We start from the raw sequence: 144,179 nt of genomic DNA on the forward strand, positions 1-144,179 counted from the left end.
TTGTGGCATATATCATCTCCCTTTTTTCTGGATCCACCTTAGACTGGGCTTCACCCTAATGGGAAAGATTGTATCCCATCCTAACATCTCACAAGGAATTTGTCACGGCATTCCAAAGAATCTTCAACGAGCCTAGGAGAGTGTCATCTCAATCTTCAGACCTTCTATGTCTACGCCAGGGTTTAAATTCTGTAGACCAGTATCTGGTGCAGTTTCAAATACTGGCATCAGAACTCTCTTGGAATGATGGAGCATTCTATGCAGCCTTCTTTAACGGCTTATCCGACACAATTAAAGATGTTTTCATTACACCCGGACAAATTAAAGCACTTGATCTCCCTGTGCACCAAGGTGGACTTACGTTTTAAAGAACGTGCTATTGATAGAGGGAGATACATTCATTCCAAGCCTCGGGCAACAGCTTTGCCTCAGTCAGTTTCTCCTCCCAAAGAGGAACCGATGCAAATCAGCCGTTCTCGCCTTTCACAAGAACGCTAAAGGCGACAGTCTGAGCTTCTCTGTTTATACTGTGCTGCTCCTTCTCATCAGCTCAACAATTGTCCAAAGCGCCCGGGAACTCCCGATCCTAACTCAGCAAAGAGAGGCTAAGTTAGGAGTAGTTCATTAGTCTCTAAAGAAAACTGAATGCATTCTTTCAGTTTCTCTTCAGATAGAAAAGCGCTTCAAGCAAATCTATGTGCTGTTGGATTCAGATGCAGCTGAAAACTTCGTCACATCTGAATTGGTCCAGCGATGAGCATTACCAACCGAGAGTCTGCTTCATCCTATCTACCTCACAGTGGCTGATGGAAGCCGCATCCTACGGGGTACAATTACCCTTCAGACACGACCTCTGCGAGTCAAGATTGGTGCTCTGCACTCTGAACTTTTACAAATTTTTGTCATACCCAGGGCATTGCATTCCATAGTTCTGGGCTTGCCCTGGCTCCATCTGCATAATCCTCAAATTGACTGGAGAACCTCACAAATCACCGCTTGGGGACCTTCCTGCTTCGGTTCTTGCCTCCAATATGTTCTTCCAGTATGCTCTGCATACCGTCTCATCTGGATACACCTCCTCCTCTTTATCAAGAATTCACTGTTTTCAATAAAGCTGGTTCCAATATCGTGAATGGGATTGATTGAATTAATCCCTGGGAAATCTCCCAGAAGGCGAACGTATCCGCTATCACTCTCGGAAACAAAGGCCATGACCAGTGGAGACTCCAGTGGTGGGGCTGCAGGCACAGTCCAAAATTCAAATAGGGGAGCTACACCAACTGCCAGTGAGTCCAAGCCGGTGAGGTTTGGCAGCATTTTAAAAGGCAGTTGGTGTTGCTCCCCTATTTGAATTTTGGACTGTGCTGGAGCCCCACCTCTGGAGCCGCCACCTGCCATGACTGTATATATCCAAAAGAGTTTGCAAAAAGAGTTCATCCACCCTTTCACCTCTCCCACTGATGCTGAATTCTTTTTAGTAAAAAAAAAAAAAAAGAAAAAGAAGATGGAAGTCTGCGCCCCTACATCGAATACAGGGGACTGAATAACAATGAATAACATAAGCATTAAAAACCGGTATACACTCCCTCTGATCAGAGTTTTTGACCGAGTCAAGGGAGCCAACATTTTCACCAAATTGGACTTGCGAGGAGCATATAATCTCATATGAATTCGGGAGACTAGTGGAAGACCACATTTAACACCCATGACTGTCACTATGAGTACCTTGTTATGCCCTTCTGTCTCAGCAATGCTCCCGCAGTATTCCAGCACTATGTCAATGATGTTCCGAAATCTGTTTTACAAACATGTTGTTGTCTATGTTGACGAAATTCTCACATTTGCCAATGATCTGGAAGAACATCGCCGGCAAGTAAAGAAGGTTCTGACACATCTCCGTTCCAATCATCTCTACTGCAAATTGGAGAAGTGTTTCTTCGTTGTCAAGTATATTCCTTTACTGGGATATATCATTTCAGGTTCTGGTCTCAAAATGGACCCAGAAAAACTCCAAACAATTCAGGAAGGGCAGCTTCCCAATACCCTCAGGACTGTACAGTGCTACCTTGGGTTTGCGAATTACTATCGTAAATTCATAAAGAACTTTTTCACCATCATTGCACCTATCATCGCGCTCACCCGGGAAGGTGCCAAAACCAAAACAGAAGTTAATTTCAGCTCCTGTTCTTGGTCAACCTTACGTCGCACAGCCATTCATCTTGGAAGTTGACGCTTCTTCCGTAGGAGTCCGAGCTGTGCTCTCTCAATGCTGTCCTGATGGCATTCTCCACCCCTGTGAATTTTTCTCCAGAAAATTCACTCCAGCTGAGTGCAATTACTCTATTGGGGATCAGGAACTTCTTGCTATTAAGTTAGCTTTAGAGGAGTGGCGCTATCTTTTGGAAGGAGCTGTGTATCCCATTTCCATTCTCACAGACCATAAAACCGCTCATATCTTAAGACAGCCCATTGTCTGAATCCGAGGCTAGCCAGATAGGCTCTCTTCTTCTCACAATTTAACTTCAAATTGTCTTTTCGTTCAAGGGTCCAGAAAGGAAAGGCTGATGCCCTCTCTCGCTCCATGGAGCAAGAAAATGAGACTACATCCGCTGAGAAGCATCTCAACATTGATTCAGTGGTCTTCTCTGCAGTCAGAGTAGAATCCTCACCACCGGTTGGGAAAACTGTTGTCAAGCCTACATTACGCAAGAAACTGCTACATTGGGCTCATGCTTCCTGCTTCGCAGGTCACGTAGCCATACAAAAGCCCTTAGAGTTAATTTCTAGGTCTTACTGGTGGCCCTCTCTCAGAAAAAACATCCAAGACTTCATTGCCTCTTGTAACAAGTGCGCCCAGCATAAAGTGCCTTGACAGTCTCCAGCTGGGCAGTTTCTTCCTCTCTCTCTGTTCCACATCAGCTGTGGACACATCTGTCGATGGACTTTATTACCGACCTTCCGGTTTCAAACAAGTTCAAGAACATCTGGGTGATAGTTGACCGGTTCACCAAGATCGCTTACTTCATACCCCTTACCAGTCTTCTGTCAGCTCCCTAGTTGGTTTAATTATTCATACAAGACCTCAGGAAATCATCTCTGACCGGGGAGTGCAGTTTGTCGCCAAGTTTTGGCATTCCTTGTGTTCTTCACTTCAAGTCAAACTCAATTTTTCCACTGCCTATTAACCCCAGTCCAATGGTCAGACAGAGTCAACCAAGACCTGTAGTAAATTCTTTGTCTATTTGTAACCATCAGGCGTGACAAGGAGTTTGTAGCGCCATTTGTATAAAATCACAGACAGGTAATAGCCAATAGACACTGCTGCGTGCAATTCTGCATGCAACACAGAATCAGGTCCCATATATCTCATACTTTTACTATAAATATGGATGACAAAGATCTGTGGAGCATTAGCCTTGCTGGAACAATACGAAACACCAACCAAGCAAATGAGAGTACTTCTCATTTACCGCCCCTGCTGGAGATGGAAAAAGAGATTTCTCCAAGAATTTGCAGATATTGTTGCTGGATGGCTCATCCTTTGGGATTTCAATGCATGGGTTGATGAGCTATCACACCTTGGCCAAGACCTCTCTGGGCCTCACACAAGTCAATCCTTCTGCTACACAAATCGTACAGCATCTGTCATAAAACCGGTGTCTCACAATATTAAACATATACAACCCATAAAAAATATTGAGGAAAGGGGTCTCGTAACTGTATTGCTCTACAGAACAAATTCTGTTTTTCATGAACTAACACCAATGGAGGTAAAGGCTGAAACTGGACTTTGGAGACCCAAGTAACTGTTTGTTTATTTTTCACACTTATGTCAGATATGGTGCTAAGTGTTGTAGCTATCTTACATATGTCCGGCAATAATGTTGGGGTAATACCGGTAAGGAGGAGATGAGACCATTATAATTCCTTTGTGAGGTGTTCACCATTACTAAATTGCCTTTCACATTGAGCTAGACACACATATGGTGCACTGATGTTGACTAATAATAGCTAATCATTAGCTATTACTGCCGAGGTTTAAAGATGGCTTGAACAATATACAGGTCAGGGCAGGCAGCATGATAAGTCAGGACTTGTGGGCGACAGACAATAACGATTAGGAAATGCTGGATCAGGGCAGGAGGCAGACAAAGTTATAATCTTGTAATCCAGGAACAGGCCAAAGTCATGGTAGGAGAGTCTAAAAAACAAACAGTCAGTAATAAGAAACAGCCGGGAACACAGGTTCAAGTACTAACAAAATTATCTTCAGCTCAGGTGGACAGGAAGTGAAGCAAATTAAACCTGTACTGACCAACTGTGAGGTGAGCTCCCTCTAATGAAGAGGACAGCAGGCAGGGTCTGAGACAGTTTTAGGATGCAGACCGGCATTATTATGGAGACCAGCCACAACACTGGAACCAGTTGTGACATCAGAGAACCGGAAGCCAGTTGAGGATGCAGCAGTTGAATGATGCTACTTTTACAGATTAATGATTTTTAAGATTCTTCTCTAGATTTCTTAAATTGTTGATGCAGGGCATCTGCCTTCATAATAAGCAAGGGCAGTAAGTGACGGCAAAATTAATTTGCTAAAGTCCACCGAGCATGATAAGAAATCAGTCTTTTAGACATTATGAGAATTTTAAGATATTCAATATTCTTATGGTTCATGTACATGCTAATTGGAATATTGGAACCTTCAAGCAAATCTTGTTATACTTTGAGACCCAGATGGATAACCAGGACTTCTCAATCCGATAGAAAATAAGTCAGTTCTACTGAGGACATTTTCTTGAAATATAAGCAAAATGTGTGGAGGATTTATTTCCCCATTTCTGTGATATGATGGCTCTAAATGCAAGGCTAGATGGAGGCATCTACCTCTAGAAAGAATACTTGCGTTGGACTAGGATCAGGGCCGTAGCTAGGGTAGTGTGGCCAGTGCCATCGCACAGGGCACCACAGATCAGGGGGCGCTCTTTGAGCCTGTCAAATTTGTTTATTATCATTCTCGCTTCCTCGAATTTCATCCCCAGCATCTCCTGGCCTCCCCTATCTCTTCCCTGGCCCTTCCCCATGAGGCCATTCCCCTTTTTTGGGTGCATTATGTCCCTTTGAAAAATGAGGGGGGCACCAATGCTCTTTCTGGCACAGGGCACCAAAAAGTCTAGCTACGGCTCTGACTAGGATGTACCAGTAGAGAAACTATTTTTTTTTTTTAATGAGTATTGAAGGCCTCTTGTGCATAGATGGACTACTGAAAATGAACTCCTTTATGTGGAAAAATTGTAATAGGTTGTACACATTTGATAAAGTTCCCATTCAATATCCTGTATGAGTTTCAAATCGCAGAAAAAAATTGTATTCCCTTGACATATTTGATACTGGCCAATGTTTAATAGTATTAGACTTGTTCAGGTCCATCTTAACACATTTTTGAGAGACAATGGGGCTCACGTAGAGTTTTTGATGCTTTTATCTCTCCGCAAAGTATTGTTGTTTTTTTTTTTATCTACTGTGCATGTGCACTAAAAATTCTTAAGCATCTTTCCCTATGGCAACTGAGTTGCTTTTGGTACATACGACTCTCTGTGCTTAGAGAGGAGATATGGAAAGGGCACGTAAGCACTGGTAAGTATAGACACATATGCGTCAGAAGAAATATCACATGACAGTGCTCGGCAGCAGTGTCTGGTGAATCCCTGGTAATAATACTGCTAGCTATTATTGTAATGTGGTTGTTGCAATCTATTCACATTACTACACTGATAATTTACAATCTCTGTGCAGTATATTAGCAGATTTACAATTGATCCTTAATTAGCATTTTGATTTTGCGTCTTATTTTAATTGCTTTTACATAGTAAATGACAATTTATTATTCAATAATAACACTGTCCACTGCACATATACTACTGTTGTCTCCTGAAATAAACCAGGCGCCTGTGCTACCCATGCCAAGCTGCACACAACTTGCCATTCTGATCTTCTAGCACAGGCCTGGCCAACCTGTGGCTCTCCAGCTGTTGTGAAACTACAAGTCCCATCATTCCCTGCTACTGTTTTAGTATTTCCTAACAGCAAAACTGTGGCAAGGCTTGCTGGGACTTGTAGTTTCTCAACAGCTGGAGAGCCACAGGTTGGCCCGGCCTGTTCTAGCTAATCACAATGTGCCTCATTTGGGGTATATTTTACGTTTGTGATTTAGACCCAAATGCCATCCCATCCAACGGGACAAAAGCCTCTTCTATGGTTTCTGATTGAGAAGTACACGTGTCATGTTTAGCATATGGCCCATGAGTACTCCATCTTTGTAACAAGGCTCACACCTTGGGTGGTCTGATAAAGTTTGAGAATAGTGAATGAAAAAAATCTCTCCAGCGCCTGAAACTACCAATGTACTGACAACCTGGTGCAGTTACTGACGGAGAAAATGTATTTGTGCTCAGTCTAGAACAGGGGTGGACAAACCCGCGGCTCTTGTGTTTCTGGTGTAGCTCCTGGCTTGGCAGACCCCCACTGGTACCGAGAACGCTGGTTTCTGAAGCGATCAGTGACTAGAGAAGCCTCTGATCGCTTCAGAGGCCAGTGTTCCCAGTGATGCAGGGTGATGTCATGATGTGAGGAGCCCACGCACCTGCTGGATCCAGGAGGCAGCGGAAGCAGCAGCAACAGTGGGGCTCGGGAGTCCTGACGGCATGGGGCGGTGCCAGCATGAAGACGTGTAAGTTTCGTCATAGGGGTGTGGGCAGGGAGAAGCTAGTACTGGGGGCATGAGTACAGGGAGCATTGCAGAAGGGGCACAACTACTTGGGGCATTACTTAATGGGCACAACTACAGGGGGCATTGCAGAAGGGGAACAACTACAGGGGGCACTGCATAATTGGCACAACTATAGGGGGCATTGCATAAGGGCCACAACTACTGTGGGCATTGCTTAATGGGCAGAACTACTGGGGGCACTGCATAAGGCCACAACTACTGGGAGCATTGCTTAATGGATACAACTACAGGGGGCATTGCAGAAGAGGCACAACAACTGGTGGTATTGCATAAGGGCCACAACTACTGGGGGCATTGCTTAATGGATACAACTACAGGGGGCATTGCAGAAGAGGCACAACAACTGGTGGTATTGCATAAGGGCCACAACTACTGGGGGCATTGCTTAATGTGCACAACTACAGGGGGCACAGCATAATGGGCAGTACTGCCTGAGAGCCGGTGGGGGGGGGGGAGCAGCCTGAGAGTTGGGGGATGATGTCTGCTTTCAAGCTTATATGGGCAGAGTTTGGCTGTTGAGATAACTCAAGGGGGGAGAGGAGGGGTGACTGGAGTGACACGCGGGGCCGCTACAGTGGCATGGGGGGGGATTGAAATGACACATGAATGTGTGCTGGAATGGCAAGGGAGGGGAATGAATCTTGCTTTCTCAAAGTATTTTATGTGGTTCTGGATTTCAAAGTATTTTATGTGGATGTGGTTTTTAAAACATTTTATGTTGATCTGGCTTTCTCAATGTATTTTATGTGGTTCTGAATTTGAATTTTATGTGGATGTGTTTTTTTAATTGTATTTTATGTGGATCTGGCTTGTTTCTGTGTATTATATGTGAACGTGGCTATTTCAATGTTTTCTATATTGCTCTGGCTTTTTCTTTCACTTGAACAGTGAAAAAATTACATTGAAAATACACAATTTATATAAACTTCCCAATGTGCTGGGCTCTCCGCCAGCGTGACTAAAAACGGGGGTGTGACACAAGGTCATGCTCCTGCGAATGTCATACCAAAGGCATGCGCACAAAAAGGGGACGTGGCCTAGCGCACGCATGCTATCGGCTCTTTAACTTGACTACAGATATTTTTTGGCTCTTTGCTTACTGGTTGGCCACCCCTGGTCTAGAATATACAAAGAATCAGCGCTGCTGATCATACAATGAACTAGCATCTAAAAATAATGACACAAACAAAATATGAACCATATTAATGTCCAAAAATGAAAAAGTCCACTGTGTTGGACAAAACTAGTTGCTGCCTTGCTTATCTTCACATTGTCCTGACTGAGCTCAAGAGGCTTTCCTTCCCACCAAGTACCCTGAATTGGTGTTGGCGGTCACTAAGACGCATGCGCAGATTAACAATCGCACAAATGCATAAACAACGGGATTGCGTCCATCTCTGTATCAGGCCCCAAGTCTCCAGTCGTACTCCCGCTGCATCTGACCCAGGTACGCTATGGGGAGAGTGCAGTTTCCAAGGGGTTCAATAAACATAATATCAAAGTGCAGCTGGAAAAAAGTTGCATCTATTCAGGGTCACTTCCTCCCCTGGAAGCTGAAGTTCCAGACTTTTGTTTGTGAGCGACACTGAATAGTTGCAACTTTTTTACGGACGCACTTTGAGACTACGTTTATTGTTGCTGTGGATAAGACCCTTTATGAGATGAAAAGGGCGTACAGGGACACTTTAGCAGTTGGAAGGAAGGTAGTGGAGGGACTATAGGAGAAAGTATTGTAGTGACTGTAGTGTGGAGATAGAATTTATCGTACAGCGACTGTATGAGAGAGGTAACTGATAGTGACATTTTAGGAAAATGAGGGCTGGTGGTGCAGTAGCTACTGGAGAACAGTGCAGTGACTGTAGTGAGGAGATGTAGCTTAATCCCGTGAATTAAAGAGAGAAGCAGTGCAGTGACTAACGGAAAGGTGGGAAGCCGTGTGGAGAGAAGGAAATCAGAGCAGTAACTACAGGAGACAGGGACGTGGTACTGCTTGCAGAGGGGACTATAGTGCTGTCATTGGAGGGCAGGCAGTGCAACGGATCCACAGGAGAAACTTAGGAGATAGTGCAGAGAGACATGGGGGCCCATTTATCATTGTATATTGTGGCTCAATCCCAGAAAACACCAGTTTACGGGAAGTTTCCCCCAGATGTATGAAGAAGAGACCTGCTGCGATCCCTTCATTCCCACCGGCAGCTGCATCCCACATAGGATTCTATGGGAGATGCGATGCTGCCATAATTACATATTTCCGGAATGCGATGCATTCCGGAGATTGGCCCCACAGCTACCGCCATTTGAAGAAGGCGGTAACCCATTGTAGCCTATGGACTACACATCGCGGATTCAGCCGGCATAGGGTTCCCCCTGAACCCTCCCAGGAAATGGGCGCTGTGCATGTGTGGTTAGCGGAACAGCGCATGTGCAGTAGCCCCGGCAGCATATCGCAGGGATGGGCTCTTTACTGATCCCTGTCCCTGTAGGTGCTCTATGATACATCCAGCCGATGTCATCGCATTCTGCAATGTGATCATGGGTAATAAATGGGCCCCATGGAGGTAATGCTGCGATTCTGCATGAGAGATTGGGGGCATGTAATAACTTATGTGACAGAAGAAAGTGCAGTGTAGTGAGAACTGAGAATAGGATGATAAAGGTAGCTGAGGTGACACAGGAGAAATGAGGATATATAGTACAGCGCCTCTGGATGGAGCCAGACATTAGTGCAGCTGTACTGTACAGAAGATAAGGTTGGTGGAGTGACAGAAGTAATGATAGGACAATACGTCTTTTGAAAATAAGAAAAAAAAATAAGGGAGACGTTAGTACAGTGAATATTTGGAGAATGGACTTTGGCACTGTGAGAAGGAAATAGTGCAGTATCTGGGAAGGAGGGAGCTGAATGCTGATGCAGTGCTTTATTTTCATAAGTAAATGGACATGGCACACAGAAGGCGGGGTGGGTGGAAAAGGAGGGAGAGCAAAGCAGTGGTGGAGAAACACTGGAGTAGGTGTAAAAGTACAGTTTGACACAAGGGGAGAGGAGGGGGGGATAGTGCAGGGACAGTAGAGAATAGTGTAATGTCTGACACAAAGGGAGAGGAGGGGAGGATAGTGCAGAGACAGTAGAGAATAGTGTAATGTCTGACACAAGGGGAGAGGAGGGGAGGATAGTGCGGGGACAGTAGAGAATAGTGTAATGTCTGTGACACAAGGGGAGAGGAGGGGAGGATAGTGCAGGGACAGTAGAGAATAGTGTAATGTCTGTGACACAAGGGGAGAGGAGGGGAGGATAGTGCAGGGACAGTAGAGAATAGTGTAATGTCTGTGACACAAGGGGAGAGGAGGGGAGAATAGTGCAGGGACAGTAGAGAATAGTGTAATGTCTGTGACACAAGGGGAGAGGAGGGGAGGATAGTGCGGAGACAGTAGAGAATAGTGTAATGTCTGTGACACAAGGGGAGAGGAGGGGAGGATAGTGCAGGGACAGTAGAGAATAGTGTTATGTCTGTGACACAAGGGGAGAGGAGGGGAGGATAGTGCAGAGACAGTAGAGAATAGTGTAATGTCTGTGACACAAGGGGAGAGGAGGGGAGAATAGTGCAGGGACAGTAGAGAATAGAGTAATGTCTGTGACACAAGGGGAGAGGAGGGGAGAATAGTGCAGGGACAGTAGAGAATAGTGTAATGTCTGTGACACAAGGGGAGAGGAGGGGAGAATAGTGCAGAGACAGTAGAGAATAGTGTAATGTCTGTAACACAAGGGGAGAGGAGGGGAGGATAGTGCGGGGACAGTAGAGAATAGTGTAATGTCTGTGACACAAGGGGAGGATAGTGCAGGGACAGTAGAGAATAGTGTAATGTCTGTGACACAAGGGGAGAGGAGGGGAGAATAGTGCAAGGACAGTAGAGAATAGTGTAATGTCTGTGACACAAGGGGAGAGGAGGGGAGGATAGTGCAGGGACAGTAGAGAATAGTGTAATGTCTGACACAAGGGGAGAGGAGGGGAGGATAGTGCAGAGACAGTAGAGAATAGTGTAATGTCTGACACAAGGGGAGAGGAGGGGAGGATAGTGCAGGGACAGTAGAGAATAGTGTAATGTCTGACACACAAGGGGAGAGGAGGGGAGGATAGTGCAGAGACAGTAGAGAATAGTGTAATGTCTGTGACACAAGGGGAGAGGAGGGGAGGATAGTGCAGGGACAGTAGAGAATAGTGTAATGTCTGTGACACAAGGGGAGAGGAGGGGAGAATAGTGCAGGGACAGTAGAGAATAGTGTAATGTCTGTGACACAAGGGGAGAGGAGGGGAGGATAGTGCGGGGACAGTAGAGAATAGTGTAATGTCTGTGACACAAGGGGAGAGGAGGGGAGGATAGTGCAGGGACAGTAGAGAATAGTGTAATGTCTGTGACACAAGGGGAGAGGAGGGGAGGATAGTGCAGGGACAGTAGAGAATAGTGTAATGTCTGTGACACAAGGGGAGAGGAGGGTAGGATAGTGCGGGGACAGTAGAGAATAGTGTAATGTCTGACACACAAGGGGAGAAGAGGGGAGGATAGTGCGGGGACAGTAGAGAATAGTGTAATGTCTGACACAAGGGGAGAGGAGGGGAGGATAGTGCGGGGACAGTAGAGAATAGTGTAATGTCTGACACAAGGGGAGAGGAGGGGAGGATAGTGCAGGGACAGTAGAGAATAGTGTAATATCTGTGACACAAGAGGAGGGGAGGATAGTGTGGGGACAGTAGAGAATAGTGTAGTGTCTGTAACACAAGGGTAGAGGAGGGGAGGATAGTGCGGGGACAGTAGAGAATAGTGTAATATCTGAGACACAAGGGGAGAGGAGGGGAGGATAGTGCAGGGACAGTAGAGAATAGTGTAATGTCTGTGACACAAGGGGAGAGAAGGGGAGGATAGTGCGGGGACAGTAGAGAATAGTGTAATGTCTGACACAAGGGGAGAGGAGGGGAGGATAGTGCAGGGACAGTAGAGAATAGTGTAATATCTGTGACACAAGGGGAGAGGAGGGGAGAATAGTGTAGGGTCTGGGACACAAGGGCAGAGGAGGAGAGGATAGTGCGGGGGACAGTAGAGAATAGTGTAATGTCTGTGACACAAGGGGAGAGGAGGCGAGGATAGTGCGGGGACAGTAGAGAATAGTGTAATGTCTGTGACACAAGGGGAGAGGAGGGTAGGATAGTGCGGGGACAGTAGAGAATAGTGTAATATCTGTGACACAAGGGGAGAGGAGGGGAGGATAGTGCGGGGACAGAAGAGAATAGTGTAGTGTCTGATACAAGGGTAGAGGAGGGGAGGATAGTGCGGGGACAGTAGAGAATAGTGCAGTGTCTAATACAAGGGGAAAGGACAGTGCGGGGACAGTAGAGAATAGTGTAGTGTCTGACACAAGGGGAGAGGAGGGGGAGGATAGTGCGGGGACAGTAGAGAATAGTGTAGTGTCTGTAACACAAGGGTAGAGGAGGGGAGGATAGTTCGGGGACAGTAGAGAATAGTGTAGTGTCTGTAACACAAGGGTAGAGGAGGGGAGGATAGTGCGGGGACAGTAGAGAATAGTGTAATATCTGAGACACAAGGGGAGAGGAGGGGAGGATAGTGCAGGGACAGTAGAGAATAGTGTAATGTCTGTGACACAAGGGGAGAGAAGGGGAGGATAGTGCGGGGACAGTAGAGAATAGTGTAATGTCTGACACAAGGGGAGAGGAGGGGAGGATAGTGCAGGGACAGTAGAGAATAGTGTAATATCTGTGACACAAGGGGAGAGGAGGGGAGAATAGTGTAGGGTCTGGGACACAAGGGCAGAGGAGGAGAGGATAGTGCGGGGGACAGTAGAGAATAGTGTAATGTCTGTGACACAAGGGGAGAGGAGGCGAGGATAGTGCGGGGACAGTAGAGAATAGTGTAATGTCTGTGACACAAGGGGAGAGGAGGGTAGGATAGTGCGGGGACAGTAGAGAATAGTGTAATATCTGTGACACAAGGGGAGAGGAGGGGAGGATAGTGCGGGGACAGAAGAGAATAGTGTAGTGTCTGATACAAGGGTAGAGGAGGGGAGGATAGTGCGGGGACAGTAGAGAATAGTGCAGTGTCTAATACAAGGGGAAAGGACAGTGCGGGGACAGTAGAGAATAGTGTAGTGTCTGACACAAGGGGAGAGGAGGGGGAGGATAGTGCGGGGACAGTAGAGAATAGTGTAGTGTCTGTAACACAAGGGTAGAGGAGGGGAGGATAGTTCGGGGACAGTAGAGAATAGTGTAGTGTCTGTAACACAAGGGTAGAGGAGGGGAGGATAGTTCGGGGACAGTATAGAATAGTGTAGTGTCTGTGACACAAGGGTAGAGGAGGGGAGGATAGTGCGGGGACAGTAGAGAATAGTGCAGTGTCTAATACAAGGGGAAAGGACAGTGCGGGGACAGTAGAGAATAGTGTAATGTCTGACACAAGGTGAGAGGAGGGGGGGGATAGTGCAGGGACAGTAGAGAATAGTGTAATGTCTGACACAAGGGTAGAGGAGGGGAGGATAGTTCGGGGACAGTAGAGAAGTGTGTAGTGTCTGTGACACAAGGGGAGAGGAGGGGAGGATAGTGCGGGGACAGTATAGAATAGTGTAGTGTCTGTGACACAAGGGTAGAGGAGGGGAGGATAGTGCGGGGACAGTAGAGAATAGTGTAGTGTCTGTGACACAAGGGGAGAGGAGGGGAGGATAGTTCGGGGACAGTAGAGAATAGTGTAGTGTCTGTGACACAAGGGGAGAGCAAGGGAGGATAGTGCGGGGACAGTAGAGAATAGTGTAGTGTCTGTGACACAAGGCGAGAGGAGGGGAGGATAGTGCGGGGACAGTAGAGAATAGTGTAATGTCTGTGACACAAGGGGAGAGGAGGGGAGGATAGTTCGGGGACAGTAGAGAATAGTGTAGTGTCTGACACAAGGGGAGAGGAGGGGAGGATAGTTCGGGGACAGTAGAGAATATTTTTAATGGTGGGGTGGAATATTAAATTTTTATGGGGGCCTATGGACAAAGGAGTTGGGGGGTGCATAACATCCCCTAGGTCAGTGGTTCCCAAACTTTCTGCACAATGGAGTATTAGAATTTTTTGGCACCGCACACCTAGGCCAAAAGTTTCATATTGAGCAGTTTAGCAAAAAATTATTCAATGAAGTAAATTGTGTTTACCTGTTATTCTTAGGCTCAACTAGTTATGACAGTTAGACAGTGTGGTGCTCGGTTTGTCCACATATTTTATGATTGGGGGCCACCAACACTGGTTTTTCCTATTACATTGACCATAACAATTTTGATTTTTTTCTGAATCACCAACCTGAGGCTCCCACAAGCCCCTAAAAATAAATGCTGTCAGCACATGCACAGAAAATCACAAAGGGGTCTATTTACTAAGCCTTGGATGCAGATAAAGTGAACAGATATAAGGTACCAGCCAATCAGCTCTTAACTGTCATGTTACAGGCTGCATTTGAAAAATGAGTTAGGAGCTGGTTGGCTAGAACTTTATCTCCGTTCACTGTATCTTCATCCCAGGCTTAGTAAATAGACCATATAGGAAAAATTCCTGGACTGCACACCCTAAATACACATAATGGGAGGTCCTACCTGATTAGACTAATTGCAGGCACAGAAACAGACAAATCTGAGGTGCACAACTCCAAATTACTTATAATATATAAATTCAATAACATTTTGCAATCAATAGAGGTTTTTAGCATAATCATGGCCAAGGTTATGGGCCTACCCGCCATAGCCAGGTAACCTCTTTAGGGTAGGTCCCTAACATACTAGGGTTCAAATCCAGAGTGCAGGACACCTCCAAACTAGCCCAGCTAAGCCGCCCCAGGGCACCGCCATAGTAAGAAAAGTGCAGTGTAAAAGAGATAGTTAGGAGCAGCCACAGCTGCATATAAGAAATGAAAATAAAAAAGTGAAGAACATGTATAATATACAAGCAGTGAAGGGTTAAAATGTGTTATAAAAGAAAGATGTGTTATAATGCGTTGCCCTGAAACAGATCAACCAAAGCAATCCAGGGGGACCCACGCCCCAAAAATGAACCAAAGTTGCACTACAGTATATAACTTGTAGGACTTACCTAGAATTGTGCCTAATACTAGTGTGCTTATACATTACCAGACTCCATGCTTTTAAACCAATAAGGGAGGGATGCTAGTCCAGACTGAAGGAGTCTCCATTCCCTCAGGTTGCAATAAAGCACATTAAATGGAGTATATAGGAAAGATTCCTGGACTGCACACTCTAAATATATATAATATAATGGGAGGTGCTACCTGATTAGACTAATTACAGGCACAGAAACAGACAAATCTCAGGTGCACAACTCCAAATTACTGATAATATATAAATGCAATAAAATTTTTGCAATAAAATTTTGCAATCAATAGAGGCTTTTAGCATAATCATGGCCAAGGTTATGGGCCTACCCACCATATCCAGCTAACCTCTTTAGGGTAGGTCCCTAACATACTAGGGTTCAAATCCAGAGCGCAGGCCCACCCCCCCCCCCCCCCCCCAAACTAGCCAAGCTAACCCGCCCCAGGCCACTTTTCTTACTATGGCGGTGCCCTGGGGTGGCTTAGCTTGGCGGGTGTCCTGCGCTCTGGATTTAAACCCTAGTATGTTAGGGACCTACCCTAAAGAGGTTACCTGGATAAGGTGGGTAGGCCCATAACCTTGGCCATTATTATACTAAAAACCTCTACTGACTGCAACATTTTATTGCATTTATATATTATCAGTCATTTGGAGTTGTGCACCTGAGATTATCTGTTTTAGTAAATAGACTGCAAACAGGGGTATTCAATATGGGAGCGAAAACTCTGTTTTTGCGTTAATATCGCACCTATGACGTCATTATTACAGGTTTTAGTTTTACACCGTATTCAATTTCAAAGACTTTTCGCAGGTTCGAAAAGTCTTTGATAAAAAACGGGGATAACTTTTCACCATTGAATAGGTGTCGAAAAAAAGTGCAGAATTGGGGTTTAGGGGTGCAGGCTTAAAAAAAATAGCCTGCACCCCTGGGAATGACATTTAAAAAAGAACTGTCAAAAAAAAAATAGGGACATCCCAAAAAATTTATTTAAAAATTGGGTTAAAAAAAAAAAAAAAGGGAAAAAAATTGTTTAACAATAGGTTCAGGGCTATTCTGCAAGTATGCGGCAGGTGTTTTCTAGAATAGATTTATAGCGGCAGGTGCACAATTACAGAATTTTTAAAAACTTACTTTAGGGACATCAAAATATGCTAGTACCCATTTTCATGTACCCCAAATTTGATGGGACCACTTAAAAAAAACCCGAAAAAAATAACTTAAGTGCTCTTCTGCATCACTTCGTCAATGTCGGGGAAAAACACCTGCTGCGGCTATTTAAATCCCCGACTTTCATTTAAAGGCTAAAACTGGGGGTACCCATAGTGATCCCCCATGTTTTTACAACTTTAGGGGGGTCCTACAATTTTTTTTAAGGAAAATTTTGTAACTTTAAGCAAATACAACTTCGCAGGCTCCCGTTTTCGTTAGTTTCATATTGAATACGGCCGATACTTTAACGCAGGTAAAAGCTCCGATATGAAACGTAAACTTCGATAGCAAAATTTACATTTCTTATTGAATACCCCTCAAAGTCTCTGGCACTGTGGAAGTCTTCTGCACGTGCGCAATACTTTCACACTGCCTTTGGATATATGGCGCTGGCACTACATTTCCAGTCATTTCTTCAGATATATGGTGTTTGAGCTAATTCACTGGAATAATGGTGTGGGCGGCCAGCAGGATTGTTATGTGAATGCAATGGGGGTGCAGGGAGTGGGCCACACTTGACCCAGAGTCCTGCGTGCACTAGGCGGGATGCGGTTAAGATTCCAACAACTGGGATGCCGTCCGCTGGAACCCCGACACTGGAATTCTGACCGCCGACAGAACACCGGCGACGGAATCCCGACATGATTAGGGATGGTTAGATGGGGAGGGTTAGGTTTAGTCGCCCCATTGGGCCTTAGGGATAGGCTGCAGGAGGGGGGAGGTTAGGGGGCTAGGTACTTACTTACCAGGAGGGTTACGGTGCAGGGTAGGTAAAGTTAGTATAAGGGTTCAGGAAAAGGAGGGTTAGGGAGTAAATAGAACAGGAGATCAGTTCTCACCGTTCCCCTGTCGGGATTTGAACCATCGGGATGCCGCTGTCTGTGTACTGACAGCCGGCGTCCCGTCTATCGGTATTATACCGAAAACCACTATCCCTATGGCTATGCTAGTCAGCTGCCTAATGACTCACAGCCTTACAATGAATCAGATGCACAATGCACCGGTAATAGATTATAGCAATATTAATACTTAAAATAAAATGGGGAGTGCAATAAGACCAGCGTTAGTCAGAAGTATCCTGCTGTGTAACCACAGGCAGCAGAGAGATGTAAATGGGATTTAACAATCCACCCGCCCCAGTGACCAGCCCCGGCCTAGCATTGAGTTACCCGGCAGCCGGGCTGATGATGGTGGGAGCAGCCCGCACACACTAGCCTCAGCAGCGGACACAATAGGAGAGCAGTGATCTGCCGCCGCCGTACTACCACTGCCACACGCCGACTCTGCCGGCCCACCCCACGTGGTGCAGCTGTGCCGGAATCTCTGCTCCCCCCGCCCATATCGCATTCCGGAGTAACACCCGCGTCCTTATTGGCTAAACCACCGTTGGGCGTTCCCAGCCTCTGCCGTAGTCCCGCCCTTGGTCCGCAGATATCGGGGAATTTAGCATTAAAAGCTGAGTGGGCGGGGCCTCACCGCTGTGTGCGAGGGAAGAAAGGTAAAAATCTCTGTCCCCCCTAGGGATTGGCCGGTCTCCCTGTCTCAGTGCCGCGCTGAGTGGCTGCGACGTGAGTGGGCGTGGCACAGCCTGCGCTCGGCTCCCCCCAGCACTCCCACGGATCAGTTTGGCTCAGTCACCGGACAGAGTGAATCAACTCCGGGCTCTGTGGGCTCCCCGGGGGAGGATAGCAGCATGGCGCAGCCGGGGATGTACGGACTAGTCTGGGCCACTACTGTGCTGCTGAGTCAGGCTGGAAGGATCCATGGTACGTGGCTAGTGTTGTCCCTGTCCGGCGTTGGGTGGATGTGATGGCAGTGATGTGTACGTAATCGGCGTATCTGTGTGTGCCTAGCTCCGCCATCCTCACCACTGTGTGTGTACTGCTATGTGGCAGCGCTCAGACAGGGGAGGTTGCAGGGCAGGTGTCACATCGCCCCCTAGGCGTGGCATTAGCTAACTAGCTGTGTGTGTATATGTGTATATATATATGTGTGTGTGTGTTTTCCTACTTAGCAGGGTGCTTGTTATGCTGACTTTAGTGGCTCATATGATGTGAATGAGATACCAGCACTGTCTCTGTGTAGTGGCTGTAGCCTGTGCATCTCCATGTCTTGCAATGTGTGTGACCCCCCCCCCCCCCCACACACACATACATAATAGAGATGTATCAGTGGTTGTCACAGGGCAGGGGGTCATTAGGAATTGTCTGGGATGGTAATGGGCATTTTCCCTGTCTCCCAGGGTACTAGTGTGTGTCTGACAAAGTGATCCATTCTAATCTACCAAACTTTATATGGGACTGTTACAGGGTTCCCCTGACCCATGCTGCACAATATTGGGGCTATAGTCTGACTTGCGGGCAATGCAGTCCTGTTTAGGAAGTCTTGTGGCGATTAAACAGAATTACAACAGATCACTTATCATCTAATCTGTTTATTAGGCAAAACTAGTATTCAGAGTTGTGTTATTCTTTGTGTGTGTGTTTTAATTTGCTATTATTACTTAAACAAGGGTGTGATAGGTTGAATTAGTCCTTCTAGCAGTTTGTCAGGACCCTAATCATTGTATATGAAGAACTGGCCATGTTTAACATCATTTATGAATCTGTTTTATCATGGGGGAAGCTCCTGACAGGTTACATATGCAATCCTTCCTTAGGGCATCCTGTATATATCACAGTCCAAGGATCTTCCACTTACATGGCTTTATCCTCCCTGTCATACAGTGTAAAGATGGATTGTGTAAATGCTTTGCAGGATTAGTGGGTTTGCGCTAATATCGGTCACTGTGTCACCGTTCATAAATGTTGTCTTTTACATGTAGTTTTTTTTTTGGTTTCTTTAAATAATCTGTACAGTAAAAACTTAATTTCTTAGAATTGTTTGAAGTATTTTTGTGTTGCATATTTTACGTTTCTTCTTTTCAGTTTCCGTGTTTCTCCTATTTTGTATCAAAATCTCCCTGTTAAAAGTTTTTGTTGTACGTGGTTAGGAGGTTTAGTTGGCGCTTTTCAGTTAATTTATTCAATGTATATGGCTTAATATTGTTCTCTGGATCCAGTTGTTTGTGGCTGTAGAGGAATTTATTGCTGGGTGGTGAATAATTTATGCTCCTGTGGGTTTTCACTTCTCGCACTATGTATATGCTGCAAGTTTTTGTTGCATAGTTCATGCACCCGTAGAACAGAAGGAAAGTTTTTTTTTTTTTCATACATTTCTATGATCTTATTACTAAGATCTGTACATTGAATGTGTAGAAGCCGCCTACGTGAATGATAACGTGCAATACAAAAATACTAATGTTCAATTACTGTAAAGGGCCAGAGTCTGAATAACTCCTTAGGAAACTTTTATAGTTTAATAAATATATTTATCTTGGAACACGTACAGGGCAAGTTGTCAGATTCTCAGATTGTGTTGCTATCTAGCATCCTGAATTATATGGCTTTTGTAGGTGATCTTTATTGTTACAATGAGTTTCCCAACTGAACAGCGGAATGGGTTTAAAGTTTTTTGTTTTTTCTTCCTAATTTTAATTTTGTATTGTGTGTTTGTTTTTGTTTTTTTCATCTCGGTTTTCAGGTTTAAGACTTAAAACCACAGAGAAGTTCTGTAAAAGTTTCTATTGCATTGGATTTAGTGCCAGAAACCCATTGCTACATGTGTGTGATCTCCTTTGTGTCTGTATACATGAGGTTGCTCCTTCAATCAGGGCTGATGGGTTTTTCTTTCCCTCTTAACGATCCCTGTTTCCAAATTTTCCCACCCATCCCCCTCTCCTCTTTACTCCCCTCCTCTCTCCCCCTCCCTCAGGGCAGAGGGAAGAAGGAGGAGGGGAGAGAGAGAGACTTTTCTTGTATGGTAACAATTGGGATGAGAGAAGGGGGGAGTGGGTAGACGCTTCCCAAACTGCCCCCACAAATCTGTCTGCCACCTCCTGCGGCTCTCTTCTCTGCATCTCTCCCCTGTTTGTTCTCTCTCAGCTGCTTGGTGCTTGTCTATCTTGCTGTGTCTCCACTCTGACCCTATTTGCTTCATCTGCTCCCATTTTTGCAGATTTCCCCTCCCCACTTTGCCTGTGGCAGGTTATCAGTGTAACCCCCCTCATCCAGCTACGTTTAGTCAGTGCCAACTCTGGTATTTCTAGCTTCCTCCATCTCTTTCCCCAGACTATAGCCCCTGTTCTCATTTCTGGCTCACCCCCCCTTGGCAAAGCCCATTTTGCCACCCCCCACCCCCCCAATCTTGGATTGTCTATGGCGCAGTCTTTAACCACGCTCATTTTCCTACACCCAACCTCTGTCATCTTGTCTTCTGGCCTGGTATCTTTCTTGCTCCCATTCTCTCCTCTTATCTTTGCTGACCTCCATCCCCACTGTCTGTATCTATCAATATGCAGCCCCCTCTTGTCTCGCTGCCCTCACCCTTGGCAGCCCCCTCTTGTCTCGCTGCCCTCACCCTTGGCAGCCCCCCTCTTGTCTATTCCCACTCTCTTCTCACTTTCTCTTTCTCCCCCTCCTTATTCTGGGCTCGGTGTCTTTCTTCTCTCTCTTTGTGCCCCTCCTTATTCTGTATCTTCTTGAACTCTTCTCGCTTTCCCTGACCCCCAGTCTTGCATGCACCCTGCTAATCTCTTCACACTCTTTCTGGTCCAGCTTCTGCCTGGGCTCCATTCCTCCCTATTTTTCTGTTCTTGAATTCAGCTTTTCGTGTCACCGTGTCCCCTCTTCCTATACTGTACTTAGCTGGTGGCTTCTTTTCCCTCCCCTCGTCTATTTTGTTCTCTGTTACCTTCTCCTGTGCTGTGTCAGATCTGTCTTTGCTATTTTATTTTATAAAATAGACATAAAAAGTATTGAATAGTCCAAGCTCTCTGCCAAAGAGGAAATAATCCAGAAAACATAATTTTCGGTTTATAATAAATTACTTTTGTTTCACATTTAATACAAAAAAAAAAGTCCCAATTGGAACAGGTTTAATAGTTGGGATCATTGCTCCCTACAAGCATCACCCTTTGGCCTTCTGTCTGTATGTTGCACCCATGGCGTTTCCGGTCACTGGCTGTGCATGGTATTAGGGCTCCACTTTTCATAGTAAGCTCATTAAGCAACTGATAAAACCTAGAACAGATACTTTAAAGTTACTTTCTGAGGCTCTTATCTATTATTTTTATGTTTACTTAAGTTTAATGTATGCAGTCATTTATCGCTTCTAGGTTTGGATAGGCAGATAAGGCTCACATGTTGATTTGCGATCCTGGAAAAAGCATGTTTGTTTCCAGTGTGTGATTATTTAATTATTTTTTACCTTTATATGCAGTCTCCTGCTGTGTGTGTACATATGTTGCTATTGTGGCAGCCATTTAGGTCATTTTAGACCTAGTTTGTCATACAATTCAGCGTGTAGGGGTCCCAAAAGACTGCCGTACCCTATTCATACTTCATCAGTATAAGATGTTCATCGGGACAGACAGTAAATTTGGTCAGATAATGATTATGTATGACTATGTGGCCATAATCGGTCTATAATTCACAATATAAGTTGCTCTTGAATACATTATTGCAATCTATCTCTATGATCTTCATTCCTTGCAAGTACCTGAAACATTTACACCTTTTTTTTTTTTTTTTGTAGAAGACAACTTGCTCCAACTCCATCACTATGCTATTACTTACACGTAACAATTTTTTGAACGACTTGTTGATAACGACGACGTTATTGTTAAATCGTTCAAAAAAATCATTCAGTTTGAGTTATAACGATGAACGATAATCACAAATGCACACTCCCCTTTGTAGTTATCGTTCATTGTCCATTTCAGACTTTCCAACATGACGATTTTCATTAAGGGAAGAAATATTATTTGTTCATCGTTCAAAAAATCGTTCATTACACTTCAAAAAATCGTTCAACGATTTTCTGTCAGATTTTCCCTTGAAAAAGTGGTTACAAAATCGTTGTGTGTGTATGCACCTTAACATAACATTACATACCTGGTACCCAAATAACGTGTTCCTTCCTCCTCACTAACCCAGAGGTCTCCTGTGCTGCTATGGGACTTCCAATCTGACTCCTTCAGACCTTTCCCCAACATTTAGGCCCCCTACTCACTAGTCCTACCAATCGTCGCAGTCCGTTTGGCATATGTTTGTTATGCAACCTAAACTGGAAACGGTCAGATTGACTAGACAGTGTTTTATTTTCACGTCTGTTTTCGTGCTTTGAATTGGTGTTACATCAGTGAATCCTGATCTTTACAGAAACCTATTCATTCTGCACCCAAAAATGTATTCGATTACTACAGTATGTCTCAACTCCAGTCCTCAGGGCTCCCTAACAGTGCAAGTTTTCTGTTCTCCCTGCTGGAACACAGGAGTTTTCATTACTGGTTGACACATTTGTTGAGGACTGGAGCTGAGAAACACTGTCTTAGGGGAAGGGGTTCTATTTGACGTGATGAGCTGTTCTGTAATGGCACATTGCGCCCACCGACCCCATAGATGTGCGTGGGAACATTTTTATACCTTTACCAAGTTCCTGTTCTCCAACCCTTTTAAATTATAAGCTCTCACGGATCGGTCCCGCTAATTGTGCCAGTTTGTAAATAAACATTGGTTTGTATGCACATGTCACAGATTATAGTATCACTTGTACAGCACTACGGAATAGCTGGCATAATCTTTCCTGATAAGCAATGCTTTCTTTGTATTTGCTTATTTAAACTTTGTTTTTCTTTTTATATATAAATATATATTTTATTTTTTTTGAGCCATTTGGGCAAAGAACTGTTTTTTGGGGGTTTTTTTGTTTGTTTTTTTCTTTTTCTAGGGCAGGCAATGTGCAACAACTTCTCAGGAAGTGGAGCATGCAAGGAAAATACATTGCAGCTCTCGGGGCAATGACATCAGTTCATCTGATTTCAAATATTTGACGTCCGGCCAAGTTGTGGAAACGTTAATATTTGTCTATAGTACAAAAGTCTTTCCCATAGAAAATGTGTATTTCATTTCCATGCAAAACTGGGTATGTTACATTGCTGTCGTCTGATGATACTTATATCTGCTAAGCCAGTGGTATGTAGGGTTTAGTCTAGCACATTCTGGTATTTCAGAGTAATAAGGTTTTCACTGCAAGTTGCTTAATGCTCATTTGGTTTACTGAACATTTCAAGGAAAATCTATTTAATCCTATACTGCATCCTGGTGCATAAATAGAAAGTACTCCCAGAAAGGAGAGTTCTCCCAATTCAGTGTAAAAGTACCGCAGGACTGGCTCTCCGAATGTGAAATTCCTCCTCTCACTATACCCTCATTGAGCTTTTGTTTTTTGTTTTTTTTTTGCTAAATTTACTAAGACTTCTAAAATGGTTGGCGCTACTGCCTCACATAACTGAGATCTTGAGTTCAATACCAACCAAGTCCCTAACTGTGTGAAATTTGAATGTTCCCCATGTTTCCGTGGGTTCCCCCCAAGTACTCCGGTTTCCTCCCACAATCTAAACATACTGGTAGGATAATTAGGTTGGGTATGGGATACCAGTGCTCAGGATCCCGGCGGTGGGAATCCCGACGCCAGCATCCCGACTGGGTTAGAATACCAAAACCTGCCGATAAGTAACCTACCCCCAGGCTAAACCTAACCCTCCCTTCTCGCAGTCTAACCCTAACCCTCCTCCTAGTGTCTAATCCCAATACTTACCGTCGGCATGTGAACGGTTGAGATTCCGGAGCCGGCATTCTGACCACATGCATGCCGACTGCCGGGACGTCAACTAACTCCCAGATATTTGGCTCCCAACAAAAATGACCCCAGTGTAAATGTGTGTGTGTGCGCGCTTGTGGTAAGGAATATAGGGCCTGATTCAGACCCACTCGCGAGCGGCTGTCCGCTCGCAAGTGGGTCGATGTTATGGACCCACTTCGGCTCGCAATTTCGATGGTCACGATGGTCACGACCATCGCGGCCATCACAATGCACGCTCGTATAGCCTGTGGGTGGTGACCCACAGCTATACGAGCGTCCAGGAGGACGCTCCATGAAAATGGAGCCCGGCCCTCATTCAGAGCGTGCGCTCTGCTCAGAGCGTACGGCTCTGAATGAGGGCCATAGATTGTAAGCTCCGTTGTGCAATATGTGTGTGCTACATAAATAACTGGCAATAATTAAGCGTTTCCTGGTGGATTTTATATAGAGAAAACACATAAATGTGTTTAAAACCAGCGAGCACTCAGTCCTAGGTGGTGTAATCATCAGTCGCTGTGTTTTATGTATTACAGCTAAACCCCTAATGTGATTTGTTAGTGAACAGATAACAATATATCTGATGTGACAGTCAATATATCTGATATGACAATGAATCATGAATTCTTGGGATAATAGAAAATATATATGCGTTTTATTCATGCTATACTTAAATCCACATATCGTGGTGGTCAGTATGGCACAATTGTAACCAAGTACAATTTGAAACACTGGGATATTAACCTAGGAACATTGAAAAATTTTTTTCATCCACAATTACACATGGATTTGATGGTGCATAATCAATCTTTGGAACTTTTTTCATTTTATTTGTTCAACTTATTATTTTTACAGTTTAATTTTATTCTTGATTGGTTTTTATATACTCTTTCCCTTTCCCCTTGCCCTCACTTGTCCACCCCGTATCCCAGTGTTTAATTATTTTAGTAAAATTTTACTTGGTTACCACGATTTGTGGATTTAAGTATAGCATGAATAAAATGCATATATTTTCTATTATCCCAAGAATTCATGATTCATTGAATTATGTTAAGCTTGACGGTCACATCAGACATATTGGAATTCTAGCGTTCCCGCTAGGCTGTTTTAGCGGGGCCCTGCCCTCCTTCTGGAGGGCAAAAAGCGCCCTGCCCTCACCGCACAGCGCACCGCTAAGACAGCCTGCGGGTGTCATTTTCACCCGCGGGTCGCAGTGTTCTGCGGGTGGGGAAATGTGCGCAGACCCGGTCACCGCCGGTGAATAGACGCTGGGCGCATGCGTCCAGCATCTATTCTACCTATCAGCAGCGCTTGGGGGCTGCCCGGCATGTCCGTAAGTGCCGAGCACGCCCCCAAGAGTGATGAAAAGGTGACGCGTCTTATAGACACGCCCCCTTTTCAGTGATCACACCCCCTTTTCGGGGGCGTTATGAACGTGCGGAAGTGCCCTCTCTAGCTCCGGTGGTCTGCCTGCCTGCCACCGGAGCTTGAGTGAACACTATTATCTCTTCGCTAACAGAGTTGATAAATCACAATAAGGGATTAGCTGTAATACATAAAACACAGCGACTGATGATTACACCACCTAGGATTGAGTGCTCCCTGGTTTTAAACACATTTATGTGTTTTCTCTATGTTTAATTGTCTTTAAGGTTAAATGGTGACCTTACTAGTGAGCTGCTCCCATTATCACTATCAGCACTGTTGTTAGAGCGCACCTGCCACCCCTCTTTTTTTTTTTCTATTGGTGGATTTTATAGCAGACCTGTACAAATATAGACATAACCACATCAGGGAAATCTCTTGTAGCCTCCCATTTGTGTCGATCATCATCTTTTTCGAGCACCCAACTTCTACACACCATAAGCCATAATTAACAGATCAGGTACTCGCCCTTAATGTCTCGATTGTTCTCCTGCCGTCAGGACTGGGCCGTTTCCTCACATTTAGTTGTTGTGCACATTTTATGTAAGTTACCTCCATGATTCTCCCCCCTGTTACTTTTGAGTAATTCAGGGCCAGCAATATTTACTACAGGATATATGCTACTTTTCCATACTGTACACTACAGACACTAGATATGTACATCATACAATTGCTCATGGCCTGATTCTGTGCCCCTGCGGTAGCGTGCTTCCCAACTCTTATTCTTTACCCTCTTTGTAGACCATATGGATCCTGTCTACCTGTTCAAATAATTATTGTGAACGTAAATGTCAGGGAGAACTGGAGGTGTAGTGTCAGTGTGAGTCACGCATGTAAAATGTATGTGAGGCACACGCTATGACCTACATGCTTTGCTGGACTGGCACGAGGCTCTATGGAAAAGAATCATTTGTTTCAGTCATGGTTTTACAACTACATTTTATTTTTTAACAAAAGACTCTTTAGAGAGGGGATTTTATTATCTTTAGTGTTATATGGCTGTAGTTAGATCCCGGCTACACTTGGTGGATCCGTGTTTCCTATCCGCTACATACTGGGTAAGCGTTTTGGTAGCGCAGGACCAGTTTCCTTCTCATTTTTGTTTTGTTCGTGTTCACACATTGGGTGGTTGGCAAGGGATGAAGGGTGGCAAAGTAGTTATTTGTGTGGCAGGTTTTTGTGTAAAGTGTTATGTAACAATTACGTAATTTGCTACAAAACCTTAGGTGATACAAGTGAGATGTTAGAATAATTTTTAATTTTACTTTCTTGCTTCTAAATCTAAGCTATTAATGTACCATAGAATATAATGTTCTTTCATAAAATATCAGTCTTCAAACGTCACATGTATAATCTATTACTATTTAGAGAATACATGACTTTAAGCATTAGATATTCAGAATGTCATATCTTTTTTTTTGCCATGCTATTCCTGTGCTGTCTTTTACCCAACTGTTCTTTCCTTGAAGTTTTCCACACTCATGTGATGATAAATACATATACAATTGTCACTAGGCGTTCCGCTGCCTAAAGCAGTCCGTGATATGGCTCCTCTCTTATCCCGGCTTACACCAATCCGTATAAATATATAAGTGCAAAGTACACGAGTACACTTAAAGGGCCTGATTAAGAGTTAGGAGCAAATTAATTTTATTTTTTTTTATTAAAAAGACTCCAACAAGGAGCAAATTGCTCCTGGAACAAATCATATGGCATATTCATGTTGTTCAAATGGATTTGTCTTTTTGCCTGCAGAGACAATACGGACAGATCTTGCATGTAGTACAGGAATGACGGGCAGCTTTGTTCTTACACTGAAGTATGGAAGTAAGCTAAGACTCATCCCTTCCCTACTTTAAATCTCCCTGCATATTTTAATCTTACCCCACCTGCTGTGTAACCTGGTTTTGCCAATGTGCATATTGCTCCCTTATTTTTATTTTCTCCTAACTCTGAATCGGACCCAAAGTGTCAACGTCGTCATTATTTTGTGAAGAAACCACAACATTTAGATTATTGCAGCAAGTAAATTAGAATTTTTCACCTAATTCTGTAACTGTGTGTCCTCTGCATCTATAGAACAGTAGAAATTTGAAGGCAGTGAAAAATGGGATTTTGGTACCTACCGGTAAATCCTTTTCTCTGATTCCACAGGGGACACTGGAGGTGCTTACGCTGGGGTATAGAGGCGTCGATAACTGGAGCTGGCACTTTAAATAATTTAGAAGTGTGAAGTTCCTCTCCCTCTATGCCCCATTAGCCCTCAGTTTAGAAAATGAAGACTGAGAGGAGATGAAGAACAAGTGGAGTAAAAAGAGAAGAACACACAATAACCGAATCATACAACATACGGAACAAGCCGAACAGGCAGGTTAAGAGTGCAGAGGTGGGCGTCCAGTGTCCCCTGTGGAATCAGAGAAAAGGATTTACCGGTAGGTACCAAAATCCTATTTTCTCTTTCATCCACCAGAGGACATTGGAGGTGCTTACGCTGGGGATGTCCCATAGTTTTCCCCACGGGCAGGAGCGCTCTGCGGCACCTGCAGAACAAGGTGGCCAAAATGGGAGGCCGAAGTAGCAAACGTATCAAATTTGTAAAACTTGACAAACGTGTGGACTGAAGACCGAGTGGCTGCACGGCACAATTGTGACGTGGAGGCTCCCCTACCGGCCGCCCATGATGCACCCACAGAACATGTGGAATGAGCCGAAATGGACGAAGGAGGTCGACGGTCAGCACTAACATAAGCCTGATGAATAGTCAGCCTAATCCAACGTGTCAGCGTCTGCTTAGACACTGGCCAACCCCTCCGAACAGCATCATAGTGTCCTCTAACGTCTCTGACTTACGGAGGGATGCTGTCCTGTCAACATAGATGCGGAGAGCTCTAACCACATCCAAGGTAGAAGAACCACCAGAGTCCTCCTCCAAAGACTGTACCACAATAGGCTGATTGATATGGAAAGCCGACCCTACCTTGGGAAGGAAGGCGGCTACCGTCCGGAGTTCCGCCTTATCAGAATGAAGCGCAAGGTAAGGTGGCTTATAGGACAGAGCGCTCAATTCCGATACTCTACGAGCCGAAGCTAGAGCCAGGAGGAGGACTGTCTTCCAAGACAAGTACTTAATATCTACCTCTTCCAGAGGTTCAAACATGGATGACTGAAGAAACAGAAGCACTAAGTTCAAGTCCCAGGGAGCTATCGGAGGTACAAAAGGAGGCTGCACATGCAAGACCCCCTGAAGAAACGTCTGCACCTCAGGAATGAGGGCCAATTCCGTTGAAAGAAAATGGAAAGGGCAGAAACCTGCACCTTTAAAGTTCCAAGACGAAGGCCAGAATCCAGACCCGTCATAAGAAAAAGCAGAAACCGGAACAACCGAAAAGTCCTAGATGGAAGACCCCGACTGGAACGCCATGAGATATAAGAACGCCAGATGCGATGCTAATGCGCAGCTGAAACTGGCTTCCTGGCGCGTAGCATGGTGGGAATAACCGAGTCTGAGATGCCTCTGCGTCTTAGGATATCGGTTTCAAGAGCCACCCCGTTAAACAGAATTGCGCTAGGTTGGGGTGTACAAAAGAACCCTGCTGTAGAATATCCAGACTTAGAGGAAGGGGCCAAGGATCGTCTGACAATAGGGACCGAAGGTCAGAGAACCAACTTCTCCGAGACCAGTTCGGAGCCATGAGAATGACAGAGTCTGACTCGTGTTTTATCCTTTTTAGCAGTCGAGGAAGAAATGGAATCGGAGGAAAAAGGTAAACGAAGTCGTAGATCCACAGAACTGTCAGAGCATCTACTGCCTCTACATGCGGATCTCGAGTTCTTGACATGTATACTGGGAGCTGACTATTCAATCGTGACACCATGAGGTCCACTTGAGGACATCCCCGTCGACGTAACAGCGCGTTGAACACGTCTAGATGAAGCTTCCATTCTCCGGTATGGATATCCTGGCGGCTTAGGTAATCTGCTTCCCAGTTGTCCACACCCGTGATGAATACTGCCGACAGGATTACTGACTGACTGTTTCTTGGCCCACCGGAGGATCTGCGTTACTCTGAGTCCCTCCTTGGCGGTTGATGTACGCAACGGCCGTCGCGTTGTCGGACTGAACTCTTACTGAACGAGTCCCTAGAAACTCTGTTGCTTCTATCAGAGCATTGTACATCGCTCTGAGGCCCTGATTCAGAGCCGGACGCTCTGACAGAGCGCTCGCTCTGAATCAGGGCCGTCCCTCTGAATTTAAGAGCGGCCAAAAATGATGGTCGCGATGGTCAAGACCATCGCGACCATCGGGCTTGCAACGAGACCCTTGTGGTAGGGTCTCGTCTGCTGCAAGCCCTGGACTGCTTTTGGCTCTATCAGAGCCAAAAGCACTCCCACTGACATCACTAGTGATGTCAGTGGGGCCGGCCCCAGATGGTAGGCGTTCCCATGGGAACGCCTCCATCTGGGCAGCCACGCCCATCAAAGGGGGCGTGCTGTCAATCACCATTGACAGCACGCCCCCTTTGGTGCGAGACTCATAGCGACGGCTTGGCCGTCGTTATTCAGGTCTCTCGCATGCACACGACGGAGCCGGCTCCAAAGTGCGCATACGCACTTGGCCAACATCGACCCGCTTGCGAGCGCTCAGCGCTTGCGAGCAGGTCTGAATCAGTCCCTGAGTTCCAACACATTTATGGGCCACTTCTGTTCTAGAGGGGACCATCGACCCTGAAAGTGATAATCGAGGACTACTGCTCCCCATCCTTGAAGGCTGGCTTCCATTGTTACGATGATCCAGTCCCACACTCCGAATCTTCGGCCCACTAAAAGATTGGTGGATTGTGTGTACCAGAGAAGGGCCACTCTGGTAACTGGGCTCAGACGGATCTGTGGATGTAGAAGCAGATTAGACTCTGACCCCTGTGCTAGTAGGTCCAGCTGAAACACCCTGGAGTGGAACCGCCCGAACTGTAGTGCCTTGAAAGCAGCTACCATCTTCCCCAAGAGACGCAGACAAAGAAGCAGGGACATCTTCTTTGGTCTGAGGACCAGCTGAACTAACAACCGGATATCCCGGGCTTTGTCTATTGGAAGAAAGATCCTCTGTGATGCTGTATCTCAGAACATGCCCAGAAACAGGAGTTTCTGGGACGGATGGAGATTTGATTTTTGAAGTTGATTATCCAACTGTGTTGGATTAGAGTGTGATATGTCAGTAAGGTATGATTTGATAAAAGAGATACCGATGGAGCCTTGAGTAACAGGTCGTCCAAATAAGGGATTATGGCCCTGATTCAGAGCCGCTCGCAAACAGCTCTCTCTGAATCAGGGCGGGGATTTATTTAGTTTTTTTCCGGCCTCCAGGCCACTCGCTAAGCTGTGGGTGACCACCCACCGCTTTTGCGAATGGCCTGGCGATGGTCGCAATTATCATGACCATCGGGCTTGCGAGGAGACCCTGTGGCAGGGTCTCGGCTCTCGCAAGCCCGAGTGGACTTCCTGCTCTAATAGAGCAGGAAGTCCACTACTGACATCACGAGTGATGTCAGTAGGGCCGTCCACAAATGGCAGGCTTTCCTAAGGGAATGCCTAAGTTTGTGCAGCCACCCCCCTCCCCACCTACAAAACGGGGCGAGCTGTCAATTAACATCGACAGCCGCCCCGCCTTGTAGCGAGACCCGTTGCGACGGAGCTGCCATCGCAGTACGGGTCTCGCGCATGCCGGAAGCGGTGCAAGCGCAGTCGGGGACACTTTACCTGCTTGCGAATGCTGTGCGCTCGCGAGCGGGTCTAAATCAGGCCCCATGTTCACTCCCGATATGACCGAAGGAGAGAAATCATGACTGACATGACTTTGGTGAAGATGCGGGGAGCCGAGGATAAACCGAACGGCAATACCCCAAACTGATAATGATCCTTCAATATGGCAAAACGCAGAAAAGCCTGGTGTGGTTCCCAGATGGTAACATGGAGATAGGCATCCTTGATATCCAGGGATAATAGGAACTCTCCTGGTTCCAAGCTCGCAACAATGGACTGAAGAAACTCCATTTTGAAACGATACATCTTCAGATACAGGTTCAAGGATTTGAGGTTTAAGATGTGCCTGACCGAGCCATCTGCACAGTCTCCTTCTTTTTAGCAGCCCCGACCTGACGGAAGAAGTGAAGCAGCGCTGTGTACACGCAGGATGGGCAGGTGCCGGAAGGTGGGGGCGGAGGAGGGGATGTGAACGCGCAGCCATACTCACTATGCTCGCCTGCGGCTCTCTCAGCTGCAGCACACTCTGCTTGCTGTGGCGATAAAGAAGCTGTCAGAGCTTTTTCAATAAGCGCTGGGCACTCCTTACTGTTCTTCTAAGAACAGGGCGCCAGCTACCCAGACCCCACTTTTAGAGATGTGGCGAAGGGTACCTATGACTGTAAAAGATAAAAATAAACCTAAATAAAAGAAAATAATAAACATATGTGTTGCTGGAGCACAGCAGATTGTGACCATCTCCATTGGGCACATTTTCTTAACTGAGGGCATATAGAGGGGGAGGAGCTCCACAGTTCTAAATTATTTAAAGTGCCAGCTCCAGTTATCCACGCCTCTATACCCTAGCGTAAGCTAGGGTATAGCTTATGAAAGAGAAAGTATAGAGGTTCATGGTGGATGAAAGAGAAAGTATAGAGGTCCATGTAGTCTGCCTCTGTCTGTGATCCATTGTGTTACTAATAGGTTTGTCCTGTGCATTCTAGTGACGACAACTGTTGGGAGACTACTCCATGGATCATCACCATTTCTGTACAGTATCATCCCTATGTTACTCGGCCATATTCCCTCCTCCTATTTTCCTTTTTCCTTGAAATACTACTATTTTTAATAATAAAAAAAATTGCAACAGCAATCTCTATCTCTGTTTTACGTCAAGAAATAATGCAGACAACTGCTCAAATGTTATACTGTATTTTATTCTTGAGATATATAATGTACATTTTACTTTGCTGTTCAATAAACCTCCAAAAAAGAATACTATTTTTAGGGGGGGACCCTCCAATTCAGCGCAGTGTGGTGCCAAGCGTTGCTGTCATCCTGGCATTGCACGGTTTCCTGCACATCTCTTTGGGTTGTGAGGCAAAAATTGCCACACACAGATTTTTTCCTCACTCGTCTTTGCTGCAGTCACACCAAACTGCCCCTGGGGCGCCTGGTCCTGTAAGACTCTACTAGCACCGGGCGTCTTTTTTACGTCTCTTTACTGAAATTGCAACTAATTGACATTGCGATGCGAATAGGAGGCACCAGGACACTGTGCTGATTAATTTTATATGCGACACGTGTATAGCTGTGCGTGACCGAGTCTCTAAATCTGAATATGTGTCACATATCAAATTAATCAGAGCCGTCTCCTAGTGCGTCCTAGTCGCATCACATTGCCACTTAGCAATTTTTTGCCCCCCACCCAAAAAAATAAAACCTGACGCTAGCTGAGTTGCACATGACCTGGCAGCTTCCTCATGCCAGGCATATCGTGCTGTAGATGGACGCAGTTTGCCGTTACGGAATAGCAAAATGCACCCATCAACGAGATATGAATCCCCCCCCCCCCCTTGATGTTATGATTTACCTAAGCTCTGTTAATACGTCTGGCATACTTGAATATTTGTATTTCACCTCTGTCCTTTCTTTGCTGTAAGTGTTCTGAACTTAACGTCTGATATTCTATTACAGATTGTGTCCCACATGCAATGCTCTGCATTTTGAAGGTATAAGTTTTTATAGGTTAGTCCAGTCCTCTCCTACACATTTGTTTTACCCCTTCTGTGTGGCATCAAATCTTCTCTCCAAACAGAGGTAGGAATTTAAATGCCTGGCGATGTGTCGCGTCAATGCCCCTTGCAGCCATTTATGTAGCCCGTACATCACAAGTTTCCCCTCGCACTTCTATGGCGTAGAGCAGCGGTCGGAGAACAGGGGTAAATTACCCCACATGGGGTAAAAATGAAATTCCTGGGGGTAATGGACGGACAGCCGGGCATGCATATGAATCATTCTATGCATGCCCGGCTGTCCGTCCATTACCCCCGGCTGTGCCGCAGGGAGGCTGTAAGCCGGACGCCCGCTGAGATGTTACCACCAGCCGGTGCCCGGCTCTTTCCCTGCAGCGCCGTGTTAGCTGGAGGCTGGAGTTCTCTTCTGAACTCCAGCTTTCCGCCTCTCTCCATGCGCATTATGGGACAGACGTCATGACGTCTCTCCCATAGTTCCGAGGAGTAGCCGGGCGGACAGGACGGCGGGTGATATAGGAGTGGGGATTAAGGTAAGTGTTTGTTTTTTGGGAGTTTTTCGTACAAGGGGCATTATATGGGGGCACTGCTACAGGGGCATTATATGGAGGCACTGCTACAGGGGCATTATATGGGGGCACTACTATATGATTTCCTTTCTTTCAAATCAAGGTGGTAACGTCGGCGTATCTAAATATATTTTGGGGTAAAAGATAATAAAGTTTCCTGATTCCTGGCGTAGAGATACCTTACCCAGTAGTCCACATGTAAATCAGCCACATCAGACAGCAGCCTCTGTTTTCTGGTGGGTGCATACAGTGGATCTTTGTGAAATCTTTTCTTCTGTGGCTTATTTACAGTATTTTAAAGGGCCATTGAGGGACCGTTTCTGCTCAGTTACACAGTATGTTTATATCAGTAATTTCAAATGCAAAGGATCTAAAACTGATTACTATTCATAAAACTGTAAAACATATTATGATAAAATACATAAAGGGAGAAGCTAAATTGTTTGTGGGCACCCTTAAGTTATAAGTGCCCAATTAGACAATATTCGATTGTTTTGCCGATGGACTCGAGTGCCATGGGCACCCATTACTTATTGTGCATGTCGCGCCTGAATGCACCAGGATTAGCCACGTACAGTGGCGAAACCCATGCAAACTACTGGGTGCGATGAGTTTGGGCAAAAGCCGACTTTAGGTGGATTTCTACTAGTGACATTCAGGAGGGTGAGAGCAGAAATAATGCGCCCGCAATATTCACGCCTAGTGGCACAAGCAATCGAATATCTCCCGTCACTTTGGATGGGAGCTGCGGCTGCGAGTAAACGGTTGGATCCCCCCGTAGAAGTGAGACAGGAAGTTCTGGGTAGAGGGGTAGGTTGTCAGACTTTCGCTTGTCATTAAAGTTCTCATTACAAAGCTTCAGTTTAAACACAAAACACATGGATATGAAAGTATAGAATGTGTCTCTGATGTGGTCCAAAGCTACATGGAGCAGACATTGTGTGAACCATTTCAATTTTGCAAAGGGATACACCAATAAATGGGATTCTGCAGACCTTAATCCAGGACACTACAAGTAGCACTCTTTCTATACCTTCAGTCGGCTTGTTGTGATGGACAAATCCTGCTGCAGGTGCAGCGTCACCAGCGCTCTCCTACTTGAAGAGCTGGCGAGTTATACTGTATAATTGTGTATCATCACTGCAGCCATTAGATTTACACTGTTTAGCAGTGACACCTGAATAACGGGTACAAAGGGATCAGTACCCTTCATTATCATACGGGACAAATCAGATTTGTCATGCCCCTTCCCCATGAGGCCCCACCCCTTTTTCAAGCGAGCAATTTATGTCCCTATTTGAAAAATGGATGGGGGGGTGCAAAAAACTGCTCTTTCTGGTCCAGGGCACCAAAAAAGGCTAGTTACGGCTTTGGTTGAGCAGCAATCAAAAGTACTAAATGCCCAGTACTTATGTGGGGAAGCAATCGGGAAGCCGACTGCCTATATACCGGCAGCCGGCTTCCCGACTGTCTTATCCTGGCAAGGGTGAAATGCCGGGCGTCTAGATGTAGACGCTCGCATTTCCCCGACGCTGGGAGACCGGCGCCCGGCATCACGATCGTAGTGATGCCGGGCGCCGCGAGCGGACAGCCGCGAGGGGGGCAGGGTTAGGTTTAGGGCTCCCGGGGGGGACTTAGGGTTAGGCATCCCCCCGGGAGGGTTAGGGTTAGGCTGGGGGAGGGAGGGTTAGGGTTAGGCACCCCCGGGGGGTACTTAGGGTTAGGCACCCCAGGTTTAGGCAGCAGGGAAGGGGGTGGTTAGGGTTAGGCACTTAGAGGGGGGATTAGGGTTAGGCACTTGGGGGGGAAGTTAGGGTTAGGCACCCCTAAAGAGGGTTAGGGGGGTTAGGTTAGGTTAGTGGATACTTACCTATCCACGATCGGGATTTCCATCGCTGTCGGGCTTCCGCTGCGTCGCACTCTGCTCCTGTCGGGCTGCCGCTGGCCGGCGGTATTTCATACCCATTCCCTTATGTGCCCACAGAGGGCTAAAATTAAGCCGATATAGGGAAAGTACCATCTCGGTGAAAAAATAAAAAATTGAAAGGAAAAAAACCAGTTGGTAAATGGTACTTCCCCTTTCTCTGGGTAAATATAATAAAAGCTAAATAATGTGTTGTCTCTTTATATACTAATGGTGAATCCGCCATTGATTGACGGGTATATAACCTGTATATTAAAAAAAGCAGAACTACCGTAAATTAACCTAGCAAATAAAACTGTTCTTGTGTTTTGTACTCTGGACTGATTCTCCTCTTACCTCTGATAGACACTTGACAAGTCAGCGCCTAAAATATTTTTTTTACTGTGTGTATAATTTCAGCAAGACGGTGGTTGTTAATGGTCGTTCATTGGTGATTAAATATCATTCAAATACATCTTGCTGGTTAAGTATCCAGCGGTTATGTAAGCAGATTCTGTGTAAAACAGGTCTTTATAATGCCAGGGAGCAGCTGGCTTGTTTCTTAAGCTGGCAGCAGTGAGGATCTGTTTCCACGTTCCGGATACTAATTTCTCTAGCAGTGTGGTGGGGCCCCTGAAAAGCTCTCTCTGCGCTGCTGTCTCAGTCATTGATAAGACCATGCTTATGGGAAAGGTTGTTTTGTTAAACCATGGCACAACAGCCCCTCCGCACCCCCTCCCAGCTCTTTTTTTATTTTTTCTTTTCTTTTTTGTTTCTTCTAGCAACAGAGCATGAAAGTAATGCATTTGTCCTCCTTGGCTGGAATCCATTTTGTTGGCTAATGCCAGCTCGTCTGTTGTGGCATGGAGTGCCCCATATTTGGTTTGTTCAGTCACCGCTCTGCAAATGTTGCCATGGCAACACATCTAGGCCTCAATTAGTCCTCCTCAATATTAATTCCCACTGACTGCACCGACACACAAGAGAAAATGCTCAGATAAACTTCTCCTTATTTTCTTTAGGCTGTGATATTATGTTTATTTTACTACATTAACATAAACTGCTCATTTCTGGAAATATTCATGGCCTGACCCCTATTGCTCGTCACTTCATGTCTATCTCCTTTTCCACTGATTGAAAAACCCAGGTTATTGCTGATTCAACCCGGGTCATGCCTCAGTGGAAACTGCTCCCAAAAAATAACCCGGGTACAGTGACCCAGCAATCCAACACGGGAAGCAAGCAGGTTTGGACACTGGTAAGTCTCGGATTAAGGGGCAGTGTAAACTGGTAACCCTGGTCGAATGGGGAGATCCATATTTCCCGGTGCTTGGAAACGATGTACTCTCCAAATGCCGGCAGAAGAGTTCCACTGCATAACGGGTGCAGTGTGAACGCTGCCAGCTCAGGATTTACACTGGTTGAAGTGCAGTGGATACTGGGTGTGAAGCCAGGTCCGACCTGGGTTGGACCTGTGTTCAAAATTCCAGGTTGGATCTGGGACTTTAGTGTAAAAGGGGTATTGGACTCCAGTGTTAATTATAGAATCTATGGGGAGAATTCAGATCAGCGCTGTGGCTGCAAAGTTACTGAACTGTTGCGCGAAGGCCCTCAGTGCACTGTCAGTAACGTTGCTGCTTTAAAACATGTAAGATATTGAATTTGCAGGCATGATATTGTAAAGCAGCCCATCCTAAACATGTTTACAACATTTTCACACATGGGGAGCTTTACTGTGTTAGCGACCAAACTATGCCGCCTTTATAAGCCAAACCCCCTTTGGTATAGCGCTAATCTGCTGAGTGTTACACCGCTTCAGTGGACATACATTAATACAGGGCTTGACAAATTTTTCTAAAATCTAGGAGCCAGGATGAAAGTGTAGGAGCCAGACCACCGTCCCCCCAAATAATTACAGGAGTAAGGGAGGAGCACAGCTCTGTGTGTTATGTAACTGTTATACACACTATACTAGTCCACAAAATGGTCACAGTCGAATGGATACAGTAAAATGGAGGCTCCCTCACTGCTCTGCACAGCTCCCCTGCTCCACCCCCCACCCTCCAGTAATAACGGACCACATTTCACATAAAACAATGGTGACAGAAAGTACAACAAAACCCCCTCCCCTCGTGGTCACACCACTATCCCTCTGAAGCCGCTCCGCAATCTCTGGCCACGCATAGACCCTACTACTGGAGAGCTCTATGCAGCCGGAGATATGAGACAGTAGACAGCCGGGACGTACAGGAGGATCAGCGTAGACTGGGACAGACAGCAGGGATCAGAGCAGGCCAGGATGGAGGAGTCAGTGCAGGCCGGGACGGACACAGGCACAGCAGTCACCGCAGGCGACACTCAGCACATGCACTCCTGTGCATGATATGAACACCACAATACTATAAGCACAAATCTCCGCCGAGCTGATGAGGATCTGCTTCCTCCCTCACTGCAAAATCCAGTAGCCAGGCAGCAAAATCTGGTAGCCATGGCGACCTGGCCCCCGGGATTTGTCGAGCCCTGCATTAATATATACAGTATAACTACCTTTTCATACCTACTTCATATGTAGCTGATAACACTACAGCCGTCAGCTGCTCTCAGTGCACATTTTATGCTGCAAATTGATGTATCCTGTTCACACTAAATGTTATCAGGAGTGTGACTTGCCCTGTGTTCTGCCTATCCTAGCGTCCTGCTCTCTGTGCGGGGGAAATATGCAATCATAAGTCCTATTAAGTGAACAGCCTTGAGCCTTCAACTCTTGTGTCAGGAAATATAGTCATAATTAATTTTGTATCAGTGCATGACTGCAGCTGTCACTGGGTAGGGGAGGAACTCTGAAAATTGAGCAACCACCGCTTTCCTGTTGCGAATTACAATTGTGTCACAATTCTCCAAATACTTGTATTGTTGTTGTTTTTTTATTATTATTATTATTATTATTTGCAGCCTTGCTAAGTTTTTGGCAGTGTGGCGAGTAGATACTTCCAGTGAGGTCCGTGTGATTCTCTTTTCTGTGTCCCTGGGAGACGCGTTTCTCTGCTAGGTGGAGGCACCGCCCATATGCGCCGATGGCGCTCTTCAGCATAATATGGAGATGGACGGCGGGATGTGGGAGTTAGGCTGGTGCTATACTGCCGAAAAGAAAACAACAATTCATTTTCAACAGAGACTGGACCTATTAGTTTATTTCCCCGTTTAGCAGTGCACATGCCATTGATTCAAAACCAGCTGACTTTTTGATGTTCTATCTCCCAATTTGTCAACGTTTTTTCTCTTTTTAGAACTTAATGTGCATCCAATCCTGTATAAGTTGGTCCTTTTGGAATGTAATATAATGGTGCATACACACGGGACAATCGTCAACGATAACTATATCGTTGAACGATCTCCCAGGTGTCGATCATCCAGCAAACCACCACCGATGGCCAACACTGGTCCCTAGAGTAACCTGGTCGATATCGACCAAGTTGGCCTGCATGCACGGGCAATGGACGATATCGTTATCGTTCATACGTGCCTGCGCATCACAGGTCGTTCGTTGGTGGCACAGAAAAATGCACGATATGACCGATAACGATATGATCTAAATCGTTATTGTTCATATTGTGCATTTTAATTGCACCTTAAGAATTCCCATTCTATGGCTGGAGTTCCGATAACTGACATTGTATACAGACTTACTATTGGATCCTCTGCAAGTTATTGTCCTCTGTTATCAGGTCGTGTAGCTGGACATAGAGTTGTACTTATACTACCACTCTGACCATACAAATTAAAGCGTGTCACTGCTGAAATCATGCACAGATCTGGTCTCTCAGCAGTTGGGCTGTATATCGGAATGTGTGGCCATACAACTGAGCTTTCTCTAAGGTAGGGGTGGGCAATAAGCGGCCCCCAAGCTTTTGCAGAACTAGACATCCCAGCATGCTCTGCCACAGTTTTGCTAATTGGTCATGCTAAAACTGTTGCAAAGGCATACTGGGATTTGTAGTTCAACAACAGCTGGAGGGCCACTTATTGCCCACCCCTGCTCTAGGGTCTTTCAGTTGGCGTATTGTTTGGAAATCATACAATACTCCAATGCCCGCTCTATGAACAAAAGCGTCTCTCTAATATAGCTCTTGGCTAAGTAATAGCATTATAATTTTTCCTATGTAATGTCAGTCTGTCCCAGATGCTTGCTTGCCGGGAACCAGTGTGTGCACATTCTTTAAGTTACAAAGAGATCATTTCAGATGTGTGTCAGCCATTCTAATTCTCACCGGTAATCTGAGGATGCCAAAAGATGGAAGGGAGATGTATCAAGCCTTGGAGAGGGATAAAGTGGAGAAGCTGCCAAAAAACATCCAATCAGCTTCTGTCATTTATCTAGCACGGTCTATAAAATGACAGCTAGAAGCTGATTGGTTGCTTTGGACAATGTCTCTACTTCATCTCTCTCCAAGTCTTGATACATCTCCCCTAGAGAGTGATATATTTTTATTTATTTATTTCTTCGGACTTTTGGGAACTAAGCACATATAACATCCAAAGTTTCTATTATTCCCAACAAACCAGAAGAAAATAGTTGTAGGAATGGTTTTAGACAAAAAAAAAAAAAGAGAGAATGGTTTCAGTAACTTATTACATTTTGACTCGTTTTCTCAGTTGTGATCTTCCTCACTTGTAACCAGTCGCCCTGATTATTATTATTATTACCAGTTATTTATATAGCGCACACATATTCCGCAGCGCTGTACAGAGAATGTTCGGCCATTCACATCCGTCCCTGCCCCAGTGGAGCTTACATTCTATATTCCCTACCACATGCGCACGCACGCACACACACACGCACACACACACACACACAGTAATTTTGCTAAGAGCCAATTAACCTACCAGTATATTTTTGGAGTGTGGGAGGAAACCAGAGTACCCGGAAGAAACCCATGCATGCACAAGTAGAATATACAAACTACACAGAGTTAGGGCCGTAGTGGGTATCGAACCAACGACCTCAGTGCTGTGAGGCAGTAATGCTAACCATTACACCATCTGTGCTGCCCTGATGTGATGTTTAACACAAAGCTGGATGTTCCATATAGAACAAAGAGAGGAATTTTATGCCTTAAATTGTCTCTCTGAGCATTTATCAAGTACACTCTATAAAATGATAGGTAGGAGGTGATTGGTTACTATGGGCAACATTTCCACTTCTCCAATCTTTTCACTGCTTAATACATCAACCCCGCTGTCTCCTGCATCCATAGAATTAAGGTGCCCATACACTGTGCGATGCACCGTGTAGGGCGACTACTGATCCGTCGGTAGACGGATCATGCTGTCACCGCTGGGAATTGTGCGGTCCCCGCTGACCGCACGATATGCCGGCTCCTCCATCTGAATGGAATCGTACATCGCATCCCAGATCAGATGAACCTGCGGGAAGATATGGGGATGCGATATGCGATCCCGCGGGGGCGTGCAGCACGATATCTGGTTCGGTATTGTGCCCACGCACGGCACGATATAGCACCTATATCGTGCTCTGTATGGCCAGCTTTACTGCTAGCTGGGGGTGGCTGTTACCTCTACAATAAAATGGACATTTTAAAATGTTTAAAAAATCTGTAGACCTTTTTTAGTATTTTTTTGGTAATCCACCACTTACTTAATATCCCTTATTGAGGTATTTATACCACCTTGGCAGTGTGATACTGGCCTCTAAGCATTCATTCCCATCTTAGCTCCTCTTTGGTACATTACTCGCAGGTTATTTTGGCTTGTTTGCTTTTTCCATGACACATAAGTTTATTAGCAGTATGTGTTCATCTGTGGTATACAGATTTGTATGTGAACCGTGGGGAATGCATTAGGACAGAAATATGTCTGTGAAAGTGAGATATAGCTATATACAGTGGCAAAAAGATGGCTTCGGGTGTGTTCCTTCCTCCAGTGCAACGTAACGACTACTGGTTCAGGCCACAAAATGGCTGCCTCCACTGGGTGCCACACTGGGTGAACAGCTCCAAGATTATTCGGCGTGCAGATGTCTTCTGCAGATGTGACCGTCTCGCAGTAAATATAATTTTTTTTTTTTTTAGTTTTGCCTTATTTGTATCCCTCCTGTAACACCACATAGTTTTAGATTTACGTCTTAACAGAGCAGTGATTCACCCGTTGACTCCTTGCAGATAGAAGCTCATTAGCGAGGTCTCCGCCCTGTATTGTTTTATTACAACATAAATTCATCAAGTTGGGGGGTGGGTGCACAATGACATGGCTGTGCCAACTCTTCCAAATTTCCCTGCATTCTTTGTTGCTGAGAGAGGGCCTCTATGAACATCGTGCATAATTACTGTCCTGGCCGACTTTAGGGCTCTGCAATCCCCATCATGTTTGCTGAATTTTAATTAAGATGTTAATTTTATATTTTCAGATGCTCCTCGTCAGGAGGTTTCACCCTTAAACCACCCCAAACCAAAACCACCTTCTGTGGCTAGACTTTTTTTTTTTGTTGTTCTCCTTTATATAGTATCTCCTGTATGTCTACATGCATCTGCTGCCTCATCCATTTTACCTCATCCTGTTTTGGCTTCGGTTACCCTGCCCCTGACCTTTCTACACCTCAGGTCTGTGTTTCTGTCCCACTTTTGTCATTGTTCCTGCCCCTGTGCGACCTTTTTGCTTATTGACCCTTATTCTCATCACAGCCCCCTACACCTCCCTCACCTGGACCAGAATTAAGTCATCACCTTTCCGTGTCAATAATAATGTCCGTATCCCCATAGTTTGTCACTCTTTACCGCTCTCTTCTAAATCCTTCTCGTACTGTTCGTCCAGTTGTCTTCCTGCAGTTTATAAACAGCGCTGCCTAATAATTTGGCATTGTGTTATCTGTAATAAGATTTTATTAATAATCACATCTAAACTCTTCACAAATTAACTGATTAATTTATTTTCTGCTCACTCTTTTGTCGGTGTATTAATACAGTCACTCAAGCAAAACACTGAATCGTCAGTTTTAAAATAAAAAAAAAATAAAAAAAATGTATCCGACTGCTTGACATATGAGTGGGAGGTGGGGTTCTCAAGTCGATTTGCCGATTAGGACTTCAAGTTCCTGATCGGATATGCCTGGCAGACATGGAGTTAACATGATGCTGAGGCCTATTCCCTTATTAATTCCAGCCCCCTCCATAGTCTGATAGGGAACAATACACACGTCTTTCTTCTATGGGAATGTTCCCCTCCCCTATAAAAGCCTGTCTGGGAAAGCAGGAGGAGGGGAGAGAGGGACTCAGATTTCTCAGGGAGCAGAGGATGGGTTTTATATATGGCTTTTTTTTTAAGCCCTTTTTCTCCCCTTCTGGCATTTTAATGAGGACTATGGGTATGGGGAAAGGGGCTGGGGGAGAAGAAAAGACCCTATTGAAAGAGATGTGGGAGAGGAAAAACCTTCCCAAGATGGATCTGGAACGCTGCAACTTGCTGTGTCTACAAGATCTGGCGGCAAAGGCCGGACAGGGAAAAGCTGTAACCTCCAAGTTCTGTAGCTGAAGTATAATCTTCTAATGGAATGAATTCTATATGTCAGGGGGATTCTACCTCAGGCTTTTTTTTTTTATTATTATTTTGTTTTTCTCTATTCATTTTTTTTTTTTTTTTTTTTATTGAAGTTCAATAAAGAAACTAAAAAACCTAGAAGTGAAATGTTTTAGATAGTTGATTCTGTTCAGGGACAAAAACACAACAAAACCTTTCTATGGCTAAGATGGCTGATACGAAACCCACAAAATCATATAAAGGCAGAACTTAGTTGCTGAAAACCACAGTACTGCTTATCTAAAATAGAAAGCAAAATGGCCAAGCAGACATTCAATTCTACTGTTACTAGACACAAGGTTATAAAAAAAAATAAAAAAATTATATATATGTACTTTTTCTTTTGCTAATCGCCATTTTATATCTAATATCTCCTTCACTAATCCCCCTCATTTTTGTAGTGAGAAGTGTACAGTATTAAGCATTCTCCTGGTGTTGAGATGACAAAACATAGGTCCTGGAGCAACTTTTAATATTTTCAACACATAAATTTAAAAAAAAAAAAAGTTTGCGTGAGGGGAATGTTAGCTTTTTTTTTTTGTCCTACCTCCTCCACTTGCAGAAACTAACTTCCCCCTTCTTTCCAGACACCACCCTGCACTCTGTATTGCTCCTCTCCATCCCGTACGTGTTTGTCTTTATTACTTGCACGTTTGTGCGCTTAAAACACAATTATATGAATGTGCTGAAAGTACAGTTAATGAATGTGTGTGTAATGTGATCCAGGAAGGGAGTATGATTTCCCACAGAGAAGTGCTGGAGACGGAGGTGAAGTTTTGGGCCTGGGGGTTGTAAAGCTCAGCAGAAAAGTTACTTAAAAAAAAAAAAAAAGAGGGAGCGAGAGAGAATTGTTACTATTATTCTTTTCATTTCTTAATACTTTGCAAACTACCCATACACCACGCTGTTCATTTTTTTTTCCTTTAAAAATAGCTTCTGTTGGTTATCAGATGTTTTGATGGGTTAGCGCCAGACTGGCCATATTCAGATGAAACTTTATTGAAATTGCAGCCATTTGCTACAACTCAGTGGAGACGGACATTTTGTGTGCTGAATCCAAAGTCATTAGAAGGCAGGCTGCATTATCGCAGCAATTGATCCAGTTCACAAAATGTCTTCCACCGCTTGGTGTAGATGTCCGCTTCATCTGACCGAATCACTAATCCTAATTATACAAGTGGCATTGTCTAAAAGAGACATTTACTGACATTCACTCGCATTTAAAAGTTTCACTGATTTGTCTTATGTGAGGAGATTTGAAATGAGATTTTTGCCTTGGAGGAGGCGGCAGTTCTTATTGACGCAGACTTTGGCCTTGTTACCCACTCTTTTTGATTATGGGAGAGAGAGAAAGTTCCAACAAAGTAGCTTCTAACTGTTAATACAGCCTATAAAGTGACAGAAGCTGATTGGGTGGTACTTTATCTCTCTCCAAGGTTTGATTAATCTCCCCCCTATGCGTGTTGTCGTAGAAGGCGTGTACATAGTGGTGACAGTATCTTCTAAACCATTGCTTCTAATGTCACCATATACACTGTGGTGTTCCATTGCATGGCACTTTGTTTTATCTGGTCCCTTTCCGGCTGATAAATACGTTACGGCAGCTTGCCTCTGGCTCAGAAGACTTATGTCAAATATGTTCACCAGAAATTAATAAGATAAAGCAACGCCAACGGCTGGCATATCACTCATCTTATTTCTGACCATAAAATGGTTGATAAGACTGAAAGTCTTGGATGTAGCACTGGGGTACATTGTACAATGTTAGGTACGTCAATGGCCATCACTGTGCCTGAGATTTTATAAATATAAATGACTGGTTTGAGGATCCCTTTATATATTGAATCAAATGGTATGCTGGGTATAGCGCATTTTTAAGGGCAAAGGGAAAGTCCGTTTTTTTTTTCCATGGTTTTTTTTTTTCCCCCTTATTGTGTTATTTTTAAAAACAAAACCCGTTTTTCTCAATGCGCTAATGATATAAGTAATAGCTCCTTTCGGTGTCTTTATATCTGCATTACATGGTTAATACTCGCTTTGTGAGCAGTCTATCGTCATATTTTCTCCTTTTACGTCGGTACTTTTTTGTGCATCCAGCCTCTACGCCCTATGTTTTTCCCCATTCATTGACCCACATTGTGAATTGTGGGCCTGATTGGTCGATGTGTGGTGAATCAGTGCCTATGTGCGGTGCAGTACGCCTATTCATTGTATAGCAGCTGTTGAGTGCATTTTTAAAAAACATAGATTTTAGGCCTACCTTGTTACATGCCCTGTCATTTTCTCTTTACTTTGTCAGGGATTTATATGTTGATTTATACGAGATAGGTGTGTTTTAAGACCGCAAAAAGTTTGTTGAACTGAAATCCCACAAACGTGCTGGAGATTGCATTGCTGCAAGGTGTGTGTGAGATGTGCTTGGATGCATCGACTCTCAATAGAAACGATTTGAAAATGTATGTGCTAATTGTGTTTTCATGCTCCCCTCATTTATCCTTCCTGCCTATACAGTGAAAGTTATCTGTTCCCAATCTCCTTCTTTCTCCCTCCCTCCTGCGCTCACTCCTCCACCTGCATTTCTGCATTCTACCCTTCATTCTCCCAGAGTCCTCTTGGCCCCTGCCGCTCACTCACTCCATTGTGCTCTGTCGCCAGACTAGCTCTTGCAGCCCTCAACCCCCCCTTATCCCCCACCCCTGCTAATCATCCAGTTCTCCCCTGTTGTTGGCTCTATGCCATGCATATGCCACAGGTCCCGGTCTTTCTGTACTTCAAGCTTCACTCTCCTCCTTACGTATCCCTGTAAGGTGTAACCCATGCAGCAAACTTGTGCATGCCGCCAGCTGAGCCGATCGGCATGCAGAGAACCTGGACTGGTCCCTAGCTGCCATCACAGACGGTCTCTTGTGTTCAATCTGAGGTCAGAGGGCAGAGCGCACTGGGAGCAAGTGAAGAATACGTTCTACAGAAAGTATGATAAATTGGCTCATTCACTCCTTTTGTTTCTCATGGCCCCCACTCTTCACAATGCAGACCACGCTCCTTCCAGCTCCTCCAACTATCCCCGCCTTCCTCCTAACTGAGTTCCAGCCATGGACCCTTTTACTTACTTATGTTACTTTTTTTCCTCCTACTTCTCAATGTAGTTGTTTTTTTATGAAGAAACCTTTGCTATTCCTTTAGTGTTTTTGTTTGTTCTTTTTTTTTTTTCCTTTTTGTGCGTCTTCTTCTCCTACTTTCCATTTCTGCAGTCGTTTTCAGGACCGTTTTTCTGGTACCCTGCTTCGGGAACTCGCTTTGGGGTCTATTTACTAAGCAGTGTTAGGAGACAGAGTGAAAAGTGATCACAAAGTGATAAGGTGCCAGCCAATCAGCTCCCAACTGTCATTTTTCAAACACAGCCTGTGAGATGACAGTTGGGAGCTGATTGGCTGGCACCTTATCACTTTCTTATCACTTTTCACTCTGTCTCCTAACACTGCTTAGTAACTAGACCCCTTTATTATTACTGCAATATTTCATGCGCTTTTTTGTGTCAGTCAGTACCTAAAATGTCCTCCTCCACTTTTCTGCACCATGTGTTGCTACCATACTCCCTACATTCGCTTTGACTGATAGATCAGATATAAGGTTGGGGCACCAATGTTACCTTCACTTTTCTGTCTGTATTAGGCTAGTTAAAAAAACAACAAAAACAGGCCCATTGGTTATTCTGCAACAGCGCCCTTCACGGATGGCTAAAATATTTCTGTAAATGATTTTCAGCAAGGGGGCTATACACATGTCCTAACTATTTGGCACATGAAATAGTTGAATGCAGCCTTGGTTCTAGTCACATATCCCACTTCAAATCTCACAGTGCATTGAACAAGCTTTTTAAGTATTCCACAGAATATTCACCTTCTTAGTACATGGGATGGGTCACAATTTCTCAAGTGACCCGTGACCATCATTGCCACAGCTTTATTTATACACTATAAATTCACAAACACAATGCGGGACTCTATCGTAATACTGTAACTTTGGACTTTTGTACTCAAATGTATATCACTGCAGATGTACTTAATAGAGCCACAAACTGTGATGTTTCCGCATACATCTAGGCTCAATACGCCATGCAGCGCAAGACACCTGGTGTAAGCGAGCTGCTTGCTCTCAGCGTCTTTATCACCCGAAAAAAGCACTTTGTATTCAGACTCAGTCACATTCAGATATGCAAGTGTCACATATCAATGTATTCAGTGCAGTGTCCTGGTGAGTCCTAGTTGCATTGGGGGGGCGGCGGTTCGATTCCCAGCAGCGGCAGCCCGACACTGGAACAGATCCCGGCAGCGTGAGCCCGACAGCGCTGGAAATCCCGATCGTTGTAAGGTAAGTATAGACTAACCCACAGGTTCTCAAACTCGGTCCTCAGGACCCCAAACAGTGCATGTTTTCCAGGTCTCCTCACAAGTGAGATATTAGCTCCACCTGTGGATCTTTTAAAATGTGTCAGTGAGTAATGAATACACCTGTGCACCTGCTGGGTGACCTGCAAAACATGACCTGTGTGGGGTCCTGAGGACCGAGTTTGAGAACCACTGGACTAACCTAACCCCCCTAACCCTCCTTAGGGGTGCCTAACCCTAACCTCCCCCCCAAGTGCCTAACCCTAATCCCCCCTGTAAGTGCCTAACCCTAACCCCCCCCTTCCCCGCTGCCTAAACCTAAGTCCCCCGGGGGGGTGCCTAACCCCAAGTCTCCCCTGGGTGCGCTAAACCTAACAACCTTCGATCGGGATGCCGGGCGCCGGTCTCCTGGCGTCAGTGAAGTCAGTGAAATGAGCGGGGCCGGGCATTTCACCCTCGCCGGGATATGACAGTTGGGAAGCCGGCTGTCCGTTTAATGTCAGCCGGCTTCCCGTGTGCATCTCCTGAGGTGCATGCAGAAATCCGACTACACTATTGCAGCGACGCTGTTTTCGGGTTTAGCAGGTGCACTAACAGCATCGTGGCCGGCACTTAAAGTCTGAGAATGCATGTTATCACAACTAAACACCCGGCTTTAGGCGCCTTTATCTGCATCTACCGAACTCGTTCCCGGCGCTATTCAAATAGTGTTAAATTGAACCGCCCCCATTGCAACTAAGATGCATTTTCGGGAGAAAAAGAGAGTCGCACGGGACCTGGCATGCCAAGAGGGGTTGTTTGACACGAAAGCAGCAGCAATGTAAGGGGGCACATCTGTATGTTACCATTTACCCCTTTGGTCTGAGGACATTTAACTTGTGAGGACTAGAAAATGTGACTTGTGCAGTAGATGTTGCGCTGGAATGTTCCTGCTGGTCATGTGACTCCCCTCTCTCTCATGTAAAATAACATAATGTGTCTGTGTGTGGCCAACTCGGTAATTCACATTATATAATCTTTACTCCAAATACGCCCAATAACATGGCATAGAGAAGTGATATATTGTCCTCGGTGCAGGCACTGGTGCTGCTATAAGTAAGCATAACCGGTGTGTTATTGAGCAGGCAGTGTTGGATGTCCAGTGTAGGAACATTTGGAGGCCGATCCTAAAGGCACAACCCCTGTCAGAAATGTATGGATAGAGTAACAGCACCCTTGTCTAATAGGATCACAATGGGCCTGACGCAGGCATTGTCCCATTTCAATAGCAGGTATGTGTCTAGGATTTCAGGTTAACACAAACCACAAAACGAAACCCCGCCCGTATTTTTGTATCCCCGTAAATAATCCGAGGAGGTGTAACATTCCCACGGTTCCCCACCCTAAATCAAAACAGAAAAAAGTAATGCTGTAATGTCTAATTAACCCTGTTCCGCCGCAGTTTACTGCCTTTTTATTAGGGCTGTATTAGTATTGAAGAAATGACTCGCACAAAATGTGTTGGCTGTTGTTTTATAACGCAGCAAAAAAGTCGTAGTATGTGTTATTCCACGGCCTGTAATCCGGAGGTTAATGGAGCAGAGATAAAATGGCCATTCCCCTTTAAATATTAAAAAAAAAAAAAAAAGTCTGTTTTCATTTTGGCCAAATTCCAAGTTTCTTAATTGTGAGATGAATTATAGACTGATCCTATTCCATAGTAGTAGCATAGGTATTATGAGTGTACGACTATTGCACGTTACTGACAGTGTATTCTAAACATACAAATGGTTTCCTCTAGTAGAAGTAATTACATAGTGAGGGAATGAGCGTTCCTGCTGCTAGGAATATGTATTTTTTGGAGGGAGGTGTGTGTGTGTGTGTGTGTGTGTGTGTGTATGTATATATGTGTGTGTATGTATGTATATATGTGTGTGTTATGAACCAATTTGGCTGCCTCCATCGTCTGCAGGTTACTGGTAAGGGGCAGGGTGGAACTCGCTGGAGCAGGACTCCATAGTAAATGTAATGCTGTACACTAACCTGTTCCCAATATGTAACCAGTATCTGCCCACCTTGGATAACGCAGGTATTCTCAGTGGAGTGCTGCCCATTTGCTGTACAGGGGAAGAGGAGGGATAGTATGTGGACAATTTGGGATTTAAAACGAAAATAAAAATCTAAGTATATTTTAGGTATGAGGCTCCCAAATACAGAAAAACCTTTTCTGGAGAGCCCTATATCCCACACTTTCCCAATAATGGATCCTAGGCCTGTATATGGATTTGTGCATAGGGGAGGGGCCCTGTATATGGATTTGTGCATAGGGGAGGGGCCCTGTATATGGATTTGTGCATAGGGGAGGGGCCCTGTATATGGATTTGTGCATAGGGGAGGGGCCCTGTATATGGATTTGTGCATAGGGGAGGGGCCCTGTATATGGATTTAGTTGGGATTATCGTTAAAGTACTATGTAATACAATTTTTTTTTTCCCCCTCATTTACAGGGTTCCAATGCCTGGATAGCTACAGACCGTGTCAGAACGGAGTAAAATGTACAATGTATTCAAATGGAGAAGCTGCCTGCGCGTAAGTAACATTGGGGCAATGCTTATATGCAGCCATAAATGACCCATTTTTCTTGGGATGGAACCCGAACATCCATATTCTGTGACGTTTCCCTTCTGTGAATGCCATGCTTCATTTCTGTGTGCACCCAATATCACTTCGCGCTCGAGGTGGCATAGTCCCGATTTCTGTGGCTGAAGGAGGACACGGTTTCCCATGATTTGATGATGCCACGTCATGATTGGATGGTGTAGTTGTGGCATAATACTTATTTTCCCTTCATTTTAACTTTAACAGGACAAAGAGGATCAGGCTCCTATAATAGTTTTTAATTACTTTTAGATCTCACATTAGTTAAGGGCCTAATATTATGGTTTTATTAACTTTGTGTCCCAGGGCTGACCCAGTTTTTCTTTTTTTTTTTTCATTTATAAATGAAAGTCCTACTTTCCGATGACAACTGCTGGGATTGTCCTGTAACGCTCGGAAGCCCAGTTATCACTTAAAGGCTGATTCTCAGTCGGATGCAGCTCCGTCCGTGTCTGTGTCTTATGGAGCTGTAATATCTGCAGCTTTTGCTAATGCTACTAGAAAGCAGGGGCACCGAGAGAGGAGTGGGGGAGCAGGTACTAATGGCCCGGGCTTGCTGGAGGGGGCCGGTTCTCTGTATGAGTATGGCCTCCAATGTGAGCAATGGGGCCTCAGTGTGTGCAATCACGTTCAACGTCATTCCCATAACACTACCATAACACGTAGATTGTAAGCTTGCGAGCAGGGCCCTCTTACCTTTATGTCTGTCATGTTACTGCCCAGTTTTGTTCTGTTAATGTTATTTCCATTTGTAAAGCACAATGGAATATGCTGCCCTATGTAAGAAACTGTTACTAATAATAATAGAATATCTTGATGTCTGAATAACCACTGCCCAGGAGCGCCCAATACATTTTATAGACTAAGGGCCTGATTCAGAGCCTCTCACACGATGTGTATGCAGATTGCGTAGGCAGTGCTATCACACAGCGATGCATTAGCACACCCAGTATTTCTTAGACACCGATCACATAGTGTATGCAGACACCCACCAGCCTGTTTTAAGACGCCCACTTGTGCACGTCATGTCCAGGAAGTGTATGCAACCATCAGTACATCGGATGCTATCGCAGCGCCTGAGGTTGACCATAGCCTGCCGCAAGCACTGCAAGCACATCAGTGTAAAAACAAGCCAGGTGATGTGTACTATGATGTTGTCTTTTAATTATACACACCTCTAAAATGCCATTGAGATGCTCAGGCACGCCTGCGTTTGCACCTCCACTCCCCCGTTTTTATTGGCCTGCCCCTGTTACCACCTACAAATGGCTTCTCCTGTCACTCACTGTACTGGGCTGTCTATGCGCAGCGAGCGAATGCATTGTGAACTTTCGCTAAGGTATGCACATGCGCACAGCAATACATGTATACCATCGGCAGCAGCGAGAGTATGCATCTTAGCGAGCGAGTCTGAATCGGGTCCTTAATATTTTGCTAGAGGTACCGCTTTGGTTTATATACACTTTATTTAAGACTCTTTTGGGCATTGTCTAGTGCAGTTGTTCTCAACCTAAGCCCTCAAGCTTTCTGTATAAGACATGTTTTGGGGCGATTCAATTGTGATGCGCGCTCCCTTCTTGGGTGTCTATGCGAATAGGCGTCCGACGGAGCGATCGATTCAATTGTTCAGACACCTAAAGCTGCTGGGGGGCGGACACATTCCTTGTCGCAGCCTGCTGAGGTGCGAGAAGAAATGTGTGTCAAGTCCCGTTTTTTGGGAGCCCTAACCTCTTTTTTTTTAAAGTGGTTTAGCCGCTATGGGCGTGGTAAATGCTAATGGGTGGCCGAATGGAGAAACAATTGAATGACTCCATTGGGTGCCTATTCGCATAGATGCCCAGCAGGGGGCGCGCACCACAATTCAATCGCCCCCTTTCTGTCTGTGGAAGCAGGAGGGATAATTACTGACCCAGTGAAATAGTTCTCACCTGTGCATGATTAAAATAAATCCACAAAACATGGCCTGTTGGTGGTACAGAAGCCCTGGCCTAGAGTAAAATTGTTACCGAAAGAGCTAAATACATAATTGTGTGCCTCTGTCTGTGTGAGCATGTCCTTCCCATTGTTTATCTGCATGTATATATTTCTGTTTCTGTTCATGTAAATGGTGCCAAATGTGGCTGTTTTATCTATATGTATATCTGGCTGCTTATAACACTGCCAGGGACAGGCCTACATTTATCTCCCTCGCCACTGAGCCTGTTTTGGAGCTTTTTGGGCTGTTCACGTTCCAATATCAATGGGGTATATTAATTTCAAAGCAATGTGCTGCCGGGCATGCTGCACAGACATCGTCTGTTTACGGTAGTGCTGACATTGGGCGGGATGCACTAACACCGTGCAATACTTAGCGCCATGCTTCGCATTTGTACTGATCGTATATGCACTAACATATGCGATCAGTAGCACAAAGGACAGCTCTTCCGATAAGAACTGTCCTTTGCGATCCGCCCTGCACCGTGTACTTCAGGGTTTATGACCCGGGTTTCCATCTGCGCATGAGCAGAGTGACGCAGCGGCCGCAGGGCATGCTGGGAGGGATCCGATCGGATCCCTCATAGCAACGCGATGCAAGCCTATAGGCTTCTATAGGGTAACGCCAGCAAAAGCATCGGAGCCCGGCGGCCAAGAGAATAATGCATACGGAAGATGCGGTAAACTGGGGTTTTACCGCATTTTCCGTTTAGCGCATCCCGCCCTCTGTATGTTTTCTTTTGCATCTCCATGGGGTGCGAGGGGGAACTTGTTATGCCGGATGATGTGCCGTTCCGGAATTGCACAATACATCCTTGGCTCAGAATTGAATTGCCCCCAATATCAGTAATTATTTAATGGCATTATTTAATTTAATTTTTTTTTTGCAGAAATGTAAAGGTCTAGTTTGTGTGGGTTCTGCATAGTTTGTCTTTGCTGATTGAGGAAAATATAAGCAATCTGCCCAGATGACCAAAATCAAAGAGTGAACTCAAAGCAAATGTGTATTTTTGTGTTTTTCTTACCTCCATGAAGAAATACTTTTTGGTTCTTCATTATTCCACCATTTTAAAACCAGGAAAAAGGGGATTCTACAGAGGTTTTCAGTTTTCAGTTTTTTATGTTTGAATGAGACGCATAAAATGTGTAGTAGTAATCTGGTAACAGAACAGTGCATAACATTTTGCAGAATAGACAACCTAAATGAGGGGGGCCCTCTGTGTTTATTGATGTCGGGGTGTCATTGTCTGGTAATTACCAGTAGACAGGGGCACATTGTTTAACCGAGGCAACTCCCCTCTTTTAATCAAGGGTGTCCCCGAGTATGTAAGTGCCATAATGGGGGAGATTGACACCTTAAGTGACGACCTCCATCTTCCAGCTGTACTAGTATTTTGCAATGCTGGTTCATATTATCTGGTGAGCACTAGACAATAAACACTAAGGGGTTTATTTACTAAGTGTCTGGTTCTGAAACTTGGCGCTTGCAATCATGTTTATGCTCGATATTTAAAATGGCAATGGTTTTATTAGCCATCTTTTGCTGGTAGAATCATTTCCCTTTTTAAATGTTAGGCATAAACCTAATTGTAAGCGCCAGGTTTTACACCCAGATACTTCAAATTAAGATCCCCTTAAGTTTATCTTCCCTCGTCTTCATAATGCTGATTTCTCAGGGCTCACATCATGTTAAAGCAGGGACTCCCCTATTTCATATGAAGGGCCCCCGAGTCTATTGGTGCAAGTATGGGGCAGGGAGAGCACTTTTGATGCTCTCCCCAATTATCTGGCTTTTGAAAATGTCTGCATTGTTCTGCCTTTGTAATCACCTCTCCGGTACGGAGTACAGTCTCCTCCTCACACACCGCTATACAATCTGTACATAGAGCGTAGGACCAGCTTGTACATTACACATCGTTATATCATATGTATAGAGTGCCTGCACCCTCCCACACAGCTGTGCAGTATGTAGCCTCTGTATAAGGCCAGCCTCCTCTTCCACTCTGTGGTGTGATGCATTTAAGGCCAAAATGCCGTCAAAACTCTGAAAACTGCAGTTTTCGGAGGTCTGATCGCATTCCCTATCTGCACCATGCTCTGGCTAGCGAAACTTTCCAGAGCTTGTACCCCATAGGCAGCACCATCTATAGGTTGCATTGTTTAATAAAAGCTTACGGGCTTCTTACTGTATTCGGAGAGTGAGCGAATAGGTACTTTTCCAGTGTCCGCCACGGATGACTGCTGTGCATGCACAGAAGGACTCCTCGGTCACATAACCGGAAGTCTGCACAATGCAAAGAACATCTCTTATCGAAAGAGCTGTCATTTGCGATTATACACGCTTACGACGTTACTAAACACTTTATGCTTGCAATCAGTGATTGGATGTATCGCATCCAAAATGAGATGCTTGATGCATCCCACCCTATTGTATAGCGGAGTGTGAGGAGGGCTAGGCTGACAGTATACTGAGAGTACATATTATATAGCGGTGTGTGAGGAGGGCTAGGCTGACAGTATACTGAGAGTACATATTCTATAGCGGAGTGTGAGGAGGGCTAGGCTGACAGTATACTGAGAGTACATATTATATAGCGGAGTGTGAGGAGGGCTAGGCTGACAGTATACTGAGTGTACATATTATATAGCGGTGTGTGAGGAGGGCTAGACTGACAGTATACTGAGAGTACATATTATATAGCGGTGTGTGAGGAGGGCTAGGCTGACAGTATACTGAGAGTACATATTATATAGCGGTGTGTGAGGAGGGCTAGGCTGACAGTATACGGAGAGTACATATTATATAGCGGTGTGTGAGGAGGGCTAGGCTTACCTTATACGGAGTGTACATATATAGCGGTGTGTGAGGAGGGCTAGGCTGACAGTATACTGAGTGTACATATTATATAGCGGTGTGTGAGGAGGGCTAGACTGACAGTATACTGAGAGTACATATTATATAGCGGTGTGTGAGGAGGGCTAGACTGACAATATACTGAGAGTACATATTATATAGCGGAGTGTGAGGAGGGCTAGGCTGACAGTATACTGAGAGTACATATTATATAGCGGTGTGAGGAGGGCTAGGCTGACAGTATACTGAGAGTACATATTATACAGCGGTGTGAGGAGGGCTAGGCTGACAGTATACTGAGAGTACATATTATATAGCGGAGTGTGAGGAGGGCTAGGCTGACAGTATACTGAGAGTACATATTATATAGCGGTGTGTGAGGAGGGCTAGGCTGACAGTATACTGAGAGTACATATTATATAGCGGTGTGAGGAGGGCTAGGCTGACAGTTTACTGAGAGTACATATTATATAGCGGTGTGTGAGGAGGGCTAGCCTTACCTTATACGGAGTGTACATATATAGCGTTGTGTGAGGAGGGCTAGGCTGACAGTATACTGAGAGTACATATTATATAGCGGTGTGTGAGGAGGGCTAGACTGACAGTATACTGAGAGTACATATTATATAGCGGAGTGTGAGGAGGGCTAGGCTGACAGTATACGGAGAGTACACATTATATAGCGGTGTGAGAGGAGGGCTAGGCTTGCAGTATACTGAGTGTACATATTATATAGCGGTGTGAGGAGGGCTAGGCTGACAGTATACTGAGAGTACATATTATATAGCTGTGTATGAGGAGGACTAGGCTGGCAGTATACTGAGAGTACATATTATATAGCTGTGTATGAGGAGGACTAGGCTGGCAGTATACTGAGAGTACATATTATATAGCGGTGTGTGAGGAGGGCTAGGCTGACAGTATACTGAGAGTACATATTATATAGCGGTGTGTGGGGAGGGCTAGGCTGGCATGTACATATTATATAGCTGTGTGTGAGGAGGGCTAGGCTTACCTTATACGGAGTGTACATATATAGCGTTGTGTGAGGAGGGCTAGGCTGACAGTATACTGAGAGTACATATTATATAGCGGTGTGTGAGGAGGGCTAGACTGACAGTATACTGAGAGTACATATTATATAGCGGAGTGTGAGGAGGGCTAGGCTGACAGTATACGGAGAGTACATATTATATAGCGGTGTGTGAGGAGGGCTAGGCTTACCTTATACGGAGTGTACATATATAGCGTTGTGTGAGGAGGGCTAGGCTGACAGTATACTGAGAGTACATATTATATAGCGGTGTGTGAGGAGGGCTAGGCTGACAGTATACTGAGAGTACATATTATATAGCGGTGTGTGGGGAGGGCTAGGCTGACAGTATAAAGTCTACATATTATATAGCGTTGTGTGAGGAGGGCTAGGCTGACAGTACACGGAGTGTACACATTATATAGCGGTGTGTGAGGAGGACTAGGCTTGCAGTATACTGAGTGTACATATTGTATAGCGTTGTGTGAGGAGGGCTAGGCTGACAGTACACGGAGTGTACATATTATATAGTGGTGTGTGAGGAGGGCTAGGCTGGCAGTACACGGAGTGTACACATTATATAGCGGTGTGAGAGGAGGGCTAGGCTTGCAGTATACTGAGTGTACATATTGTATAGCGGTGTGAGAGGGGGGCTAGGCTGGCATGTACATATTATATAGCTGTATATGAGGAGGGCTAGGCTTGCAGTATACTGAGTGTACATATTATATAGCGGTGTGAGGAGGGCTAGGCTGACAGTATACTGAGAGTACATATTATATAGCTGTGTATGAGGAGGACTAGGCTGGCAGTATACTGAGAGTACATATTATATAGCGGTGTGTGAGGAGGGCTAGGCTGACAGTATACTGAGAGTACATATTATATAGCGGTGTGTGGGGAGGGCTAGGCTGGCATGTACATATTATATAGCTGTGTATGAGGAGGGCTAGGCTTGCAGTATACTGAGTGTACATATTATATAGCGGTGTGAGGAGGGCTAAGCTGACAGTATAAAGTGTATATATTATATAGCGGTGTGTGAGGAGGGCTAGGCTGACAGTATACTGAGAGTACATATTATATAGCGGAGTGTGGGGAGGGCTAGGCTGACAGTATAAAGTACATATTATATAGCGTTGTGTGAGGAGGGCTAGGCTGACAGTACACGGACTGTACACATTATATAGCGGTGTGAGAGGAGGGCTAGGCTGACAGTATAAAGTGTATATATTATATAGAGATGTAGGATTAGGCTGGCAGTATACTGAGTGTACATATTGTATAGCGGTGTGAGAGGAGGGCTAGGCTGGCATGTACATATTATATAGCTGTATATGAGGAGGGCTAGGCTTGCAGTATACTGAGTGTACATATTATATAGCGGTGTGAGGAGGGCTAGGCTGACAGTATACTGAGAGTACATATTATATAGCTGTGTATGAGGAGGACTAGGCTGGCAGTATACTGAGAGTACATATTATATAGCGGTGTGTGAGGAGGGCTAGGCTGACAGTATACTGAGAGTACATATTATATAGCGGTGTGTGGGGAGGGCTAGGCTGGCATGTACATATTATATAGCTGTGTATGAGGAGGGCTAGGCTTGCAGTATACTGAGTGTACATATTATATAGCGGTGTGAGGAGGGCTAAGCTGACAGTATAAAGTGTATATATTATATAGCGGTGTGTGAGGAGGGCTAGGCTGACAGTATACTGAGAGTACATATTATATAGCGGAGTGTGGGGAGGGCTAGGCTGACAGTATAAAGTACATATTATATAGCGTTGTGTGAGGAGGGCTAGGCTGACAGTACACGGAGTGTACACATTATATAGCGGTGTGAGAGGAGGGCTAGGCTGACAGTATAAAGTGTATATATTATATAGAGATGTAGGATTAGGCTGGCAGTATACTGAGTGTACATATTATATAGCGGTGTGCTCGGGGGAACAAGCTGGTTGTATCGTGTGTACATATTTTATAGTAGCGTATGAGGAGGACTAGGCTGGCAGTATCCTGTATGTACATACTGTATAGCATTGTTTGGGGAGAAGACTGTACAGTGCTGTATGTACATACTGTATAGCAGTGTTGGGGAGAGGAGACTGGTACCTTGCTTTATGTGCATACTGTATAGCAGTGTTGGAGGGAGGAGACTGGTACCCTGCTGTATGTACATACTGTATAGCTGTGTTGGGGGAAGGAGACTGGATCCATGCTCTATGTACATACTGTATAGCAGTGTTGGGGGGAGGAGACTGGTACTGTGCTGTATGTACATACTGTATTGCAGTGTTGGGGGGAGGAGACTGGTACCGTGCTGTATGTACATATTATATAGCAGTGTGTGAGTAGGACTAGGCTGGCAGTATACTGTATACATATTCTATAGTAGTGTTTATGGTGGATACTGATCTAGTATGTACATATTGTATAGCAGTGTGTAAGTAGCAGATTTACTTGGCTGTGTATACATATTGTACAGTAAGAAGTGCGGGTTGGCTCTGTATACTTATAGCTGTGTGTATTACAAGGTTGGCACTGATGCTGATTGTTCTTTATGTTCATGTTTAGAAGTGATGGGTCTCTACACACCGTAGGGCAAAGCTTGGCAGAAGGAGTAGAACAGGTTGTGTTCTCAGGGTGTGTGTGGGGAGAAGAAGTAAGTACCAGGGAGTGTCTGACAGGTGCATTAGACAATGGCTGAGGCTAGGAGAGTGTGTAGAGAGATTCTGTATGGGAGCTGGGAGCACTCCTGGGTTATACAGCTGCGTAGAGTATAGGAATTAGTTCTCCGGTGTCTGCATCTGCGAAATCCAATAATCCTGAAGCATTTTATCTTATGTATTGCATGTTTTTATTGCATTTAGACACTTGCTCGCACTTTGGCAAGCTTTACACTACAGAAAGTTCATACAACTTGCCATACACTGCAGGTGTTTAGAACCAATAGGTGTGTAACATAGAGGGTTTTCTTTGGTTCCAGGCAGTGCCAGCTTGTAGTAACCAGTATTTGAACATGCTAAAATAATGCATTCATATGCAGTCTGCAGTTATCAACCGGCCCCGGGAGCCAAAACAGTGGCCATTCTCTGGGATGGCCAAAGCCCTTCTCGGGGCGGCTGTCTAGAAGAGCAGTGTACCATGAATTCTACAACAACCTGACTTATCATTGCAAAATATCTAGAGGCTTTTTGCTCTATTAAAAAAATAGAGAGAAAGAAATACACAATTAAAAATACTAATTTGACAAGGGGGTGTGAGCTCAAATATAGATTTGCTAAAAGTAAAAGTGCTAAATTGTTAAGTTTATTAATTTTATATATGTCATTAAAGTGTTAAGTATATTTTTTGCGTACAACTTATTTGTTGATCATTCTGTTCCTAGCGTTATAACCATTTTATTTTTCCTTTTTTTGTTTTTGTTTTGTTTTTCGTCTTTACCCCCCTGGCCCATGAGCCATTGTTCTCTCCATGCTGTGCACAGAGGGAGCGTGGGAGCGGGGCCATTAATGTATATCTATAGCTCCTTTTGTGTGTGTGAGTATGTGAGCCATGGACCCTATGATCTTACAGCACAGTCAATGTTTGCAAATGCTTACACACAAATCTCTCAGTTTAAAGCTTATAAAGACCCACATGAGACGGGTAAAAAACAGCCTGTTGTGAGAACACTTGTCAGGCAGAACTGGCTGAACAGGTCGGTTTAGTGGCGCAGGGTGCGGGTGAGAGCGGGGTGGAGTGCTGAACGCTAGCCAGCGCAGACATTAATATCATATATGCCCCCACTGATTAGGACACCTGTGTCCCAGGATTACTGCTTCTCCTCTTATAAAGCGACTACTAGAACACCTATATTAATAGATGAAGTCATTGTCCTGCAGGCAATTTTGCCTTTACTCAGGATGATTTGCTTTGCTTGAATGCTTGTAGGGGACCTGTCATCATTGTGTCATGTTACACCAGCCCACACTAAGCTGCAGTGATGCCATCCTTGGGCCCCAGGCAGATTTCATTCTAATGATAAGGAAGCTGGAAGGCAGATGAGAAACTGCTTTATGACTTATTACTTTTTTTTTTTTTAACGTTCTTTCTGGTTGTGTATGGTCTGCTGGAAAGAGCAGAGAGCTGGGTGAAACTAAAATATTTATTCCCCGCTTGTACAATTATTTTCAAGGCCAGCTGTCTCACGAAGGGGGGTAAGCTCGGGGATCGTGGGAAATTGGGGTTGAGCAGGAACATCTGGTTTTCATCTGTACTGATTTATCCACCTGTCCCATCCAGGCTTTGTTCCGCCTGCAATGCGTTCTTGTTCCTGTAGTCCCCCCCAATAGCTCCAGTTCCAGGTTGGCATGCATTTCAGAAAACCAAGTCTCGCTAGTTCTAGATCTGCAGTGGATTATGGGATACCTTTTTTTTTTTTTTTCCTCATTCCTCTCTTTCGAACATTTTTATTTATTTTATCTTTTCTCGTTTCTATGTTTTGGCAGCGGTTCTCTTGGCACAAGTCTACAGATTTTTTTTCTTTCATTTTAAATTAGAAGTTTATTCTCGCATAAGAGGGCTGCAGAACATTCCATTGTAATTATATGGGATTTTATTTTTTAACATATTCGTGCCTGTTTTTTATTTACTTTAATTTGTGCATGTGCTAAAAAAAAAAAAATCATATTGCCTTTTTAGATTGTTAGCTTTATCGGTCGGAACTCTTGGCCCTCTGTTTCATTGCTTTGCCCTATAATATCATATGTCCCTGGTTCTACACCAGGGGTAGGGAACCTTTTTTCTGCTGAGGGCCATTTTGATATATATAACATTATGCAGGGCCACAATCGCTGGTGATTACAGCAATTGCCGGAGCATCCTGAGGGTGCTCCAGGAGCTGTAAGGGCAGCTGTGTGACCGTCTGAAGCGTCCTAAGGATGCTCCAGGCGGCACTGCTGCATAGATTCTGGCTGTAGGATGCCATTATGGGCACCCTGCTAGCCAGATGAGGCTAGCAGAAAAAAAGCTCAGAGGGCCAGACCAAATGATTCAGGGGGCCTTATACGGCCCCCGGGCCTGAGGTTCCCCATCCCTGTTCTAAACCGATGCAGAATATTTTGGAACAAGAATTTAAGGAAGATAAGCCTGCTATAGCATATTCCTGACACTTCCTCAATATATATTTTGAAGCTACTACTCAAAAACGTTTTAAGAGGAACCAAGAAGCATTTAGAGACGTTTGTGAGGCGGTCTTCCAGATTCCTGTGGATTTATTAACTACATGTATAGCAATTGCTATGGTTACAGACTGAGGACTTTGAGTTGGTAAGCTGGCATGCTGTTTCTCATGGCATCCATCTTTTAGTAGGACTTACTGGTTGCTTCCATGAAGCAGCAGAGCAGACGTCCTTTCTGCAGCCATTAAAGGGTTAATGTGTGCGCTGTGTTAACGCATCCCAGCTGTTTTGTGTCTGGCTATCTCCATCCCCCCCACCTTCCGTCTCCTTCTTTCCTGTTTACTTAAATCTGTCTTTTTCACGCATATTTCATTTATCGTTTTTTTCTTCACTGTATTTTTTTTTTTCTAGTACATTACTGTGCCCCCCTCCCTTCTATAGATCCCTGTTTTCTGTTTGTTTGGAGCACAGAAATGTCTGCAGAAAAGGGCCTTCTCTCCTTGCATGGCTGAACACTATGCTCCCTTGGCCATTGACCTTTACTGGCATTCAGACTCACTGTTGGTCTCCCAGGCATCTATGAATGTTTGTTCTGCGTTCTCTACCACCGCTTCTGACAGGCGGCTCCCTCTATGTAGTGTCCTGGCTCCAGCTTTCTCCATCCCAAATATTTCTTTCCTAAGTGTCCCTACGTGTTGCATGCTGTCGCGTGGCGGATAATCATTGGATCTTTTCTCCATTTTGTATTTTATCATCTTTCGTTCCCTTACGTTTATGTCTGCATCTCTCCTCGCTTGGTATTTTATTTGATTAAACTCTTCTACTGAGAAACTTAGGCCTGAAAAGCTGGATCTATTGTCAAAGAGCCAAATAAAGTTTCATGTGCTACCGCCCTCCCAACGCTTTTCAATGTGGTCATGGTCCGCCCCTACGTCTTCCCACAGAGCGTCCATTATCTGATTTATTTTTATCTGTGTGTTTGTGGCAGATGCTGGTGAAAATGTTTATTTCTGCATGGAGGTTTATACTGCTTTCACTACCACTTGTAGTTCTTGCACCGCTGTCATGGATGGTCCTGTGTCTCAGCATATATACAGCGCAGTACATTGCTCTGTAAGAGATCTCATGGCGGCTCCAAAACTGCAAATAAAATACATGTATAACTAATGTAAGTCATTATAATGTATAAATAGATGCAGCTTACATGTACAAAGTGCTCACCATTTAGGTTATATGGATCCACTATTGTGAAAATCCCTCCTTAGTATAATTTCCATCCATAACCAATTCATTACAGCACTAATTATTATTATTACCAGTTATTTATATAGCGCACACATATTCCGCAGCGCTTTTGAAGTGTGGGAGGAAACCGGAGTACCCGGAGGAAACCCACGCAAGCACAGGGAGAATATACAAACTCCGCACAGTTAGGGCCGTGGTGGGAATCGAACCCACGACCTCAGTGCTGTGAGGCAGTAATGCTAACCATTACACCATCTGTAACGCCCTGAAGAGGTGGCACTAATGAAGAGGTGGTGGTATGGACAACTTGTTCTATTAGCTGTGAGCCATAGCGGTGTAATAACTATCCAGCTTCAGGTATTGGGAACCCAGGGGAGTCTCCCTATTACTGTGCTGGGGGAGGGGACAGCCCCTTTATTCTCCACTTTGAAGGAAGATATATTAAGGCTGCCTGCTTTGCCTCTGGATGTTAAGTGGAAATACTGGCACCTATTTTCTTGCCATGACTATTATCTATTGTGTCCATGTGGTCTACAAAGGATTTTGGGGATTCTGGTACCAGTTCTGGTTATCTCTAGGTGCAGCCGTGTTTGCGTAGAACGGACTGGTGCATGGGGCCTACATATGCTGTACATTTTGCGTCACTAAATAGATTAGTCTATGGCAGTGCATTGGTCTCAGTGATTATTGTATTCCTTTTCAGATGTACCTCTGGCTGGTTGGGGGAGTACTGCCAATTTAAAGATCCATGTGTGCCAACTCCCTGTGTTAATGGTGGGGCCTGCCAAAGCTCGATCAGAGGTGGCACTGTGCAGTATGAATGTAGTTGTGCCAAAGGTTTCAGAGGTGAGTACTCCTTGTATACCTGTAATTGCTTGGGGGGCGAGGTTATCCATCCAATTGTCCAGCTGTAACTCATCTTGGTACAATGGTCTCACTCTTCTCAGGGCAAGATTGTTCACTCATTGATGCCTGTGCCTCCCACCCATGTGAGAATGGTGCCCGCTGTTCTAATTGGAATGGACGATACAACTGTACCTGCCCTACAGGATACCAGGGGCGCAGTTGTAGGACAGATATTGATGAATGCCGGACACCTGGGCTCTGCCAAAATGGAGGCCAATGCCTTAATACTCCCGGTTCTTTTCGTTGTCGCTGCCCAAGTGGTTACACCGGCCAGTTGTGCGAGTCCACCTATGTTCCTTGCTCACCTTCTCAATGCCAAAATGGAGGCACCTGCCGACCGACCGGTGATCTCACCTACCAGTGTGTCTGCCTGCCAGGTGGGGAAGCGCAAGCGGGAGCTTGATGTACTCTGCGATTTGTCAAGTCCTTGTCCGCAGGCCTATATATGATATGTCTTTATTCTGCTCTGTCCTGCAGGTTTTGAAGGTTCAAACTGTGAAAAAAATGTAGATGACTGCCCTGACCACAGGTGTATGAACGGTGGCACTTGTGTGGATGGCGTGAACACCTATAACTGCCAGTGTGCACCAGAGTGGACAGGTAAGCCCCGTAGGAGGTGTCTCCTATCCAAAACCCTTTGTTTTCCAGCTCAGATTATTTCCCTAGATTAATCACCCATATGAAGCTCCCTGATTCCTATCGTCTAAATTTTTTTTTTTTTTTAGTTGAGTTTTCTTTTTTGACTATGGCATAAACCCAGGTAGTGAATTAGCCATCACCAGCAACTCCCATTGGGCGGGATGTACTAAAGTTGTGGTGTACGTCCCGCCAGTCACCGCAACCTTACTAATCGCATATGCGATTAGTATTGCAAAGGATTCTCTTGCGATAAGAGCTGCCCTTTGCGAAGCAGCCGACGCCGGGTGAGGGGGGGTCTCCGTGGCACTCCGCCCCCTCCGAGCCCCCGGAACTTACTGCCGGTGACCTGTGCAGGAAGCCCTGGGCTCCTCCTCCCTGCACCCGGAAGAAGATTTGGAGGAGAAGGAGATGGAGGAGCACAGACCGGTGACTAGGAGACTAAGAATAGTGGGGGCCAGTGCTGGGCGATTGCAAAGCGGCGAGCGTTGGGTGCAGGATGCGGTAAGAAGCCCATAGGCTTCAATAGGGTAACGCCAGGTTTTTCTGACGTTACCCTCCGCACCGATAATAGGGTGGCCGGGGCTTAGTACATACGAAAATGCGGTGAAAACGGGGGTTTTACCGCATTTTTCCTTTAATACATCCCGTCCAGTGTGAGAAACGCTACATGCTGTCTTTCCTCCATTCGCAGTGGGTAATCTTTAATGGCTTCAGAACTAGGGAAGTCCCCATGTCTCTCTCACAATGACACTAGTGCTGTGCTTAGTGAGTGCAGTAAGAGAAGGAAGTGAGTACCTTCCAGTGATTTCTGCAGGGACCTGGTGGTCACACTACCCCATAAGTGCAGGGTAGAGGATGCTCCAGGTACTCCATCTGCCCATAGGGTTTCAGGACCCTCTTTACTGCATTAATTTTCCTTTTTAAACAACGTCACCAGTTAAACATTAACATGAGTTTAATAGACCCCATCTTAAATCATGAACTGAGATTTGCTGTGGCACGGCCAGAGCTTGTTGAAACTTTTCATACGCTGCTAAAAATGATTGGTGTTATTTGATCTATAGATGTGTATTGTTATTGGACAATTCCAAACCTTTTTGTAGAAGCTTTTGGTCTGGAGTTAAAGGAAAATCCCTATTTAAGACAATTACATTGTTTCTATAAATGTTGCAAGTAGATGAAATGTAGAGGTAATGCATCACTTCCTACTTTGAAGTAAATATTTTCATTCTAGACAACCTCCCCCCTATTATTTGTAGGGACTGTCCCCCGTTTGTCAGGTTCTGAAGTAGGTTCCAAGCGATTAAAATTAAACAGAAATGTCTTGCTGGGTACAGGATGCCGGCGGTCTAAATGCCAGCACCAGTATCCCGACCGTCGGCATCCCGAAGGTAAGTATCGGCAGTTAGGGGTGGGTTAGGCACTAGGGGAAGAGTTAGGCACTAGGGGAAGGGTTAGGGTTAGGCACTAGGGGAAGGGTTAGGCACTAGGGGAAGGGTTAGGGTTAGGCACTAGGGGAAGGGTTAGGGTTAGGAACCGGGGAGGAAGGGCTAGGTTTAGGCCCCGGGGAGGGAGCGTTAGGTTTAGGTTGCGGGGAGGTGGAGTTTAGGCTTAGGCACTAGCGGGGAGGTTAGGTTTAGGCACTAGGGGGGAGGTTAGGTTTAGGCACTAAGGGTAGGGTTAGGGTTAGGCACCGGGAGGGTTAGGATTAGGGTGCTGGGAGGGAGAGGTTAGGTTTAGGCACTAGGGGGGAGGTTAGGTTTAGGACCTGGGGGGGAGGTTAGGTTTAGGACCTGGGGGGGAGGTTAGGTTTAGGCACTAGGGGTGGTGTTAGGGTTAGGCTGGGCACTAAGGGGGGGTTAGGTTTAGGCACCGGGGAGAGAGACTTAGGGTAGGGGTTAGGGTTAGTGCTAGCATTCTTACCTGTGGGTGTCTGTATTCTGACTGTCGGGATGGCACTGTCTGTATTCTGACCAGCGGCATTCCGACCGCTGACAATCCAGACCCATGACAAAGAGCACAATGTAAGCTATTGTAAAGCATAACAGTGATGTGTCCTCATCCTCCTCCATAGCTGCAGATACTACGGAGTTACGCCTTCCTTCTAGCCACTTCAAGACAGAAAACAAAAAACGTTTACCATTTATTTCCTGATCATGAAGTACGTACAAATGTTTTCATACCTCTCCGCAGGTCAGTTCTGTACTGAAGATGTGGATGAGTGTCAGCTCCAGCCCAACGCCTGCCACAATGGGGGAACCTGCTTTAACACTCAGGGAGGACACACCTGCGTGTGTGTGAATGGCTGGACAGGGGAGAGCTGCAGCGAGAACATTGATGACTGTGCCATCGCCGTCTGTTTTAACGGAGCCACCTGCCATGATCGTGTGGCCTCCTTTTACTGCGAGTGTCCCATGGGCAAGACTGGTAAGAGCAGAGCCAAGGATCAAGTCAGTGAAGAGTTTTTTGGGGGGGTTATTCTGGCAGCAGGGCATGCAGGGACTGATGGCCCTGTAATAACTGTGGGGAGGGCCAAATGTTGCTTAACTCTACTCTAAAATGTGTCTTGAACAATATACAATTACACTATGCTCTCTCATCAAACACAATTGTGGTGATGTATAAACAATTATAAAGTAAAAGGGAAAAAATAAATAACGTCTGATTTTAGTAAGATGAACGTATCCATTAATAAAACAGACGAGAATAGAGAATTGTAGCATAGTGGACACTTGCAGACTGAAATAGGAACACAGGGCCTGATACAGAGCTGGACGCTATTTGCGGACAGTCGTTCCAAAAAAGGGGCCGGCTATTTAATTTGAGCGCTCGCTCTTTGCGTTTTGTTGACGCCTCTATGTCTGAGCGAGCGAACGAAAAATGCGCTTGCTATTTTGTAAAGATGCCCCTTTGCCGTTCGCATCAGACGTCATCTCCGGTATTTATTACATTAATCGGGTACATAGAAAGGCATCTGAACTGCTCGCAGTGCTTGTGGTAGGATTTTCTTACCTCTATCATTGCGAGCAGTTCAGGCTAAAAGACAACCAAGTGACGTGGTCGATGACGCTACTTTACTAATTATGCACTCCCATTAAACGCCCTTTTGACAGTTTGGCACGCCTGCGTTCGGATCTCCACTCCCCCGTTTTCAAACACCTTCCCCTGTTACCATCCACAAACTGTACATTCTGTCAATCAAATTAGCAGCCCCTCGCTGTTTTGCGAGCGCACGATTTCCGATCGCAATGACTAGTTTGCGCATGAGCATTTCGACCCATACGCATGCGCAGTTGTGCGAACATCGCTCAGAGCGAACGAGCGGCCGCTTACGAGCGGCTCTGAATCAGGCCCACAGCCCATACATATTGCTGGTTTAAAGAAGCCTTACTTAATAATGTGATGTTATAGCATGTTAGCACAACACAGTTTATAACACATTGTTCTATTGATATACTGGTAATGTTGTCTTTTATGTCTGAATGTCTACTTTTTGCTCTTTTGATGCCTCAATGTTTATTTTTATTTATTTTTTGCATTAAAAGTTTTTATTTATTTCAACAAAATAGAAGAAACTCAGCCACAGTATTCCACAAAATTAAATTATTATACAAGATAAAATACATCACAAACAATATAAGACAAGTCAAAAATATACAACAAAGCCTGGAACAGAACATAGGGTGAAAAGGGGGAGTGGGGGAATGAGAAGGGAACCACCCGAGATAATATCCTAAAAATGTATTAAAATATGAGGCGAATCAACAAGTTCCACTGAAATGGCCTGAATAGGAGGGAGAAACTTTAAACAGAATCTATGGTCCCCATATTTCACTGAACTCTCTATCTCTAGCAGCACCAGACATCATAAGATCATCCTTAGACATATAGATATCCAATCTGGAGAACCACTCAGCTATGGTTGGGGGGGTTCGGTGATCTCCAGTGGACGGGGATTACAGCCTTGGCAGCACTGTTGAGGTGTTTCATAATCGATTTTTTTTTATATAAAGACACAGGACCCTCTATCTTATTAAGAAACCAGAAATCAGGTTCTGAGCTAACGTCCTCAATGTTTATTTTGAAGTATGTCCTACATCCCAACAACACTGACTTTAATGAATAGATAAGATGCCCTTGTTCAGCTTGTTTTCCACAGCGGATTATCTGAGCACCTTTATCTGTTTATAGATCACACTTTCTAAAAGCAGCTTGATAAATCTGCAATTTCCTGACTTCCATCATTACAGTAGTTAGGTTTCCTGTGTCTAAATGTCTTGTTTTTGCAGGTCTGCTATGTCACCTTGAAGATGCCTGCGTTAGTAATCCATGCCACAAGGATGCAATGTGTGACACTAACCCAGTGAACGGACGGGCCATCTGCACCTGCCCCTCTGGTTTTACAGGGGGAGCTTGTGACCAGGACGTCGATGAATGCTCTATAGGTAATGTGCACCACCATCTTAATGCTGGGCTGCGATTGGTTCATTCAGGAAGGTCTATGGGAGAGCGATTTTATCTGTGACCCAGGCTAGTAAATATCAAGAGAATATTGATGATCAGTACTATATTAGAAGAAAAACATCTACATTTAGGATGAGGCTGAGATTAGCATTTTATATAGAACTGTATATATCTATACATTCTATTATATATGCCAATGCTATACTGGGGTATTATAATGTGTTCTTCCTGCAGGTGCCAATCCCTGTGAACACTTTGGGCGCTGTGTGAACGCACAAGGTACCTTCCACTGTCAGTGCGGTCGGGGCTACACAGGGCCTCGATGTGAAACGGACGTCAATGAGTGCATGTCCACCCCTTGTCAGAATGACGCCACCTGCCTGGACCGCATTGGAGAATTTACCTGTATTTGCATGGCGGGTGAGATGCTCCTAACCAGCACGCAGCTTTGTTGGAGTGCTCTGTGGTTTTATTACGGGTGTAGATTTTAACAATCCTGTTCTTACCAAACCCCCCTCCTCCCTTTTCAGGTTTCACTGGTACGTTCTGTGAGCTGAACATCAATGAGTGTGACAGCAGCCCTTGCGTTAATGGTGGACTCTGTAAAGACGTGGTGAATGGATTTACCTGTAGCTGTCCGGCTGGTAAGTTGTGCATACGTTCTTCTTGGGGGCACCACAGCTTCTCCGATTTACATTTGCCAGCCAGGAGCAGACATGTTGGACCTTGTATTATAAATGACTGCGGCATCCTTGTCTGCTGCTGCGGTGGGAATGATCACTGGTCAGCCAGAAATATATTGTTATTTCTACACCTATATTTAACTCGGTTATACATGAATCACCGGTGATTACAGCAATGAGGATGCTCCAGGGATCTGTAAGGGCAGCGGTGTGACTGTGTGAAGCTTCCTAAGGATGCTCCAGGTGGCACTGCTGCATAGATTCTGGCTGCAGGATGCCAGTCTAGGCACCCTTCTAGCCGGATGAGGCTAGCAGAAAGAAGCTCAGAGGGCCAGACCAAATGATTCCGCCGGCCTTATACGGCCCCCGGGCCTGAGGTTCCCCATCCCTGTCTAGAGTGAATGTGAATCAGTGAACAAGTCATTGAAGGTTTCAGAGCAGTCACCTTGATTACAGTTTAGTAGAATGAATGAGCAGCGTGCTAGGTACCAAAACCTTAACTTGCTGGTGCTGCTGTTCCAAAACCTCTCAGAAGTCCACACTAAGGTGAGAATAGTGCCCGTAAGACAGGGCTAGTTAAAACTTCCATTGACTTCAGCGCAAATGCCTAAATCACCATTTGATGTGTTCATAGTTTCTTAATATTACCTTTTTAGATCACTTACTAATATATACAGTAATCCTCAATTTATTAAGTACCTGTCAAAATTCATTGGCCTATAGAGAGTACCACTTGCCCAAAGTTCTCCATTAATTGTTTATATATTCCTTATCAAGGATGGGTACGGGATGCCAGCGTTCAGGATCCCGGCGCTCAGAATCCAGACACTGGCACCCCAACGTGGTTAAAATATCGACACTTTGTTGGTTGGTATCCTAACCCTCCCTCCCCAGTGCCTAAACCTAACCTCCCCTCCTAGTGCCTAAACCTAACCTCCACCTCCCTGCACCCTAAACCTAACAGACCCCCCCTTAATGCCTAAACCTCCCCCTAAGCCCGCTACTTACCTTCAGGATGCCGGCACCGGGATTCTGACCGCTGGAATCCCCTCCGTCGGTATATATGAACCGGATCCCCCTTATCAAAGTCATGCTACACTTATTTTGCCTGAATAATATCTGGGCACCCTTACTAGCCAGGCTAGCTATTCTAAGCCAACGCCACTGGCCTTCGGAAGCAACGTGTTTAAAAAGAAAAATAATCACAAATACTTTGAAACCATTTTTAGTGTTATTTCATATTTACTTTTATCATTTCAGATCATTTGCTAGTGTCCTAGAATGTGGAAGTGTTGTCTTACATAGGGCTCAATCTAAATATAATCCTTTTTCTATTTAAGTTGCCTATATAGGTTTGCGTGTAAACTGTAATACCTATTAAAATTAGGCCAAGAGGGGTTATGAGGATAAAATGTGTGTTACTTAAGAGTTTAATGATGAGATCTCTGTGTCAGGTTTTACCGGTTCCATGTGTCAGATCGACACGGATGAATGCGCCAGTACTCCCTGCAAGAACGGAGCTAAATGCGTGGATAGGCCTAATGGCTACGAGTGCCGTTGTGCGGAGGGTGAGTTCTTCGCTCCGTGTAATCTGACTGCGGGTAACCTTACTCCTGGGTTCTGTCTCTGATGCTGTATCCTGTTCTCTCTCACGCTCTCTGGATGTCTCTTTATATATTCAGGGAGGTAAGTCTTGTACTGTCTCTAGAGTTCCATCTATGCTCATCTGCCTGCTGCTCGCTTCCGTTTGGGCTAGTTGTCCCAAAACACTGCTGTGCCTCATGCTGCTTCATCTTATGCTTCCCTGGGCCCAGTCTTCTCTTTCAGTGGCCATGCTTGGCTTTTGGCTACGCCATATCTTGCTTTTGGCTTTATCCATGTTGGCATGTGCTGCTTGTTTCTGCTTTCAGCAACTTCTTCCTCTCCATGTCTCTTGCCTCTTCTCCTTCCACCATCGTCACTTCTCACCCCTCTCTTGCAGGCTTTGAAGGTGCTTTATGTGAGCGTAACATTGACGAATGCTCTCCTGACCCTTGTCACCATGGTAAATGCTCTGACGGCATCGCCAGTTTCACCTGCACATGTGACCCAGGATATACCGGCTATCGCTGCGAGAACCAGATTAATGAATGTCACAGTAATCCTTGTATGCACGGAGGGAAATGCATTGACTTGGTCAACAAATACTTGTGTTACTGTCAGACTGGAACCTCGGGTAAGAGTTTGGGAAACATTTTTGAAGATTGTTTTCTGAATTTGTTTCATATAGATGGGGAGATTTGTCCGGGCGCTTAATGGTGTGTATAAACATAACTTCCTCTCAGCGATGTGGGTATGAAAAACAAGATCAGACTGTATACAGCTGTACAGTTGTGTAGCTGCGTGGTGAAATATAAACACCATATAAATGACAAAGGTGGGCTTTGGCAAACTTAACACTGTTGGCCTGTAGTGTTTGCTTAGAGTTGGTGAAAAGTGTGTAACAACATAGCGTATATTCTCCAAACCCAGTGGTGTATACAGATGCTTATAACGGATGCACTCACCTTTAGTGCATGATTATGGTGATCTGGACATTAATTTGATTCCGATATTCGTTAGTGTGACAAAGACTATTTACTATAACCAGCCTATAAATCCAGAACTATAATAAGTCCCAATAAATAAAAGGGTCCGGTTAGATAACGAAATGTTAGAATAAAGCTTTTAAATACTGTACATTTTTTGCCAATACAAACATGGTGGTTTTATGCAATAAAAGCGAGTTCTGCTAAGCTAAAACCTGGCCATAATGTTGCAGAAAAATATTGGTGTCACGGTAACAGTTGTAAAAAAATTTTTTATATAAAATAACTTAACGGGGATAAGGGAATGAGAGTCTTGTTTATAGAAGATATAGCAAAATATAGCAAGGCGTGTCGTTTTCACCTAACCACTCATTCAGACCATGTCGGCATTCGGTTATCGACATTTTGTACCATGCGCCTTCTAAGACGTAGCTATATCTCAGAATAGAATGATGTATCATTATTCATTATTTCCATGCACTGATTGACACGTGGGATAGCTGTTTATATTATTATGAAAAATAATGTTCTAAGGCCTGATTAAGCAGCGAGCGCAAATGCAGTCACCTATGCTAACGCATGCCAAAGCACAGCCAACATAAAGGCGCCCACTGCTGCCTACTCATAGCCGTCCAATGTCGCTCTTCTGCGTAATAATCAGTACCATGGACGTACATCGCGCAGTCATACAGCATTATTAACAAGTCTGGCCAGCTGCAGACACTGCACGTCTCCTCGCACGCAGAGAGCTCTCATGCTGCGTATGCAATCGCCGTGGCTAATTTATGCACGCCCATGAAACAACGTTCAAACGAACAGACGCCTGCGTATTTATGACCCTACCCCCTCCCTCAGTTCTCACCACCGAACAGCCTGTCACTCACTTTGCAATAGATTCCTCTGTGCGTCCGCTGCACAGGCGCAGTGCGGCTTATACGCATGCGCGATGGCAAACAATCGCTCTATCTGCACGTCTAATCCTCATTGTGTACGCTGCTGAATCAGGCCCTGAGTATTTATATTTGCCAAGAGATAACATTTTAACTATACCTCTCACCGGCAATAACATCAACTGTATCTTAATCAGAAAAACGTGCACTACACAATATTTGTTCTATCATTTATTTTATGTCCTTTTGAGGCTTGTCAGTCTGAACTGATGTTGGTGATGGTTCATGGGATATTTTGGCTAATCTCTTGTCTGCTATCCTAGGAGTCAACTGTGAGTACAATTATGATGACTGCTCTAGCAACCCATGTGACTATGGAGAATGCAAAGATGGCGTTAACAGATATGACTGTGTCTGCAAGCCAGGTTTTACAGGTAAGCCGCTGTGTTTGTGCAAAATAGTATGGTGAAAGGTTTATACACACAGTGTGATTATGTGCTATGTCTCCTCTCACCTGTGTTCAAAGCCTGGTGAATGCAGCTTGGGGCCAGATGAGCTCTGTGAAGACCACGCAGACAGTGCTCTCAGATACGCTGCATGGTCTTCATAGACATCGCACACAAGTGTTACGGGTGAATGCTGGCGAGATGGGCTATGTTACCGGCACATCAAAAGATTCTGTGTGTATAGTCCTTAATAAGGACCAAGGAAATTCTTGTTTTATACATGCTCAGGAATGTGTCCGGGTACAGATACAAATGTGTCCACATATATCTATCCTCCGTGCGCTACACCTAACGCGGGAGCTCTGTGTGACTCTGTAGCGCCGAGCGTCTTTACATGTGACTTTTTTACCTTCAAATGCATCTTATTCGCACATCGATGCAAATAGCTAGTACAAGCAGCTTCTGCTGATTAAAATGATATGCGGCATGCCTGTGTTGAGCGACTGCGAGTGTATCTGCATGCAAAATGCTACGTTAGTGTTATAGCCACTGATACTGTAACGTAGCAGTTCACATGTAGATGCCCCCGCAGTCGCATATAGAAATTATAGGCATGCCGCTTATCATTGTAATCAGCAGAAGCTGCTTGTGCTAGCTATTCATTTGAAGGTAAAAAGTCGCACAAAAAGACGCTCAGCGCTACAGAGTCATGCCACGGCATGGCGCGACTAGAAGGGCTATTTAATGCGCAAGGAGGCTAGATGTATGAGGACACATCTGTAGATCCCGTGCACATTCCATTCGCAGATTTATGTTCCCTACCATACTGAATACAAGAACGTCACTTGGGGAAATTCTGTATATTCCCTATTCCATGCTCCATTTAAACAGTGTGTGTGTGATTATATATATATATATATATATATATATATATAAACATATATATATATATATATATATATATATATTGTATTGCAGAGCATTTTGTGATTGTAGCATCTTTGCTCAGTTTTTCAAATGTTGATTTAAAAAAATCCCCATGGCAATCCCAAAATGTGACGCTGTAAATAATCGGGGTCTTGTTGGTAACTGTAGCTCTGCCTGTGTGCAGTCACTGCTGTGGATGGAGGAGAGACTGGAGGGATCATTTTTGAAGTTTACGAAAACATTTTAGGAATGCACAGAGCTGTCTAATTTGATTTTACAGCCTTTGGAACACAATAAGTCACTTGTAGAGGTGGCGATTAGACCTCTGTGTCCAGCTGAAACCAGATGTGGACCAATATGTTATTACACATTCATTTTACAGGGTTTTCATTACATACATTTTATTGAAAAGAAGAAAAAAAAAGCTCTTAAAAAAAATAAAAATAAAAACCCTTCTGACCTCCAAGCTTTTCTGTAGCTATAATAAAGTTTGTTTTCAAATGATGCCTTGAGGGAGAACATTCTTATGTGATGGTATCCTGTCCAATTTTTCTTAATTGTAATGTTTATTTTGTCTATAACCATGGCTGGAAACCGTTTAAACAAGATAACCTTGAGATGCTTTCCCATGTGAAGCCTTGTCAGCCTTTTCCTCACTCTGCCGCCTTAGATATCCGAAGCCATAGTGTGTTGGAACTAAAAATAATTGTCCAATGTAAACTCAGTGTTTATAAGGCTAAAGTCTTATGGCCGTATTGGGGTATATTTACTAAAGTTCGGCTTTTCAAAGTCGCCGATTCTCGGCAGCTTGGAGGGCTGGATTTAAGAGGACAGTAATATTACATGCAAATCAAGCCTGATTTTGTATGTTGTTCTATCGCCCCCCCAAAGCCGTTACAAACAGGTGGTAAGTAACTATAACCCATTGAGCAGCGCTGGTCAGGTGTATTTTAGTTTCTGGAGTTAAATGCATAGAATCTATTTGCATGTAGGTTATGTGGAGTTACATGGATCTAGGCTGAGTCACCCATTAGCCCTGAGCCTTGATGTACCCAAAATCCTGAGTCTTGGAAATCTGTTCTCTATCATTATCTGTAGGTCTTGTGGCTTCCAGTGGAGCTGCTGTATATGGCTGCCAGGTGCACCGGGCGAGTTACAGGGCCAATGAGGGAGGGTCATACAAAGACAGCTGCTGTTTTTGACCCCATGCAGTCTATTTTAGAGCAAGGCATATATTTTCCAACCCATAGAGTTTTGCTTGTTTGTTCGTTTTTTTTTGTTCCCCCTACACTTTACAAAATTGTTGTTTTAAATCTATTTTTGTACAGCCAGAGGAGGATCTTTGTTTTTTTTTTTTTTTCCTGTACAACCACAGCCTTTTTTCAGTACCATAAATGGTTCGCAGTTACTTGAAGATTTTTTTTAATGAAGACCAGATGGCAGTGGCATTTGGGAGAAAGACCATTTTTAGGAAGTTGAGAGCGTCAAAGGGTCAGTTTGAAGAACAGGACTAGGTCAAGGACAGGGGAAAGCAAATATCTAATTAGGGAACATGAGCTAAGTTTAAGCTCTGTCCCAAGCAAGTTTTTATTTTGTGGGGTGAGTTATGTCCATGTTGGACTGGAGCATAAATATATTGCACCGGGGAAACTAGCTGTTGTCCACTGTGGATAGAGAATAGAATGTTTGTGGTACAGAATTAGTTATGATATGGTGTTAGTAATTTACTGTAGAATAGTCACTTTTTTTTGTATTTTCTTGGGTGAGGAACCTTAGAGTAGGGATGGTTCACTGACAATGGTGATTAGTGTAGCTATCAATGATGTAAAGCGACTGGTCCGATGGTGTATGGCGGCCGCATTCTGCGTATGCACTATGGTGAACCAACGATGGTTCTCCCCCCTCTGTTTTGAAACCATGGACAACCCAACCTTAGAAGGCTCATCTAGCTTGGACTTTCTCATTGGTTCCACTAATCATTTTATTATCCAGTCAGTGTCTGACTTGTAAAACAAAGGGTTTTCCTATTGTATTGTAACAAAGTACATTTGTCTTTAAATTCCATGCAAAGCTCACTTCTCACATTGACCATTTTGATGGTATATTGGTCTCTCTATATTCTATCATCCAGGTCCTCTGTGTAATATTGAGGTGTCCCCCTGTGCATCCAACCCATGCAAAGCCGGCGGTACCTGCCAGACTGTACAGAGTGGTTTCCGCTGCCTATGCCCAGAGGGTGGGGGCCCTCGGGACTCTCTGTGTAATCCCACCCAGCTCTGCACACCAGGGTGTGTCCATGGCGTGTGCCGCAAATTCACGGAAGGGTGAGTGCTGTTCCGCTATCAGGCACTCTGTAAGCAGTGCGGACGTAATGTATGACTGCAGATGTTACTGCTCTCTTATTGGTGCACTGAATATAGTTATTTGCATTTGTAAACCTTTTTTCCAAGAAGCAGTTCATTGTTTCATGTAAAGCTGCCCAGCGATTGAGCAACAACGACCCTCGTTATCGTTCAATCGCTTGGAAATCGTCCGCAAAATGCCCTAAACGACCAGCGATGCGCGATCCCACCGGTCCTTTGCGTCGTCCTGTTTTGCCTGTCAATTAGTCGTTATTGGACATCGTTATCGTTCATGCATCGGTGCACGTTTTCAAAGCCGGAACGACCAACATATATAGATGGAAATAAATATTTCAGCCCTCTTTTATTAACAACTGCTTTGAAAATCGTTGGTCTATGGTCTACGGTCCTTTTGTGCAATCGTTCACAAATCGTTCATGCACATGAACGATAATGATCATCAGGAATTGATGAACGATTTGTGAAGATCTTTTGATCTTTCATCTTTCAGGGACAAGTCTGCTAGTGGATGGGCAGCATAGTGATCTAACAAAACAATGGTTCCCTCCTCTTGCATGAATAATGTTTGCAAATTGAAAATTACCATTATGCTGAGTGTTCATAGCAAATGTGTGATAAATGCGAGAATAGTTGTTCCTTAATGCAAGAACCGTTTACATATAACACCGTCCCGTCATCGAGCCTATATGTTATGTTTCAGCGCGCTTCTTGATCTCCTGAAATGTGATGGAACAGCGCCTTTATTATCCGCTGACTCCCCTGTTCTTTCTCCATCTCCTAGATATACATGTGAATGCCACCCCGGCTGGACAGGGATAATGTGTGACCGGCGGAGCACAGATGGTTGTACGGCCAGCACTTGCCAGAATGGAGGCACCTGCATTGACCACGCTGGAGGACCGCTCTGCCACTGCAGAGACGGTTTCCGTGGTAATGTCACTGCACATACTTCTATTTTCTCATCCACCCCGTGTCCATACAGATTGTGTGTAACCTTCACCTGCTACAACTAAACACTTCCCTTTTATTAACGGTCTACCATATTGGTGGTGGAGACACGCGGCCACTTCATCATAAATTTGATTAAATTCAGTGTGTTTATATCCATATCGCTCCAGCTAGTTTAAGTAGCTTAAGGGCCAGATTCAATAACTCGTGGGCTTGTAGCTACCAGTTTAAGTGCCAGGGGCTGTTCAATTGCAGCCAGCGATAAGCCCGCAGGCTGCATTTAACGCGGCTTTCTGTTTGCAACCTCCTGAGGTGTGAACAGAAATCCCTGGTAAGTATGACTTTCTGTCCTTACTGCGGCCGCCGTGAGTGAACCCATCGCTCCGAGCACTTAAGCTGGAATCTATGGGTTAACTCAAGTTCACTGCAGGCTTACCGCGTGAGCAAATGGGCTTATAATTGAATAGCTTCGGGAGTTCTAATCTGAAGCTACAAGCTGTCTGTAAGCATCACAGCTAATTGAATCCGCCACTAAATCTGTGTACAGCGTTTACCATTATATCTGAGTATGAGTGCATCCGGAAAGTATTCACAGCGCTTCACTTTTTCCACGTTTTGTTATGTTACAGCCTTATTCCAAAATGGAATAAATTAATTTTGTCCTCAAAATTCTACACACAATACCCCATAATGACAACGCGTAAAAAGTTTTTTTAAAATTTTTTGCAAATTTAATATTAAAAAAAAACAAAAACTAAGAAATCACATCTACATAAGTATTCACAGCCTTTGCTCATTACTTTGTTGATGCACCTTTGGCAGCAATCACAGCCTCAAGTCTTTTTGAATATGATGCCAAAAGCTTGGTACACCTATCTTTGGGCAGTTTCGCCCATTCCTCTTTGCAGCACCTCTCAAGCTCCATCAGGTTGGATGGGAAGCGTCGGTGTATAGCCATTTTCAGATCTCTCCAGAGATGTTCAATCGGATCCAAGTCTGGGCTCTGGCTGGGCCACAAGGACATTCAGAGTTATCCTGAAGCCACTCCTTTGATCTCTAGGCTGTGTGTTTAGGGTAGTTGTCCTGCTGAAAAATGAACCGTCGCCCAAGTCTGAGGTCAAGAGAGCTCTGGAGCAGGTTTTCATCCAGGATATCTCTGTACATTGCTGCATTCATCTTTCCCTCTATCCTGACTAGTCTCCCAGTTCCTGCTGCTGAAAAACATCCCCACAGTATGATGCTGCCACCACCATGCTTCACTGTAGTGATGGCATTGGCCTGGTGATGAGCGGTGCCTTGTTTCCTCCAAACATAACGCCTGGCATTGACGCCAAAGAGTTCAATCTGTATCTCACCAGACCAGAGAATTTTGTTTCTTATGGTCTGAGAGTCCTTCAGGTGCATTTTGGCAAACTCCAGGCGGGCTGCCATGTGCTTTTTACTAAGGAGTGGCTTCCGTCTGGCCACGCTAGCATACAGGCCTGATTGGTGGATTGCTGCAGAGATGGTTGTCCTTCTGGAAGGTTCTTCTCTCTCCACAGAGGAATGCTGTAGCTCTGATAGAATGACCATCGGGTTTTTGGTCACCTCCCTGACTAGGGCCTTTCTCCCACGATCGCTCAATTTAGACGGCCGGCCAACTCTAGGAAGAGTCCTGGTGTTTCCGAACTTCTTCCATTTACGGATGATGGAGGCCACTGTGCTCATTGGGACCTTCAGAGCAGCAGATATTTTTCTGTACCCTTCCCCAGATTTGTGCCTTGAGACAATCCTGTCTCGGAGGTCTACAGACAATTCCTTGGACGTCATGCTTGGTTTGTGCTCTGACATGCACTGTCAAGTGTGGGACCTTATATAGACAGGTGTATGCCTTTCAAAATCATGTCCAGTCAACTGAATTTACCACAGGTGGACTCCAATTAAGCTGTAGGAACATCTCAAGGATGTTCATTGGAAACCGGATGCACATGAGCTCAATTTTGAGCTTCATGGCAAAGGCTGTGAATACTTATGTACAAGTGATTTTTTTTTGTTGTTTTTTTTTTTTTTATTAAATGAGCAAAAATCTAAAAAAAAAACGTTTTACACGTTGCCATTTTGGGGTATTGTGTGTAGAATTTTGAGGACAAAAATGAATTTATTCCATTTTGGAATAAGGCTGTAACATAACAAAATGTGGAAAAAGTGAAGCGCTGTGAATACTCCGGATGCACTGTATGTTCAATATCTAGAGACCTATGAAAACAAAAATATATATATATATAATCTCTCAAATCACTTTTTTGTTTTCACCTAGTTGTGTAATAGAGGAATTTTTATTTCCAGGTAATTTATGCCAGATTAATATTAATGAGTGCGCGTCAGCTCCTTGTCTGAATGGAGGGACCTGTGTTGACGGCATTGCAAGATACAGCTGCCTGTGTACACTGCCATATACAGGTGAGGAGCGTGGAAGGCTGCAATAACCATGCATCTGGAATATGGAAATGTCCTCTTTCCAGCGAATGCAGACATTTTGGAGGTTGGAGGAAATGGCTGTTCTAGTGCAGCCTCAGGGATATTACTAGAGAATTAATATGCAGCATGCACACACAAACTGGCTGTGTCCTCTATTTGTAGGTTACAGTTTCAATGCTGTGAGTTATTGTAATTATTACTGTTAGTAAGCAGCACTTTGTGTATCTCCCTTCTTCTCTTAAAGGTCTGATATGTGAGACGCTTCTGGACCCCTGCAAGCACGAGCCTTGCCATAATGGCGGAATCTGCAGACCTACCTCGGACTACAAGAGTTACTCCTGTAATTGTTCCCCTGGCTGGGAAGGTGAGTAGCAAATCAAAACATTTCCAACTTATATACTCTGTGGATCATGATAAAAAGGCAAAACAGCATCACAGACTTGTTAACTAGTAAAGCTGCCCATCCACTAGCAGACCATAGAAACGACAGCACTATTACGACATTGTAATCGTGCTGTCGTTTCTGTGGGGTCTCGGAGACAGAGTGAAAATTGATAATAAAGTGATAAGGTGCCAGCCAATCAGCTCCCAACTGTCATCTCACAGGCTGTGTTTGAAAAATGACAGTTGGGAGCTGATTGGCTGGCACCTTATCACTATGTCTGTGATAAGCCTATACTGAATGAGCAGTCGTTCGATGCAGGCTCATCAATCATCTGGGAACATGCTGAACCTGACGTTATCGTCAGGTTGACCAGCATGTTTGCCCGATGATTGATATCGGAAACGACCAGCGGGCACGCGCATCGCTGGTCGTTTCCAACTTTAAAGTGCCCGATTTGCAAGCGATTGCAAGATATATAGATAAGTATTGCAGCCCAGCCAACCCTTTATAATGAGCTTGGCGGCATTCTGGGTAACATTGCCATTCTTGCTGTTACAGGGGAGTCATGTGACATTGATGTGGATGAGTGCAGCAGAAGCCCATGCCAAAATGGCGGACAGTGCACAAATCTTCCTGGAGGATACAACTGTGCATGCAAACCAGGTTACACAGGTCCCGACTGTGAAACGGATATTAATGACTGTGCCCCAAGTGAGCGGCTCATGGATCAAACAATAAAAATAGAGGAAAGCTACTTTACATCCTGTGACAGACTATAAGCTGCGTTTTGTCTCTACCCTTCTCCTAGATCCCTGCCTCAATGGCGGTTCCTGTAGAGACGGGATAAACTCTTTCTTCTGCACCTGTCAGCCGGGATTCACTGGATTGAGATGTATAAATGAAATTAACGAATGTCTCAGCAACCCGTGCCGTAATGGGGCCACCTGCTTGGACTTTGTCAACAGCTACGTGTGTGTGTGTGCTCCTGGGTACACGGGGCCTGCCTGCGAGACCAACATACAGGATTGTACAGAAAGGTGGGGCTCCTCATTTTACCGAACCCATTAGATACGATTCCTTTCATTGCAATTAATGTGTTTTTCTTATGTCAATCAATGAGTGAAGTGAATGCATACTCAGTGCTCATAGTAAGTGGGTTTGACGTTGTCAGTGTCCAGAAATACAGGAGTTTATAAGCAATAATCGTCCAAATGTTGACTGTCTTTTAGCACCGATGTTTCTGAAACAAAATGGGGGTAATGATATCAACCCTTCTATAAATATGCAATCTCAGGCAATTGGTATACATTCGTTCTATCCCTGTATTTGTAATTATGTATATATGTTTTTCTGTTAGTTGTTTACCATGTGTTGTATATTTGCTCTGTATGTCGCAGCAGAGATTTATGGCACCTTATAAATATTGTTTAATAATTATAATATTATACAGGTCCTGATTCAGAGCCGGGCACTATTTGCATTCACCAAAAAAGGTGCAATTGTTTGTACGGGCAAAGCTGCGACTAATGTACGATGTGCAGTTCGGCACCAGTTTCATACGCAGCCATATGTCGCGTACACAGACGCCCTTATTGATAGTACTTTGTTTTGTTTGCAAAATGCGATCCACTATTAGGCATCAATAAAACGTAGTTATTGTCTAATACGTCAGAAAAAGCTCCCATTCTCACATGCAAGGGAGCAAAACATCGCTTACACAGCACACAAACCATAACATGTGCTGGAGCAATAAAGCCGCTGCCTATTGGGCATTCACAGACAGCCAATTACAAGTGCTTCACTAGTGCTGGTGACTGTCGCCTTCTAGTAGTCTCCTCTGCCTCTGACCATGTGAAAATAATACAGCTTTCTCCCGTGTGTATTGTTCTGTGTCCTGGTTGGCTTCTGTTGGCAATTGCATCCATTGAATCATGGCCTTATTGTACTCATGCCTACATTAGAATACTGGGGGTGATGTGTGAAGGGGTGATATGGGGGAGGAGTGGTATGAGCGCACGTTATGTGTGCTGATGCTGCTTCTCCCCATGAATTATTGTTGCGTTGGGTGGTAAATGACAGGGGCTCTGTGCACCCCTATCATTATCGGCTCTATCTACTAAATAGCTCGCCGATGTGCCAGCCAATGTTGGAACGGTCTGTGGCACTGACCGATATCGACAGCTGCTGCTGTCTTTGCCCTATCACCACAGCAGGGACAGCACTGTCCCTGTGTAAATATGTATTTCCAGCTTCTAATTTTGAGTCAGAGGTTTATAGTTTTGTTTTGCGGCCAAATAATGATTCATCAAGAGTTACCATTTGTCAAGCAAAACTGAGTAAATGTGGAAGTGATCGGTGTATAAAATAATGTCTTGTCCAGTCCCTAATACTGGCTGCCGTCACTGTACTAAACTAAGCTTCATGTCTTCATCTTAGTTCTTGCTTTAATGGTGGCACCTGCGTGGATGGTGTGGACACTTACACCTGCATGTGCGGTTCCGGCTTCACTGGAAGTCACTGCCATCTTGAAGTGGATGAGTGCGCCTCCCGGCCCTGCCAGAATGGAGCAGTGTGCGTGGACAGGGTTGAGTCATATCGCTGTATCTGCCCTACTGGATACACTGGGACGCAGTGTCAGGTGAGGAAGTAAATTGGAATTCCGTCTTTTAAAGGCATTAATCAAATGGAGGCCAAGGCAATCTGCTAATTGTTAGAGGAATATTATTAGATTATATATATTCTATAATGCTGCAAGGTGTAGGTCTAGCAGATGCGCATTAGAGAGCTGCAGCCCCCGGCCCCTCTCTCCCCTCACAGTTCTCACTGGCTGCCTGTGCCAGACACAGCCACAGCCTCTCTTCTCTGCCAACCTAAAGTTGATTCCCCGGAGACCAACAAGGGTGTTGGGGGAGGGCGAGGGAAACTCCTGTCATCACTTGTATCTGATTCCCCCCACTGCCCCCTCTAACTGCAACACCCTTCTGTGGCTATCCACCCAATGGTGGGAGGTTGATCAGATAGAGAGGTGGGGAGAGGGACAGGTATTAGAGAACTGAGGGGGCTTCGAGGTGGAGGAAAGACGAAAGGGAGGTCATGAGACTGGGGAGACACAGAGGGGATTAGGCTATATGACGGCCACACTAGTTAGCGACCTGGAAAATGATGGGTTTGAAATACTGGTCAATGTTGTTATTCTGTAGGACACTGAAATTGATAGCTGGTTATCATTCTCTCCCCGATTACTGGTCAGCAAGCATTGCTGTACGGAATTTGCAGATGTGAGATGTTTAGCCACTAAGACATTAGAATAGTGGAGATCTCATCCGCTCTTGTAATCTGGATTTATTGCAGAATCTACTGGATCTATGTCGGCGCTCTCCCTGCCAGAATGGGGGTCGCTGTACACAAATAGGCTCCTCTATTCGTTGTGAGTGTAATTCAGGATGGACAGGAAGTTACTGTGACGTGCCCCGTGTCTCCTGTGACGTGGCAGCGAGCAGGAGAGGTAAGAGACAATGCAGGCAGTCCTAATGGAGTACAGTGATAATGAGTTGGAGCCGTATATGCAGTGCCCTCTACGTTTGTACCCTAGGTGTACGTGTAGATCAGCTGTGTGAGTCCGGGGGAACCTGCATGAATACTGGGAACTCCCACAAGTGTTTCTGCAGAGGCGGTTACACAGGCAGCTATTGTGAAAGCCCCATCAATCAGTGTGACCCAGATCCCTGTCTTAACGGAGGGTCCTGCCACAGCTACCTTGGTGGCTTTGTGTGTGAGGTGAGTGAGGCTGTATAAGAGGGGGAGAAGACTCCTGTTGGTGTGTATTGTGTATGCCTTATGCTAAGTGACTTTGTCATTTGTCCCTATACAGTGCCCGGCCGGATATGAAGGAACAAACTGTGAAATTGACATAAATGAGTGCCAGTCTCACCCATGTCAGAATGGAGGAACCTGTATTGACCTGATTGAGCGCTATATCTGCGCCTGCCCTCCAGGGACACTTGGTAGGAATCCTTATCCTTTATAAATATTTCTATTATTGGTGTCCATAGCTACATGTGACTGCAGATGGAAGTTCCAGATGTATTTCTGGCTTGAGGATAATTTTTATAGATGTTCTTTTGTTCCAAGCTCACTTCCTGTATTACATGGTTAGCTTGTGTGATGTCTTGTGCTCTCCCCTATACTCCCTGATAACAGTCCAGCGTCTTCCTTTCATCTGCAGGCGTGCTTTGTGAGATCAATGAGGACGACTGCTCCACCTTCATTAACCCTGGGCAGCCCAAATGTTTAAACAACGGCACATGCGTGGATAAAGTTGGGGGCTACCGCTGCAACTGTCCTCCTGGTTACACCGGCGAGAGATGCGAGGGTGACATCAACGAGTGCTTGTCTGGTCCTTGTGTTGCACATAACACTCGGGACTGTGTCCAGATGGCCAATGACTATCAGTGCATATGCAAGAATGGGTATACCGGTAAGGAGGGGATCACTGTAATGACCTGGGGGGGGGGGGGGGGGGGGAGTGGTAATGGCCTTTTACAGAATGGTTTTACCTATGACTAAATGGGAAAGGGGCCTAGTAGCTAAGTTTGTAGTATGTATAGTATCAAGTGCATTTTTAAAGTGGACTGGTCCCCCCCACAGACAGGATGCCTCAATTTTGTAGAATGAACCAATATTCTGATGAAGTGAACAAACCTTTACATATTCCCTTCCAGGACGCCGCTGCCAGAGTGTAGTGAATACCTGCGAGTCCCGACCTTGCCAAAATAAAGGCGTCTGCCGTGTAACAGTAAATACCCCTCTTGGGTACACCTGCCGCTGTACCTCTGTAAGCATTTGTACTCCAAACTCGTGTACCTTCATGTCTATATTATGTGTCTCATGTTAGAGGCTGTCAAACCCTATATTAAGGGATGAAAGGTATAAAAAAAGATTTGCTAGTAATGATTTTGATGGTGTTTGTAAAGGGGCCTATCCACTAGGTGACCTGAAAGACTGAACGTCTAGCGTTCAGACCTTCAGGTCGCCGAGGTGCGGTGCCCGAACTGAACGTCATTCAGTGCAGGAGCCCGACCTCCTATCTCTGAACATGCCGAACCTGACGAGCGTCATCAGGTTGACGTGCACGTTCAGTAGATAGTCGGGGTCGGCAAGGACCCAGCGTGCACGCGCATCGCTGGTCCTTGCCAGCTATCCAATCCCCGACTTTGTGAACAAAGTCGGGTAATGGATAGGCCCCTTAAGTCTGCTTATACAGATTATGGGTTCAGTAGCGTTTCCATTGTATGACGACTTCTACTCCTAATTCCTTCATCTTATTCCTGAGCCATCAGGTCAGTCTTAAAGGGAGATGTCATTCCTTGGCCAGAGATAGCAGTGTAGTTGGCCAAAGCAACCGTTTAGCTTTTGTCATTTCAAAGACTGTGCTAGATTTCTCCTCACTTTATCTCTCTCCAGGGCTTGATACATCTCCCCCCTTAATAAGATATGATCCTTTCACAGTACAATAGCTTAGAGGAATCATTTTGGGTAAGATGTTTATAGACATGGATATTCCCAGAATAGACTAAAGGGATGATGATAGTCAAAAAAGGTGTCCGAGACCGTCATAAGTGACAACATAAGACTGTATCATACATAGATACATTCCCTCATGCTAGGAACTGTCCGGTAACTAACATTATTGAGGTTATCTTTAATATATTTGTCTGTTTTGTAGGGTTTTTCCGGACCCTCCTGTGAGCGCCCCCTGAATTCCTGCAGGGACATTGCTTGTCCATCCGGCACCACCTGTTTCCCTACACCTCAGGGTCCTCGCTGTGTCTGTCCACCTGGTGTTGATTGCCAAACTTCTGTGAATAGTTCAGCTCCCCCACAGCCACCATACCCTCCTTGTTCCCGTTCCCCTTCCCCATGCCAAAATAGTGCCCAGTGCATCACATCTGTCAAGTTTCCATATTTCACCTGCCAGTGCCCACCTAACCTAGCTGGACCACGGTGTGAGATGTGGGTTCATAAGGATCCCAACCCCACACAAGCTCCAGAATGTGGACCCGCACAGTGCTTGGGGAAAATTGGAGATGGCCGTTGTGACCGGGAATGCAATTCTGTGGAATGTAGGTGGGATGGTGGAGATTGTGCCTTGAGCATAGATGACCCATGGAAGAACTGCCCATGGCAAGGTTGCCGTGTCCTCTTCAACAATTCGCGGTGTGATCATGAATGTGCATCAGCCGGCTGCCTCTATGATAACTTCGACTGTCGTGATAGGAGCGAGCGGAGCTGCAAGTAAGAACTACTTGAAAATGAAGGCTGGGTGAATGTGTAATGAGGGGGGGAAATAGTGCCTGATATTGAGAGTGACACTGACCAATAAGGAAGCCCAAGACAGGCTTCCACAGACTTTGTGAAATCATATAAACATCCTACAAACTTATCATAGATTTCTATAATTACATCCAAAAATGTCCTTTTCCTTCCCCAGCCCTGTCTATGAGCAGTACTGCATGGATCATTATGGAGATGGCCGCTGTGATCAGGGTTGTAACTCTGAGGAATGCGGCTGGGACGGACTGGACTGTGCTGGAGGCCCGGATGGAGAAAAGCTGGCAGATGGAGTTCTGGTCGTAGTGGTGCTGCTACCCCCAGAGGAACTGCTGAAGGAAAGCAAAGCATTCTTACAGAGACTCAGTGCCATCCTCCGCACTGCTCTGCGATTCCGCCTAGACAAAGATGGACAGTACTTAATTAAGCCGTACCGGAAAAGTCAGGCGGCAGAAAGACGGGTGAAGAGGGAGCTGGGCAGTGATATTATAGGGTACGTGTACAGGGTTTGAGCGTCCTTGGATATGGTGATTGCTGTGGCTTTTGAAAGAAGGAACCAGTGTTGGGATGTTTTTTATTACGTATGCACGTTATATCTTCGGACAGGTCCGAGGTGTCGTTGGAAATTGACAATCGTTTATGTATGAAACCGATGGACAAAGAACAGTCTGAGTGTTTCCCTGATGCAAAGAATGCGGCGGACTACCTGGCTGCACTGAGCGCTGTAGAGCGACTGCACTTTCCTTATCCGATGATATCTGTGCGCGGTAAGTAGTGTTGGGCTGTGAATTATGGACTTGATTCAGACCCGCTCGCTAGACGCAGCCGTTTGCTCCCAGCGTATTTAAATTTTGCTAAATTAAGTCAAGGCAGCCGCTCGCTCAGCAAGGCATAAGCACGCCCACTATGTCTTGGCGAGCGATCACTTAGTGTTTATAGATGCCCACCAGCCTGTCTCTAGCCGCCCACTAGCGTACGTCATCTCCAGGAAGTATATACAAATATCGGTATATCGGTTTCCATCGGATCTGAGCGCAGTGCTTGCGGTTGACTGTACCCTACTGTGAGCACTTCAGTGTATAAGTCAACCAGGTGACGTGTACTATGACGCTGCCTGTTAAATAAGCACGCCCCAGAAACGGCGTGAAAACACTCTGGCACGCCTGCGTCTGCAACTCCACTCCCCCGTTACTACTGCCCTGCCCCTGTTACCACCTACAAACGACCTCTCCTGTCACTCATTCCACTGGGCTGTCTTTGCAGGGCAAGCGCTCGTACTAGTTTGCGCACGCGCACTGCGAACTACACTCATGCGCACATTAGCGAACATCGTCTGCAACGAGCGGCCGCTTGCTAGCGAACAGGTCTGAATCGGGTCCTATGTGCGGTGAGACAAGTGGGTGTGGCAGATCCATAAATATTTCAAGACACTTGTTTTTATTTTTTAATAAGATCTGTTTATTGCACAACACAAACAAGTAAAGCCATTACAGATTTGAGCAAAAATTGACAAAGTACATCAATAGTTAAAACTTTATCACAATTCCGAAATAAATATTATACTACAAAAAAGCACCTGTTTTTAATCTTTTCTAGAAGTTTGGGAAGAATGTGGTCTCAACCAACCTCAACTCAAATAACATAAAATAAACTATTTTGCGGAATCTAACTTCAATTATGAACATAAAGCCCCATTACAAGGGGTAAAAAAAAGGGGCTAGTATAAAACTAATAAAACTAAATACAGGTAAAAACAAAAGACAGGAAGAGAAGAAAAGGAAGAAAGGAAATGGGAAGAAAAGAGAAGAGACAGTCAATCTGTAAATTGAGACTTCATAGTTTAAACAAGGCTTAATAATCAAGCATTGCATAGAGTTAATGCACATGGTCCTTAATGGAATGGTCGAGAAAGAAACCATGTTGTATTGTCAAAGACCTTCCAGATCTGCTCCTGAGTATGGCTGGCAGTATGGTTGGCTGTCTATATACATCCCCCATTTTTTTATGGAATGAAATAACCCCATTCTCTATGTGAAAAGCAGCCATACGCCGTTCATGATGAAGTACATGATCTAGTAAAGCGATCTTCCATTCTCCGAGAGCAGGAGTTGTGTGAGCTACCCAATGTCACAGGATCACTTGCTTAGCTACAGTTACGATCAGGGCACATTAGTTATACGATGAGATCCTTTGTATCTCTCCCCAGGTGATAAAATTGAAGATGAAACCTCACCGTTCCATCTGCTGCCGCTAGTGGGAGTGGCCGGTTTGCTGGTCTTGGTTGTCGCAGTGTTAGGAGTCCTGGTGTCTCGTAGGAAAAGAGCCCATAGCACATTGTGGTTTCCAGAAGGATTCATCTTGAAGAAGGAAAGAGACCGCAGGGAGCCTGTGGGACAAGATGCTCTTGGACTCAAGTAAGAATAGGGACTGGTCCTTTGGTTGTGTGTCCATCCTGTTTTTACCCTGCTGACCTTGTACTTCTCTCTCCAGGAACATTGCCAAGGCAGAGCGCCTCATGGAGGACCCATCTGAAGACTGGACAGAAACTGACTGTCCTGAGACCAAGAGACTGAAGGTAAGTACACAGAGATATTTCTGTATTCAGAACACACTTGGGTCAATGCAAGTTAAAAACTCCACTGAAAAAACGTGTAAATTTAGTTCTCTTTATCCCTTTATTCACAGTCAGAGGAGCTTTCTCCCTGTCGCCAGGATCCGGTGGACCCACGCCCTTGGACACAGCACCATTTGGCAGCTGCCGACATTAGACTTCCTCCAGCTACGGCATTGACACCACCTCAGGGAGACTATGAGTGTGACGGCATGGATGTCAACGTGAGAGGGCCAGGTGAGAATGCAGGCACCTGATGCTTCTGCTGTTAAGCTGGGCCATAATGTTTTCCACCACATGGAAACCTAATGCACACGCAGTATGGGGCTGGTGCAGGCAAGCCCGTGCCATTCTTAGCGCAGCACTGTAGCTGACCCCTTTTCAGAGGGGTCACTTACACCGAAGGGTATTACTGGTGTGAGTGCACAATAATAATGATGACCTAAAGTGTATAGGTGCAGGTTTGGTGCCGTTGCATACATATGTACGTACAACTTGACATATATGCAAATATCCACATTTAGTTCTACGCCCATTTGTGTCCAACTCTGAATTTGCCCCTATGTGTACTTTGTGAACCCCGTTCACTGTAGTGATTATGCCAGTGTAAAATAGTGTTAATTGTCGCCTATGGTAAGCACAGTGCCCATGCATAGTGACCTATCTACTGCAGAGTTCGGCCAGCCCCATTTTTACAGCAGCTTCAGTTGGACGGATGGAAGATCTGGGGCACCACAGAGCCTTGTGTTTCATACCCTGCTGTGTTTATGGGGAGAGCTTGGAGGTATTGCTAGGGGCACAGAAGATTTAGTGACTGGATGTACAGATTAATTCACCACAACTCTTGTCCCTCAGGCATATAGCTGGGTAATAATAATAGGTAACATTGATAAATGATATGTTGTTATGAATATTATGTTGGAATAAAGCAGAGCCTAGCAATGCCCCTGGGTTTGTCTATTAACACATATTAATGGTAAGTAATAGTTGCTGCAAGCTCAGTATTGATAATAGGTGAACGTCTCACTGCAAAGACCAGGATTCACAATAGTGCCATTGTCTTCCCTGTATTTGACATTTAAGAGCCCTAAAGACCTTCGTACGGTTCTATTCATGAAAGAACAAAACGTCCAATTGTAAATTTACCATTTCATTTCCAGCACTGAACGTTCCTTACTCAACTGATCTTTTAACATATAAATGAATAATGTGTGTGTTATAATATAATCCAGGATCCAGGACTCCAGTAATAGAATGAGCATAACCTTAAAAAATAAATGGATCAGTTTTACATTTCTTATGACCAAAAATGCCTTTACTGAAGTTAACATTCATGTACGGATCAGCCATAGCATTAACACCACTGTCAGGTGAAGTGATTAACATTGATTGTCTCCTTGCAATGGTACTTGTCAAGGGGTGGGATCTAATAGGCAGCAAGTGAACACTCAGTTCATGTAGTTTGTGTTGGAAGCAGGAAAATCGGGCAAGCATAAGGATCTGAGCAACAAGGGCTAAATTGTGATGGCTGGACGACTGGGTTAGAGCATCTGCAAAACGGCAGGTCTTGTGGGGTGTTCCCAGTAAGCAGTGTTTACTACCTACTGAAAATGGTCCAAGGAAGGACAACTGGCGACGAGGTCATAGACGCCGAAGGCTTATTGATGTGCGTAGGGAACGAGGGCTCGCCCATCTTGTCCTATTTCACAGAAGAGCTAGTGTAGCAGTAAATTGCTGCAAAGATTAATGCCATGATAGAAAGATGTCAGACTACACAGTGAATCAGACCATGCTATGTATGGAGCTGCGAGGCTGCAGACCGGTCAGAGTGCCCATGCTGTTCCCTGTCCACCACTGAAAGTGCCTACAGTGGGCACGTGAGCCCCCGAACTGGTTCCTGGCTTTCATGTGGATATTACTTTGACACGTACCTAAAATTTGTTGCAGACCAAGTACACCACTTAATGACAATGGTATTCCCGGATGGCAGTGGCCTCTTTCAGCAGCATAATGTGCCCTGCCCCACTTCAGAATTTGCTCAGGAATGGTTTGAGCAACATGACAAAGAGTTCACAATGGGTCATAGAGTCCTCTCCTCGTGACTTACAGGACTTAAAGGATCTGCTGCCAATGTCTTGGTGCTTGGCGGCACAAGGAGGACAATATTGGACAGGTGGTTTTAATGTTGAGGCTGATCAGTGTGTATATATGCATACGTGTGTGTGTGTGTGTGTGTGTGTGTGTATGTATGTATATATGTATATATATATGTATATGTGTGTATATATATATATATATACACACACACACACAACCCTAACCCTTAAAAGTTAAGATAAAATCACTTTTGTAATAATTTTATTGTTTGAGATAGAGATTATTATGCTATTTATCCACTCAATAGTATAGTTCAGTACTTACATTTCTCTGTACTAACTCTATTCTTACTATTGATTGGCTGTGTCCGTATTCTCTAGTTATTTAAAAAATGATTCCGCCAATACTGTGAGAGTTGTGTAATTCTCTGGAAATGTAGATACCATGTTCTTCTCTCTCTGTTAGATGGATTCACCCCACTCATGCTGGCTTCCTTCCTGGGAGGTGGGCTGGAGCCAGAGTCTCAGGAAGAGGAGGAAGAGGGGGAGGTCTCGGCTATTGCTGACTTAATCTGCCAAGGAGCGTCTCTCGGGGCCCAGACTGATCGGACTGGCGAGACTGCTCTACACCTTGCAGCGCGCTATGCTCGAGCAGATGCTGCTAAGAGACTGCTTGATGCTGGAGCTGACCCCAACGCTCAGGATAACACAGGCCGCACCCCGCTGCACGCAGCTGTGGCTGCTGATGCCCAAGGAGTCTTCCAGGCAAGTTAAAACTACAGATGTGGTTCGTCCAGATCGATTGTGCAATTTTCCAGCATTACCTTTTCCTCAGATTCTTTATTACATTGGAACCTCCTTTGTGTTGCACACTATCTGGTTATAATATTCCGGTTTTCATATCCCTCCTTTTTGCAGATCCTAATCAGGAACAGATCCACAGACTTGGATGCTCGAATGGGCGATGGTTCCACAGCGCTCATCTTGGCTGCCCGATTGGCAGTGGAGGGGATGGTGGAAGAACTGATAGCCTGCCACGCTGATGTCAATTCTGTGGATGAGCTTGGTTAGTGTTGTATTGATATGCAGTGTTTTTTTCTTTCATTGTTATATAATGCTAACTATTCATGACATAGCAGACCCTGTTCTACAAGTGCCAGTCATGTGCAGTGGTTTTCAGAGACCTATTTGTTAAGATCTGGTAACCTGTTTTGTCTGTTATAGGCAAGTCTGCTCTGCACTGGGCAGCAGCAGTGAACAACATTGAAGCAGCCCTAGCATTGCTAAAGAACGGAGCCAACAAAGACATGCAGGACAGCAAGGTTAGTGTGTGTAAAGACCGAATAGAATGATCTATAGCCGTATCACACAAGCGATTAGTAGACCTTGGACGTAAGGAGCTCTGCAACGGCCATAGTGAGGGCTGGAATTATACAGCATGTGATGATATTGCTGCCTGTTCTACATACCATGAAGGCAGCCATTTTGCCGGTTACCTACTATTTTTAGACCTTTTGAACGTCTGGAAAGAATTAGGATGTGCACTTCATTGTTCATGTTTTAAGCCTACCTTGATGTGTAAAATTAGCTATTCCACTTTTCACAACTTAAGTTTTAGAATTGTAGTTTTGTTTTTTCAGGGGAGATTATCAAATTTGCTAAACAGGAGAAGTAGAGGAGTTGACCCCTAGCAGCCAGTCACATTTTTGTTATCGTTTATCTAGTACACTCTATAAAATAATAGCTGGAATCTGGTTATGTGCAATACCTCTGCTTTTTTTCTTTTTAGAAGGTTTGATAAATCTTCCCCCTTACTGCTACAGTGACTGGAAATTGATTTCACTATGTAATAACCTCCAATGTTGTTTCCCCTTCCAGGAGGAAACCCCATTATTCCTGGCTGCCCGAGAAGGGAGTTACGAGGCAGCAAAAGTTCTTCTTGACCACTATGCCAACCGTGAGATTACAGACCATATGGATCGACTCCCTCGGGACATAGCGCAGGAGAGACTACACCATGATATTGTTCAGCTCCTGGAGGAACACAACACTGTGAGAGGTTCCCAGGGGACAATCGGAGGACACACCATGTCACCACTTCTCTGCCCTCCCAATGGCTACATGGGCAACATCAAGCAGACACCACAAGGCAAGAAGAGCCGCCGTGCAAGTGCCAAAGCTGGTGGAGCCAGTCTGAGCCGAGGTGAATCTAAAGAAGCGAAAAGCAGAAATAAGAAGCTGTCTCTTGACTGCCCTCCTGGCAGTGGAGGATTGATGGAGAGCTCCGTTACCCTGTCACCTGTAGATTCCCTTGACTCGCCCCGTGCTTACAGTGCCAATCCTGTTTCCCCAGTAATGTCAGCCCCTGGCACTTTTCACCTTGGCTCTCTGTCTGTGCCCTCCACTCCTCTAGTAAATGGCCTTATGGAAGGGCCTTTTGCTGTGTCCTTGGCACGTTTAAATGAGATTGGAGAGTCCCAAGGGGGTACAATGTTGGCTCTGCAAGGTAGAGTGCCATTACAGTGCACACCAAGCTGTGTCGTGAATGGTTTAAATATTGGTATGTTGAACCCAGGCAATATGTCCTTTGCATGGCAGAACACTGTAAACCCTTCACATTCCACACGCAATGTAATGGGAGGGGCTCCTGCAGGGTCTGTTCCCAACTTACATCAACTGCATGCTCATCAAGTCTTGATGTTGCAGAACCAGATGGCAATGCAAAGTCCTGTGAAGATGTCTATGGAGCAGCAGTGTCAGATGGGCCCTGTAGCCCCTAACACCGCTCACCTGAGACAGCAGAGCATGCCACATGTGGCCGACAGATCAGCTCAGCCTCTTACCCCTACTGAAGGAAACTACTTTAAACAGCAGAGTGTAGCCAGGGAAGGCAGCATCCAGACACCACCAGCTGTCTCCGCAGCCTCTCAGCAAACCTTTGCACCTTCTCAAGATGAAACCCCTAAACACTACCTGCACATGCCCAGTGAGCACCCATACCTGACTCCCTCTCCGGAGTCCCCAGAGCAGTGGTCCAGTCCATCACCTCACTCTGTTTCGGAGTGGTCTGATGCCACCCCAAGCCCTGTTGTAGTGGGGAGTGCACATGGGCAGACATCTCGCCTACCTGAGCAAGCCAACAATATGCAGGTGTTTGCTTGACCTGCTTCAGCCCCATCATTGTTTTTGTAGTTGTCCTCATCCTATTACCATTCTGTATTCGTGTCTTTCTTTTTACGTTTTATTTTATTGTGGCTTTTTTGCCGCTATGAATTTTTTTTTTCTTTTCTACTTCATCCTCATCTTGTATAGTTTTTGAACCTCCACTTGTGCTACAAAACGTCTCAAGTGATTTTTTTTTTTTTTTTAATAAAATGAATGTTTTATGACGGGACCATGAAGAAAAACTTTATCTACAACAGGACACGTATATATAATTTTTTTTATTATTATTATTTTGTAAAGACTTTATTTTCTTAGCAATTTTTGAAGGAAAAAGACTGCAATTTTCTTTCTGCAGATGAAAATCATGTTATTTGCAAAGAAAAAAAGGTTACAATTTAAAAGGGTTGGTTCCCTGCTCTTTAAGCTAATGTCACTGCCCTCTGCTGCTCCACTTTTGGGGTTAATTATATGACTTTAGATGGACTTTTTATATATAAGGTAAATTTCTTTTTATCCCTCTGTTTCACATTTTTTAAAGAACTGCCTTGTGGACTGTGTGAAAGAGTATAATGGTATGTAATTTACCAAGAAATGTAATATCTTTTGTAAAAAAAAAAAAAAAAAAAGACTATGGTTCTGCACACTTTTTATATTAGAAAGAAATTGTCACTCAGATACCTTTTTAAACATGATTTTTACTTTCATTTGACAATGGGTAATGTTTTACCACTTACGCATTTTATTGAAAATTTTTAATTGTACAATTTTATGTAAATTTCTCCTTTTTTCTGTTTGACAAATTCCTTCCAAAACAGACTAAAAGTTGCTATTTTGTTCACTGAAATCTGTATATTTTATCTCAGTCTTAATTTCTCTTTTGCTCATTTCTGGGTAATATTTCTTGTTGGAGAATAAAATCAAGAGGGTGAGATTAAATTTTGGGCGCCTTTAAATGAACTTTGGCTGCCTTTCAATAATTAATTGTGTGAATTGCTACAAATATCATGATGAAAGTTGAAGCTTAACATTTTTTTTACTTAAAATGTCCCTTGGTTACTGGGGAAGACCTTTTGGTGTTACCAAGTTTGTAATACTTAAATTGTATAATTTAGGCTGTAGCCATATATATATATATATTTAAATATATATTTTTTGTGTACTGGGTATACATAGAGACAATTAATCTTCTTTCATTCTTTCTTTGCAACTGAGATGACACAGATAAAAAGAATCTATTTGTTGGACCAAGCAGTAGGAATTTTCATACACCACAAAATATACTTTATTTATACTGTGGTATAAATACATATATATATATATATATATATATAAATGTGCATATCTAGATAATGAATTTTGTGTATAAATTTAACTCTGCCTTGCAAATGTAATAGATGTTCTTATGCCTTTTGCCAGTCTAATAACTGCCTGCATCATTAGACGCTGAGAGGGATTTTCCTCTTCAAAAAGTTCTTAAAACTTCAAAGCATTACACTCAGAAATATAGGTTCTGTAATATGAAATGTGACCATAAGGTGTCACTGTATGATACCTAGGCATACCCTTTGTGTTAGTCGGGAGTGTAGAGTGGCACGGTCGCAGGTAAAAAAAAAGACAACAATATTTTGAAAAGAAACAAATTATGACAGCTGAGCAACTTCTGGGCACTGCCAATCAGTCTCCGACCCAATGTTTATATAATATATATATATATATATATATATATATATATATATATATATACATATACACACATATATACATTTTACATTTCTTATGACCAAAAATGCCTTTACTGAAGTTAACATTCATGCCAAGGGTTTTTTTTACACAAACTTTTCATTTCATTGATAGAACAATGTTAGATATTTTTTATTAATCAACAATATGTATATTTTATTACTCATGACATAATGTCTTTTTTTTTAAGAAATAATAAAATTATTAAAAAAAAAAAAAAAAAAAAAAAATCATGTAGCTTTATACTTTGTACATAAACCGATACAGAATTTTTCATGTAAAGTGCCTAATTCATTAAAATCAAAATACTGTAGTCATTGAAATATTCTGTTTTTTTTTTCCTTCTTGTTATTAGATCTAATTCTAAATGAATGTTCTGTATAATATAAGACAAACAGATGATCCGCTGCATGCTGGCTTTCCAATACTTTAGTTATTACAGAAACACATTCACAGTAAGTCTAATAACAGAACAACAAGCAGATGAGGCTTGTGGGGATCCCTACCATAAGGTTATCTCCTGAAGGAGCGCTATGCTGACTAGTAAAAGGTTGAGACCGCAGCACTCTACCCTCCGACTCTGGCTCACATCGAGGGAGATGTATGAAACTTTTTTATAGAATAGAGAAGTTCTCACAGAAACCAGTCAGCTTCTATCAATCATTTTATAGAGTGTACTTGATAAATGCTAGCTAGATGCTCATTGGTTGCTTGTCTCCACTTGTCCACTTCTCTACTCTTTAAAAGGTATGATACATTTCCTTCTTGATTTCTGAGCCGGTCCTGCGCACAGATACGTAGGTCCCCCGCAAAACGTATCTGTTTTATTATAGCGTAATTTCTTAGTCTCTTGCTACAGTCATTTATAAAATTAAATTATGTTATACTTATTTTTGGATGTTTAATACATGTTACCTCTTAGTTGAATGACTTAATACTCTACAATTGTCTAAATATTGTTGGTAACCGAGCATTTCCAAGTAAAAAGATTAATAAGGGGGGGGGTGATGATATTTGTACAGCCACTAACTTATATACATGTAACCAGTTGGTCTGTCTTAACTGGCAACATTTACTGGGCAGGTAGTCAGTTGCTATGTAGCTGTGCAGCACCTAGCTTGGTCAGTAAGGGCTGCTTTTCAATTCAGCTTGGTCGATAGTGAAAGATTCAGTCCTCTGTGTCAGGCAACATCCAATTCTCCATACTGCCTAGAGATGTTCAAACATTTCAAACTGGTTTGAATTTTGATCTAACTAGCGACCCACCCCGGCTTTTCATAGGAGCAATTTCATTTCGCCACCTACACCATGTCATCACAGTCCCCTGCATCTCATCACAACCCCCTGCTTCTCACTCCTGCTGCCTGCACCAGTGTCATCACAACCCTCACTGCTGCTGCTCTGCAGCTGGCTGGGGCCCGGCCATTGGGATGTGCTGGGAAGGGCAGGAGCATCATACAGTGCATCCGTAAAGTATTCACAATGCTTCACTTTTTCCACATTTTGTTATGTTACAGCCTTATTCCAAAATGGAATAAATTCATTTTTCTCCTCAAAATTCTACACACAATACCCCATAATGACAACGTGTAAAAAGTTTTTTTGAGATTGCAAATTTATTTTAAAAAAAACCCACTAAGAAATCACATGTACTAAAGTATTCATGGCCTTTGCCATGAAGCTCAAAATTGAGCTCAGGTGCATCCGGTTTCCACTGAACATCCTTGAGATGTTCCTACAGCTTAATTGGAGTCCACCTGTGGTAAATGCAGTTGTTTGGACATGAGTTTGAAAGGCATACACCTGTCTATATAAGGTCCCACACTTGACCATGCATGTCAGAGCACAAACCAAGCATGAAGTCCAAGAAATTGTCTGTAGACCTCCGAGACAGCATTGTCTCAAGGCACAAATCTGGGGAAGGGTACATAAAAATATCTGCTGCTTTGAAGGTCCCAATGAGCACAGTGGCCTCCATCATCCATAAATGGAAGAAGTTCGGAACCACCAGGACTCTTCCTAGAGTTGGCCGGCTGTCTAAACTGAGCGATCGGGGAAAAGGGCCCTAGTCAGGGAGGTGACCAAGAACCCGATGGTCATTCTGTCAGAGCTACAGCATTCCTCTGTGGAGAGAAGAGAACCTTCCAGAAGGACAACCATCTCTGCAGCAATCCACCAATCAGGCCTGTATGGTAAAGTGGCCAGACCGAAGCCACTCCTTAGTAAAAAGCACATGGCAGCCCACTTGGAGTTTGCCAAAATGCACCTGAAGGAGACTCAGACCATGATGAGAGAAAGATTGAAGTCTTTGGTGTGAATGCCAGGCGTTGTTTGGAGGAAACCAGGCACCGCTCATCACCAGGCCAATACCATCCCTACAGAGAAGCATGGTGGTGGCAGCATAATGCTGTGGGGATGTTTTTCAGCGGCAGGAACTGGGAGACTAGTCAGCATAGAGGGAAAGATGAATGCAGCAATGTACAGAGACATCCTGGATGAAAACCTGCTCCGAGTGCTCTTGACCTAAGACTGGGGCGACGGTTCATCTTTCAGTAGGACAACGATCCTAAGCACACAGCCAAAATATCAAAGGAGTGACTTCAGGACAACTCTATGAATGTCCTTGAGTGGCCCAGACTTGGATCCGATTGAACATCTCTGGAGAGATCTGAAAATGGCTGTGCACCGATGCTTCCCATCCAGCCTAATGGAGCTTGAGAGGTGCTGCAAAGAGGAATGGGAGAAACTGCCCAAAGATAGATGTGCCAAGCTTATGGCATCATATTCAAAAAGACTTGAGGCTGTAATTGCTGCCAAAGGTTCATCAACAAAGTATTGAGCTAAGGTTGTGAATACTTATGTACTGTACATGTGATTTCTTTCAAAAATCGCAAAAAACTTTTTACACATTGTCATTATGGGGTATTGTGTGTAGAATTTTGAGGACAAAAATTAATTTATTCCATTATGGAATAAGGCTGTAACCTTAAAAAATGTGGAAAAAGTGAAGCGCTGTGAATACTTTCCGGATGCACTGTATGTATAATGTGTGTGTATATGTATAATATATAATGTACAGTATATATGTAATATATATATGTATAAACATACACATATATATATATATATATATATATATTATACAGATACACATAAATATATATATATATGTGTGTGTGTGTATGTGTGTGTGTGTATATATATATATATATATATATATATATATATATATACACACACAATGTGAGAGAGAGAGATTTTACAAATTCAGTGGCCACAGTCATGTTCACAGAAATGCATCAGCATTTGTTCCTGGCCTGAATTTGGGGCTTGTGTTCACAGTTTGAGGTTCACACTAAAATTTGCATTCTTAAATAAACACTCTGAAATGCTATTTAAAGGTTTTTTCACCAAATTGTTACTTTATTTTTCAGTTTAATAAAATCACCACTAAAACAGTAAAAATTTACCTATATGCTCAGACATGTTAAATAATATCTACAATTTAGCTATTTATTTATCTTTTGACTGTCAAAGATTCAAGAAATGACGGTAAATCTACTACTGTACTGATTTGCTGAACCAGTGTAGTGAACTCTAGTGCTAGCCCTAGCATTCTGTCTAACTTCCTTTTTTTTAAAGTGTGTGTTAATTTTCTTTATAGTGATCATATACGATATAAACCCACAGGACATACAATTTTACCCCTGTTTTATAACCTTTGACTATATACACTTTAGTATAAATAGCTAGCTGTTATATTACTCGCTTTTTAGTGTATATTTCATAGGGAATAACCAAAATGAAACTTCGCAACTGTAATAACTTCCAGACGCCGCCAATCTTTTGCATGCATCAAGTAGAAGTATAATAATGGTGTGTCATCACTCACTCCATGCTGGTAGATGCAAGAGGTGTCCAATACACTTCAGTCTAATTTCTGGTGTCCCCTGGCGATGAGGATGATAACAAAGTGGTAGCGCTGACTTCGTGTAAAGTAATACAGAGGCTGCTTTGTATAAGAACAAAATCAGTGAATTTGTCGGAGATGTATGAAGTCTTGGAAAGTGATAAAATGGAGACTTGCACCAATTAATCAGCTCCTAACTGTCAGATTACAGGCTGGGCTTGAAATGGAAAAAAAAAAAAAAAGACAGGAGCTGATTGGTTGCTACTTTATCCCTCTCCAAGGCTTAGTACATCTCCCCCCTCTGCAACTCTTCAGACTGTGGGGGTGATTCAATGTGAATTGAATAGTGCCAGGAGGGAGCTGAAATCAGTGCGCTGTTTAGTCCGACTAATGATTTCTCCTGGCACCCTCAAGGCCACGAGGCTGTTTTCCGGTGAAAACCAGCATTCTCTAACTTTAATTCCCCTTGGAGTAAACATAACGCTGAATTAAATTGCCCCCAGGGAGCTGCCCACAGCTTGGCATGGTGGTTAGTTAGTGCAGAACAGGTCACGTGACCCTGTAAAAGGACTAGGTGATACAGGGGGAGATGTATCAAACTTTCTATAGAGTGTAGAAGTTACCCTTAGCATCCAGTCAGCTTCTACATGTTATTTTATAAAATGTACTTTATTATGGTTGCTATGGGACGCACCTCCACTTGATACATCTCCTGCACAGTTCTCTGCCACACTGCAGTAGGGAAGTGACAACTAAACCAGGTAAGGGGGGAATGGATTCTATGCAGATGTTTCACCAGAATAATAAATTAATGCATAAGAAGGAGCAAAGTCCATATGGCATTAGCGAAACACCTTCAAAGTAAATATGGAAAGCTTTCCGTACATTGTATTCAATAAATACAGCAAAGCAGAAACATACATTACTCTACACAGAGGAGCATATCTCTCTGTATGGGTGTGGTATGAAAGGTCAACAGTCATCATTTCGACACATCTTCCCTAATGGCCCAGCGGTGGCTTTCCTTCGCCTGGCGGCTGCAGCAGCGGCAGCTTCCGGCGGTCATGTGACCGTGATTTCTGGGTCAGCTGTGATCACCAGGCGTTTGGGTAAGTCATTCTCCCGATTCCTAACCTCCCCTCTAGTGCCTAAGCCTAACCCGGATACACAGGACAATGCATGGTTTCCTTAGGACAGCAGGTACCTACTCTCTCAACACTGCAGGGCCAAGGCAGCATTTCTTCTAGCGCTTCTTCAAAGAAACAGGCAAGAGCGTTGTACTTTGGCTAACATACCACCCAGGCAACCCAAGATTATTTGCCCTATTATTGGGCACACCAGAAGGGTCAAGCAGTTCTTTCCTTTGATAGATAATCAGTCTACCCTCCTATTAGCACTACTATCACCATTCTTCATTTCATCTTTTCTAGTTGATCCCGATGGGATTCCATCATTAGTGAAGCCTGAGCTGGAACAGTGTAAATGCCAAGCATTACCATATATATGATGTTACCTGGAGGGATAAAAATGATTTGGAGTAGGGAAATGGTTACAGGGACACCCACAAGCTGATGATGACATTGGCGCACACGAAAAAAAACAACTAACTGCTGCCCCAAATGGCACAATAATCAATTGGCAGCCAAAAGTACTAAGCTCCACTGTGTGCTTGGGGGAGTTCTGCGTGTACCGTTTATGCGTCTGCAAATAAAGCCAATATATGCTTTATATTCTGCATTCTTTCTGCGCTTTGCAAATGTTTTTTTTCATCATCAGGCAGGTTAGTTGTTTTGTTGTGGTATTGTAGTAGCTGCCCTGTACTCTGCTGCATACATTTTATCCAGATATCGTTATGTGCAGAGTCTGTTGTCATAGACATAAATAAACAAAGAGACTGGGCCGTAATATTCCCTTCCTGCATTGTATAATGTTTCCTGTCAGCGACTATTACTTCCAGTTACTCTCCTGCACAGTTTATAACTTCCTGTCATTCTCTTATGCTACTTAATACCAGTTTCCTGACCTTTTTTCTGCTCAAATATTACTTCCTGGCAAATAACTATATTATTGTATTTTCCTCCTTTTGTGGCTGATCCCACTGTAGAGCAGAGTTGGTTACAGGCAACATATTGACAGTCCACGGCAACCGTTTTAGTGATGAGTCTGTTGCTAACCACATTATAATTAACTTCTTAGAGATTGATCAGCAACAGAAAGACACACACACCCTCCCCTCCCTCTTCTCTCTCCTCTCTCTTCCCCCTCTCTCTCTCCTCTCTTTTCCCCCTCTCTCTTCCTGTGGGGGAATATTGACTTGAAGAGAAACCACAGCAAACAGTATTACGCTGGGGCATGGATATCCCATTGGGGGAATGGAATGTTTAGTGATGAACTGACATTAAGGGGTAGCTCCTTTGGCACTGCTTTATTCGTATATGAAAGTTGGAAATTACACCGCGCTAATGGTTTGATATTAAATACCAGCTCCACTTACAAAAGTATTGAGATAATAATATAAAAAAGGGGGTGCTTGTGTTGGTGTTAAATAAAAATTAAGGAATTGTAAAAACTACAAATTAGACCAAATAAAATAAATAAAAATAAATTTTAATTAAAAATTAAAATAATGAGATATAAATTAAAAAAATGAAACGTAATAAGTAATAATATTATTAAAATAAGAAGAGTATGCAATACCTGTAAAGAGAAAAAAAGGTTAGTATAAAAATGTTTATGTGCTGGGAAGTACAGGGGTTCCAATGGTGTCAGTACTGGCCTTGCATGAAAAGCTGCAGATTTGGAATAACTAGCTGTCCCTATATCTGCCTACCTTTTAAAATTTCTCTAATTCATTAATCCTATATTTTACCTTTTTCTTCTCAATGCTATACCTGTTTCTTATTTTAATTTTTACCTGTGAATTTTTGTATTTTTTTTTTTTTTTTATGAAATGCTTGTTTTTAACATGGAGTGACAAATCGCCACTCATGACTTTCATCTGCTTCATAGCAGCAGGTTATTGGTATTATCCCAATTATTCAATAAAGTTTTACCAATAAAAAGGACACCATTAGACAGAGACACTATCCTTGACAAAGGGTGCAAGCCTGAAACGCGTTGGAATCCACAGACCGTGCAATTACTTTGGGAATAAAATCATCATACCGCGCCGCTGAGCAAAAGACCAAGACAACTCACAGAGCGATCCTGCCGTGAACGGTGAACAAGACACATATGGAGGGAACCAGTCAGCACATGGCGAATAACGGCAGAATATTTAGGATGATATAGGGACAGCTAGTTAATTCCAAATCTGCGGCTTTTCATGCAAGGCCAGTACTGACACCATTGGAACCCCTGTACTTCCCAGCATGGACTACATACACAATAAAGGCTATAAACATTTTTATACTAACCTCTTTTCCCTTTACATGTATTGCATACTCTTCTTATTTTAATATTAAGTTTACATTTTTTATTCATATCTCATTTAAATTTTTAATTTAAATGTATTTTGATTATTTTTATTTGGTCTAATTTGTAGTATTTTAAATTTTACATCATTTACCTAGTTTTTTATTTTATTTTTACAATTCCTTCATTTTTATTTAACACCAATACAAGTGCCCCTTTTCTATATTATTATTTATATATAGCACCTAGGATCTGACTTTTGCTCCTTTGAATCATTGTTATTAGTCAATAGAAGAGACTATTATATATTCTGATCATTTTACTGAAATTGACAGAATAAGTGTGCAAGAGTGAAATTCCACAGGGTGCACAGATTATTACTGCAATTACTGCCCCAAGCAGCTATCACTGGAGTGGGAACACCTATGGGAAGCTCCCTTCTCAGCTATGCTCCTTCTTAGCAAATATACATTGCACCTATATTAATGTGAGTACAACTAACCATGTCATGTTCTCTCTACCACCATTATTATTATTTTAGGACTCCTAATATTTTTTTAAAACACCTTTCAAATAACACTTTGTGGTCATGTCTGGGAACACCTCATTACTTTAAATAGCAAAGCAGTGACTTTTTAAAAAATCTCGTACCTTATAATATCCCCTTCCCTTTAGAATGTAAGCTCTCAAGAGTAGGGCCCTCTCCTTCATGTGCTTCTACTTCCCTTACTCATACGATCATCTACTCCAAACTCCCCATAAGGGCGGCTAACACTTGGTAGCTGATGCCCTGCTGCTTTTTCTGTGTTATGATCGCTATTGCAACAATGTCCTACATTGTTTTGTACTGTAAGTCGCTGTTAGGTGTTTGCTCATTTTTGTGTACTTTGTGAGGTGCTGTGGAACCCTTCTGGTGCCATATAAATAAAGGATAATAATAATAAAATAATTATAATTTAAGTTTTCATATACAGTAGTTTAGGACTTTACCTCAGATGTGTCGCTTCTAAGTCCATTGAAGCACAATGAATGAATGAGGAGAGAAGGAAGGAGGGGATCAAAGAGGAGAGTGGAAAGGAAAGTGCCATCAGAGAGGGGAGGTGACAGAAGCCAATAAGAAAGGAGAGGGGAGGGGCAAAGAGCAGATGACAGGCTAGAGAGGGGAGGGAATCAAAGAAGTGAATGTAATCAATCTGACAGTATAGAGGAGATTTACAGAGGGGAGGTAATGAATTCCGGTATCCTGGATAGTGCACCCTGTCCATTCTGGCGCCCGTAGCTCATGCTCCACCGGAACCACCCTCGCCACACCCCTGCTTCGGGCCTGTCGTGTTCCCTGGCTTAGGCTTCCTGTGAGCATGACAGATCCTTAGATCTGTGTAGATAATTCAGTGATTCCCTGGCATATACGCCTCTAAAATAATTAAAATGAATAGCCTCTAAAACTAAAATTCATGCAAATGGGAAATTAACTGTATTCAGCACAATTATAACGTACTTATACCTATATGTCCTAGTGACTACTATTACTATTGACAAAGTGATAGAGAAGTTAATAAAGCAATAATGACTTTTATAGTTACTTTCTAACATAACAGTTTTCTAACAATGGAGTGTTGCAATTTCCCAAGCCAATGGGCTCCTACACTTCAAAAGTCAGTTACCGAGATCCTTGAAATAATTACTTTGGTTAGGTGAGACTTTCTATTGATTATCAATGACCCCAGGAAATGCGTTTAAATCCAAATTCCTTCTTTGAAATACTTGAGGTAACACTACAGTAGGGATCACCAGGGCCGGATTGGCCATAGACCTCACTTGGAGTTTTCCCGGTGGGCCAAACTGTTTTGAGACCATTGAAAACAATTTATTTTTCTTTTGTTTTCTTTTATTTAATATGTGACCTGACCCACCCAAATGGGAGTTGGCCCTGGTATATGAATGACTGAAGCCAAAATGATTTGTTCATGGTGGTTGACCCCTCCCCAGGGACCAGCCACCTATGACTGTGCTTTGTAGATCAGTCCACCCCTTCCTGAACCACTACTCACCCTCCCTGAGCTCCCCGCTGGTGGTGTCAGGTGCTGGAAAGTAGGGATGTGGAAAAAATCTATCTCTCTCCCCCTCCCCCACCTGGAGACAATCTTCTCATTTATCACAGGGCATGAGTTAGCCAGCAGTGGACACCAAGCATTTCCTGCCGCTGGGTGAGTGCCTTTGTGGAATTTCAGAGTGTGCATGCACCTGGGAGGCTGCGGAGTGTTTACCCAACTGGTTGACTGTGGAGGCTGCAGCATCTTTTATATCACTGCTGAATGGGTACCTACACTGCAGCAACAGATTAAACCCCTAGCCAGGTAACAAGGTCAAAGGTAGCACCGCTACTGCATCCCATTCGGACAATAACTGTTCCGAATGGAAATGCAGATGCGAACAGTGTAGTGCCCACGAGGGAAGTGGTAATGCATTGTCCTTTGACAAGAGCAGAACTAAATTCCATCATAAATGATTTCCCCGATCCCAAAAAGGAACTAGCCAAATGTCAGAGATTTTTGAGGAATTTGGGTAGTTCTCATGAGCCAACTAATAAAGATTGGCGTGTGGTGTTAAGGGCCTGTCTACCACGCAATACCGACGTGACAAAATTTATCACCGATTGTGTATTGGATGGTGACCTTCCCTTAACAGACCAAGTAAACCAAGGTAACATTTCCCGCATTGTAATTCAATTGGGTATATATTTTCCGGTAGTAGTTAACTGGAACAAAATTTTCACCATAAAGCAAAAGGAGAGTGAATCTGCAGAAGAGTATTGCGACCGGGCTCTGCAGGCTATCACCCAGTACACTGGGATAGAAGATATTAAAGATAGCTCTCACCACAGGGGAATGATAGTCACGGTACTCATGGACGGTCTTAAGGAAAACTTAAAGACTCGGGTTCAGACCTCACAACCTGGCTGGAGGGGAGTCACAATAGATACACTCATAGAATCTGCCATAGAACATGATAAGAACATCTCAAAGAAGAGAGAGACCCAGAGCGAAAAACTAATGGCTGTCAGTATTCAAGCTCTGGGAGGAATGACGGTAACATCACAGCCAACAGACACACTTGCATCTACACACACACCTACACCTGAACAGTTATATGTCCTCACTAATCCCACGCAACAGCAAACACAGCTCTATTCTACTAACCCTACACAACCACAGGTCCCACACTACTCACAAATTTCATATCCCCCACAATGCCCTTATCCTCCATATTCCTTCCCATATCCACCACCTTTTCCCCCTGCTCAAACCTCACAACAACCCGTGTCTTCATCCGATCCACGAATATGTTTTAATTGTAACCAGCCAGGACATTTAAGTAGAACCTGCAGAGTAAAAAGGGTAGGACCCCCAAACCAGAGAGTACCTGGATATCCCCATAAGGGATATGCACAGAGCCCAGCAAATATCCAACAAGCACCAGCTCCAATTGTGGCCGTTAATGCTTTATTGGAGAATGGTAGCCAACGCTAGGGGTCAGGTCATACCTGTAGTTTACAGATAGTCAGGTTAACGGGAAGTACTAGGGAAGAACCGGTCATGATGGTTGATGTAACTGGTACTGAATATCCTTTTCTTGTAGACACAGGGGCGACCAGGTCAGTGATAAAATCTCCCATTAATTTACAGGTGACCAACGAGACAGTACCAACAATGGGTGTTACAGGTAAAGTGCAACATTATCCTTTAACAAAGTCCACAGAGGTTACTATTGGGCCGTTGCATACCAGGCATTCTTTCCTTCTGGCTGCTGCGGCTCCTACTAACCTGCTGGGTAGAGATTTGTTATGTAAGATGGGATGTGTCATATATTGCATTCCTGATGGTGTATTTCTAGATATCCCAGAGAGAGTTGCGCACGAGGTGCGGGATATGTTGGACACTCCCCAAAGGATAATGTATCACTCTACCAGTTTAAATGAAAATCCATCTCAGGTAGATCAAATGTTTTCCCAAATTAACGATTCCCTTTGGACTAAGGATGGACAGGACACTGGATTAATGACAAACGTAAGCCCCGTAATGGTAAATTTAAAAGGCGGTAGGCAAGCTCCAAAAATTCCCCAGTACCCACTAAAACAGGAGGTAGAATTAGGGGTTTTTCCAATAATTGAGCAATTATTGCAACAGGAAATTTTAGTTCGTACAGCTAGTGTAGCCAACAGTCCCAACTTTCTGGTGAAGAAGAGTGGTGGGAGGGGTTACAGGCTGGTACAGGACCTTAGAGGTGTTAATAAGGTAGTAGAGAGCCAATTCCCCGTAGTGCCAAATCCAGCTGTCATTCTTATGCAGATCCCTCCAAACGCAACCCATTTCACTGTCATTGACCTCTGTTCTGCTTTCTTCTCTGTGCCTCTCCATCCTGACTGTCAGTATCTATTCGCATTTACATACAGAGGTGTGCAATATACATGGACACGGTTGCCCCAAGGTTTCATAGACAGCCCCAGTATCTATTCCCAGGCATTGCACGACTGTTTACAATCTATTCAACCTGCAAATGGATCTGTTCTAATTCAATATGTGGACGATTTATTGCTGTGTTCTGATTTGTTTATGTCATGTTTGAATGATACTAAACTTTTGTTGCTTCATCTCTCGCATACAGGACACAAGGTGGCTAAGGACAAACTACAGCCGTGCCAATCCAGAGTAAAATATTTGGGACACTGCCTAACCCAGGGGTTAAGACATCTCACAAATGATAGAATCCAGGCCATACAGAACATGACACTGCCGCAGAATCAACAGCAAATTTGTACCTTCTTGGGAATGTGTGGATCCCAGGTTTTTCTATTTTGGCCTTGCCTTTACAGGACTTAATCTCTTCCTCAAAGCACGATCGTGTCATACACACAGAGGAATCAGAGCAGGCTTTCCTTAATCTTAAGGATAGTCTGACCAAAGCACCTGCATTGGGAATACCTGATTATGAGAAACCTTTTGATTTGTATTGTACGGAAGCTGATGGTTGTGCTGCAGGTGTCCTTACACAAAAACATGGTGATGCCAGTAGGCCCGTAGCATACTACAGTGCCCAATTGGACACTGTGGCAAGATCACTCCCCACCTGTTTGAGAAGTGTAGCAGCTACCGCTTTATTGGTCAATAAAAGTGAGGACGTAGTATTGGGTCATGATATGATTTTATACACTCCCCATGCTGTATTTGCTCTGCTGAACTCTGCTCAAACCAGACACGTCTCTTCGGCTACGTTTACCAAATGGGAACTAGCTCTAATCGCACCTGCAAACATCACTGTTAAACGTTGCAGCACGCTGAACCCAGCAACGTATTTACCATATGTACAACATGATGTACAAAGGGTGGAAGGAGGTGAGTTGCTGGCGGAAGGTGAGTTCAGCGGACATAATGATACACACGATTTTATGGAATATCTGAATCAGACCTTTACTGCTAGACCTGACATACACGACACACCTTTAGAGAATGTAGATGTGAGTTTTTACACGGATGGGAGTTGTCATAGACAAACAGACACAGGTGAATTATGTACAGGTTATGCTGTTGTAAATGACACAGACATCATAGAAGCCAAACCTCTTGGTCCTCCTCACTCAGCCCAGGTGGCAGAGTTAGTAGCACTAACTAGAGCGTGTGAACTGGCAGCAGGCAAATCTGCTAACATTTACACTGACTCTAGGTACGCGTTCGGGGTGGTGCACGATTTTGGGGCTCTATGGCGTCTGAGAAATTTTATGACAGCAGCAGGCACACCAGTTGCACATTCCCGACACTTAAAACATCTTTTAGAAGCAATCCAACTGCCCAAAGCGGTGGCAGTAATCAAGTGTAAAGCCCTTACATGTGAGGATGACCCGGTGTCACTGGGCAACAACAGAGCCGATGAAGCTGCAAAATGGGCAGCAGGGTTAAAAATGTTTTCCCCCACTGAAAAAATTATGTCTTTCCAAACAATTGATATGCTGAAATTAATTGAGATGCAAAATTTGTGTTCAATTCAGGAAAAGTCCATTTGGAAGTCCAAGGGATGTGGGCAAAAGTCCTCCGGGCTCTGGAGGGACGGACAAGGTAAGCCAATAGCCCCACACGGTCTGATTAATCTGGGAAAGCAAGGTATGTGCAAGTTGGTGAGAGCATACTGGTATGCACCAGGTTTTTTTTCACAAGCAGAAAAGATAGCAATGTCCTGTCTGACCTGCTTGAGGAAGAACATACGGAAAGCGATCCCTACCGAACCGTCCCACATTCCACTGGCTGATGGACCTTTCCAGGTGATACAAATTAATTTCATCCAATTACCACCCTGCAGGAATCTTAAGTATGTATTAGTGTGCACTGATGTATTTTCTAATTGGGTTGAGGCCTAATACTGCTGCGTTTACTGCCAAGAAAATAGTTCAGGAATTTGTATGCAGATACGGTATCCCTAAAATCATCGAGAGTGACAAGGGTACTCATTTCACAGGTGATGTTTTTCAAAATATGTGTAAGCTGATGGGTATTAATAGTCAACTTCACATCCCCTACCGACCGCAAGCCAGTGCCAAGGTAGAGAGGATGAACGGGACTATTAAAAATAAGTTAAGTAAAATCATGGCAGAGACTGGACTAGGTTGGCCAGAAGCATTACCGTTGGTCCTGCATAGTATAAGGACCACTCCCAGACCCCCTCTAAATCTGTCTCCATTTGAAATACTGTTCGGTAGACAACCTCATTTGATTATAAGTCCACAGGAAGACTTGAAAGGTAACAACGAGGTAACTGTAAAGTATCTTATATCAATGAGTAAGCAGTTAAAACAACAGCAGCAGAAACTGAAATTGTTGTCCAATGATATGCCTGAAACTAACTGTCATGATGTTGAACCAGGAGAATATGTTATGATCAGAAATTTGTTGCGTTCAGGTTGTTTGACTGATCGGTGGGAAGGTCCGTACCAGGTGCTGCTGACAAGTACTACATCTTTGAAGGTGGCTGAGAGAGATACCTGGGTCCATTCCACTCACTGCAAAAAGGTCAACCAACCGGTGGAGAAACGAGTCAGAGACAAGGATGATAGCGTGAACCTGTCACTCGTGAGCTTGTTCCGGGAGGATTGAAAAGGTCGTAGTGAGATACCTGAACTAAAAGAAATCTGCAGGTCTTGTTGTGGCAATGGACGGGCCTGCTGTGTTCATTTTCATATTCTCTTTTAGAGTGTTCACCATCCTGGTCGGTTCGGGAATGTCCAGTTTCTGTGAAGGGGGACCAATTGTGGAGAGGGGAGTTGATGGCAGTGCTGATGGAGTGGAGTCAGAAGGAGTGCAATGCCAATCAGGGGAGTGTCTGACCAATCTTAGTACTGTTATTGTTAAGAGAGCTGTTATTCCAGATACTCGGGGACGGTGTGGAGGTTTATCGTCTGAAGATTCCTGTATTTGTGAGCTTTGTGGGTCCCTAGTTGATGAGAATTGTATCCAACGGTGCCAGCCTAAATATAACCCATACTGGGGTGGGTATCCTTTAGAGGATTATCATAGCATGGTAGGCAAAGTGTTATATCAAACTGATTGCTGGGTGCGTTCACATGTGCCACAGGGACAGCATAATGTAGGGTTGGTGCCATTTCCGCTGAATATCACGGAAATTTTAGAATTACAGAAAGGGAAAACATTGGATGGAAAATTCCTCTCATCCAAACCACCTCATTTCAAACTCTATCAATTCCAAGTAGATAGATCACTTTTGTGTTTAAACATAACCAACCCCAATAAACCCGGGAGTTGGGAAGTGACAGGGAATAATCAGACGATGACCTTCTCACAAAGAGCTGATAATGAGTCCATAAACCATGATCTGTTACGCTCAATTAAATCTAGTGGGAGAAATTTTAGGTAACGGTATGCATTGAGTTTCACCAAAGAAATTATTGGTAAGGTGCCAGATGGTTATTGTGCTAAAATAATACAGCCAGAAACTTGCATGTACCAGATGGAGGACCCAGAAATAGGATTGTTTGCAAGGGAAATGTGCTTAATGATAATGATGCATACCATTCCTTATGTTCTCCCTGATAATGTATATTTTATATGTGGAAGAAAAGCGTATAAGTGGCTCTCCCCGAGTTCCGAAGGTTTGTATTACCTGGGAAGAGTAGTCCCAGAAGTTATGACCCTCACACATGTTGAAATGCTTGGTATACATAAAAACATACCGTCACCATATCTTCACATGCAATATGAACACAGAGGCAAACGAAATATGATACCTGGTGACGTGCACAAAGCCACTCAGTTAATTAGTGAGACAACTGGCTTTCAAATTTTAGTCGCATTGGATCCCACCAGGATCGCTCGGGGTGCATTAAAGTTTAGATATTCAGGAACTTGCTAAATTGATAGATAATATCACCGAGATGTACGATGACACATTCAGGTATACAGGGAGAGAATTGCAAGCATACAAGAAAGAACTAGTGCAACACAGGCTAGTGTTAAATTATTTAACTGCTGTTACTGGAGGGTATTGCATAACGTTGGCCACCCAATTTGGAGTAAAATGTTGCACCTATGTCACCAATGATACCAGCGACCCCAAGGAGGTGATAGACCGAAAGATGGATGAAATTCTGCAGCTAAAATGGGAATTTCGTAAGAACCATAATGCTTCAGTGGCTGAAGTAGGTGAGAAGCTAGAAGGATGGGTTTCATGGCTGAACCCAGTGAAATGGTTCTCAGGTCTAGGGGAATGGGTCCAGGAAGTGATCACCAGCATAGGCAAATTCTTAATCCTTATACTGATAGTAATCATAATAATTGGAATATGTGTCCGGTGTGTTCCTATTGTGTTGAAGTGTGGAAAATGTAATAATAGAGTAAAACGAAAGAACAAAATTATGATGGTGGTCAGTATGAATACCGAAGTAAATACAGAACTGCATTGCAACCCTGAACTTGGAAATACCATCAATTAATGTATTATATTTAGACCTGCATAGTATGTATTATTGAAATGTTATTTTAAAACACCTCAGATAATGTAAAGTCTCAAATTTCCCCTTCAAGACTGCCTTTATAGGACTGGTGTATCCCCACACCTTTCACATGATCTTCCAAGATCCGTGGTGTGAGTATAATAGTAGTTTTATGTCCCCACTCAGAGACACATTCTTGATGGATTAAGAATCACCTTGTGACATCCCATAATAACACTAAATAGTATATAAATGTAAGCCTAAATTATATTTTAAAAATCAGATTGTGATAGCATGTTGTTCGCTATCAAAGGGTGGACTGTCGAAGCTGGATAATTGGCTGAGACAAGATCAGTTTAAAATTGGATCGCAGCAACGCCATCTTGTGACTGGCCGCAAGATGCCATCTTGGAAATGAGATCGCAAGACGCCATTTTGCGAATGGCCGCCTAAGCACCATTTTAGATAAACACACTTTAGTACATATGGCGATATTACTATTAGCATCATGCGATTGCATCTTTCACCATTTTCATACACACATTAATACGCACATTTGCACTCTTAACTAGTCGCATATTAGCGAATGCATAAGATTAGCTTCATGCCCCAAGTTAACTAGCATCTTTACATCAAACCCCACATACTCACACATTACATATTCACATACAAGGTTCCATAAGCTTTAAGGTATAAGATTCAAGTATGCACATTTATTATAATTGCTAGGAAATAAAGATTATTTCGTAACTAAGGTTTTATACGTGATAAGTAAGCCATGTTTGGTATTGTACTGATGCGTACTCTCTCAACAGTATTCCGGTAATATCGATGGAGAGATCGCAACATGCATTCTCAACTTATGGACCGCAGAGACTTCAAGCAACAAAATGTACATTATATGAACAACTGTTAGGATTTGCATGAGGCGGGAAACCAGAGACCACCAGTTGTTAGAGGCTGGACTGTGTCTATTGAACCAACCTGTTAAATGCCTTTTAACATATGCCCTCTCCTTTAGGACCAATGGTATTAGCAACAAACTTCTCTATTGTGTTGTTTATTTCTGGGGGGTATAAATATGTGTGCTCTGACACTGGGTTCCTAGTCTTCGTGCTGAATGCTGATTGACAAGGGGTTTCTTGCTGATGCCTACATCTGGACCAGAGAGCGCTGCGTATGTATAACTGTACTTGGGTCTGTATAATTTATTTGCGCTAAGATTATATGAGGATCATAGTGTGTAACTGCTGTACTTTTTACTTGAATAATACTTTGTGCTTTGGAACCACAGGTTCTAGGTCTGGAGTCTTTATTTACTGTATGACTGCGTATGCAAAATAGCATCATCCTTAGAGGTTTATAGGAAGGATATTAGAAGGTATAGGCAGGGGTATTCATAAGGTTCAAAGGCAGTATCGTTACATGGTATATAAGAAGGCTATGATTCACTAATAAATCAGTTAGTGAGGAGAGATGGAGGCAGAGACGGCTGAGCCAGTGACAGCAGATGCCCTGCAGCAACACTGGGCCCCATAGCAACCCCATTCTCTGTACCTACTGTCTGAGATATGCTGCAAAATCGGACAAGTGTGTAGGCATATACTGGGTGTTAAATCTGCGTCCAGGTCTCCAGTAGGATTCTGTCAACAGTCTGGTCTGGAGTTGGATCCTCAGTGGATTGGACAAGTGTGTATCCTTTACATTTCCCATCATTTACCTAGTTTTTTTTTACAATTCCTTCATTTTTATTTAACACTGATATGACATGCAGTGTCATATCAGATGAATAATTAGCTTTATCCATTGTTTCTAAATTACAAACTGCAGATAAAATGGAGGTGTCTGAAGGGATAAGGGTGACAGGACAAAATGTGTTATAAAATCCTTACCTGAAGATGTTATTCAGATTCTTTTTCTGAAGATGTTGCTGTTCAGGACCTTACTGGAAGATATAATCCAAAGTTCATTTCAGTAGTCGTTATCCAAAATTGCCTAAATAAAGCAGGGACTACTCAAAGAGTATAAATGTAGGACACAATGTCACCACAAAATGGCTGCCAGTAGCTGGGCATCCTTTATATAGGGCTGTGACCTGCACTGTGACATCACAATGCATGCAGGCAGCAGCTAGAGATGGCTGTAACTTGGATGAGCTCTGGGCCCAGATGCCCTGCAGCAGCACTCTGGCGAGAATAGAAAAGTTCAGGGCTCAGGAGATGGCAGTGTAACTCAGTGCAGGGAGAGGGTCGGGCCCCAGAGGCCCCTTAGCAGCTGCAATTTCCGCACCTACTATAGCTACACCCTTGACTGGGTAGCTATTTGTGCTGTATGGCAGGCACAAAGATGCCTTCTGTATTGTATGGCTATCAAGTTGGCTGTTTGCTAGCACCACTTATGTTTGTGTTGGAGCGTTTACAGTTTAAATTTGAATGTGGCCACTCTCAGATTTTTTTCCAGGGCCACTTTAAGTTCCTAATCCGCCCCTGGGGATCACCATTGCAAGGCAGTCAACAAATTGTTATGTATTGCAATGGCGTGTAGTAATTGTCTGTTGACCATCAATGGTATGTTAGTGCACATCCACTTTGCTTTGGATAATTTCTGTTCCCTGGTGTATGCAGCAAAAGTGACATCAACAGCCATCGAAAAAAAAGCAGCCTGAGATGGTGGCAACCATGGCATCCCAGCATTCAATGGCAAAAGCATCTCCATCTGATCGGAAACATTGAGGGTTGCAAACAATCGGTTTCTGATGGCCATCCCTGGCCTACACCACAGTGTGTTTAGTAAGTGGGCTAGCATTTATCTGTCCGGTTGGTGGCTGATGGTCATGATCTCGAATTTCCAGTCCTGGTAGGACACATGTTACACAGAATTTTCCGTGCTACTCGCAGTCCTGGAGAATAACAGTAAGTCTATTCTGGTCTTTACTCCTTAAAATACCTCGGTGATCTCTAATGTTACCTTAAGTTCTCTTGAACATGCAAAATGAGGTTTCCATTCTTCTGTTACAGCTAGCCATTCATCTGCTGAATGCCATCTGTTTGATTACACTTTTCCTAGCTCTAAAAAACACAAAGCTGTTAATTTTTCATCAATTCCCTCTGCTCAGCCCCCCATTGTCTCATCATTTCTTCCCTTCTCTCTCTTTTCCACATTCCTGGTTTCTTCCTTCCACTCTTTCCAATACCCCTTGCTTTCTGTTTTGTTCCTCCTTTCTCTTTTGTCTTTCTGCCTCTTCTCCCTTGCTGCTCTTTCCCCTAGCTGCCTGTGTGCGCACAGCAACTTCACTCGCAGTCTCCTCCTGAATTATCTGATCTGCCGACACCCAGGTGGCTAATTTTCTGCACCTCGGCTACGTTGGCCATCGACTACTGATGGTTCGTAACCTTCAATGGTTTGTTAGTGATGGTTTTACCATCAATGGGGGGAGATCTGATGGTGCACATCGATGGTGGGGGTCAGATGGCAGTGACTTTTTTTCCTTTGTGCATACGTATCCATGAACTATCAATGGTTTTCCATTGCTAGTTAGAAACCATCGATGAATAACCCTACCCCAGCTGCATGAAGCTCAAGCCCTTAGATACTCGCTGTTCTGTGAAAGGTCCAGAAGCCTGCCTCCTCCCTGCCAGCACATCTTCTGGGAAGTCTCTTATGCAGTGCAGTGTCAGTCCAATCACATGTAATATGTTCACTCAGTGCCTCAGTCTTCTTGCTTCATAAACTCTAGCAAATAAAAATAAATATATCAAAATATATATATTATTTACAGAAATTTACTAGTTTTTTTCTTATCCCTTAGCATTATTCTTAGTAACACGAGTATCCCATGGGGTTCTACATGGTAACTACTGAGGTGGAGCAGCTGCTATGGGGCCATCATGGTCCTCTAAGCTGCCAAGCCCTTTTTAACCTGCACCCTTTTGTGGTGATTGCCGACACCACAATGGATATAAAGTCCCAAAATGCTGGACATGTGAGCTGGCACACTAGGGGCCTGGCCTTGGTGCACATGACATTATATTCTGGTAAATAACAGCCGGACTGAGGGGGAAATGTATCAAATCTTCTAAAGCAAAAAGAGAAGATGTTGCCCATAGCAACCCCAATCAGATCCTAGCTATAATTGTATAGACTGTACTAGATAAATGATAGCTAGAAGACGATTGGTTGCTATGGCCAACTTGTCCTCTTTTTAGAAGGTTTGATAAATCTCCCCCTTAGTCCGCAAGGGTGGTTCAATAAGTAATGTAACAAGACCTCTCACGTGTAATGTTCTCTATTTCATTCTAATATCCCTCCAAGCCAGAGCAGGCAGACCACTGCTTCTCCTCACTGCCATTAAACTGCGCCTCATATCGGTCATACTGTCCCTAAAGGCCCCTATACACGGGGCGATTTGTATCCAATCCGATCTCGCATACGATTCTCATGAAAATTCTTCCCTTGACATTCTGTACAATTTGTATTTAGAAATTGTGTGATTCTACAAACGACCATACGATGCGATGTATCTTAAACAATTGCAAATAGTTTACAATCAATCGTATGCAGCAAATACACACACGATGCATCTGTTGTAATGTCAACGGGGGAGGGCTTATCTAGGAGGTATAAAAGACAGAATCCATTTTAGATCTGTGCACACTTTGCTCAGTGACTAGTGAGGCTTGGTTTTATGACCAGCTGAACACTGTACTTTTGCTTCGTTAAGGCTTGCCTTTTACAAAGTGTGTTAGTGCTTTACTTTCTGATGGATTCCTATCACCATAAGCTTCTGCTAGCCTATGGCTATCTGAGGCTGAAAGATGTAGGGCCTGAGGAGAGGAGGAGGATGCGGTCTTGCTGGACCAAGGAGTGGCTGACGAGGAGGGAGAGCTGCTCCCATATGCCCTTGCTGATGGAGATTAGGAAGAACAACCTGGACGATTATCGCAACTACCTGTGGATGGATGACGCCACATTCCAGGAGTTGCTGCGTTTGGTGACCCCCTATATCCAGAGGCAGGACACCAATATGAAGAGGGCCATTCCGGCTGAGGAGAGGCTCATTGCAATGCTGAGGTACATGGCTACAGGGAGGTTGTTTGAAGACCTGAAGTTTGGGACCCTCATTTCCCCCCAGGCGTTGGGGCGCATCATCCCGGAAACCTGTGAGGCCATTGTCAATGTCTTGAAGTCCACTACTTCAAAGTAAGTAAAACATTATACATTTGTTTCTTGTGAAAGAAATTTATTTAATTTTTTTTAAAACACAATGGGGTTTAGTAAAACAACCAACATGGCTGTATATTTATATATATTTATAATGTTTGTGTGTACATAACTCCAAACCAACATGGCTGATTTATTTTGTGTACCAAACCAACAAGGTATATTTACCATATAAAAAGTTGTATGTCCACAAATAAAAAACTGGCTGATAGTTAAAATGGTAAAACCTTCAGCAACTTTAAGGGGTAAATTTACTAAAAATCGTGATTGTCCCGATTTGCAAAGTAATTCATCTTGGTGTAGTTCGCCTGAACTCAAGTGACTTAATCTGTTTTTATCTCTCAAATTTACCAACAGGCGATTTGAGGCTAAACGAGTTTGCCGATGGTGATGTAGGTCGATTTTCTTGGGTGATTTTAAAGCAAGCTCGAGTGAGTTATCTCACCCGAGATTGCAGTGATTTTTTTCTGCACAACTCTCCTTAGCAAGCAGCTTACACATATCAGTGAGATATGTGTAAACTGCTTATGTTGTAGGTCCCCCCCCCCCCAAAGACTAACCAGCCCCGGACTTGCCAGCCAGTCCTGGTTCTTAAAATTACAGGGAACAAAATGTGTAGGGTTCCACTGTAATTTAAGAACCAGCACCAGGCAGCAGGGCCAGTCCTGGTTTTAAATATAGGGAGAAAAAAATTGGAGTGAGGTTCCCTGTATATTTACAACCAGCTCTGGACCCTTTCTAGAGGGGGACTCACCCTTTCACCGGGTTTCCCAGCCACAGCATCAGCCCTGACCGCTAGTCACCCCAGGCCAGGGATCCCTGGGGAGTTGGGGACCCCTCCAATAAAGGGGTCCCCCTCTCCAGGGCACCCTTGGCCTAGGCTGATAGCCCAGCACTATCCCCACCACCCCAGGGCAGTGGGAGGTGGGTTGATGGTGTATGTAGTGTTAAAAATAGAATTATCAACATTGTCTTTACAGTGGAACTACAGGTCCCAGCAAGCCTCCCCCGCATGCTGGTACTTGGAGAACCACAAGTACCACAATGCGGGGCATTAAGGGCCCGCTGGTACCTGTAGTTCACCTGTAAAGAAATGTGTAAAAATACACAACTCACACACACCGTGAAAATAAGAATCCATACACCTACATCCATACACACTCACACATACTCACCTGCTACCAGATGTTCACGTCCCCTTCTCAACGTAAAGTATCCTATGGAAGTACCTGAAAAAAAGATCCAATGCTCACCTTTTGTCCCACGATGTTCTCCGCAGAAATCCAATAAGAGCCACGGACACACTGTAACAACACGCTTCAGCATGTTGTTACAGTACGTGAATGACAGCTCATGGGATTGAGCTGTCATTAGTACCGGGCCAAGAAGCCAAGGAGCGGTGGCTTAACATTAACGGCCGCTCATTGGCTGGGACCCACGTGGACTTCAATGGAGGAGCTGCTCATTGGCTAAGTCCACATGGGTCCCAGCCAATGAGCTGCTTCAACTTTGCAACAACTTGATAAAGCCAGGGGCGAGCTACATAATATTTTAGCCGAAAAAAATTAAAAAAATCTGTGTTGGCTCGGGCAAAAAGTTTATGACAAAGGTAATAAGGCGGATGCTTTATTAGCTAAAAAACTAATAGCTAAAAGGGCTTCACAAGCAATAGTCTCTCTGAAGGATAGCTCGGGTAATTTGACATATGACCCCAAAGTTATTAATCAAACTTTCAAAGAAGACTATGAAGCATTATATAATATACCTCCCTCTCTAGACTTTACTTCATCCGTAGATAAATGTAGGGAGTATTTCTCCTCATGTAATCTTCCCACTATTAGTCCCCACACAGCGCTTAACCTCAGCCAGGATATTTCATCAGAAGAAGTAACTCAAGCTCTTAAAACCCAGAAGCCTTCAAAGGCCCCTGGTCCAGATGGTTTCCCAATGATTTCTTATAAATCCTTTGGGGCCATTCTAATCACGCACCTAACAAATTTATTCAATACTATTTTAGATGGGTCACTATTCCACCCGGAATCTACCAAATCCAAAATTATTGTTATCCCTAAACCGGACAAAGACCACAACTTATGCTCAAATTTCAGACCCATCTCTCTCCTGAACATGGACATCAAGTTGTTTGCCAAGATTTTGGCAAACAGACTCAATGAGATCTTGCCACTATTAATTGATCAGGATCAAGTGGGTTTCATACCCCACCGTCAGGGTCTAGACAACACTCGCAGATCTATAGATCTTATCCACACTATCAATTGCTCCAGATTATCCTCGGTGATTTTGGCAATTGATGCAGAAAAAGCATTTGACCGAGTATCTTGGCCATTTCTACTTCACACCCTAGAAACGTTTGGATTTAACGGACGCTTTGTACATGCCATTAGATCACTTTATCAGAACCTGCTTTCATTGGTTACAACTAACGGTATTTGCTCAGACGTGTTCAGCCTGGGAAATGGGACTCGACAGAGTTGCCCGCTCTCGCCCTTGCTTTTTGCTCAATGTATAGAGCCATTAGCGGCACACATTAGAGCAAATCCTAATATCACAGGAGTAAGTTTGAAATCCCAACAATACAAAATATAATTGTTTGCCGATGATGTGCTTTTCACATTGTCCAATCCAACTGTATGTTTCCCTTCCTTATTCCTAGACTTGCACCAATTCGGTGTGATTTCAGGATACAAGGTTATTGAATTAAAATCCGAAGCACTCGCTTTGCATATCTTTTATCTTTTTTTTTTTTTTTCCTCTCTCCCCCTTCTACCCTCCTTGTCCTTTTCTCCTCTCTTAAAGTTGTATTTAATATAACTGTTGTTTTTTTATTTATTGTTTTATATATATATATATATGGCATTTTATGAAGATTAGTAAAAAATATAAAATTACACTATTTGTAATAATATGGAAAATCAGAATGTGACACTTCTGTTATATGTGTTATATTTCCTATTTTTGATACCTATATTTTGATATCTTTACTGGACAAATTTATATTATATGTATGTTGTGTATTTAAAATAAAAAGATTACAAATTTTTTTTTAAATGGAGGTGGTTCCTCATCCTCTGCCAACATGGCACTATACACCACTTTAAAGGATGTGGAGGGATTTGTTGATTGTGGATTAGGATAACTGGGATAGGGTGGTGTGGCCTGGTAGGATGTGGATAGGCCATAATTAAATGGCTGTAGCGTTGCCTGGTGGAAAGGTTCATCCGTGAGCCTAGTACTGGTTGCGAGCTTTGTCTTTCTTTTTTTTTTTTAACGACATTTTTATTAAGTTTTGGAAAGATTTAGAATAGGGATACAGAAAGAAACAAGAATAAAGGGGAAACAAAAAACAGACATAAAATGTACATCAATATACAAACATACATATGGTCAGGATTATGACATATACTTAAATATTTGCTAAATTCAAAATTCAGATTCATAGTTAGAAGACTCTAAAATAGTAACATCTACAGGTGTACTATATATAGTAGAGTGTCCCTGATTCTCTCTATACTCCACCCATCGGGACCATCACATATGAATAGAATTAGCAGGAGGAATAGTTACAATCTGATGTCTCAAATAAAAAATGCTTTTGAACTTTATGCACTATACTGGTCAAGTTAGGTATAGAAGCACTCTTCCACATTTGAGCGATAGAGGCCTTTGTTGCTACTAGTATATGTCCCATAATATATCACCCCGGGAAATCCTCTCTGGATATAAATGGAACAAATCTGTTAGAGGATCCGCCACAATACTTTTTCCTACTACAGCACTTATCATTGAAAATACTGCCGTCCAAAGTAGGCGGAATAAGGAAGGAGACCAGAAAATTTGCAGTATATCTCCCACACAACCACAATTTCTCCAACAATACTGTTATACTGAGGGCCAGATCTTATGTTGCCGCTCTGGAGTAAAATATGCTCTTTGGATCAATTTGTAAAACATCTCTGAATGATTTATACACTTGGACATGGTAAAGCAGGTGCGAAAAATTATATCCCATTCTCCTTTTCCCATTTAACCTAAGATGAAAGTTTCCCCTTCCTTCCTAATTGCAGCTGGTATTGTTGGTACCACCAGGAAATTCCACCTTTATGATTAAATGATTTTAACCGAGCTAGTAAGGGGGTAGGGGAAATTGTTTTTTTAAGTGATGGGGAAAGACAACCTCTCAGCCAATGGCGCAGCTGTAAATATTTATAGAAATCCTGTTTTAGGAGTCCATAATGTGACTGAAGGTAAGTAAAAGATGCAAAAATATCATTCACAAACAAATCTCCCAAAGACCCCCCCCCCCTCAACCATGACCCCAGGTGTAAATCTGGAATTAGATTACCTATAGCTTTTAATGATAAGTCAGGAGAGGGGAGAGAAATCTCCCCATCAGAAGCCACGAGAGAGTGCCAAGATGTCCAAGTGGATCGGACTGCTTTGCATGATCCTAAATGAGGGAAGGTAGGTGAAGAGGGAAACCATAACATGTCAGGTAGACAAAAAGGACTGATAGATCATTTTTCAATGAGTACCCAAGGTTTGGATACTTCAGTAGCGAACCAATCTTTAGCTTGACTGAGAAGACAAGCCAAGTGATACTTCTATAAGTCTGGGAAGGCCACACCTCCCACCAACTTAGGGTGGGAGTGCTCCTCGCTATTCTTGGCTTTTCCCCCTCCAAACATATACACTTAAAATCTGGTAGAATTTATTGTAGATAGATTTGGGTAATATTCTGGGAATAAATACATTAATTTATGGAAGAGGACCATTTTTGAAGTTGCAACCCTTCCCAATCAGGACACTTCCTGTAGCAACCATTCTTTAATTAGAATCTCAAAAGCTTTCAACAGAGGGCCATAGTTACAAGCGATTAAATCCCTATCTTTAGCTAAATGAATCCCCAAGTATTTAAGTGTTTTAGTTTTCCATGAGTACTTATATGATTCCTTGAAAGTATCTAATAGAGGAAGATTAAAAGGTAAAACTTCGGTCTTATTGGTGTTTAATTTATAGTAGGATATATCAGAATATTCTTCTAATATGGTATGCAATACGGGAAGAGGAACCTCCGGGTTCAACAAACACCGTAATATGTCGTCAGCAAACAAACAAATCTTGTGAGAAACATCTCCAGACATTGGACCATATATTTGACCTGATGAATGAATCCTTTCAGCCAGAGGCTCAATCGCCAATGCGAAAATTAAAGGGGAAAGGGTGCCGTTTGTTATGTCGAAACCAGAGGAGAGACATCCGTCTATAAAAACTTTCGCACATGGACATGAATATAGTGAAAAGATCAAATCGAGAATACTCCCCTGAAAGCTACAATATCTTAGCACTTCCCTTAAATATCCCCAATGCAGTCGGTCAAACTATTTTTTTGCGTTGAGGGAGAGTACCAATAGGGGCTCCCTATTATTTTCATATTGCTCAATAATATTGATGACAAGACGTGTATTATCTGGGGCCTGTCTGCCCACAACAAACCCGATAATAATATCTTGTAAGAGAGGGCTCAGTCAGTTAGTAACCATCTTGGCAAATAATTTGACATCTGTGTTCAACAGGGCAATTGGGTGATAATTAACTACCATAGATGAATCTTTACCGGGCTTCGGGATAGCTATAATCTGGGCCTCTAGCATTTCTTTTGGAAACTGCCCTGTGTCAGTGGCCTCATTAAATACAGACAGTAAAGGTGGAGCTAGATCCTTTAAAAAAATGTTATAAAAATTGGTGGGATAGCCGTCTGGGCCAGGGGCTTTATGCGACTGCATGTTTTTTTTATAACAAACTCAACCTCTTCCAGTGTCCAGGGCACGTTAAGGGTCAAACAGGCCTCAGGGTCCAACTTTGGTTATGAAAGTTCATGTAAGAATCTTTCAATATTAATTGCTGTAGGTTGTGGGGTACTATTGTCCTCTTTAAGATTATAGAGGCGTGCATAATATGAAGCAAAAGCATTAGCAATTTGATTATGAGCAGATACCCTACCACCCGCTGATGTATAAATAAGTTGTGCCTGTTCCTTTGCTCTACGGCCTCAAAGTTTATGAGCCAATAGTCGACTAGCTTGATTACCAAATACATAAAACTTTTGGTTTAAGCGAGTAATGTTACGTTGTACTTCCTGCAGGGAGAAAACATTAACCTTTTCTCTAGCCTCAAGAAGTTGCTTAAACTTTGTTCTATTCAATGGGTCAGTTTTATGAGCTTCTTCTAAAGTGACTACATTGGCTACAGCCTTAGCATGACTTTTCCTAGATTCTCTTTTAAGTCTAACTACTACTTGGATAGCCAAGCCTCTGAGCACCAAAAGTTAAACACGGATGTCTCTGCAGGGATATTAGAATTCAGAAAAGAGGAAAGAGATTCTGGAATAGCTTGATGAGACTCTGGCTGAGACAGACTATTGCGGCCCAATCTCCAAGGGCCCGGAATTCTAGTCCCAACATCCCACTCTACAATCAGGGCAGAATGGTTTGACCATGTCATGGGTAAAATGGATGTTCCCATAATCGAAGGTAAGGTCCATTTATCAGCCAGCGCTAGGTCAATTCTCGAATATGACCTGTGTACATGGGAATAAAATGAGTAATCTCTGACTGTGGGATGCTTCGCTCTCCAAACATCAAATAGGTCATTGTTAAAATCTGTGGGCCTGATTCAGACCCGCTCACGAGCGCATAGCGCTCGCAAGCAGGTCGATGTCTGGCCCCTGCGCATGCGCTACCTCCAGCGTACGCATGCGCGAGCCCCAGCGAGCGATGGCAGCTCCGTCGCTGTGGGGCTCACTACAAGACGGGGCGGCTGTTGATGTTGATCGACAGCTCGCCCCGTTTTGTAGACTGGTAGGGGAGGTGGCTGCACAAACTGAGGAGTTCCCGAAGGAAGACCTGCCATTTGTGGGCGGCCCTACTGACATCACTCGTGAGTAGTGGACTTCCTGCTCTATTAGAGCAGGAAGTCCACTCGCATTGCGAGTGCTGAGACCCTACCTTAAGGTCTCCTCGCAATGCCGATAATCGCGACCATCGCCAGGCTGCTCGCACTAGCTGTGGTGGTCACCCACAGCTTTGCGAGTGGCCTGGAGGCCAAAACAAAAAAAAAACGGCCCACCCTGATTCAGAGCGAGCGCTTGCAAATAGTGAGCGCCTCACAATCAGGGCCTGTGTTTGTTGTGGACCCGGGGTGGTAACAGGAGCAGACACCGGAACAGATTTAAAGTGAAAAGTAGGTGGTTTAATGTAAGTACTAGTAGACATGTACAAGAATAATACAGATTAACATCTGTGACTGAGGGACAATAGTGATGCAATGAATGAATGTCTAGATCAGTGACAGAACTAAAATAAAGTCTTGATTAACTGAGGTAACTGTGGAGCTGAAGGAAAAGTCCAGAAAGTCAGTGGTAATAGCAGGGTAGGGAATCCGGGAATACTGTGATAATATCTGAAAGGGAAATCAGGTAATGCTGAGACAATGGCTGAACAGGGTTATCCAGAAATGCTGTCATAGTTGCTGAAAGGGAAAGCAGGTAATGCTGAGATGATGGCTAAACAGGGTAATCCGGAAATGCGGTAATAGTTGCTGAAAGGGAAAGCAGGTAATGCTGAGATGATGGCTAAACAGGGTAATCTGGAAATGCTGTATTAGTTGCTGAAAGGGAAAGCAGGTAATGCTGCGATGATGGCTGATCAGGGTTTTAGCTGAAAACTCATGTGCAGGCTGGAGTAGGTAATTAGGAACTACAGGTTCAGGATGGAATGGGTAAGTTTGGGAACTTCAGGTTCAGGGAGGAGTGAGTAGGTAGAAGGAGCAGGACTTGATCCACAGCAGGGAGCAAGGCAGGGTAGAGTGGTGCAGGTTTGCAGGGAGCCAGGGACTGGCAAGGAGCTGAGGCAACACCGGAGCTAAGGTCTGGTTCAGGAGCGCAGAGAACTCTCTCATAGCTGATGCTGAAACATGTTGCACTGGCAACTACAGGGAGCTCTAAACCCCCTTAAGTACCCAGCAGCAGAGCGTGAGTGGCTGGAGAGATCCTGACGCATCAGAATAGCCCACTATGTCACATGACCTAAGGCAAGATGGACATGCCCATGTACCTGTGGTGCTGAGACACTGCTAGACTTACCCTTGCCAGGATGGCCCAATGCTGGCAGACCCCTGCGCATACCCACTGCCCGTATCCACGCACCAGCTCCCTCGCCAGAAGGACCGTACCACAGCGCCCTCACCGGTAAGAACTGCAATCCTCCATGCTGCGAAACCCTGGTCGTGACAGTCATATACTGCTAATAGTTGTTGGAACCATTTGGAGAAATCTTGTGTTTGTCTAGAAAGGGGAACATTGGAGTTTTATCTGTCCATTAAGGGGTCTAAAACCATATTGAAGTCGCCAAGGATCAGTACAGCTCCTTTAGCACGCTTTTGAAAAATTGAAAAAAACTTCCTACAAAAGAATAATTGTTTAGTGTTAGGAACATAGCATTAGACAAGAGTGATCTCGATGTTTTCCAATAATCCAATTAATATTAGATATCTCCCCCGTGGGTCAAATTATTGAGCTTTTAGGGTAAATGGACAATTTCTAGAGATAAGAATGGCCACTCCAGCTTTCTCCTTCATCCACTAGGGGACACTGGAGTCTTAGTACAGTGGGGTATAGATGTGGGATAACCGGGAGCTGGCACGTTAATAAATTTGAATAGTAGCTAGCTCCTTCCCCTCTATACCCCCCTACAGGTCAGTCTTAAGTTTGTGCCAAGGGAGCTGGTCACATACAAGAGCTCAATGGATCCTTGATCAGCATGAGGATCAGACAGGCAGCTCAATGCCCCTGCCTGTCTGCTTCATTGGAGCTGCTGAGAGACCTCACCGCCGCTGCTTGCAGCGCGCACTGGGGTCTACAGCTACAGAGACCACTGTCTCTGGGGGGTAGCCAGACGTGCTGCGTGCAGCGTTCGTCGCGCTCCCCCATTAGCAAGCCCGCCACTGGCAGCATTTGGCAGCAGAAGGTTAGTGACTCCTAGCACTCTGAGTAGCAGGGTGACCAGGAGGAAATGACAGGCGGGCATTAAAAGCACTAAGCAGCAGTGTTGAAAGGCGCCAGAAACGGAGGAGGTTGAGCCTAACATGCAGTTCTGCTCCTCTCAGCAGCCCCAGTGCTTCCAGAAGGAGGCTGATGGCCATTTCATAAATACAAGGCTGCTGACACATGCAGAGAAAGAGACCTGTCTGCCCAGATTGTGCCTGCACAGTGGGGATAGACTTGTGAAGACCAGGTCGGACTGTGTTTACACAGTGATTACAGCATTATATAGTGTTAATAGCGCTGGTCTCTGAAGCAGCGCTAGTTGGGTGGGGTTGATAGCATAATCTCCCTCTATGCCCTTATCTCTTCTTCAAACAGTCTCTCTGTGTGTTTGTCTGTATCACTACTTTTCTCTGTGTGTCTGTGTACAGTGAAGTGGTAGAATGACATCTAAGGCTGCACAAAAAACTTTCTCCAGTAAGAATTGTGCAGAGAAGTTTACACAGGGACTATCATCCAGTTCCTTGTTGTGTGAGAAGTGTGTTTCACAGACACAGACTGCAGCATCCTCACAAATTCATGGACTGATCAAATTACATCAGTCATGTCTCAAATGTCTGCAGAGCTAGAAGCTTCTCACAGGGAGAGAGGTTGAAAGATCTCAGAAGTCTGCCTTCTCTAAACCAGACTGGGCGCAGTCTTTAGCCAGGTCTTTGGAAGGGTTCACAAGGGTTATGTCAGCCCAGGTTCCTCCCGTGGAATCGTCCTCTAGTATCCCTGCCAGGAGACTAATACCGAATCCTCTTTTGTGTGATATGATCCGGAAGAGGACGACATGCCTGATACGGAGGAAAAGGAGGTACAGGACCCTATAGAGGAACAGGCGCCAGAGGAGGCAGAGCCTGTATATCAGGGGCTGTCTATCTTTAATAAAAAGCAAAGACTGGCAGCCTCCTTTCCAGTGTCTGAAGACTTGGACGAGATCCTTACCTCAGAAACTTTTATCATACTATCCCTTTTCTGCAGAAAGCAGGCATTTATGCGAAACACCACCTTCAGTGGACCCTTCAGTGTCACATCTGTCAAAAAAGACAGTGCTCCCTGTTCCAGTGTCTTTAAAGGAGCCTTTTGACAAGAAGTTAGAAACTACCTTGAAGTCAATGTACACTGTAGCAGGGGTGTCTCTTCGACCCACATTAGTCAGCTGTTTGGTCAACAAGGCCGTGGAAGCATGGGTTATGCAGCTCGTTGAAGGCCTTAAAACTGGGGCTTTGGCGGAGGATCTGGTTCCTCTAGCGGAACAAATTGCAGAGTCTGCTGCTTTTTTTGGAGAGGCTTCTAAGGATATTTGTAGTCTTTCCCCTAGATCCTCGGCCTTGGCTGTCTCAGCCCACAGAGCCCTGTGGCTGCGACAATTGCCATGGAAGCGCTTCCATTCACAGGAGAAGCTCTGTTTGGAACAGAACTGGATAAGTGGATATCTCAAGCAACAGGTGATAAGTCCAATTATCTCCTATCTGCTGCTCCTCCCCCCCAGTAAGCCCTTTGCCGGACCGTCCTTTTGTATTCCAGGGAGATTCAGGGACCATGGCAGGGGCGCTCCCGCTATCTCCCATGGTTCCAGAGGCAGGGGTAGAGCCACTGCATCCTCCTCCCAGCAGGATAAGGCTTCAGTTAAGCCTCCAGCATGACGCGCTCCCTTCTCTCCAGGGGGACCCCACAGTGGGAGCTCGCCTTTGCAGTTTCAAAGAAGTTTGGATCAAGTCATGCCAGGATGCGTGGGTCCGGGACATCATTATTTAGGGGTTGAAGCTAGATTTTCACCAAGAGTGTTCACGAAGGTCATGGCAGTAATGATGGCCCTTCTTCGGATACAAGGGGTTACTATCGTCCCTTAAGTAGACGACCTACTCCTCAAGGCTCCGTCAGTCTCTCAATTACTGCAGGACATCCGGGTAACACAGAGTGTGCTGTTGCAACACGGATGGATCCTGAATTACCAAATTTTTCATCTGCAGCCTACATAGCATTTGCCTTTCCTAGGGATAATTTTGGATACAGTAGAGCAGAACGTATTTCTTCTGCAGGAAAAAGTCACCTCCATCCAACACATGGTGCGATTGATACTGTGTCATCGCAGGGTGTCAGTGCACCTGTGTATTCACCTTCTGGGAAAGATGGTTGTGTCCTTCAAGTCCATCCAATACGGGAGGTTCCATGCCCATCCATTCCAACTAGACCTCCTCTCTCAGTGGTCAGGGTTCCACCTCTCCCTTCACCAGCGAGTTCAACTGTCATCCAAGACTCGGACTTCTCCTTTGGTGGCTGAATTCCTCTTACCTGTTGGCAGGCAAGAGGTTTGCATTGTGGGCATGTATTCTCCTCACCACAGACGCCAGTCTGAGAGGATGGGGGGCAGTGACTCAGGGAAGCCACTTTCAGGGCCACTGGACTCGGTTGGAGGCAGTACTGCCCATAAACATTCTGGAGCTAAGGGCCGTGTTCTATGCTCTTCATATGGCACATCCTCTGTTGAATGGCCAGGTCATCAGAGTGCAATCTGACAACGCTACAGCTGTGGTGTACATCAACAAACAGGGCGGTACCAAGAGTCGGTCCATCATGAGGGAGGTAAGTCGCATTCTTCTCTGGGCAGAGGAATATGCGGTAGCGATATCAGCAATTATCATACCAGGGGTAGAAAATTGGGAGGCCAATTACCTCAGTCGACAGGACATTCATCCGGGAGAGTGGATGCTCAATCCACAGGTCTTCCAACAACTGATTCAGCGTTGGGGTCTGCCTCAGGTAGATCTTATGGTGTCGAGACTGAACCATCAACTGCCACGTTACTGCTCCAGGACAAGAGATCCACAGGCAGTGACAGTGGATGCTCTAACAGCTCCTTGGCGGTTTCAGTTTCTCTACCTGTTTCCACCACTCTCACTCCTTCCTCGTCTGCTGCAAAGAATCAAATGAGAAAGGGTAAAGGTTCTGTTGGCTCCAGACTGGCCCAGATGGGCGTGGTATTCCAACCTACATCTTCTACTGATAGACGACCCGTGGCCTCTTCCTCTGCAAGAAGGTCCACTGCAAGAGGGTCCGTTTATTTATCAGGACTTAAAGCGGCTTTGTTTGACGGTGTGGCTGTTGAAAGGGCTATCTAAAGAAAGAAGGGTATCCCTTCCAGGGTGATTCCTACTATGTTAAGGGCTAGAAAATAAGTTACCTCTAAGCACTATCATCGTATATGGAAGGCATATGTTGCTTGGTGTGAACGCCAGGGTGCGCCACCGTCAGAATTCAACTTAGCCAGGCTGTTTCTTTTTCTACAGGCTGGATTATCAGCAGGTCTTTGTCTGGGATCTTTAAAAGTTCAAGTATTGGCTTTGGCGATTTTCTTTAAAAAGCGACTAGCATTATTACCGGATGTCCAGACTTTTCTACAGGGGTTTTTGTCAGATTACAACCTCCGTTTGTACCTCCTACGGCCCCATGGGATTTGGTCCTCTCTTTTCTCCAATCTTCCCTATTTGAACCTTTACAGACAGTGGAATTCAAATTTTTATCATGGAAAGTGGTTCTCCTGTTGGCGCTCGCCTCTGCTAGGGGCGCTTTCTTGTCATCCGCCTTACCTAATTTTTCATGAAGATAGGGCTGAGCTACGCACGCAGTTATCCTTTTTGCCTAAGGTAATGTCTGCTTTTCACATCAACCAACTGATTGTGGTTCTGGTGTTTAAAGAGGATTCTTCGGCTTCCAGATCCCTAGATGTTGTCTGGGCTCTTCGGATTTGTGTTGATAGGACGGCATCCCTCCGGAAGTTGGATACACTGTTTGTTCGATATGATATGGCGCGGCTGGGCTGGCCGGCTTCTAAGGCTACTATTTCTAGATGGATTTGTCTGACAATCAGACAAGCCTATCTGGCTGCATCAAAGCAACCTACTTCAATCACAGCGCATTCTACGCGCTCGGTGGGTCCTTCGTGGGCAGCTGCCTGCGGTGTTTCCCTGACCCAGCTTTCTCGGGCGGCCACTTGGTCAGGCCAGCATACTTTTACAAAGTTTTACTGTTTTGACACGTTGCGGCATCTGCTTCACAGTACGGCCGTGCTGTTTTGCAGGGTCCTCAGTGCTCTCCCGCCCAGGATGTGAGCTCTGGGACGTCCCCACTGTACTAAGACTCCAGTGTCCCCTAGTGGATGAAGGATAAAACAGGATTTTGGTACTTACCGTCAAATCCCTTTCTCTGATTCCACAGGGGACACTGGACGCCCACCCAGTGCTGTTCCACCGTGATTTGTTATTGTTCTGCCAGGTTTGGACAGTCAGTTTTTTCTTCAAGGTCTGCTTGATTTGTTTGCATATTTGCTTATTGTTTATGTATGTTCTAGTTCTCTTCTCCTCTGTTATTCTATTTCCAGCTCTTCTCGGGCACAGTTATTAAGACTGACCTGTAGGGGGGTATAGAGGGGGAGGAGCTAGCCACTATTCAGATTTATTAAAGTGCCAGCTCCCGGTTATCCCACATCTATACCCCACTGTACTGAGACTCTAGTGTCCCCTGTGGAATCGGAGACAGGGATTTAACGGTATGTACCAAAATCCAGTTTTCTTGGTTGGGCTATTAGCTGTGTAACAATGAAGATATTTATAGTTACTAAGAAGTGGCTGGGGGGACTGCTGAAAATGCGTCTCCTGAATCGGAACTATTTGTGCTTTATTTCTGTGAAAATAATTTAGAGTTACCCATCTTTTCTGTGGGGAGTTTAATCCCTTTGTGTTAATAGATATAACATTAATCATTTGTATAATGTAAAAGGATAGAATTGAACCCATTGACCATTGTTGACATTAGTGATAATAAAATTAAATGTCTGGCACATAAAGAAAGTAAACAAAAAGTGGAGAGAAAAAAAAGAAACAAAATGGCCCCACTTGGAGCCAACAGGCGTAGTTAAAAACGACCTTAAAGAGTACAGCATGGGGGGTAGTGACCAGTCCCCCATCACCCCAAAAAGTAAAATAAATAAAATTGTTCTATGTAAATAAATACCTGAACATAGTGATATACCAATAACTCTATTTCTACTTCTACATTGTGCTACCACTGAAATCCAGCCTACTCTATATTCTTGTATATATAGGCTACCACTGTAAACCCATTAGGCAACCCAGCGATGAATAAACTTCTTTATAACAGTAGAAAGAATAATAAAATAAGTAAAAATAAGAAAGGTCTGACCCTTCAACCTGGGTATATTAACCCTAACATAACCCATATCAGTATTATTACTAACATAGCTGCTCTATTCATCCTACACAACAATGTAAATTTGAGACCAAACAGTATAAGTGAGAAAACTCTAAATTGTAAACTGTCTCCAGTATGGAGATCCATATTGGCCACTCATATTAATAAAAAAAAATAGAAACACAGTGACAACTTTCAAAACAGTAATAGAGTAGCATGTAAATATTGTAAATATAAAGGTTATACTTAATTTTGAGAACCCGCAATGGACCAGTCTTTCTGCATGCTTTGTCCTGCTGAGGAAACGGAAGGGTTTCCAGCGATGTTCCATTTGGAAAGAGCTTTCATCCCTTCATCCAGGTTATTAATGGAAAAAATTTAACCAGCATGCAACACTAAAAGCTTAGTTGGAAAATCCCAGCGGTAAAGGATGTTAGCTTTCTTATGGGCACTTGTAATGGGGTAAAACATGTGACATTTAGCCAATGTCGCTTGTGATAAATCTCCAAAAACTTGAAGGCCCTTGAGAATATCCGCTGTTTCTTCTGACAGTCTAGCAGCTTTCAGTAATGACTCTTTAATATGAAAATAGTGCATCCTCATCAGGACATCTCTAGGAGCACCCTCATGAGCATTTCTGGATTTAGGGAGCTGATTAATTCAGTCAATAAGAAGGTCCTCAGAACATGCCTCAGATGTCTTCAAGAAACTCCTTCCTATCGTAAATTGATGAAGACTACTATGTGAAACCATCTCTGGAACTCCTCGCAGTTTAATGTTATTACGTCTAGACCTGTCCTCTAAATCCCCAACTTTGTCGCGAAGAGAGGACAATTCGGTTTGTAAAAATTCATGGAGTACTATAAGGTCATTACGTGAGCCAACCACCTAATCCATTTTATTTTCAAGATGGTCCGTTCTTCCACCCAGATCAACTATAGATTGTTGGCAGGTCTGAAGAGTGGAGCGGAATTCAGCCGCAACTTCCTCCTTGAACTGCAATAGTAGCTGCTTCATGGTACCAACAGTGAGAGCATCACTATCCCTACGAGAATTCAGTGCCGAATCAACATGCATAGGGGAAGCACACCCAGAAACCGGTGAAGTGGAAATCATATTTTGTGATGCCTGCGAATCCAGTCTTGTAATTTTAGTAGGAGGAGGAGAGGGTTTAAAAAAGGTGACCTTAGAGACCAATTTTGATACCTAAATCCTTTTTGGACCCATAACGGAGTAGAGAGTCTCCACAAACCCATAGAAAAAATATTACAATACCACATAAATGAAAGCCCAATTGTCATTGAAGGTAGACCAGAAAAAAAAATATCCAAAGGGGTGACTGAGGACATAGAGAATATTATTCCATTAAAACAGAGTTACATGGCTGCTATGATAGAGCAACCAAGTAGCCCACTTTCCTCCAGATAGTTATAATCCAGCTTACTAAGAACAGCCTGAGAGAGATATTAAGCAGGGGGAGACAGGAGAAGGATTGTATATGATTGGATTGCCACTTATCTGAGTTGCACCAGACTCAGCAGCTGCTGCAGCTATACATGAGTCTGCAGCTTCCAGAGCCAAGATGGTGGCCGTCACTAACCTCGGGGACCCGCGTCTCCGGATCCAGAGCAGCACTTCAGACAGCCCCAGCATTCTGCAGGGAAGCAGTCTCCACTGCCGCGGGAGAAGTTGCTTGAGAGCGGGGAGTTGGGCACCAGCTAGTGTCAAGGCCCCGGAGCACTGCCTAATTTAGGTCCCGGATTAGCAGAGGACAGCAGGCCACAATCCACGAGGGGATAGGAGATCCTACTGACTCCGCAGCAACCACCGTCCCCCACACTCCGTCAAAGGGGGTACTCGAGAGGCACTGCAGGCTCAGTACTGGCTCTAGGAAGCCTATATTTAGGCATTTTAGGAACCTCTAAAGCAGGAGCTTTGGAGCCACACTTCCTCCTTAGTCAGCCGTCAGGCCACGCCCCTTGTTGTTGCCAGCTTTTTCATTCGGCCCCGGAAAACAGTATCATACATGAGGCGTTGGCATGTATCTGCTGGCTTTCCTCCCTTTCCCAGAGGGTGCTGGCTATATGCATGCCCAGGTGGTCGAACATGTCGGGTGGTTTGTTCAAAGCCTGCCTGACCTGAAAAAGTTCATCCGATTGTTCCTGTGTTCGGCACTGGTATCTCTGGCATTTAGGTGCAGGTTGTGGTGTTTCAGGCTGGGTTTCAGAGGCAATTTGCGGGTTGACCGCTAAATCCAGGTTTTGTGTTGAAGGCTGTTGGAGGAGAGAGATAATTGTATAATGCAGGGGTCTTCAACCTTGTCCCTCCAGCTGCTATGGAAATACACATCCCAGCATGCACTGCCACCTTTTTGATGTAACAGCATGCTAAAACCTTGGCACTGCATGCTGAGATGTGTAGTTCCACAACAGCTGAAGGGCCAAGGTTGAAGACCCCTAGTATAATGTTAATAACATGTTTTTCAGAGTTTTAATTTGCATTTTTTTTAATTCTAGTTCCCAACAACGGTGGAGGAGTGGCAGACCATTGCTGAGGAGTTTGAATGGAGATGGAACTTCCCAAACTGCGGTGGAGCACTAGGCGGCAAACATGTCCGGATTACCCCACCTGCCCACAGCAGGCCCTTTTATTATAATTATAAAGGATTTAACAGCATAGTGCTCATGCGGTGGTTAACACCAATTATGAATTTATTTTTGTGGATGTGGGCAAAAATGGCCCTGCTTTGGATGGGGGTTCTTTTAAGCAAACCCTCTTCTATGAAAGACTCAGCTCCAACCGCCTGAATTTACCATCTGCAATGGAAACGAAGCATGGCCTAAACTATGTTTTTGTGGCTGATGAGGAGTTTGCTCTACATGAACATTTGCTGAAGCCGTATGCGCAATGAGGCCTTACAAAAGAGAAGCGCATTTTTTTATTTATTTTTTATAAATATTTTTAATTGAATTTTTTGCAAAAATATTTTCACATACATCAGTTGGTATATATAAGTAGAATCAAATTATACAATAAGACACAAAGAATTCAAATGGCAAGACAAACTCAAATAAGTTGCCAATATAGTTTGCTGAAATTATGACAAATTATACAGTATATAAAAATTATCCAAAAGATATAAGTAAAATAAAAGTGAAAAAGGGGGGGGTGGGGGTGGGGGGGTAGATCCTGTCTGATCACTAATTTATACCTATCTGTAACCTATGAAGTGTATAATAGTGCATAATAATGCCTTTATGTTATGAAGCTTACCACATGTTCTGGTTAGTCCAGTAAGCCTATCCATTTAAGCTAAGTAGGGGGGGGATAGAAAATCTACTCGTCTGCCTGTGTTTGTGAGGCCGACAGTTTTCTGTTCAAAGACCATACAGTAGTTTCAAAGGTTTTCATTATGTGAGCTTGTATTGAGCTATTTAAGTATTGTATAAAGACTCCCCATCTTCTAAAGAAACCCTCCACTCCCTTTTCTCTATATGTAGAGCGTTTATCAAAATGTAGAATTTCCAGAAGATTAGCTTGAACTACTGAAAGTAGGGGGGCTACCGGCTATAACCATGTTCGCAGAATCATTTTCTTTGCCACCGTCAGTATAACAGTAAGAAAAGGGAACACCTCAGAATTGCTATGGTTCTGTATAAAAGGAACTCATACATCAAAGTTACAGAAAAGCATAGGAACAATATGTAAAGGTAACCGTAATTGCAATATTTCATTGCAATATTTCATTTAAGTAGTTCAGAATTTTATTCCAAAAGCGTCTAACTTTCCTGCAACCCCAAAAACAGTGGTAAAAATTAGCTCCCTGCGCCTTGCACTTCGGACAATCCCCCACTGCGTCTGGGACAAACTGGCTTCTTTGTGCAGGAGATATATACGCCTTATTAATAAATTTAATGTGAGTTTCCTGTAATAAAGAATTACGTAAATATTTTAATGTATTGGGATAGTATTTTAGGATGTAATCAGATGGGCATTGTCCATCTGAATGAGGTGTCCAGGCTGCATAAGTTTTAGACCACAGTTTGGATTGGTTAACCTCCAGGAGATCAACATATAACAGTTGGGTTAGTCCTAAGATAATGGAGTAGCATTTCTAAATCATCCGAAGGTGGCAAATGATTAAGTGAAGATGTAAAAGTGATAGCATAATGGCGAATCTGTAGATACATAAAGAAATGTGTGCGTGGTATACAGAGGAGTAGCGTGGAACCATGGCACCCGGAGCAAGTGCATGTCATAGTGCCCCCCCTGTACTGAACTGTGCCAGTGGGGTATGGCCAGCCTGTGGGGGAATACTGAAGTGAAGAGAAAAGCAGCAAACAGTGGCAGTATCGCTCTGGACTTTGGGGGAATAGAGGACCTCATTCAGAGCCGGTCGCACAGAGCGTGCGGTCGGTCTGAATGAGGGGAGGACGTCTTGAATTGTCCTCCTTTGCGGTGGTAAGGTTGTGGGTTAACACCCACAGCCTTACGACCGCCTAAGTTGAAGGTCGCGATGGTTGCGACCATCGGGGCTTACGATGAGACCCTAGGGTAGGGTCTCCCTTGTCGTAAGCCCCGGAGAGCTTTCGGCTCTGTCTGAGCCGGAAGCTCTCCACTGACATCACTAGTGATGTCAGTGGGGCCGCCCCAAAACGGTAGACGTTCCATGGGAACGCCCCCGTTTGGGCTGCCACCCCCCCGGCCCGCCTTCCAAACGGGGCGAGCTGTCAATCAACATCGACAGCTCGCCCCCTTTGGATCGAGACCCGCTACGACCAGCGCTGTCGGTCGTAGCGGGTCTCACGCATGCGCACGACGGCGCCGTCACCATCGTGCGCATGCTCTGGCAGCTGTCACTGCAGTGGCAATACCTATGGGATGCTCCCTTCTTAACTATGCTCCTACTTCACAAATATACATTGCACCTATATTACTGGGAGTACTACTAATAATCATGTCATGTTCTGTCTACCACCATTATTATTATTTCAGGTCTCCTAATATTTTTTTTAAAAACCTTTAAAATAACACTGTGTGGTCATGCCTGGGACACCTCCATTATTTTAATAGGAAAGCAGTTACTTTTTTTAAACTCATATCTTATAATTGAAGTTTAGAATTTTACCTCAGATGTGAAACTATTAAGTTGATTGAAGCACAATGAATGAATGAGGAGAGAAGGAGGGAGGGGATCAAAGAGGAGAGGGGAGAGGAAAGTGCCGATCAGAGAGGGGAGGTGATAGAGGCCAATATGAAATGAGAGGGGAGGGGCAAAGGGCCGATCAGAGAGGGACGGTGACAGGAACCAATTAAAACAAGGAGAGGAGAGGGGTTGTGACAGAGGCCAATAAGAAACGAGTGAACAGGGGCAAAGAGCCAATCACAGGGTAGAGAGAGGAGGGAATGAAAGAGGTGAGAAGTGAATCAATCTGACGGGTAAAGCCACGTATCCACTTGCCAATTAAACAGAACGATTGAACGATTACAGCATCATAATCATTCAATTGCATATTAATCGTGCATAAATCTGGCAGTATAATGTCAAAAACGACAAGCAAACGCGCTCCCGCTGGTCGTTTCCGACATCAATCATCGCCTGAACATGACTGTTAATCTTCCGATAACGACAAATTGACCATGTTCGGGGATGAGGGAGGGTGCCTGCACTGAACGACATATCGTTCAGTGTGGGCACCTACAGGATGAGGAATGACTGAACGATTATGATGTCGTAATTGTTCAAACTAGGGATGTGCAGGCTCTGATAGGTTCGAATTTGCACGCCGAGTTCGGATTTTTCCCTCCAAAAAACGGGACTCAGAATGAGGCAAAACGTCATCATTCGTGGACCGAGAGCTACCTGGTTGATCCTGCCAGTAGCATATGCTTGTCTCAAAGATTAAGCCATGCACGTGTAAGTACACACGGCCGGTACAGTGAAACTGCGAATGGCTCAATAAATCAGTCTAGGAATGATGATGTTTGTCCATGCAATACCTAGCTGATTTAATACCTAGCTGGGAAGAGATGTTTTGCTGTGCCATGGGGCCACTACGATCCAGTTCCGGTGCAGCCACTGTATTAAAATTGCCTCCAATTAAAATATTAAAATCTAAATATGCATAAAGTTTTCTAACTACTGTGGTGTAGAAGGATCTAGAATAAACAGTAGGAGCATATAATGAGCATAGTGTAATACGTCTTGAACCAAAAGATATATCCATTATCACAATTCTCCCATTTGGATCACATATTTTAGTATGTATAGTGTAGGGTATGGATTTTTTAATTAGTATAGGCCAGGGGCGTTTTAAGAGAGGAGGGGTCCTGTGTGCACTCCTCGTGCGGGGCCCCCTCCTCTCTCCCTGGTGGCTGTCAGCCCACTGACGCGTCTGGCCAGCCACCGGAGCATTAGTAGACTCTGGGAACTAGAGTGTGCCCGGAGTCTACCGCGCATGCGCAGAACGCCCAAAAATGGCCGCGGCGGCCATTTTCCAGCATTCTGTGCATGCGCGGTAGACTCCGGGCATAGCGCATGCACAGAACACCGGAAAATGGCAGCGGCTGCCATTTTTCCGGTGTTCTTACCAGCAGTGACACCCGACGTGGGACCTCAGACAGGTAAGTTTGAAAAAAATATGGGCACAGTGTGTGCGGTGCCCCCGGAGGCCCATGTGCCCCGCACACACTGCACCCATTATAGATACGCCACTGGTATAGCCGTTCCCCTAGATTTCGAGTTGTAAGATGCATAAGCCACTATTTTATATTTAAACTTTGTCAGTTTTTCATGTTCCTCATCCGTAAGATGTGTCTCCTGTAACATGGCTCCATCAACATTTAACTTGTTCAGAAGTGTGAGTATTTTCATTCTCTTAGCTGGTGAATTAATTCCACCAACGTTGAATGTACAAAACTTCAACGAGGCCATCAAAGAGCAACTTTAAGTAAATGTTGGGTGAAATAGATTTTTATAAATATTATCATTAGAGCTAAGCTTGTTACACAGTGTGGGAGATATGTAAAGTATGCAGATAGGTTGAAGTACATAACCAAAGACCATTTACAGTGGTAGGTACACCAGAACTTATCATAAAGAATAAGAGGTATCAGACAGAACCAGGGGAAGGAAAGACATAAAAAAGTATGCAAACATACCATCTTTCTATTCAGAAAGAGGGTAAAACATATAAACACATCAACAAGTAACTTCGACAAAGGGAGCCCAGAAGCAACCCTTGTCCAACAAATTTTCCATTGCGAACTGCAGGGACGTCCCCAAACCATGGGAAAATGCCTCAGGTCGCAAAGGGCATAACCTACCCCTCTCCGGTTTCCAGGATCCAATAAAACTAGATCAAATAGTAACATAGCGTAATTGTTCATTTTGAGGTGTTCATACAGAACAATATATCTTAATTACTAGTGAATATGGTGAAAGAAACTCTACCATTCATATTACACCATAATATCAGCAGAGGCAAAACATCAAACTCTCACTTTGAGTGTATCGAACAGTAAGCATGTAAAACGTTCATTTAGGCATAACATTAGCCCTATACTTTCCTGTTCACAAAAACAAAGAAAAGATATAAGGGACTTTTAAGCTTTGTAGTAAGTAAGCCCATAAAGGTTGGATCTTACGTCAGTCCTGATCAAGCATAGTCGAATCCGAGACATGGTCGGTCGTCTCAGTCTCCTCCTCCTGTAGATAGCCTCTTGCCTCATCAACTGTAAGAAAATCCTTGAAACCGTCATCGCTGAATATTCGTAGTCGGGCCGGAAAAAGAAGGGCAAAACGTCTATTGGTCTTGAATAGAGCAGAGCATATTGGCGTAAACTCTCTCCAGGCCTTAGAAACATCTGCCGAAAAGTCTTGGAACAGGAGAAGGCGATGGGACTCCCAGTCCACCGAATCTTTTTTCCTAAAAGCCTTCCATAGTTCCTCCTTTTCAGCATAATTAAGGCAGCGAAATATGACTGCTCTGGGTCGTATGTTTATATTTCCCCTTGTGGGACAGAACGGTGCGCTCGCTCCACAATCAGAGGATCTGTGTCCGAAGTAAACTGTAGTAGCGAAGGCAGTGTGGTTGAGACGAAGTCCACCAACGCCTCAGATTTAATGGTTTCTGGTAGCCCCACCAGGTGTAAACTGTTCAGTCTTGAATGGTTTTCGAGGTCATCGATTCTATTTTGGAGTTGAAGTTTAAAGTCTCGGTCAACTTGCTGTCGCAATTGGGCAATATCATGGAACGCTTCACCTAAACATTGTTCATTAATTTTCACCTGTGTATTTGTCTGGGTTAGCTGTTTCTTTAAATCTTTAATACTTGCTGCGAATTTATCCATCTGCTGTTGTAATAATGGTGTCATGGTTTCCTTTATTGCTTTAACAACGTCTTTAAATGATATGGGATTTGAAGTTTGTGGGTCAGAACCCTCTACCGAGGATTTGTCTTGCCCTGTCGCGTCTGTTGGTAAACCATCTGCTTTACGACCACCTCCTCGTGATCACGGAGTCTTAGGCGTGACATACTTCTCCATTGCTAACTGTGTGGAATATGAAGGTGAATATAAGCACAGACTTTTATAGGTGGAGATAAGATTTAGCAAATGAGGGCAGATAGATGAATTCACTTCAATATAGATCTCGCCTCTAGAGATAGATCATTCTAGAGGGGGGGGCATCACTTTATGGGTTCATCGTGATTCAAATAATGTTTCATAGTGCAGAGGTATTTGTCAGCGGCCAGTGATGTGAGACAGAGGCGTGGAGTGGTTCTTCACCCTACCAGGACGAAGGGTCCGCCGCAATGGTGGGCCCACAGTGCAGGACTTTCCCAGGATATTGTTCTTTAGTCACTGCAATATGGTTAGCAGGGCATCTATAAGTGTAGAGAGAGGAAGGGGAGGTCGGCAGTGCAGCGGGTAAGTGGATTCTCAAAACCAGCTATGACTGGCATGCAAATGATGCTGAAATTTAGCCCTCTGTGTGAGCACTACTTCAGGCTAGTGTACCCAACTCTCCAGCTGAAGAGCCAGAGGCAGTTTATAGACCCCGGGCCAGCCGTCAGGTCACCCACCATGGTCGCTGAAAGGGAGAGTGTGGAGGGTAGTGCTAATGATGGCCGGGTGTAAAAAAAAATGGCGGCAGCAGGAGTGACAACAGCAGAGAAAGAAGAAAGTCTGTGTGCACCACCCACCCAACTCACCACTGCACCCGGGGAAACAGCCTCTCTAAGCAGCAGTTTTGTAGTTAGGAGCGGGGCCCTCCCTGTAATGTCCGGCGTCAGTCCGCAGATCTTCCGGTCCCAAACTCCAGTCCCCGGCTTCTGTAGCTTTGCTAGGCCGCAATGGAGCGGAGCGCCCAGTAGGCTCCAACGTTGTCCAGCCCGGCACGATTTGATGCGCTATTATGTGGAGGTAAGTCTCCAGTGAGGGGGGAGTCAGAGTAGTCACGGATCAGGCAAACGGAGCTTGGTCACAGGGAGAGCGCCTTAATGTGCGGTGTGACCCACACCACTGGTACATCATCATCAGGATGAAAGGTCTTGCTAAATGCAATTAGCTCCTGGATAGCCGCATTGCGTTGGATTTTATTGCGGTAGTGCTGACTTTTCATTCGCCACAAACACTCGTGGCCATGGAACATTTCAATGAACTCCATCACAAACTGTCTCTCTCTTGTACTTGTCATTCCTGTTGGGGAAATATATTGAAAAAGTTAAATTGTTGCAGGTTATAAAGTTGAAATTTGTAAAAAATAAATTTTTTAGAGTTATTACCGTTTGACACAATAAAGGCTGTTTATTTGGTGTGTAATATTTTGCTAAAACGGTGTATTCAACCTTGGGTATGCATTGGTGGGTCAGGGGTTAATACACTTTGGGGTGCCAGGGGTATGCATTGGTGGCACAGGGGATAATACACTTTGTGGTACCAGGAGTATGCATTGGTGGCACAGGAGTTAATACACTTTGGGGGCCAGGGGTATGCATTGGTGGGTCAGGGGTTAAATACACTTTGGTGGGCAGGGGTATGCATTGGTGGCACAGGGTATAATACACTTTGTGGTGCCAGGGGTATGCATTGGTGGTGCAGGGGTTAAAACTAATTGGTGGGCAGGGGTATGCATTGGTGGATCAGGGGTTAAATATACTTTGGGGGCAGGGGTTAAAACTCATTGATGGGCCAGGGGTATGCATTGGTGGCGCAGGGGTTAAAAGTCATTGGTGGGCAGGGGCATGCATTGGTGGGTCAGGGGTTAAATACACTTTGGGGGCCAAGGGTATCCATTGGTGGTGCAGGGGTTAAAATACACTTTGGGGGGCAGGGGTATGCATTGGTGGATCAGAGGTTTGGTAGGGCAGGGCTATGCATTGGTGGTTCAGGGTGTACAGGCGATATACTCACTCCGCTATACACGAAGCTGCTGCTTCTCTCTTCTGCTGTCGTCTGCCGCAAAATAGAGGAGGGGAGTGTCCAGGGACATCGTACATCGCATCGTACTGCAGCAAAAGTGCGTACGATGTGTGTCAAATCATACACAATGGGTAGCAATCTTTCTGCAAAACCTTCTGATCTACAATGCTGATCCACGATGCCAGGGATGCGCATCGTATCATAGTCGTGTATGAAAACACTAATTTTCCCACAACTGGTCATTACGATCAGTCAAAAACGACCAAATCGCCCCGTGTATGGACACCTTAAGATGGCGGGGCTGGTGGAAACATGGTCAAACATTGAGGTGTGTATTGTGATCAGATTTCTGCATCTAAAGGGCACATCAGCAGCTGAAATTCATTGCCAACTTGTCGAGTGTATGGTGAGAATATCATGTCACTGAAACAGGTTTGGTGCATTGCTTTTGTTAGTGGCAGGATAGACATTCAAGATGAGCAGTGATCCGGCTGGCCAAGCACGTCCACCACAGATGACCATTAGTGCCGCATTGACAGTCTGATTCAGGAGGACAGATGCATTCGAGTCAGTGATATTGCTGACAAATTGAACATCTCAGTGGATACTGGGCCTGATTCAGACCCGCTCGTGAGCGTTGAGCGCTCGCAAGCGGGTCGATTTTGCCCAAGTGCGCATGCGCGAGACCCAAATAACGGCGGGCAAGCCATCACTATGGGTCTCGCACCAAAGGGGGCGTGCTGTCATTGGTGATTGACAGCACGCCCCCTTTTGTGGGCGTGCCGGGGGCGTGGCTGCCCAGACGGAGGCGTTCCCATGGGAACGCCTACCGTCTGGGGCCGGCCCCACTGACATCACTAGTGATGTCAGTGGGAGTGCTTTTGGCTCTGATAGAGCCAAAAGCACTCCAGGGCTTGCGGCAGCGAGACCCTACCGCAGGGTCTCGTCGCAAGCCCGTTGGTCGCCCACAGCTATGCGAGCGGCCGGGAGGCCGCTCCAAAAAGGAGCAGGGACGGCCCTGATTCAGAGCGAGCGCTCTGTCAGAGCATCCGGCTCTGAATCAGGGTCACTGTGCACAGCATTGTTCTTGAGCAACTGGGGTACAGGAAATAAGTGACACAAGTTCACATAACCATTAGGATGGGATTATCTCTCGTGCACAGAGGGCCTGATTCAGAGCCGGACGCTATTTGCGGACGGTCGTTCCAAAAAAGGGGCCAGCTATTTAAATTGAGCGCTCGCTCTTTGCGGTTTGTTGACGCCTCTATGTCTGAGCAAGCGAACGAAAAATGCGCTCGCTATTTTGTAAAGACGCCCCTTTGCCGTTTGCATCACACGTCATCTCCGGTATTTATTAGATTAATCGTGAACATCGAAAGGCATCTGAACTGCTCGCAGTGCTTGTGGTAGCTTTTTCTTACCGCTATCACTGTGAGCAGTTCAGGCTAAAAGACAACCAAGTGACGTGGTCGATGACGCTCCTTTACTAATTATGCGCTCCCATTAAACGCCCTTTTGACCGTTAGGCACGCCTGCGTTCGGATCTCCACTCCCCCGTTTTCAAGCACCTTCCCCTGTTACCACCCACAAACTGTACATTCTGTCAATCACATTAGCAGCCCATCGCTGTTTTGCGAGCGCACGATTTCCGACCACAATGACTGGTTTGCACATGCGCATTATGACCCATACGCATGCGCAGTTGTGCGAACATCGCTCAGAGCGAACGAGCGGCCGCTTACGAGCGGCTCTGAATCAGGCCCTTAATGCGGTACCTGCAGCGTATTGCTACAGACGATAAAACATGGGTGCATCATGTGACACAGGAGATGAAGCAAGCATCCAT

General features: G+C 44.3%; 1 protein-coding gene across 1 annotated transcript; it reads left to right on the forward strand.

The window, feature by feature from the left end:
* Positions 1 to 17,756: 17,756 nt before the first annotated feature.
* Positions 17,757 to 94,522, forward strand: NOTCH3 (notch receptor 3). The gene is made up of 34 exons (XM_088480370.1): positions 17,757 to 17,906; positions 50,011 to 50,092; positions 63,139 to 63,281; positions 63,383 to 63,718; positions 63,819 to 63,941; positions 66,174 to 66,407; positions 68,270 to 68,425; positions 68,679 to 68,864; positions 68,975 to 69,088; positions 70,582 to 70,695; positions 71,109 to 71,342; positions 72,908 to 73,018; positions 76,089 to 76,281; positions 77,102 to 77,250; positions 79,594 to 79,707; positions 79,970 to 80,089; positions 80,669 to 80,821; positions 80,919 to 81,147; positions 82,547 to 82,748; positions 83,462 to 83,615; positions 83,703 to 83,887; positions 83,982 to 84,114; positions 84,336 to 84,587; positions 84,832 to 84,944; positions 85,836 to 86,404; positions 86,601 to 86,933; positions 87,047 to 87,207; positions 88,647 to 88,854; positions 88,931 to 89,015; positions 89,126 to 89,288; positions 91,614 to 91,912; positions 92,066 to 92,213; positions 92,372 to 92,469; positions 93,026 to 94,522. Exons 1-34 carry the CDS (start codon positions 17,834 to 17,836, stop codon positions 94,307 to 94,309), a joined length of 7,251 nt encoding a protein of 2,416 aa, XP_088336496.1. The 5' UTR covers positions 17,757 to 17,833; the 3' UTR covers positions 94,310 to 94,522.
* The last annotated feature ends 49,657 nt before the right edge of the window (positions 94,523 to 144,179 follow it).

The sequence above is a fragment of the Taudactylus pleione genome, unplaced genomic scaffold (genome assembly GCF_031769625.1).
Source record: "Taudactylus pleione unplaced genomic scaffold, aTauple2 ptg000253l, whole genome shotgun sequence".
Taxonomy (NCBI): domain Eukaryota; kingdom Metazoa; phylum Chordata; class Amphibia; order Anura; family Myobatrachidae; genus Taudactylus; species Taudactylus pleione.

Bases quoted from the DNA above. Each gene is read 5' to 3' on its own strand.
- NOTCH3 (XM_088480370.1), top strand. From the start codon at position 17,834: ATGGCGCAGCCGGGGATGTACGGACTAGTCTGGGCCACTACTGTGCTG. The intron at 83,888-83,981 runs GTGAGTGAGGCT...GTCCCTATACAG, and splicing joins TTGGTGGCTTTGTGTGTGAG to TGCCCGGCCGGATATGAAGG. The intron at 87,208-88,646 runs GTAAGTAGTGTT...ATCTCTCCCCAG, and splicing joins TCCGATGATATCTGTGCGCG to GTGATAAAATTGAAGATGAA.